This window comes from Saccoglossus kowalevskii, chromosome 14 (assembly GCF_978046115.1).
Source record: "Saccoglossus kowalevskii chromosome 14, keSacKowa6.1, whole genome shotgun sequence".
NCBI lineage: Eukaryota > Metazoa > Hemichordata > Enteropneusta > Harrimaniidae > Saccoglossus > Saccoglossus kowalevskii.
In genome coordinates, this window is record NC_140654.1 from 22,485,795 (window position 1) to 22,601,285 (window position 115,491).

The 115,491-nt window shown below is 36.2% G+C and overlaps 8 protein-coding genes and 1 long non-coding RNA gene across 9 annotated transcripts in view; 7 read left to right on the forward strand and 2 right to left on the reverse strand.

The window, feature by feature from the left end:
- The first annotated feature begins 9,293 nt into the window (after positions 1-9,293).
- On the forward strand, positions 9,294-13,737 carry LOC146734588 (arylsulfatase B-like). Its single transcript, XM_085507697.1, has 7 exons — positions 9,294-9,566; positions 10,145-10,328; positions 10,996-11,165; positions 11,661-11,871; positions 12,143-12,395; positions 12,615-12,781; positions 13,389-13,737. Exons 1-7 carry the CDS (start codon positions 9,321-9,323, stop codon positions 13,658-13,660), a joined length of 1,503 nt encoding a protein of 500 aa, XP_085363823.1. The 5' UTR covers positions 9,294-9,320; the 3' UTR covers positions 13,661-13,737.
- A 5,189-nt stretch (positions 13,738-18,926) lies between these two features.
- On the forward strand, positions 18,927-22,666 carry LOC146734589 (uncharacterized). Its single transcript, XM_085507544.1, has 5 exons — positions 18,927-19,083; positions 20,016-20,219; positions 20,438-20,986; positions 21,698-22,371; positions 22,607-22,666. Exons 1-5 carry the CDS (start codon positions 18,927-18,929, stop codon positions 22,664-22,666), a joined length of 1,644 nt encoding a protein of 547 aa, XP_085363670.1.
- Positions 22,667-31,448: 8,782 nt separating this feature from the next.
- On the forward strand, positions 31,449-35,666 carry LOC100377092 (arylsulfatase B-like). The gene is made up of 7 exons (XM_085507699.1): positions 31,449-31,712; positions 32,291-32,474; positions 33,142-33,311; positions 33,806-34,016; positions 34,290-34,542; positions 34,750-34,916; positions 35,315-35,666. Exons 1-7 carry the CDS (start codon positions 31,467-31,469, stop codon positions 35,584-35,586), a joined length of 1,503 nt encoding a protein of 500 aa, XP_085363825.1. The 5' UTR covers positions 31,449-31,466; the 3' UTR covers positions 35,587-35,666.
- Positions 35,667-50,461: 14,795 nt separating this feature from the next.
- On the reverse strand, positions 50,462-52,633 carry LOC144360355 (uncharacterized). Its single transcript, XR_013422212.2, has 4 exons — positions 52,449-52,633; positions 52,141-52,217; positions 51,930-51,992; positions 50,462-50,823 (listed from the first exon to the last, which is right to left on the reverse strand). It is a non-coding gene; the product is annotated as an uncharacterized LOC144360355 (long non-coding RNA).
- Positions 52,634-58,726: 6,093 nt separating this feature from the next.
- On the reverse strand, positions 58,727-61,658 carry LOC102809458 (uncharacterized). The gene is made up of 4 exons (XM_006822224.3): positions 61,524-61,658; positions 60,254-60,611; positions 59,712-59,756; positions 58,727-59,354 (listed from the first exon to the last, which is right to left on the reverse strand). Exons 2-4 carry the CDS (start codon positions 60,603-60,605, stop codon positions 59,272-59,274), a joined length of 480 nt encoding a protein of 159 aa, XP_006822287.1. The 5' UTR covers positions 60,606-60,611; positions 61,524-61,658; the 3' UTR covers positions 58,727-59,271.
- A 6,841-nt stretch (positions 61,659-68,499) lies between these two features.
- Positions 68,500-72,253, forward strand: LOC146734590 (uncharacterized). Its single transcript, XM_085507700.1, has 4 exons — positions 68,500-68,772; positions 69,966-70,079; positions 71,258-71,464; positions 71,706-72,253. The coding sequence occupies exons 1-4, from the start codon at positions 68,586-68,588 to the stop codon at positions 71,801-71,803; spliced, it is 606 nt and encodes a 201-aa protein (XP_085363826.1). The 5' UTR covers positions 68,500-68,585; the 3' UTR covers positions 71,804-72,253.
- A 2,803-nt stretch (positions 72,254-75,056) lies between these two features.
- On the forward strand, positions 75,057-78,719 carry LOC146734591 (uncharacterized). Its single transcript, XM_085507545.1, has 4 exons — positions 75,057-75,243; positions 76,429-76,542; positions 77,724-77,930; positions 78,172-78,719. Exons 1-4 carry the CDS (start codon positions 75,057-75,059, stop codon positions 78,267-78,269), a joined length of 606 nt encoding a protein of 201 aa, XP_085363671.1. The 3' UTR covers positions 78,270-78,719.
- A 4,718-nt stretch (positions 78,720-83,437) lies between these two features.
- Positions 83,438-85,890, forward strand: LOC144360358 (uncharacterized). The gene is made up of 3 exons (XM_078013162.2): positions 83,438-83,696; positions 84,707-84,943; positions 85,151-85,890. Exons 1-3 carry the CDS (start codon positions 83,522-83,524, stop codon positions 85,246-85,248), a joined length of 510 nt encoding a protein of 169 aa, XP_077869288.2. The 5' UTR covers positions 83,438-83,521; the 3' UTR covers positions 85,249-85,890.
- Positions 85,891-108,415: 22,525 nt separating this feature from the next.
- Positions 108,416-115,491, forward strand: part of LOC102810026 (galactosylceramide sulfotransferase-like) — a 9,869-nt gene continuing 2,793 nt past the window's right edge. The window contains exon 1 of the mRNA XM_085508042.1: positions 108,416-108,603. Within this exon, the coding sequence (XP_085364168.1) occupies positions 108,458-108,603 (146 nt within the window). The 5' untranslated portion in view covers positions 108,416-108,457. The remainder of the gene's footprint in view (positions 108,604-115,491) is intronic.

Genomic DNA, 115,491 nt, shown 5'->3' on the forward strand with positions numbered 1-115,491 from the left:
TAACAAATACATTATATGTAAAACATATCGTATTTCAATATCGTGTATAATATTCGAAGTTGCGTGATTGTGAGTTGAATTGGATAGTTTAGATTTGTATTGTAATGCCTCTACATGTTTCATGGTGTGTATCTCATCTTTGATTAGTATACAAATGCTATATTCAGCACACAGAGTGCAAGAAACACCTCACGTTTGAATACACTTCTTTCTCGAGAATTAAAGGCAAGTTATATTCTGCATTAGATTATTTGAATAAGAGTACGCATGGCCAACTGGATTGCTATTATTGAAATAAGGAATAACAGTGTACAAATAGGTCTTAGAATAAGTGATACCTGGACTTCTCGTGAACAAGTATATTACATAATTTTGTAAGATTCAGTGTTAGACGGACTGCAAAATAGATGTATATGATTTTAGTCATATAAAACATAATATGAGCATGTAATTATATAAGAACGACAAGAGAACAAGAAAAGTCCATAGCACAATACTTATTTGTTCATCGTGTATGCTCTCTGGCATTTTAGGACCGTCTTTACTAGACTCGTCACATCCGATAATGTACAACACACACACACACACTTACATAACGTAAGGTTCATGCCAGGTGCGGCCACGTATGTGCAGTCGGTGCGGCGAACCATTTATTTAACAAAACACACTAAAAAAGCCGACTAAAAAACGGCTGCTATTACATTGCATGTAGTGTTCAAATTGAAATTAACTAAATGAGAGAAAAAATATCTTGCATGGACTGCAAAAAAGATCGACTATTGATGCTCGGCAAATGGCATTAACATTACTTGGTCAAAGAAATAGTTAAAATAACTGACAAAAACATCGACAAAATAGTAACCCCCGTTACTGGCACGCCGACCGCCCAGGAAAAACCAGGAATAAAACGAACCCCTTTGGGGACAAAAAATACCTGGAAACCTGTACCCGTCGCACTGTCGAATGTGCCCAGGGGAAGGTGGCGGGTGTCGCCCTGTATTATACAACAAGCATTAACAAACTTACAAAACAACCAGTTGAAAACTGCACTGTAGCGAGACTGGCCTAGATTGACATTCAACCTTCTGTCCTCCACTTAAATACCCCTTGTCACATGACCCCACATACCATACCCGTCTGTTTGCCATCACGAATAGTTAACCGCTATACTGCGAAACGCGGTTAACAATATGTCTTTACTAGACTCGTCACATCCGATAATGTACAACACACACACACACACTTACATAACGTAAGGTTCATGCCAGGTGCGGCCACGTAGATAAAAAAGAACGGGCCCGTACACCTACAAAGTTTGCGAAATTGACAAATGACTAGTCAGCGAGTCAACAGCAACGCCATCTTTCGCGGTATATGACCGGCCTTGGCCCCGGCCCTGGCCCTGGCCCTAAACCTGCGTTAGATGCGGCAGTTGCACCTCCTGTCCGCAAAGAATGAATGCCAAACTCTAAAGCATCATCGCCACGCACTTCACGAAGACGCTTGACCTAAAAGATATTCAGATGACGTGAATATAACGGATGCAGTGTCGACACATCTCCGTAACATTTTTACAGGGCACGCAACTCAATCGAGTATAGAAATAACGACTGTATTACCCTGTTTGTACTGCTCAGTTTAACTGAAAAATAAAAAATAAATTGTGGTTTTCGTAAATAACATAGCAAATTAAAAACTCTTGAAATTAACAAAACTGTACATGAGTATTTCTTACAAAGCGACTTCAAAACATTTCTACAGATACAGAGTCTTCTCTAGATTCAACAACAATTATGCTTGGATAGACTATCAATAAAAAGATGGATGGTTGGATAATCGTAACCCACTGTAACATGCGACCAGGTAATTGTATAAACAGGACTCTAAGCAAACATTCAAAACAAATAAGGAAAAAATACGAAAGTGACCCTTCATTGCCTATAATTGTGTTTCCATTCTTTATATACGCAAATTTCTTGATTGTTAACGAACGTTGAATTTGAACAAGGACAAAAAATAACGTTCCTATAATCTAACACCAGCCGACGCTTACCTGCTTTATTATATCCACAATCAATGGACTAATAACGTTTTTTTTTTTAATTTGTTTTATTACTTTAAATAAATACATTTACAAAAAAAGAAAGAAAAAAATACAAAAAAGGAAAAGTGGATGGCTTAAAGAAAGTGGAAGTGGGGGGAACATTATTGATAAGCTGACAAATCTGGCTAGTAAGTGATTTAATCATAATTAAAATTGTTTCATTTTTCATTAAATTTAGACATTGAACCATTATTGATAGCTATTTGTCGCTCTACAATACGAGTGTTTAACATTATACTCTCCACGACTTCCACATTTGGGACAGAACCTCTTTTCGATTCAGAATAGAGGTGCTCTTTACAAATTAAAATAAAAAGGTTGAGAAGATTACAATAAAAACTGCCGTGTATTCCAAAACAAATATCCCTGTCAGACAATAAAATATCAACGTTTGTCCATTTTTTCCAGAGTTGCTGACATTTTCCTCAAAATATCCTAGTAATAGTACATTTTCAATATCAGCGTTACAAAAAGTGCACAATGTACTATCAACTAATTTCCATAAACACAAAGTGTTATTTGTGTAAATTGCCCTATGTAAAAATTTATAATGAAATGCCTGCAGCCAGGAATCAAATGTACAGAGAAATGGTAGTTTAAAAATGGGTTTCCAATCTTCGTCCGGAATTTGAATTTCAAGCCGTTTTTCCCATTTATTTTGACAGCCCAAAGGAGGTACATTTTTCCCAACCAAATCCGAATACATTTTTTTGTGAGGTTTAGTTTTGTCTCTAACATTAAGGATAAAATAGTTGTCAATAGAATTTAATTTCTTAGGATTCTCCTGCAACTCCTTTTTCCATGACCTGGGAATAGCTTTTAACACAGATTGAAATTCAAAAAAATTAACATTGCAGTCGTATTTACACTTAAAATGTTCATAACTTAAAAATGGCCATCATCTCCTAGTAAATCATTGACATACCAAACATTCTTTTCCTGCCACAACCTCCTGTTGACATAATCATCTTTTATAGCATATTTGAATTATGCCACAAAACCTGACTTTGATAATTAAATTTTTGATGATTTATACAAGAATGCCAAATGTTCATTATTTCCGACCAAAAGTTATTTTTAATTGAAGTAATATACTTTTTAATAAAATTTACATCTGCTTCCCAAATCTTATAATGTCCAATTTTCCTAAAAATATTAAAATAAAGTATTTTCCACGGGTGAGCACTTTTTTCTTGGGACTTTTTAATCCAAGTCAATTTTAACGCCTTGGAAAATAGTGTTAAATTAGGTAAATTTAAACCACCATATTCAACACCACGCCTAAGAGTAGCCCTGGATATTTTAGCTCGCCTACCCCTCCAAATAAATCGATTAATAATTGCATTAAGACGATTCATAAATGCACGAGGAGGGGATGGCAAGGAGGAAAATAAATGGATTAGTTGTGAGATTGCAAGATTTTTAACAATTGTAACTTTACCCAAAAGAGACAGTGGTCTACAGCCCCATGAAGCAAACAAGGAAGAAATTTTTCTCAATTTATTTTCATAATTTAAAACCACCATGTTTTCTAAATTTAAGTCGAAGATCAGTCCCAATAATTCAAAATTGTTTTCTAACCATATTAAATTGAATGTGGGGCATATTCTGTCACTGCATCCCTTTTTTGACCCAAACCAAACAGCCTTTGTCTTGCCTACATTCAATTTCAAGCCTGAAACTAAAGCGAAATGGACTAATAACGTGGGGGAATGCATATCTCTTCAGTACTCCCCTCCAAGATACAATATCAATAGTTAACCGCTATTGTGTAATGAAATCATTTTGCATGCTTGAACATGTCCGGGAAATACCTGATCGAATACTGAGGTTGAATTAAATGAATAAATGAGAAATACACAATTGAAAAAAGCAGAAATACACTAAACCTAGATGACGTATTGTCAAGGCCAGCTCATAGTGAGAACAGTTGGCTCTTCACGTAAAGACATGTGACTGGCGGTATAACAAATGGTCAAGTAATGGACAATTTGGAAATTGCAAATTCGTAAAATATGAATTCCCCACAACATATGCGAATGTGTATTAAAATTATTAAAGCTATGGCTAACTGAAACATGAACGATCAATTCGTTTTTTATATATGCGTCAGCATTGTTTGATCTATTGACTTCAATAAGATGCACATTTTTCTCACCGGTCTAGATTACAATAACTACCAGATTACATGTGGCTCTATATTGGTTTAGAACAGTAATATCTCCCAAAATACGCGCAAACCTTCGAAAATTGTCTCTTTCTCTAATTATGAGTGATATAATATTCAGGCTACCGGATGTCTTATTTTTTCCACACGTCTACAAACAAAAGGTGCATGCGAAAAAAAAAGAATGCCACGTCTCAAATGCCAAATTAGTATTAATATTGCGTACTGAAACTAGAGACGTGGTCAGAAAGTCAGCCAAAAATAAGACTCAACAAACAATTTGAGATTTCTATAAGGAATAGAATCACGAAATTAGACTTATGGTCAGAAATTACCAAATTATGAATGGGAGCCGATATTAACATCTTAGTTAAAGTTGACATAATTATGACCCGGACAATTACGGGACGCAGGCCGCGTAACACCATTTATAATTTGAGAAAAATTAAATCAACTACGAAATTAAACTCGTAGTTATTACAGTTAAACCGTGGAAGGTGGGACAGGAGAGAGCATATTATTTTTTTTTCGGGTTTCCATGATCTCATTGAATTATTTTTTTACTTGCTACTTTACATTTACAAAATGCGGTTGCGTGATTAATTAGCGTTAAGCTTGGAAGCAGTTAGAGTTTTACGGAGATAAATAAACACCAAAATTACACAAAACTACCAAATCACATATCTTCATAAAATAATATTCTATCTTAATAATGATATCCTGGCCGGATACATAATAGTTACAGTATTTCTGCTTATGACCCGTTTTCCCACAACTCCAGCATAGGAGACGTGTCACCTGACCTGACCTGATATACGCGAACTGTAAGGCCTGCCACAACAAAACATCTTAAATCGCTACTGTTGTGCTGCTGTGTCTATTGGAATTACACTCGTGCAAAGTATTCCAACTCTGCCACATCTGTGGCATGTAATACGTCGTCTTTTAGTATTTTAGTATTGTGGATTTGCAAATTCAAGTGACGAATTATCAACATAGTTACTCCTACGATGAGTGCTATGATGTCGGTGTGGAAACTGGATGGGTCGCGTGATAAGACACATTGTGTTAAAATTTGCCACCAACCTGCCTGTACCCATTGAATTCAAATCTTGTCACTGTACAAATTAGTGTTGATTACGAACATTGTTACATAATATTATGTCTTTGTCAATAAAAGGTGTACTATTGTTTTTCGCCACAAGTCGAAGTGATCGGTTTAATGAATTCACAGCTACATGTAGATAGTCTTTTCTTGGACACACAATTGAAATGAAAATCTTTGTTGCATTAATAGGTTTAACGATGTTGTGTTCAAGAATAAAATTCTTGAATTGGGATAGTCGTTTCCTGGCATGCGGCATACAGTGATAGCGTGTCATTGTTTACAAACAAGCGTGTACCTAAGAGCCTTTGCGTTTTTAGCCTGCTTGGTTAGCGTCGCTTGGGACTCAATTCCTGCGCGTGCGCAGATGACGACCCTCCCACTTTAACATCATTAGTTCCGCAATGAATGCTAACCGAGTCTCCATTTGCAATAACTTCTTACATTTGTCAATACACCTGGAAACATCTGGAGAAAAGCGACACTGACAATGCAATAACTTCGGTTTTGTGCAATCTACTTGAATCAATTTCTCGGAGAAGTGAATCTTCAATATGATAATAATTGAATTAAACCGATCAGATGCAGATTCATTTGACGAAAATGTCGATGAAGAATGATTGTTTTCACAGTGCTTTTCAAAGACAACAGGTTGAACATTTTCCATATTACCGTCATTTTCTGCTTTCCAAAGCTAGTATATCTTTGTTTTCCTGCACAAATATGTTTCTAAAAACTTCCAAATCTGTTGGTGCCGTATTGATTATAACTGGGGTATTGGTGGTGTATCATCTGCGCGGCGATCGACTGGTAGTTCTGATGCTGTTGATAATAATGGTGGCTGTCACTGGGTGCGGTACTTTCAGAAAGGAAACAAAATCTGTGTTGAGTGCAAGATACACAGTGTATAATCAGCTTTACTCAAGCAAACAAACCTTGGATCACCATTTCCACAGGCAGTACACTTCATTATGCGATGATACCACTAGAATGCCTAAAAAAACGCAAAGGATCGCACAGCACACAAAACACACATCTGTATTCGTTGATTACTAGTCTTCGTATGGATCCTCTTATTATTTAAGATGTATAAGCGATAGAAATGTTAAAAAAATACGACTGTATAGCGTTTCATCAATTTATTCATCTCCTATGTATTATTGATAATTATCCTCACCATTAATGTAATGTATGCTAATTGTCACGATTATAACAGAAATTTGCACAGCTAATTTCAATAAATGCAAAAAAGGTCATATTCAAAAATATGCAAAATATACAATTATGGCCGATATTATAGAAAATATTGAAGCTTTTTTTATGAATAATTAGTCATAGGATGTACGAAGTAATTTGTAGCATTTTTTAACACAAAAGTTGTCATAACTTGTCATAGCTTGAGTATATACCTTGACCAGATCTAATTACTATACAATGACTTCTCACGAATTTCAAAGTATAAATAGAAGGCATTTTCTAATATTTAACTCCAGATGGCCCTAATTATAATAAGATAGAAAAACATACTCAAGTCACACAATGGAAATGCAATGACACACATAGTTGTACTAAGTTAACCCAATGCAGCTATTTAAGAAGATTACTGCTCACAGTATAAACTGTGTTTGTAAACATTGAACTAATTTTAATACCATACAGTGACTTTACACAAAGGTCAAACATTAACTAAAAACAGTAAAAGCAAAGAAACTAAAAACTATAATGAACTTAAGATGGCACTGATTCCAATAAGATGAATTGTATATGTAATCACACAACAATGGAAAATTCCAAAGGATTTCAAAACAACTATTACACCATGGATTTTCTCGTTAAATCCTGATACAGATTAGTAGGATTGAATTTAAAAACATTAAAATTACTTTTCTTTAACTAAAAAGCTTTCACAACAATTACGTTTTAACTGAAAAGATAATTACTCCATATCTCATTATTATGCATGAAATTGGTTATTTTTATACCTTTGTTTATAATATATATGATTTTGAAACCGATCGAGTAAAAAATACTTGAGTTATTGCACCCGCAAGAGATAACCAATCTGTAGCCGTTGCATGTTTGTTTATATCATATATCATTTTGTAACTGATCATGTAAAAATTGGCAGCCATCTCTCATTAATTATGCTAGCAAAATGCACCAACATTGAACTTGGCCATCGTTGCATGTTTGTTTATACCATATATAAATTTGTCATCGATCGCGTAAAAATTACGCGCCCTCAAGCGAAAACCAATCAGTATCCATCTCTCTTTGATTATGAAAGCAAAATGCACAAACATCGAACTTGGCCATCTTTGCATGTTTGTTCATAACATATATATATTTGACACTGGTCGTGTAAAAATTACTTGAGTTATCGCACCCACAAATCACGCCAACAACAACAACGCCAAAATCTTCCCCTTACTGTACCTTCTCCTTCGTTTACACTACACTACGGACATAGCAAAAAAACAAGTAGTGCGCATTATGTAGTCTATAAAAAGAAATCACATAATAACTATGGCATTCTACAATGGAAAACTGCCTGTAATTGTTATATCTGTCTAATTATTGATGAAACAGGTCCTGTATTTGGTTTGTTGACATGCGCCCACTACTGACAATTTGTGACAAAAGTAACATGATAGTTCTTTGTGAAACATGCACATACTTTGGATAAAAATAACGCTTGTATTGTAATCTGCCAAACCATATATGAATTGTGTGTTCTATTCAAATAAATTTAAAATATTATTGGTAGACTTGTGTTCTATAGACTATCTGATTTGTAAATTTTTAAACATAATAATCTAATATTTGATAAATGAATTATCCACAATAGCGTGTGTATTATGCTTATATCAAAGGAATTGTTTGAAATACATGATAGTACCTGACACCCCTATGGTCAAATTGGTTTGGCTACATTGACACAATGCAAAATGGCTACACTTTAGTCGTTGATTCTGTGCGATTTGCTAACAATATAGCATGTAGTTGCGTGTTGTTGAGTGCCTGATATAATATTGTTTTCATTAATTAATGAGGTGCTAAATGTTTGAGGTCAGGGAATAACATTTTCTCACGGCCTGCTTTGGTGTGCAAGAAAGTTCTTGTTCCACGCTATATTGTTTAATATCGCTTATAAACAGGTGGTAGCATATGGTCTACATCACACAATCACAAAAAAATTATTATAACATCGTATATTGCAAAGCATACTGTATATTTAAAAAGGTCTAACAGATTTCAAAACATTGGTCTCCCCTTCGAAACTGAAGTCCAGGTCATACTAATTAACCCTCGATCAGTATGACAATAGTTCTTTAATTGGTGTCCTATTTACATAATAATCAGACAAAGTTGCCTAAAATCATTTTCAAATAACTTTAATAAATCAGAATAAATTCGCATATTAAAACCCGGAAACAATGAAAGCACAATATTTTTCACACAATGGCTCAGATCAGTATCCAAAAACTCTTAGTGGCTGTCCCGCCAAAAATATCAAAGTATGAGCCACAGTGTAGGCGATGTTTAAAAAAAGTCAAAGGACTATTTTGATCCTACTTGATACATCAGCCAGCTGTCAATAGACTTCATTTGAATACCGAACAGACCAATTAGTGAAGATGATATTTGTAAATATCGTCATCTTTGTCAAAAACAAAAATAACGAAAATTATCCCAATTAATGAGTGCTAAAATCACAATAATATGAGCTTATGATTTAAAGAAAGGACTGATTGTTTTTTTTTGTGAAATAATAGTCATAATTATAATTAGTGACATTTTAACAAATACAAATTTGTAAATGTTATTTTATCTCCGGTAACACCGACGTAATTATCAATAGATTCATAACAACCAATCACATTTCCCATGCATGTGATACAGACATTCAGGAAATATTGTGTGTATTCATTCGACTGTGAAAGATGAATACTGTCGTTTTTCTCCTGCTACTGATGGCATCAGGTAATGTGTTGGGCCACGAAAAGCCTCCTCATATTATTTTTATAGTTGTAGATGATCTCGGATGGAATGACGTTGGTTATAATAATCCCGTATTCAAGACGCCTACCATCGACAGGCTTGCCGGTAATGGGGTGAAACTTCTGAATTACTACGTGGCGAGCCATTGCCTTCCATCTAGAAATATGTTGATGACTGGAAGACATGCTGTGAGTTATAAATATTATTAAATTAACCGCACATAACTAGATGTAGAATATTGTGGTGATATTTTTCAGATAACAGTCGATATGCAATCACTGTAAAGAACAATGATAATTGAGTAATATGCTTGTTTATATTTATTTTGGAAATGTAATTTGTTGATATATACTAATATTACGAAACTGACGTTGCGTTGACGGTGTTGTGTTCTATATGTATGACGTACATTTCAATCTGCTCTCACAGATGAATGCGTATATTTGCATTTTCTACAACATAGTCTATGTATGCGTGTTACGAGCACACACTATATAATTACAATATATAATTAGATATTCTGAGTTAGATGTCCGTCTCTACCTCCGTCACAATAGGCGGATAAGGACGACTGTACTATAAAATAAGTTTCCTTTGCTTCTAATAATTCATATGTCTATGTGGATTTTGTCTGCCAACTGATATTAACATCAATTCCATATTTAAAAAATAAAAACACAGAACAGAAAAAAACTCAGGATGGAAGACGAAAACCAGATATCAGTTATACCAGCTATTTAACATACATTTGTTATTTCACTTCAAGATTCAACTCGGGATTCCGAACGATGGTTTCGGATATCATCCCCGGTCGTTGCCATTGGACGAGACTACCATTGCAGAACCATTGAAACACGCTGGGTATTCAAACCATATAGTTGGTAAATGGCATTGTGGGTATTACGCAGATAATTGCTTGCCTCATAACAGAGGATTTGACACATTTTTCGGTGAGCATTTCAGGATTGATTTAAATTTATCGTATATTAGTTTATGGAAACATAATTCTTACATGACATTCCAATGTATTTTTACTCTCAATGTGCCTGTCTCATGTATTTAAATTCTCCACTAGTTTGGGCTTGTGCTTTAATTTGTGTGTTAGTTGTTATGTTTTTTCTTTCTTTTTGAACTATGAATGCCAATACCGTTTCAAAACTATGAAGTTGAACATCATTTGAGTATGATGCTATTTACCCTTGACATACTATGGATGAGGGGGTTAAATAATTGAACTTCTGTGATCATAATGATATTGATCCACTCAATTGGTCTAATCAACCTTAATTAATCGGTCACAACAACGGCTTAAATGACCGAGAGTATACAAACTACTGTAAAACATGTTGAAAAAGCGGCACGCAATTTTAACGAATTGTTGTAAAATGACGTAATAGCGAAATGTTGAGTTAACAAATCTCCCTTGTCATTGTTGATTTCTTTGTTTGGCGGCCATTTTGAATTGATAATAAAGTCATTAGCGACATCTTGAATTAGCGAATAAGTTCTCGCTAAATTCGCAAAAAAGACATGTTTTACAGTATAATCTAATCAATGAATATAACACTTATTACAATTTTGTATTATTTTTGTTTAATTGTGCATTTATATTAATAGGTTTCGTTGGAGCAGGTATAGACCACTATACGCACAGCGATCATTTTAATCATATGCACAATCTCAGAAAAAATGATGATTGTATAGCTAAGAAGTATATTGGTAAATATTCCACAACAATCTTTGCAAATGAAGGAAAGGATATAATTAATGCACATGATCAAAACAAAGTAAGTTTGCATTATAATAAAATAAAGATAGTCTATATGGTCACATTGATGTCATCTATGTGTTATCAGCCTTGCTCAATTGTTTTTAAATGGGCATGATTGTATGATCTTTTTCAGTGAAGAGGTTTCCAGTGGCGAACAAAATAGGTATCAGCAAAATGTGACACTCAAAATGCAAGAAATAGCCTGTAAAAGTTTTAAAGCTGAGCATGCCCCCGGACCCGCTCGTGAGATAGCACCTTAGGCGCAGGGTTGGTTAGCACACCCCCCCCCCAATTCAAAATGTCGTGCCGCCGCTTCTGTGTTCTTTTCCAATTTCGCTGCTCTCACAATCATGGTCGTCATGACTAACCCCCACCCAAACACCCACCCCCATCCACCCCCCACCCCCCAGCGATATATACTGGTTGTGAGAAAATTGATATTCTGATTCTGTTCGGATTTACAAAATGTGAATGCAGTGAACTGACACATGTTCATATCTTCCTATCATAGCCACTGTTTCTATACCTGTCATTTTCTGCGGTACACGCACCTCTCGAGGTTCCGTCCTCGTATTTGAAACAATACGAGTCAACTATTCATGACGAGGACAGACGAACATATGCAGCGATGACATCATGTGTAGACGAGGCTATCGCGAATATCACTGAGGCACTTGAAGAGAAGAACATGTTGAAAAACAGTATAATCGTTTTCACTTCCGGTAATAAATATTAAAATAATCGTATATACATAATGATTGTGTGTGATACAACCCTCTTATCATAGTTATTCCTTCCGTTACACGACGAATCTGTTTATGTTGATAGACAATTGGTAGAATCAGCTGAGCAAATTTACGGAAGGTCGGAAATCATTGTTTCCCATCAAATTTGACATTCAGTTTCATTATCCAGCTAAACGTTCGTATACATTTTCAAGTGAGGTTCAAAATGTTTGTTCCTAATTTAGTGTTTAATCATACAACATTGCAGACAATGGCGGGGCTTTGGTGAATTCGGCTGGCAACAACTGGCCTCTGAGAGGAGGAAAGCATACGAGTTGGGAAGGAGGTGTGAGAGCTGTTGGATTCGTTTATGGTGATTTGCTTCCTCGTCACTCACGGGGTACCGAGAATACGGGTCTGATGCATATCACAGACTGGTTCCCAACTTTAATAACATTGGCTGGTGGCAATCCACATGTCGGAAAGAAGCTATACGGAGTTGATCAGTGGAATATGATAACGTATGTGCCACATTTACGTATCAAACCTGTATCTTTCTTTTCATATGTGTAAATGTGTGAATAGTGTTTCCCGCTGCTGTTGTTGCTGTTGTTGTTGTTGTGCCAGTATTCAAAGTGGGTAGTATATTTTATCACAAAATTTAACTAAGGCATTGGAAAACTATAGTGTAATAATGGGAGTAGTCATACAATACGAAATGCCTCTTTGATATCTTACAGAGGAGAAGACAAATCTGGGCGCGACGATGTGTTGATTACGCTTGAGGAAGATAATAAAGCAGGTGCACCCTATAGAACTGGTATATATAAGAATAATGCTTTTGACATAACAACACATGCAGCGATAAAAATGGGAAAATGGAAGTTATTGACTGGACCAATTGGAGGTGAGCGTTTGTCAATATTATCCGTCTCCGATATTTTGAGTGCGAAATATTTATATGCAGATAAACATTCGCAAATAAAACAAGCAGCCTGTCGGCTGAGATAGCTCCACTGTTAGCAATGCACATTTCAATTAAAGAACTAAAGATATCATGAGAAAATGAACAATATATATAGTATCAAAGCAATCGAATTTCCATCAAGAATTCCAAAATATAACTTTTTAACAAAAACTACAAACATATTCACCAAAATTAGACAATTGAAGATATCATCACAAAATGAACAAATGTGAGAGAGGTTTACCTCAGGTACCTATGTGTATAGTATCAAAGCAATTAGACTTGAGGTTTTAAATATCAATATTTCAAATATTGAAGATATCATCACAAATTATTTATTTATTTATTTATTTATTTATTTATTTATTTATTTATTTATTTATTTATTTATTTATTTATTTATTTATTTATTTATTTATTTATTTATTTATTTATTTATTTATTTATTTATTTATTTATTTATTTATTTATTTATTTATTTATTTATTTATTTATTTATTTATTTATTTATTTATTTATTTATATTTTTGCTTTTTGTGTATGTCAGGACCAAGTGATTGGGTTAAACCCCAAGAGATAAACTCTGACCATAGAATAGTAGAGGATCGTGATTTCGACGCAACACGTATGGTGCGACTATATAACATAGAAGACGATCAAACTGAAACAACTGATTTATCAGAGATTAATCAGCATATTGTGATTGAAATGCTTGCAAAGCTTCATAACTTTTCGAAGCAGTCCGTTCCTGCCCAGTCAAGAATATATCCACGTGCTGATTTTGATGGGATGGGAGAATGCATAAGTCCATGGGTATAACGAATGGCACAATACATATCATTCATGTAATATAGAAGTATTAGAAAAACAAATAAAACAATATGTTCAATAACAAACCTATGTTCTTACATTCATTTTTTTAATTATATCGTGTGTCCAACATGCGATAAGTATGTTAGTTCGAAGCATATATATATATATATATATATATATATATGATATATATATATATATATATATCACATGAACCAACATGATGTGAGCTTAATTTTTAAAATCATGCAAATTTACAGATGTCAACTCCAAAAATCTGGTTTAGTTATAGAACGCCTATGAATACACGTTTTACATCCGTCATACCTAAAAACAAACTACTGCACGATAAATTATTCACTTACTTGTCGGCCTTCTTTCACTCTATAGAATGATGGGAAAAAATTAACAGTTTTGATTGCTTATTTGGTTTGTTTAAAGAATACATAGATCTTATCTAGTTCAACACTTTTCTTGAAACTCCACAATAAAAAGCCTACCGCAGATCAACAACGCAAGCATCAAAATGAGATTTTTCTGCATTGTAGACATATTTATTCGTTAATGATTTTAATATTTGTGGTATGATGTTGTTGTTTTTTAAATTGAATTTGTCATGTAATTTTTATGACAAATCTAAAAATAGTTGTATTTTGTTTAATATTCAGAAGTTTTGATATACATTTTGGACATGCAATACCTCTATGAGCTGGTGTTCAATTCAGATGGAAAAACATAATTTGATAGATCTGGTTGAAATGTTTCCTCAAACAGGTTATTAGTGAAGAGTTTGAGAACTTAAGTATGTCATTGATGATAGCATCACGATCTGGTGATTCCACAGTTTTGATGCAACGGAATGTCAAAGCTTCCATTAGGTGTGTATTTTGCTATTTCGGTAATTTTATTATTTCTATCTCTATGCAGTTTTCAATGTAGTATATTCTAGAAAAATAGAAATAAAATATGTGCCACTAAAAAACATATAAGGGTGTTTTTCTATTATTGCTATGTTACATGTCTGAATTGGATACTTATATGGTAAGCGTAACATTTCCACGTGTTAATGCATAATAATACAGTAAAATCATGCAAAAAGCATAAAATAGAGCGAAATATTTTCTTTCTGTAATATTCTTGTATAATCAGTAATTATGGAAATTATCATTGGTCTGCATATGAAATTTTCGTCATGACATAAATATAGTTCTCAATTTTATTGTAAAAATCAGTTGTTTTGTTTCCGAACGAAGCAATAAATTTCACAATGTCAAAAACAAAAAGTCTGTATTGTAGTGTTCTCCTCAGTGCTTTAGGAATTCTAGCATGTTAAAGATTTTTGGACAACTGTTCGATTTAAAAAAAAAAAGTCTTACTGTATTCAGAACCAACTTGAATAAAAAATGTCTCATTTCACATAAAACCTAGAAACTGAGTTAAAGTTAAACGCTGAAAACACGTATACATCTCATAAATACGTATTATACTAGTGTAACAATAAGATGGACGAACACTGTCATATGTCATCATCGACATATAATCCACATGCATGCTCATTGAATAGATGTATTATACTATTTGAATAAGCTGTGCATGGTTGGATACTCCTCGACGTCGATGAAGCAATGCCTCTATGCTTCACATTTTAGTTGCGTATTAACAATAAAAGGAGGCTTGACACGTTGTATCTTTCGATGAAATCACTACATGTATTTTCACAGCAAGACTCTTAGCTCTGTTTTGTAAATACGTTCACGTTATTTAAACAAGGCCAGGCTCAATTGCAATTTCGTTGTGTTTTGACATACATATGATCGCGTAATTTCAGAATTATTGCTTCTGTATAGGTTTCACGTACCTTGGTATTAGTAAAATTATTATGATTTTATTCATACTGAATGCTGAAATCACTTTTAAATATTTAACAAATACATTATATGTAAAACATATCGTATTTCAATATCATGTATAATATTCGAAGTTGCGTGATTGTGAATTGAATTGAATTGAATTGAATTGGATAGTTTAGATTTGTATTGTAATGCCTCAACATGTTTCATGGTGTGTATCTCATCTTTGATCAGTATACAAATGCTGTATTCAGCACACAGAGTGCAAGAAACACCTCACGTTTGAATACACTTCTTTCTCGACGAGAATTAAAGGCAGGTTATATTCTGCATTAGATTATTTGAATAAGAGTACGCATGGCCAACTGGATTGTTATTTATTGAAATAAGGAATAACAGTGTACAAATAGATTTTAAAATAAGTGATAGCTGGATTCTCGTGAACAAGTATATTACATAATTTTGTAAGATTCAGTGTTAGACGGAATGCAAAATAGATGTATATGATTTTGATTTTAGTCATATAAAACATAATATGAGCACGTAGTTATATAAGAACGACAAGAGAACAAGAAAAGTCCATAGCACAATACTTATTTGTTCATCGTGTATTCTCTCTGGCATTTTAGGACCGTCTTTACTAGACTCGTCACATCCGATAATGTACAACACACACACACACTTACATAACGTAAGGTTCATGCCAGGTGCGGCCACGTATGCGCAGTCGGTCCGGCGAACCATGACTGACAAAAACATCGACAAAATAGTAACCCCCGTTGCTGGCACGCCGACCGCCCAGGAAAAACCAGGAATAAAACGAACCCCTTTGGGGACCAAAAATACCTGGAAACCTGTACCCGTCGCACTGTCGAACGTGCCCAGGGGAAGGTGGCGGGTGTCGCCCTGTATTATACAACAAACTTACAAAACAACCAGTTGAAAACTGCACTGTAGCGAGACTGGCCTAGATTGACATTCAACCTTCTGTCCTCCACTTAAATACCCCTTGTCAATATTAATTAACACTTAAAGCGAGGGAGTCATCACCTGCGCATGTGTCAGATGGCCATAGCGTGTCATTGTTTACAAACAAGCGTCTACCCATGGGCCTTTACGTTTTTAGCATGTGTTATCATCGCTTGGGACTCGCGTGCTCACGTGACGACCCTCCCGATTTAATGCTTCACTGACTTTGTTACTAAATTACCGATTCTTTGTTGCAAATATTATTACATAATGGTCTGGCGCTTTCCACTACATAAATATTCAATCGCTGTTAATGTAAAAGTAGTCATTATAAGCGAAGTGTGGATGCGCAAGTACTAAACTACGTATTGTCTTTGTCGTCTGCTACAATGAGATTACAGCAAATAAAAGATATACGAAATAGAGATGGATAAAGAACCACACATCGTTACAATATCATTCACTTTGCTTTGTTGGAACGAGTGTATTTATGCAGTTAATACAAATTACAGTTTTATTTATTTATTTATTTATTTATTTATTTATTTATTTATTTATTTATTTATTTATTTATTTATTTATTTATTTATTTATTTATTTATTTATTTATTTATTTATTTATTTATTTATTTATTTATTTATTTATTTATTGAAGGGATGCCAATATACATTAAAGGTCTTAAAGGTGCTTAATGAGGCTGATTTTTAAATGAGTTGGCAAGTTGTTCCATAACATTACTCGTCTGTACTGAAACGTGCTTTGACCCATAACATAAATAACTTTCATTTAGAAATGCATAGATTATCGTTCGTTAAGAAAGAAGCATTTACTATACTTGTGAGATCGGTCTCATCATCTCACTTAAAATACATAAAAGTACCTAGAAAGTATGAAATTCTGTAGTCAGCTACAAAGTCAAACGACGATTCGCTAAAGTTGCCTTAAGAAATCACCGAACTGCTCTTTTTTGAAGCTTATAAACCCAGCATTATTGTGATTGACTTGTATTGCCCTATACTATATAGAAATATTCCAATAAAGACTGAAAAAAAAACAAGTGTTCTCCTGGCGGAAATAGGTAAAACGCTTTATTTGTTATCCCTCCGACAGACTACCTGCTTGACTGACTGACTGTGACTGTTTTACTTATTTCACCATTAAAATTAGCTAGAGAATCTTCGCCAACCTAGTTTAACCTTTGACGGGATCCAACCAGCATGGAGTTTGATTTAGATCATCATCATTAAAAAACTTCGCTACTACACTGACACTTCGTCCACATGATAACAGAGTTTGGTCGTCAGAAGACATATCATTCAAACTGCTCCGAAGAAATAATGGAAGGTTATTTATGAATAAAGAAATAATACTGGTACTAAAATTGAACCCAGTGGTACACTATGTCGACTATTCACCCATAAGCAACGCATTTTTTTTCTGTGGCTGATAAATAACTAAACCATTTTAGGGAAACTGGAAAATGCTTATTCAATAACAAGTGTCAATCTATCATATCAAACGCCTTGCTTAATTCAAGATAAAGCAAACAACTCAATAAGTCATCATCCATATTGCTAAGTAATGCATCACATAGCTTAATCATAGCTGTGGGATTTCCGAATGGGATTTCCGAAAACCTGACTGCGATATAGAAATTAAATCATAACAATTCAAATAATGGTATAAGTGATCATGCGCGTGTTTTGATGATCATTAAATGTAACGAAATAGGATCCACTCTTGTGTAATGAAATCATTTTGCATGCTTGAACATGTCCGGGAAATACCTGATCGAATACTGAGATTGAATTAAATGAATAAATGAGAAATACACATTTGAAAATAGCAGAAATACACTAAATCTAGATGACGTATTGTCAAGGCCAGCTCACAGTGAGAACAGTTGGCTCTTCACGTAAAGACATGTGACTGGCGGTATAACAAATGGTCAAGTAATGGACAATTTGGAAATTGCAAATTCGTAAAATATGAATTCCCCACAACATATGCGAATGTGTATTAAAATTATTAAAGCTATGGCTAACTGAAACATGAACGATCAATTCGTTTTTTATATATGCGTCAGCATTGTTTGATCTATTGACTTCAATAAGATGAACATTTTTCTCACCGGTCTAGATTACAATAACTACCAGATTACATGTGGCTCTATATTGGTTTGGACCAGTAATATCTCCCAAAATACGCGCAAACCTTCGAAAATTGTCTCTTTCTCTAATTATGAGTGATACAATATTCAGGCTACCGGATGTCTTATTTTGTCCACACGTCTACAAACAAAAGGTGCATGCGAAAAACAAAAGAATGCCACGTCTCAAATGCCAAATGGACGCAGGCCGCGTAACACCATTTATAATTTGAGAATAATTAAGGTTGTATGCGCGGAAATGTACTGCGCATACGTTCTGTGCATTTGAAGCAGACTTTCAAGATGGCTGCCACAACAAACAAGTACGCTTCGCGATCGCCGAATGCACGCAAATTTAAAGGATTTTTGACCGAGAAAGAGAAGAGAAGAAGATTGGAAGTTATCCAGGCGAACCGCCAATATAAGAAAGTTTCTGAAGTAGTTTTAGAATCAAATTCAGGTACGTACGTACGGTGTCAGTATACGACGTAAACTTTGGTTGAATCGTCTGCAACTGTATCCACAACTCGAATCAATATATTTTCGCATTTTATTTGTTTTTATGAACATCAGATTATGCTTATTTTGGGGGAAACAGTGTTTATTTTTTCCTAATTCCTGTTTCACTAAATACAGAAATTGTGATAAAAAATATATTTGACAACGAAGTTTGTCTGTCGCGTCGTCTGCAGCTTTCATTATTTATGACGAGGTGCCTTCAACGCGAACTGGTAATTTTAACTATACGCACAAAACCCTCAATTTGAGGGCATGATTGTCCTCACACTTCCATATAACCAAGGGGATACAATTTTAACTATGAATAAACAGCATGTTCAAATATTTTCTATATTTTGCTGTTTTGAAATCCATATTTATTTTCCTAGTGTTATAAATTTAGAGCATTGAAATTTCATCTGTTTACTCTTCAGAAAAACATTAACATGTAACATGATGAACTTGCGGCTGTGTTGAGGAAATTAAAATTAAAATACTTGCATATTATAGTAGATACTTGAATTTTATTTTTTCTATTTGTTATTGTGTCAAATATTTTTTGTTCTAAATACATTGTAATATATATTTTTGGACATTTTCTCCCAATAAATGTTTTTTTTCTGAAAATAAGCCATGACCTAAAATTTATTGTTATTTTTCACATTATCTGAATGTGTGAGAGTTTCTGTTTTGCCTATGGCTCCTTTGGAAATGATGATTTTGGAATAATGGTTTCTTTTTATTTCTGTAAATATTCATACATTTCTTATGAATAGCACAGATAGTATGTTAACACCTTACTGCTGTCAATATCTGTTAGCCAGTATAGTAGTGCAAATTGCATGAAATTTATTTACATGATGACTGTAATGATAATCTGATTTATCTTTACAGAAGTTACTTCAGAAAGTGCTATAAATTGGAATGTTGGATGCAGAATAGTACAGCTGTCTGTTCTAGCTGAGGGATTAAAAGCCTGTGCTGTGTGTTGTGAACACCTTGTTCTGGTGGATTGCCAGGAGGAGAGACGATATGGTCTTGGTAGTGTACTGTATATACCTTGCCAGAGATATGGTGCTGTAAACCATGTGTATACAGGTTCGACACATAGGAATGCTAAATCAAACCAAGGATTACCTATATTTGATGTAAATACCAAATTAGTCACCGGTTAGATTTACAGGCAAACTAAGGATTCATCTCAATTATTAACCTCTTATGGTCATATATTGGTGATCATACTTTTAGTAATGTAGGGCAGCAAAAACTAATCTTATAAAATGTTAATCTAAGTTGTTTCTTATTTCATAACATAGGAATGGTACAGACTCATGTGAATAACTTCCTTGCCTCACTGAATATACCGGGTATACACCACAAGACATTAAAGAAAAGAGAAAGAGAAGCAGGTGTTGGTATTGAGAATGTTGCAAAACGACTGTGTGTTAAAGCTCTAACTGAAGAACAAAAACTTAGTTCACATGAAAATCAAGTTGATATTTCCTTTGATGGTGCATGGCAGCGCCGTGGCTCTGGCAAAGAATATAACAGTCTGTCAGGTCATGGTGCTGCTATAGGGGAAGCAACTGGTAAAATTATGGGATATGCTGTGCGTTCAAAGGGATGCAACATTTGTGAAAATGGGGATATGAACACAAGAAAACATGACTGTCGTAAAAACTGGACAGGGAGTTCCAAAGCTATGGAAGGAGATATTGCTGTTGAAGTGGTAAAAACTATTAACCAAACTAGTGCTAAAACAGTATATTTAACTATACATGAGGATACAACAACCATTCATAAACTAAGAACAGAAATTAACCAAGATATTGAAAAGAGACCAGATATGAACCACACCAAAAAAGGTCTAGGAAATATGAACTTTCAAAAACTCACAAAATATTAACACCACGTGTTATCAAGTATTTTCAAACATGTTTTTCCTATGCTGTTACTCAGAACTAAGGTAGACCAGCTTTAATCAATAACAAACTTGCCATTGTTCCCCATGCATTTGGATCTCATGAATCATGAGATCGTAAATGGTGTGGTTACCAACGTCAGCCAGATACTTACTGCCACAAACGTCTTCCATATGGTAAAGATCTTTCTGGGGTAGAATTGCGTAAAGATTTAAAATCTATTTTTTGAAATTTATGCTGCATGTGCAAATAAACTTTCTCTTATGAGTTCAACACAAGCCAATGAAAGCTTTCATAACACTGTTGCTTCTAAAGCACTAAAAAACAGACATTACAGTAAATCAGAAAGTTTAAATATCCGCATTGCAGCAGCAGTTTCACAGAAAAATAGTGGATACACATATGTTTGTAGTGTTAACAAAGAAAATGGACTATCTCCTGGAATTGTTTCACAGGTGAGGGGAATAAAACTAGACAATAAAGCAAGAACAAGAAATATGCAGACAGAAAACAAAAAATACAAACTTAGACGTATACAATTAAAAGAGGAGCGAAACAAAAAATGTAATGCTACTGAGTTAAGAGAAGGTGACACATACAACACAAACATTGCAATTAGAAATGACATTGATATTACATGTATTCCTGAACCAGTTAATGTTCCTGTAAGTTTTCCAGTAAACATACTTCAAGATTCTCCTGTTGTTGTATTTGATCTTGAAACAACATCATTTGGTATTGATTCCTCAATTTGTCAGATTGCTGCATCTTATGATGGTAAAATATTTGATGAGTATGTTGACCCCTGTCAGCCAATACATCCAGCAGCATCCAAAGTAACTGGGTTGACATATACATGTGGTAAACTGTTTCATAACTTTAATTTAGTACCAACATTATCACAGAAAGATGCTCTTGGGAGTTTTATAGAATGGATTCCATTAAATTCTGTGTTAGTTGCACATAACTTTAAGAATTTTGATGCTAGGATTCTGGTTAGTTCTGTGCAAAGATATGGTCTTTTAGACAAACTAAAACATAAACATTGCTGCTTTTCTGATACGCTCTCTGTATTTCGTGAAATTTTACAACCTCGATCATCTTACTCTGAAGAAAACCTGGTTAATGATTATATACACACTGAATACAGTGCTCACAATGCAAAACATGATGTACATATGCTTCAACAATTGATTGTTAAATGTAATGTTGACATCAGCCATATTAGTAAACATAGCTTCTCTGTTGATTTTATTATAGAAGCCCTTGAATTTCTATTGTGTAAAAAGAAAAATCTGTCTTCTCTTAGTCAACTAATAAGTAAGAAGGTAATTAAAAGTGTATGGCTGAGAAAATAGCTGCTTCTGGTCTGGCTTTTTGTCACTTGAACTTGGCTTATAGCAGAGGAGGGATAGATGGATTGGTGAAGTTGCTTAGTGAAGATTATTTTGGTCATCCACGGGTAACCAAACATAAAAAACATTCTTGTCACTATCGCAGTTTTTTGAAAAGAAGTAACTATATTTAAAACAATGATTAATGACTCTTGTGATATTTTTTTAGTTCACTAATCCATCCATCCATGACATCTTTGAGAACACTAAACTGATATTTGGTATGTAAATGTCTCATAGGGTGAAAATGGGATTATTCATGCAATGTTGGCATATTTTCAGAAAAGAAAACACTTTTTTTGTCCATTGAAGGTTATTGTATATGTTATGAAGGTTATATATGTATTTATATCCAGATTTAAAAATAAATAAATACATACAATTGTATTTAATAAAATGATAAAGCAAGTGTTATATGATTTTAAAATAGATGAAATATTTAAATATATTAGTATTTATGGACCACTATTATTTATTTATCGATATATGAATATTTAAAAAAAACAGAACACAAAATATATATTACTTACAACTAAACAATACTGATCCTTTTGTCACTTCATGTATGTAACACTAGTCATACTCTGTCTTGTATGTATGTTACAGCACCCCCCCCCCTCCCCACCTGTGCACTAACTGAGATTACAATGCTTTCATCAGTATCCCTCAGAAGAAAATAATACTTCAGTGCATTAGTGGCTTGACTTTGAATTCTTATATTTCCAATGAAAGGTAAGAATATTCTCCCAAGCACCCAGCCAATATATATAAACTGTACTTCATATATAAAACAATATAATCTACTGATGTTGGATGTACATGACCATATTTGATGTACACCGATATGTATATTGACAAAGGCAAAGGTCAAAGGTCACGTAAATGATCCAACATGGCCACTAAGAATATTGAAACTGACAATTAAACTATTTTTTTCTCAAAAAGTAGTGCATTAGCATACCATTATCAATGTATAATATGGAATAACTTCATAAGTACTCAACATGTACACAATTTCAAGAGATTTCCATGGATGATTTTTTTTTTTGTAGGACAGTTTCTATGATTTTTTTTTCTAAAATACAAAACCAAATGAAGGAAACTCTGTTTTCTTTAAATAGGTAATTTCTTAAATTCATTAGAATTGAATTTAAATATGAACTCATATTATGTGCTGCATTGCCGGAAATAGACAATAGAATCTGGTCAAGTAGAGATTTCCTGTCTATCCCATTGCAGTGACTATAATTACATGCAAAATTATTCAAGACAACGGATGATGTCATAGACTTTTAAGGTATATTGTTTAGCCTAATTGAGAGTATATTGTTATGTTAAGTAGTTCACAGCTTGGGGTTGGAAACAATAGTAAGTGAGGTAATCTATTGTTTCCTTTGTTCTGTGTCCACTTGTATTTGTCAGCTGATCATATGAAGCCATGTAATAAATGGTTGTGGTTACCAGAGAACGAGATACCCTTAGGTACACTCTTAAGATGGCATTGAAGACAGCCACCCGTTATATACTTAAGGATGCGGTAGAGTTATTTTCGTGAATTTTGCTTTTTTTGTTATTACTTTTGTAAAGTTATTGGGCTCATAATTTTATCAAAATTAAAATTGAAACACATCTAGAATACCCTTTTTTTTAAAAAAAAATAAGAAAAACTACTTTTATAACGGGATACTGTACAATTTGTTTTTGAGATAAAAGTCTGGACGCAAACAATAACATTGACTTATTGCGTAATTTGCATAATCCCTTCACGACAGAAACAGTGCACACTGAAGACGACGCGGTCATATCAACTCCGGCTCCTGATTATTGATCAATCACAAAAAAGAGGCCCCAAAGAAAAACTAAAAACGCAGTTCAGAGGAAGCGAAACTTTACCTATAACAGAAATGCATTGCCGACAGTACAATGGGGTTCACACTTTGAGTATTCAAACCAAGAGGGTAAAATTTCGTCAGCAAACATGATCAATTTCCATCTTCCAAAAAGTCGGGCAGACAAGTTATGCAGGGCCGCCGTGTACTGTAACAACTTCGCTTCTTTTTGGAGGACGAATACGGACCCAAAACTTTATAGTTTTGGATTTTATTACTGCAAGGCTACTAAGTGACTCCATGTTATGTGTTTTGTTGTAAAGATCAGTCCATCTGATGCTTTAAATATCCAAAATTAGCGCAGCGCAACGTGACAAATGTTTTGTTTTTTGGCGTTTCCAGGCAGAAGAAATCTGACGCCATGGAGGTCATTCAAGTGAGTTGTGCGTCGTCAGAAATTGACCTACTTTCATGAAATTCACACACATTGATAACGTATTGGCGCAGAATAAAACCCTTGAAGCATTTTTTGAGAACTTCTCGCAATAAAAAATAAAAGGCTTTTAAATTCCTTGTCTATGGGTGAAATAACAGGAAAAATGTAAATTGGTGTCATTGTAAACAAATATGCAATCTATGTTCTAACACTCTCCAGGCATTGACGGGGCTGATGCTGTCTTGATTTTTCAGCTTTCTTTTTTTACAGAACCCCTACGGTTTTCATACAAAACTAATTTTTATTCAAAATAACACCTATATGTTTAGTTAGTAATCACGTGACTAATTCGTGGTACATGTCACAGATCATTTTTTCAAAAAGCCAGGAACAAGGGCTTCAAGAAAATATATAATTTGCTACGCATTAAAACACTTCTCCTCATGAAAACAGTTTTTACTTTTTAGAGCATGATAACTCTACCGCATCCTTAATACAAAAATATGTGGACAGACTAATCTTGTAAATATCATTGTGGCAGTCAACGGCGATTGGTATGCAAATTACGTTTGTCTGACGCATTACAAAACAAAAGTCTAGACTGTCGTAGAATAATACACAACTCGCGGACAGACAGTGTGATGAAACCCCTTTTTTACAAAGAGGAAAAACGGCCGATACAATATATTGATCTTGTGGTCTGACCTTCAGCATCAAAAGCAGTATGGCGATAGTGCTTCGCGTTCGAAAAGTGGGATAATTTTTAACATGGAATAACGGACATAAACTAAATCTTGATTCAGGTTACTTCCTGTTGTTAATTGGATTAAAACAGTTATATTTGCTAACAACTGGATCGTACATCTGTGTAAAAAATGCTTAGCTCTAATTTGGGCAGCGAATACTGCGTCTACAACTGCGTTGGCTGCGTCGCCCTGTTCATTGAACCAGAGAGTATCCAGAACGAAGCGAACAAACTTGAACAGTCACCTGCGTTACTGCATTTACCTATTTTTAAAAATAGAGTTTGGCACACAATTACATATCGTCCATTGGTAATACACTGGGCCAGTGTAGGATATATCATCAAGTTTTACGGCAAGTTGGGCATTTAATGGTGGAGTGTTGATGGAAACATCTATAACATATCGAAAGCTTGGAACGTCACCTGTCTATTACGAAGCACACAAAAGTGAAAAAATGAAAAATATAAACTCAAAATTAAATTTTGTTTTAATAGATGTTTATGCAATGCATTCTCTATGGCACATCCTGTGATGTTTATTTGACTGGGGAACACTGGCCAGGGCGGAAGTCGGCCATCTTGTCCACTCATTTCTGGCAATGATAAGATGAAACCAATTTCAGTAAAAATGTGGATTAAGACTGAGTATAAATGACAACTTAAGTTATTTATGAAAGCTTCTTAAAAATGCTGACTCAGCATAATTGTGAGTTGTGTATCTTAAAAATTAGTACATTAACCCCATGTTTTTTTCTTTTCTTTGAGTTTAGAGTAACATGTCCTGTACACCTGTAGTATTTTAAACGATTTTCCATGGGTTTTTTATTTTGTAGCATACATCCTTAAATCAACTACGAAATTAAACTCGTAGTTATTACAGTTAAATCGTGGAAGGTGGGACAGGAGAGAGAATATTATTGTTTTCTCGGGTTCCATGATCGCATTCAATTATTTTTTACTTGCTACTTTACATTTACAAAATGCGATTGCGTGATTAATTAGCGTTAAGCTTGGAAGCAGTCAGAGTTTTACGGAGATAAATAAACACCAAAATCACACAAAACTACCAAATCACATATCTTTATAAAATAATATTCTATCTTAATAATAATATCCTGACCGGATACCTAATAGTTACAGTATTTCTGCTTATGACCCGTTTTCCCACAACTCCAGCATAGGAGACGTGTCACCTGACCTGACCTGATATACGCGAACTGTAAGGCCTCCACAACGCAACATCTTAAATCGCTACTGTTGTGCTGCTGTGTCTATTGGAATTACACTCGTGCAAAGTATTCCAACTCTGCCACAGCTGTGGCATGTAATACGCCGTCTTTTAGTATTTTAGTATTGTGGATTTGCAAATTCAAGTGACGAATTATCAACATAGTTACTCCTACGATGAGTGCTACCATGTCGGTGTGGAAACTGGATGGATCGCGTGATAAGACACATGGTGTTAAAATTTGCCACCAACCTGCCTGTACCCCTTGAATTCAAATCTTGTCACTGTACAAATTAGTGTTGATTAAGAACATTGTTACATAATATTATGTCTTTGTCAATAAAAGGTGTACTATTGTTTTTCGCCACAAGTCGAAGTGATCGGTTTTATGAATTCACCGCTACATGTATATATTCTTTTCTTGGACACACAATTGAAATGAAATTCTTTGTTGCATTAATAGGTTTAACGATGTTGTGTTCAAGAATAAAATTCTTGAATTGGGATAGTCGTTTCCTGGCATGCGGCAGACGGTGATAGCGTATCATTGTTTACAAACAAGCGTGTACCCAAGAGCCTTTGCGTTTTTAGCGTGCTTGGTTATCGTCGCTTGGGACTCAATTCCTGCGCGTGCGCAGATGACGACCCTCCCGCTTTAACATCATTAGTTCCACAATGAATGCTAACCGAGTCTCCATTTGCAATAACTTCTTACATTTGTCAATACACCTGGAAACATCTGGAGAAAAGCGACACTGACAATGCAATAACTTCGGTTTTGTGCAATCTACTTGAATCAATTTCTCGGAGAAGTGAATCTTCAATATCATAATAATTGAATTAAGCCGATCAGATGCAGATTCATTTGACGAAAATGTTGATGAAGAATGATTGTTTTCACAGTGCTTTTCAAAGACAACAGGTTGAACAATTTCCATATTACCGTCATTTTCTGCTTTCCAAAGCTAGTATATCTTTGTTTTCCTGCACAAATATGTTTCTAAAAACTTCCAAATCTGTTAGTGCCGTATTGATTATAACTGGGGTATTGGTGGTGTATCATCTGCGCGGCGATCGACTGGTAGTTCTGATGCTGTTGATAATAATGGTGGCTGTCACTGGGTGCGGTACTTTCAGAAAGGAAACAAAATCTATGTTGAGTGCAAGATACACAGTGTATAATCAGCTTTACTCAAGTAAACAAACCTTGGATCACCATTTCCACAGGCAGTACACTTCATTATGCGATGATACCACTAGAATGCCTAAAAAAAACGCAACAGATCGCACAGCACACAAAACACACATCTGTATTCGTTGATTACTAGTCTTCGTATGTATCCTCTTATTATTTAAAATGTATAAGCGATAGGAATGTTAAAAAAATACGACTGTATAGCGGTTCATCAATTTATTCATCTCCTATGTATTATTGATAATTATCCTCACCATTAATATAATGTATACTAATTGTCACGATTATAACAGAAATTTGTACAGCTAATTTCAAAACATGCAAAAAAGGTCATATTCAAAAATATGCAAAATATACAATTATGGCCGATATTTTAGAAAATATTTAAGCTTTTTCTATGAATAATTAGTCATAGGATGTAGGAAGTAATTTGTAGCATTTTTTAACACAAAAGTTGTCATAACTTGTCATAGCTTGAATCTATACCTTGACCAGATCTAATTACTATACAATGACTTCTCTCGAATTTCAAAGTATAAATAGAAGGCATTTTCTAATATTTAACTCCAGATGGCCCTAATTATTATAAGATAGAAAAACATACTCAAGTCACACAATGGAAATGCAATGACACACATAGTTGTACAAAGTTAATCCAATGCAGCTATTTGAGAAGATTACTGCTCACAGTATAAACTGTGTTTGAAAATAAACATTGAACTAATTTTAATACCATACAGTGACTTTACACAAAGGTAAAACATTAACTAAAAACAGTAAAAGCAAAGAAACTAAAAACTATAATGAACTTAAGATGGCACTGATTCCAATAAGATGAATTGTATATGTAATCACACAACAATGGAAAATTCCAAAGGATTTCAAAACAACTATTACACCATGGATTTTCTCGTTAAATCCTGATACAGATTAGTAGGAATGAATTTCAAAACATTAAAATTACTTTTCTTTAACTAAAAAGCTTTCACAACAATTACGTTTTAACTGAAAAGATAATTACTCCATATCTCATTATTATGCATGAAATTGGTTATTTTTATACCTTTGTTTATAATATATATGATTTGAAACCGATCGAGTAAAAAATACTTGAGTTATTGCACCCGCAAGAGATAACCAATCTGTAGCCGTTGCATGTTTGTTTATATCATATATCAATTTGTAACTGATCATGTAAAAATTGGCAGCCATCTCTCATTAATTATGCTAGCAAAATGCACCAACATTGAACTTGGCCATCATTGCATGTTTGTTTATATCATATATTAATTTGTAATCGATCGCGTAAAAATTACTCGAGTTATCGCGCCCTCAAGCGAAAACCAATCAGTATATATCTCTCTTTGATTATGCAAGCGAAATGCACAAATATCAAACTTGGCCATCTTTGCATGTTTGTTCATAACATATATATATTTGAAACTGATCGTGTAAAAATTACTTGAGTTATCGCACCCACAAGTCACGCCAACAACAACAACGCAAAAATCGTCCCCTTACTGTACCTTCTCCTTCGTTTACACTGCACTACGGACTAAGCAAAAAAATAAGTAGTGCGCTCTCCTAAGACGTCACACTACCGTAACACACACGATAAAGTAAAAATATGGTTGAGTGATATCATAAATTATGGTTTAGTGATAACACAATACAAGTACATTGTATCAGAGTACAAAAGCATCCATTAAAAGTCAACGAAACCACGGAATCAAATTACTTTGCTCCATATCTTGATGTCTTCCTTGAATTTGTATTTAAGGACAACTGATGGGATTGAGTAATTTATTTTTGCCTTGATTTGGGTTAGACGCAATTGCCATTGAATCAATAACACATTATATAGAACGTTTGATCAATGCGTTCTACAACAATGAAATGAGATGTTAAAAGATACAGACTCTAGGGGAGACATTGTTTTAGTAATGTAAATATAATTGAACCACACGTGCTTATTACTTTCTCATTTAAGCGAACCTGTCTAGAGAGCCCATAAACACACGACAATCATTTCTATTCATTTAAGGTTACTATTATATTATAATGATGTGTTCCATATTCAAAACGTATCTATTTTAACATTTAAACTGAAATAACTAAACTTACATTGACATAATTACCGACATTATGTAGTCTATAAAAAGAAATCACATAATAACTATGGCATTTTACAATGGAAACTGCCTGTAATCGTTATATCTGTCTAATTATTGATGAAACAGGTCCTGTATTTGGTTTGTTGACATGCGCCCACTACTGACAATTTGTGACAAGAGTAACATGATAGTTCTTTGTGAAACATGCACATACTTTGGATAAAAATAACGCTTGTATTGTAATCTACCAAACCATATATGAATTGTGTATTCTATTCAAATAAATTTAAAATATTATTGGTAGACGTGTGTTCTATAGACTATCTGATTTGTAAATTTTTAAACATAATAATCTAATATTTGATAAATGAATTATCCACAATAAGATGTGTATTATGCTTATATAAAAATAATTGTTTTGAAATACATGATAGTACCTGACACCCCTATGGTCAAATTGGTTTGGCTACATTGACGCAATGCAAAATGGCTACACTTTAGTCGTTGATTCTGTGCGATTTGCTAACAATATAGCATGTAGTTGCGTGTTGTTGAGTGCCTGATATAATATTGTTTTCATTAATTAATGAGGTGCTAAATGTTTGAGGTCAGGGGATAACATTTTCTCACGGCCTGCTTTGGTGTGCAAGAAAGTTCTTGTTCCACGCTATATTGTTTAATATCGCTTATAAACAGGTGGTAGCATATGGTCTACATCACACAATCACAAAAAAATTATTATAACATCGTATAATGCAAAGCATACTGTATATTTAAAAAGGTCTAACAGATTTCAAAACATTGGTCTCCCCTTCGAAACTGAAGTCCAGGTCATACTAATTAACCCTCAATCAGTATGACAATAGTTCTTTAATTGGTGTCCTATTTACATAATAATCAGACAAAGTTGCTAAAATCATTTTCAAATAACTTTAATAAATCAGAATAAATTCGCATATTAAAACCCGGAAACAATGAAAGCACAATATTTTTCACACAATGGCTCAGATCAGTATCCAAAAACTCTTAGTGGCTGTCCCGCCAAAAATATCAAAGTATGAGCCACAGTGTAGGCGATGTTTAAAAAAAGTCAAAAGACTATTTTGATCCTACTTGATACATCAGCCAGCTGTCAATAGACTTCATTTGAATACCGAACAGACCAATTAGTGAAGATGATATTTGTAAATATCGTCATCTTTGTCAAAAACAAAAATAACGAAAATTATCCCAATTAATGAGTGCTAAAATCACAATAATATGAGCTTATGATTTAAAGAAAGGACTGATTGGTTTTTTTTTGTGAAATAATAGTCATAATTATAATTAGTGACATTTTAACAAATACAAATTTGTGAATATTATTTTATCTCCGGTAACACCGACGTAATTATCAATAGATTCATAACAACCAATCACATTTCCCATGCATGTGATACAGACATTCAGGAAATATTGTGTGTATTCATTCGACTGTGAAAGATGAATACTGTCGTTTTTCTCCTGCTACTGATGGTATCAGGTAATGTGTTGGGCCACGAAAAGCCTCCTCATATTATTTTTATAGTTGTAGATGATCTCGGATGGAATGACGTTGGTTATAATAATCCCGTATTCAAGACGCCTACCATCGACAGGCTTGCCGGTAATGGGGTGAAACTTCTGAATTACTACGTGGCGAGCCATTGCCTTCCATCTAGAAATATGTTGATGACTGGAAGACATGCTGTGAGTTATAAATATTATTAAATTAACCGCACATAACTAGATGTAGAATATTGTGGTGATATTTTTCAGATAACAGTCGATATGCAATCACTGTAAAGAACAATGATAATTGAGTAATATGCTTGTTTATATTTATTTTGGAAATGTAATTTGTTGATATATACTAATATTACGAAACTGACGTTGCGTTGACGGTGTTGTGTTCTATATGTATGACGTACATTTCAATCTGCTCTCACAGATGAATGCGTATATTTGCATTTTCTACAACATAGTCTATGTATGCGTGTTACGAGCACACACTATATAATTACAATATATAATTAGATATTCTGAGTTAGATGTCCGTCTCTACCTCCGTCACAATAGGCGGATAAGGACGACTGTACTATAAAATAAGTTTCCTTTGCTTTTAATAATTCATATGTCTATGTGGATTTTGTCTGCCAACTGATATTAACATCAATTCCATATTTAAAAAATAAAAACACAGAACAGAAAAAAACTCAGGATGGAAGACGAAAACCAGATATCAGTTATACCAGCTATTTAACATACATTTGTTATTTCACTTCAAGATTCAACTCGGGATTCCGAACGATGGTTTCGGATATCATCCCCGGTCGTTGCCATTGGACGAGACTACCATTGCAGAACCATTGAAACACGCTGGGTATTCAAACCATATAGTTGGTAAATGGCATTGTGGGTATTACGCAGATAATTGCTTGCCTCATAACAGAGGATTTGACACATTTTTCGGTGAGCATTTCAGGATTGATTTAAATTTATCGTATATTAGTTTATGGAAACATAATTCTTACATGACATTCCAATGTATTTTTACTCTCAATGTGCCTGTCTCATGTATTTAAATTCTCCACTAGTTTGGGCTTGTGCTTTAATTTGTGTGTTAGTTGTTATGTTTTTTCTTTCTTTTTGAACTATGAATGCCAATACCGTTTCAAAACTATGAAGTTGAACATCATTTGAGTATGATGCTATTTACCCTTGACATACTATGGATGAGGGGGTTAAATAATTGAACTTCTGTGATCATAATGATATTGATCCACTCAATTGGTCTAATCAACCTTAATTAATCGGTCACAACAACGGCTTAAATGACCGAGAGTATACAAACTACTGTAAAACATGTTGAAAAAGCGGCACGCAATTTTAACGAATTGTTGTAAAATGACGTAATAGCGAAATGTTGAGTTAACAAATCTCCCTTGTCATTGTTGATTTCTTTGTTTGGCGGCCATTTTGAATTGATAATAAAGTCATTAGCGACATCTTGAATTAGCGAATAAGTTCTCGCTAAATTCGCAAAAAAGACATGTTTTACAGTATAATCTAATCAATGAATATAACACTTATTACAATTTTGTATTTTTTTTGTTTAATTGTGCATTTATATTAATAGGTTTCGTTGGAGCAGGTATAGACCACTATACGCACAGCGATCATTTTAATCATATGCACAATCTCAGAAAAAATGATGATTGTATAGCTAAGAAGTATATTGGTAAATATTCCACAACAATCTTTGCAAATGAAGGAAAGGATATAATTAATGCACATGATCAAAACAAAGTAAGTTTGCATTATAATAAAATAAAGATAGTCTATATGGTCACATTGATGTCATCTATGTGTTATCAGCCTTGCTCAATTGTTTTTAAATGGGCATGATTGTATGATCTTTTTCAGTGAAGAGGTTTCCAGTGGCGAACAAAATAGGTATCAGCAAAATGTGACACTCAAAATGCAAGAAATAGCCTGTAAAAGTTTTAAAGCTGAGCATGCCCCCGGACCCGCTCGTGAGATAGCACCTTAGGCGCAGGGTTGGTTAGCACACCCCCCCCCAATTCAAAATGTCGTGCCGCCGCTTCTGTGTTCTTTTCCAATTTCGCTGCTCTCACAATCATGGTCGTCATGACTAACCCCCACCCAAACACCCACCCCCATCCACCCCCCACCCCCCAGCGATATATACTGGTTGTGAGAAAATTGATATTCTGATTCTGTTCGGATTTACAAAATGTGAATGCAGTGAACTGACACATGTTCATATCTTCCTATCATAGCCACTTTTTTTGTATCTGTCATTTTCTGCGGTACACGCACCTCTCGAGGTTCCGTCCTCGTATTTGAAACAATACGAGTCAACTATTCATGACGAGGACAGACGAACATATGCAGCAATGACATCATGTGTAGACGAGGCTATCGCGAATATCACTGAGGCACTTGAAGAGAAGAACATGTTAAAAAACAGTATAATCGTTTTCACTTCCGGTAATAAATATTAAAGTAATATACATAATGATTGTTTGTGATACAACCCTCTTATCATATTTATTCCTTCCGTTACACGACGAATCTGTTTATGTTGATAGACAATTGGTAGAATCAGCTTAGCAAATTTACGGAAGGTCGGAAATCATTGTTTCTCATCAAATTTATTGCTTGACATTCAGTTTCATTATCCAGCTAAACGTTCGTATACATTTTCAAGTGAGGTTCAAAATGTTTGTTCCTAATTTAGTGTTTAACCATACAACATTACAGACAATGGCGGGGCTTTGGTAGGTTCTGCTGGCAACAACTGGCCCCTGAGAGGAGGAAAGCATACGAGTTGGGAAGGAGGTGTGAGAGCTGTTGGATTCGTTTATGGTGATTTGCTTCCTTGTCACTCACGAGGTACCGAGAATACGGGTCTAATGCATATCACAGACTGGTTCCCAACTTTAATAACATTGGCTGGTGGCAATCCACATGTCGGAAAGAAGCTATACGGAGTTGATCAGTGGAATATGATAACGTATGTGCCACACTTACGTATCAATCCTGTATTTTCTTTTCATTTGCGTAAAACTGTGTATAGTGTTTCCCGCTGTTGCTGTTGTTGTAGTTGTGCCAGTATTCAGTGAGGTGGTATATTATCACAAAATTTAACTAAGGCATGGCAAACTACAGTGTAATAATTGGGTAGTCATACAATACGAAATCCCACTTTGATATCTTACAGAGGTGAAGACAAATCTGGGCGCGACGATGTGTTGATTACACTTGAGGAAGATAATAAAGCAGGTGCACACTATAGAACTGGTATATATAAGAATAATGCTTTTGACATAACAACACATGCAGCGATAAAAATGGGAAAATGGAAGTTATTGACTGGACCAATTGGAGGTGAGTGCTTATCAATATTATCCGTCTCCAATATTTTGAGTGCGAAATATTCATATGCAGACAAACCTTCTCAAATGAAACAAGCAGCCTATTTGCTGAGATAGCCCCACTGTTAGCAATGCACATTTCAATTAAAGAACTAAAGATATCATTAGAAAATGAACAATATATATAGTATCAAAGCAAACGAATTTTCAACAAGAATTCCAAAATATCACTTTTTAACAAAAATTACAAACATATTCACCAAAATTAGACAATTGAAGATATCATCACAAAATGAACAAATGTGAGAGAGGTTTACCTGAGGTACCTATATGTATAGTATCAAAGCAATCAGACTTGATATCATCACAAATTATTTATTTATTAATATTTTTACTTTTTGTGTATGTCAGGACCAAGTGATTGGGTTAAACCCCAAGAGATAAACTCCGACCATAGAATAGTAGAGGATCCTGATTTCGACTCAACACGTATGGTGCGACTATATAACATAGAAGACGATGAAACTGAAACAACTGATTTGTCAGAGATGAATCAGCATATTGTGATTGAAATGCTTGCAAAGCTTCATAACTTTTCGAAGCAGTCCGTGCCTGCCCAGTCAAGAATATATCCGCGTGCTGATTTTGATGGGATGGGAGAATGCATAAGTCCATGGGTATAACGAATGGCACAATACATATCAGTCATGGAATATAGTAATATTAGAAAAACTAATAAACACAATACTCAATAGCAAACCTATGTTCTTACACTCATTGTGTTTAATTATATAGTGTGTGTAACATACGATAAGTATGCTAGTTCGAATCATATGCTTGATTGTTTTGTTTTTCGACAACAATATATATATATATATATATATATATATATATATATATATATATATATATATATATATATATATATATATATATATATATCACATGAAACAACCAGATGTGAGCTTCATTTTGAGAATCGTGCAAATGTACCACATTTACAGATGTCAACTCCAAAAATACACGTTTTTCATCCGTCATACCTAAACACAAACTACTGCACGATAAATTATTCACTTACTTGTCGGCCTTCTTTCACTCCATAAGATGGTGGGAATAAATTAACAGTTTTGATTTGGTTTGTTTAAAGAGTACATAGATCTTATCTAGTTCAACACTTTTCTTGAAACTCCACTATAAAAAGCCTACCGCAGATCAACAATGCAAGCATCAAGATGAGATTTTTCTGCTTTGTAGACATATTTATTCGTTAATGATTTTAATATTTGTGGTACGATGTTTTTTTTTTCAAAATTGAATTTGTCATGTCATGTAATCTAAAAAATAGTTGTATTTTGTTTAATATTCAGAAGTTTTGATATAAATTTTGGAAGTTTTGATTTTGCTTTTGATATAAATTTTGGAGATGCAATACCTCTATGAGCTGGTGTTCAATTCAGATGGAAAAACACAATTTGATAGATCTGGTTGAAAAGTTTCCTGAAGCAGGTTATTAGTGAAGAATTTGAGAACTTAAGTATGTCATTGATGATAGCATCACGATCTGGTGATTCCACAGATTTGATTTAATGGAATGTCAAAGCTTCCATTAGGTGTGTATTTTGTTATATCAGTCATTTTGTTATTTCTATCTCTATGCAGTTTTCAATGTAGTATATTTTAAAATCGGTATCAGCCTCTAATATCCCTTAGCACGTGTTTGACCACTATATATACAGTGAGAAATTGTTAAGCAAAAACAATGTAGCTACAGTGCCAATTTACAACACGACAATATTGGTTGTCGCCAAGAACTACCAGAAATACACATGTCAACGGGTAGGGCCTGCTTATTAATATTGAGAGGGATATCCACAACTCACACTTGGCAGGGTGTTCTTTCATTGGTAGAATGGGTAAACGAGACATTAGAACTGGAAATGAACTACGCACACACTAAAATATCAAGTTAAAGCTCTTTGCTTTAATACTTCTCAAAATAATTGAAACAAAAGAAAGAAACAAAAAACACAATAATACAATGCATAAATTCAATGAAATAGGGTATTGTCTGGGGGATGTGCATTAGTGATAACTCACAGTTCTAGGGTGTGGAAATTGATGACAGTCAATGGCTTCTTGCAATACAAGGACGAAGAGATACAGGAGGTTTGCTTGCAGAGGAACGTTGTTATTCTGGAGGACACCAAAGGGGCAGTTCATACAAGTTTCACAGATTCATGATTGAAGCCTGTATCACTTGTCTCACAATATCGTAGTAGCAACACACATAGTACTTCTTTGAAATGGTGAACCACAACCATCCCCAATCTAGCTTATTTATAGAGCTCAAATGGCCTACTTTCAGGTACACCACCTAGGTTTCCACAGGAGCCAATCAGAATGTGGTCTTACTAGCAGCTGTTTCACGAAGACATGCACGTAGGCAAATCAGTAGATCGTCATCAGTTGTTATGTAAATCACTAGCACACCTGGTAGATTACAATTGTCCCTCAAGAGTTGTAAACACGTATGACCTGTCAATCACCTTTATGACAGTTATCACATGGCAATGCATACCGTTTCTTTCCATGATTCCATGCACACTTCAATTTGCAAGGTTTTAGGTAATATAACAAACATAGAACAAAGGATTCTGACAACATACATATTTGAGAACATTTGTGCCAGTATACTGTAGTAATTCAGGGATGTAATCGTTTTTAGTAATATGCGTGTACGCCTGGGGTCAATATAAAAGCAATTTAAACTAGTCGTCGCCAAACATTCAGTCCCTTTTTAATGTTTTACTCTATCTCTATAATTTTATTTTGTAACTTCTATGCTTTTTTGATGGTTTTGTGTTTATTTTACATACTCGCGGGGAGTTCCTGATACTGAGCATCATGTGTCAATTTTATTATGAACATTCCACTTTATTTCCATTATATTTACAGATTCTCTGTGCGTTTGGCATTCTAATGTTGAGATTAGTCTTATTTTTTGTTATTTCTGTTTTTGACCCAGTTTAATATAGATATGATATAGATATGTCTGGTCTAGATATGTAAGGTCCTGTGCAGAATCAAAATCTTGTTAGTATCTAAAATAATTTTTGCTTTAATTGGAAATTATTTAAAATCATGCAAAAATATAAAATAGAGCGAAATATTTTCTTTCTGTAATATTCTTGTATAATCAGTAATTATGGAAAATATCATTGGTCTGCATATGAAATATTTCGTCATGACATAAATATAGTTCTTAATTTTATTGTAAAAATCAGTTGTTTTGTTTCCAAGTCTGTATCGTAGTGTTCTCATCAGTGCTTTGGGAATTCTAGCATGTTAAAAATTTTTGGACAACTGTTCGATTTAAAAAAAAAAAAATCTTACTGTATTCAGAACCAACTGGAATAAAAAACATGTCTCATTTCACATAAAACCTAGAAACTGAGTTAACGTTAAACGTTGAAAACACGTATGCATCTCATAAATACGTAATATACTAGTGTAACAATAAGATGGACGAACACTGTGGTAGGTCATCATCGACATATAATCCACATGCATGCTCATTGAATAGATGTATTATACTATTTGAATAAGCTGTGCATGGTTGGATACTCCTTGACGTCGATAAAGCAATTATTCCTATATGCGTCACATTACAGTTGCGTATTAAACAGTTCCGGGACATTCAGTGCCACTGTTGTCTCTCCTGACTTTTTTTTTGTATGTGCAAATTGCAAGTGCTAGTGACGACACCTAGTGCATTTTGCCACAGAAGTCATATTCATGTTTAGGATTACATGACAGGGCTGTTTGGCCATCTCTCTGTCAAATGGCAATTTGTAATGCACTATCCTATCGTCAACCAGGCCCGGTCGAACACAAGCACCTGCGAACCTAAACCAAGGTTCCCCCAAAGTCGCATTCGTCAGTGAATGAATCTCGGCCAGTGGAATTGGCCTTCCCAATGAATCTGTGGTACACTCACCCAGGGTAGGGGTCGACCCTTTTGATGTTCAGCCTAAGGTAGGATTTGAACTTGGGTCTACCGATCATGAGTCTGATGCGACAACCACTATGCTACCAGCGTATTAAACTTTAAAAGGAGGCTTGATACGTTGTACTTTTCGATACTAATCAAATATAATACTAATACTGTATTAATTTCTATATTTTCTTTCTTCCTAATGCGGCTGAATTGCTAATATGAGTTGGCAAGTTATTCTATAGCATTACTCGTCTGTAATGAAACGTCCTTTGACCCATAGATGTTTTCCATTTACAAATGCATAAATCGTGTACTATACTTGTCAGATCGGTCTCATCATCTCACTTAAAATACATAAAGATTACTAGAAAGTATGAATATATGTGGGCAAGATACCATGCCAAACGACTATTAGCTAATGTTGCATTAAGAAATTACACGAACTGCTCTTTTTTGAAGTTTATAAACCCAGCATGTGATTGACTTGTATTTCTCCATACTATGTAACAATAGTCCAACAACTACTGGATAATTGAAAAATACAATGTTCTCCTGACGGAAGTAGGTTAAAAGCTTAATCTTTTATCACTCCAAGAGAATGACTCTTTTAATTATTTCACCACCAAAATCAACTAAAAAATCTTCACCAACCTAGTTTAACTTTTGACGGGATCCAATCAGCATGGATTTTGATTTAGATTGACCGAACGCAAACATCATCATTAATACATATTGATACTACATTGACACTTGGTCCAGATGATAACAGAGTTTGATCGTCAGAATACATATCAATTAAAAGGTTATTGATGAATAAAGAAATAATATCGTCCTAAACTTGAAATGCGGACTGTTCACTCATCAACAATGCAATTTTCTTTCTGGCAGACAAATAAGAAATTGGAAAATGCTTATTCAATAACAAGTGTTAATCTACCATATAAAACGCCTTGCTTAATTCAAGAAAAAGCAAACGGCTCAATAAAGTAATGCATCACATAGCTTAATCATAGCTGTGGGATTTCGGAATGGGATTTCCGAAAACCTGACGGCGATATAGAAATTAAATTATAACAATTCAAAAAATGGTATAAGTGATCATGCGCCTGTTTTTCAAAGATTTTAAAGATCAATAAATGTAACGAAATAGGATCCAGTCTTGTGTAATGAAATGATTTTTGCATGCTTAAACATGTCCGGGAAAATTCGTGGTCGAATACTGAGGTTGAGTTAAATGAATAAATTAGAAATACACAAATGAAAAGAGCAGAAATACACAAAATCTAGATGACATATTGTCAAGGCCAGTTCAGAGTGCGAACAGTTGGCTACTCACGGAAAATATGAATCCCATTGAAACAACTGATGCGGAAGTGTATTAAAATTACTAAAGCCATGGCCAACTGAAACATAAACGATCAATTCGTTTTTCACATGGTGGCCAGCACTGTTTGATTTATTGACTTCGATAAGATGAACATAACATTTTTCTCAGCGGTCTACATTAAATTAACTACCAAATTACGTTTGGCTCTATATTGGTTTAGAACAGTAATATTACCCAAAATACGCGCAAACCTTCGAAAATTACCTCCTTCTATAATTTTAAGTGATATAATATTCAGCCAACCGGTTGTCTTATTTTTTTCACACGTCTACAAACAAAAGGCGCATGCGAAAAAAAACCAGAATGCCACGTCTCAAATGCCAAATTAGTATCGGAAATATTGTGTACTGAAACTAAAGTTCCATGATCGCTTTGATTTGATTTATTTACTTGCTAAACATTTACAAAATGCGATTGCGTGAATAATTAGCGTTAAACTTGGAAGCAGTCAGAGTTTTACGGAGATAAATAAACACCAAAATCACACAAAACGACCAAATCACATATCCTTATAAAATAATATTCTATCTTAATAATAATATCCCGGCCGGATACCTAATAGTTACAGTATTTCTGTTTATGACCCGTTTTCCCACAACTCCAGCATCGGAAAGGTGTCACAAGACCTGGCCTGATATACGCGAACTGTAAGGCCTGCCACAACGCAACATCTTAAATCGCCACTGTTGTGCTGCTGTGTCTATTGGAATTACACTCGTGCAAAGTATGTCCAACTCTGCCACAGCTGTTGCACGTTATACGCCGGCTTTTAGTATTTTAGTATTTTAGTATTGACCTACGATGAGTGCTATTATGTCGATGTGGAAACTGGATGGATCGGGTGATAATACTCGTGGTAATTTTTGTCACTGTACAATTTAGTGTTGATTACGAACATTGTTACGTAATATTATGTCTTGGCAATAAAAGGTGTACTATTGTTTTTCGCCACAAGTCGAAGTGATCGGTTTAATGAATTCACAGCTACATGTAGATAGTCTTCTCTTGGACACACAATTAAAATGAAAATCTTTGTTGAATTAATAGCTTTAACTTTGTTTATGGATGAAGTACTCACTTTTACGATATCGTGTTAAAAAATGAAATCCTTAAAGCAGGAGAGTCGTTTCCTGGCATGCAGCAGACGGGCATAGCCTGTGGTTGTTTACAAACAAGCGTCTACACATGAGCCTTTGAGTTTTTAGTGTGTGCGGTTATCGTCGCCTGGGACCCAATTCCCGTGCGTGCGCAGGTGATGGCCGTCCCGCTTTAACATCATTAGTTCCACAATGAATGGTAACCGAGTCTCCATTTGTAATAACTTCTGACATATTGTCAATACACCTGGACACATAGTGAAAGCGCCCCTGACAAGACAATAACTTCGGTTTTGTGCAATAAACTTGTTTCAATTTCTCGAAGTGAATCTCCAATATGATAATAATTGAATTAAGCCAATCAGATGCAGATTCATTTGGCGGAGATGTCGATGGAGTATGATTGTTTTCACAGTTGAATATTTTTCATATAGCCATCGTTTGATCTGATCTTAGATTCAACTTTTCTGCTTTCCAGAGCTAGCATATCTTTGTTTTGCTGCACAAATATGTTTCTAAAAGCTTCCAAATCTGTTAGTGCAGTATCGATTATAAATGGGGTATTGGTGGTGTATCATCTGCGCGGCGATCGACTGATAGTTCTAATGCTGTTGGTAACAATGGTGGCCGCCATTGGTTGCGGTACTTTCAGAAAGGACACAAAATCTGCGTTGAGTACAAGATACACAGTGTATAATCAGCTTTACTCAAGTAAACAAACCTTGGATCACCATTTCCACAGTCAGTACACTTCATTATGCGATGATACACATCAATGCCCAACAAACGCAAAGGATCGCACAGCACACAAAACACACATCTGTATTCGTTGATTACTAGTCTTCGTATGTATCCCCTTATATTAAGATGTATGAGCGATGTAAATGTTAATAAAAATACGACTGTACAGTGGTTCATCAATTTATTCATCTCATATGTATTATGAGATTTGTATGCTAAGTGTTAAGATTTATTTCAATACATGCAAAAAGGTTCGTATTTAAAAATAAGCATAATATGCAATAATGGCCGCTATTTTAGAACTTTGTGAATGCTTCCAGTACCTAAAAATAATATTTCAACTTTTAACCTAAACGAAGAACTTGTAGAAAAGTCAATAGTATAATACTGTGGCGGCAATCTTGAATTTATGCAAATGCGTTTATTTATGCAAATAGGGAAAATTTAGATTCACATTCAAAAATTGCGAATAGAGATAATATTAACGTATCCGATTTGAGTAGCGTTGAGTAAAATATGAGTTAATACAATGTAGGCATGATTGGTGTGCTGCACTTTTATATTCGAAGGTTTGCAATTTATCACACTGTTTTATCTGTGTCAATTTAATCATTCAATTGTATAAATATCGGCATTTAACATGCACTTGCCCATGGGATCTAATATTTTAGCTTTTCTTTGAATAATTAGTCATAGGATGAAGGAAGTAATTTGTAGCATTTTTTAACACAAAAGTTGTCATAACAAAAAACAATTTCAGTTATTCGTGATATAACAACTTGCAAACAAATCGTCTGTCGGGTGCCTTTTGAAATGAGTACTCATCTCGGTCGCACGCACACCTTCATGTGTTGCCCGATGCATTGGTTCATCAAATACACCGACTTTATCCTCCACAGCTTATCTTCACTGACAATATTTTCCGTGGCACACTTTCCATGTGATCATTAAACAATCAATTTTCTATAAAACGCTGTAGATTGACGTAAATTATATTTATCCTAGGAATGGTGAAACGCAATATCTTTGATAAATATCGATTTCAGAAAGAAGATACTTTTATTACAGCCCCGTTCTTTAACATATTATGCAATTTAGACAAGTGTTTTACATTGATGTATATAGTTAATGTGTTTTCCTACGTAGAGAGCTTAGTTGTGATATTTACCTAATTATACCAGCATCGCGGCGATTATAGAAAATCAAACATTCTAATGGTTACAATACGCACTCGATAATGTGACGCATGGTGTCGTGCGGACACAATGCTATCAATTGAATTCTTGTGAATTAACGTTTGATAGCGTATTTGACGTGGAATCCGGACTTAAGTGGTATGTTGCATATCCGCTGTACTAAGACACGTTATATTATCATTTTTAGAATTTGATACTAATTGGCTCTCGGCATTTTGGATGACGGTAAATGTTTACATGTTGCAAAACATATCAGATTCTCAAATAATTACTGCAAACAAAAACGTTACACATGTTGCAAAACATATCAGATTCTCAAATAATTACTGAAAACAGAAACGTTAAACATGTTGCAAAACATATCAGATTCTCAAATAATTACTGAAAACAGAAACGTTACACATGTTGCAAAACATATCAGATTCTCAAATAATTGCTGAAAACAGAAACGTTACACATGTTGCAAAACATATCAGATTCTCAAATAATTACTGAAAACAGAAACGTTACACATGTTGCAAAACATATCAGATTCTCAAATAATTACTGAAAACAGAAACGTTACACATGTTGCAAAACATATCAGATTCTCAAATAATTACTGAAAACAGAAACGTTACACATGTTGCAAAACATATCAGATTCTCAAATAATTACTGAAAACAGAAACGTTACACATGTATATGAATAAATGTTAATTGGAGACATATAACAATTGTATACATATTTTTTTTAAATGTTAAAATGTGCATGTTTGACACTTATACATGAAATACAGGTTGAATTATTGCGTATCCGATTATGTGTTATTTTCACGAGTAATTAATTATCAGGGGATTGTGAACGGCAATGATTGATATGGAGATTGATGGATGACACTGCTTTGTAAAACTTAGATTCGAAAAACCTACTTTCTTACGTTTTATTTATTATCAACCTACGTTATGTTTACCAGTGTACTTCATGGATGATAAAATATGGTACACAATGTTACGCAAATTTAGAATTCGAATGAGCTAGCTAATTATATTACCTAATTGAGTTAGACAGACTTGGCACTGAATCGGTAAAACATTGTATAAAACGTTCGATCAATGCGTTCTACAACAATGTAATGAGGGGTTTCAAGATACATACTCTAGAGGGAGACCTAACTTTAGTATTGAACATATAATTGTATGAACGAAGCTGTTTAATTTTAAAGCTGTACCAAGGGCAAATAACTGTTTCTCGTTCTGTGAATAATTATGAGGATGACGAGCAAAATGTAAAGTTCGTATTCGTCCAACAGGATACACTGCGAAGAGGTGTGATGTTCGAGTTTACTAAAATAATTACCGTCGAACAGAATTTCCTTCGTGCAACTACTAATCAAGGCTTGTTGTTTGCCCGTCTTTCCCATTGTTATTAATTACTGTACTAAAATTTTATAATTAACACGGAAATTGTGTCACCAATGGTACAGTGGCACATATTTAGGTAAATAGGGTAAAGCAAGAAGGAATTATATAAGATGAAATCTGATGACATACTGAGATGTTACATTGTATGCATATCAGGATACCGTAAGAAGCGATTAAAGTGTGTCTGTTGCTTGTCCTCGAAGACAACAACAACTCTGCAAGTCGTTCTAAACATAACATACTTGTCTATGCAAAGGAATATATTATGAATGTTGTGTTGTGGCGTCAGAGATTGTGAATTTAGCCACTGTATGCTTGTGTTCACTACAAGCTATTTCCAGCATAATATAGTATGCGTCTGGTCACATATGCGAGGCATATGTGCCGTGCTTGTTAGCTTTGTCTATTTTGAAAAGACATTTATATTACAAATATCATTATTGCAAGCTCACGAAATTTAGGTTAATTTGTAACGTATATTTTAATTGTAACTGCGGTGAATTACCTGTGTATTTTATGAATAAGCGATACACTTCCACCTGATTGAGTTGCCATAAATAAACCACCAAATATTTTTAATATTATACATTAACATTCATCCTATGTACCATGTCTGCATGATGTAATTCAACCAATTATTATTTTCGATATCCCACAACGTATCCCTAAGGCTCTCACCATATGACAAATACCCGTTTAAAAATCCAATACAACACGGTTACACATTGGAGATCTATATATGTGATGTTATAATTGAAACATCCATTGGTTTATATATCATTTTTATCTATTAGTAAGAACGTAAATACAGACATGTTGTTGAACCATTCTTGCACTCAGTGTTTCATTCTATGTAGTTTTAAAAACGTATTTTTTTCACACCTCACATCATTATATTTTTGCATGGGTAGCCAAATCTTCCACATACAAAAATACACATACTAAATCTATTTAATTTTATTTTGTTTCATAATATTTTCACTTAATTCTTTGAAACTAATTTGGTATATAATTTGTAAAGTGTTTCGATAGATTTTGTTGGATTTGTACTTTCGCTATACACAGCCATACTAAAACTCTTAGAAGTGTTACATAGTAATTTAAAACACTCAATAACAGATTTAATTAATTCATAAATGCATAGTTGTATCAAGTAAGGGGTAGACCAGTAACAATAAACAGGGAGGGAGAAATGCTTGAGCCGTTGTAACAATACACTTAAATAAATACTGAGTTGAAAATTGAAAACGAACAAATAGCCACAGACCACATTAAAGTACACCATCTCAAAAGTTCGATTATTTTGTTGAACATTATTTTCTTTTCATATTTTACAATCCATGTCCTTGTATTCAAATCTGTTTCAAGACACTTATTTCAGAAGCATTACAACAATACAACGACTATAATTGTTATCGTAGTTTGCACCCAATACAAATTGAAATATTGCCAGCAATAATTAATACATCATATTCAATGTCTAGTTCTCAGGATCTACAACAGTAATAAATACACGGAAATCATTTTGATGCCATGTTTTCAGAAGACACCACCATATCGATTAGGTATGATTGATTAGGACAACACCCTTTTAAGATACAGGGTCTAAACTAATGATCCAACAACCAATCAACACATCTTCCCCCTACCACAAAAATTGTATCCATAATGATTGAACAACCAAGAAGGCAAGAAACATCAGGCTGCACGAAACAATATGTTACAACCAATCATTGCAAACATGACTCGCCTCACCCCACCCCCCACCCCCAATATACCCTTCAGCACCAATGGTTTCTATACTCATTTGAATGTATGTATACGACAAGCTTAGCCAATAGCTGCACGTGACTCATCAAGCTTTTCACCAACCACTAATTCTATTTATTGTTGACTGAGGGCGCCATTTACTTATGAAAAGGTTCTTTCAAAGAAATTACACAGATATGTATGTATTCTAAGGTGAACATCAGGGCATTTTCACCGCATGGCAACCATGAAAACAAAGGCCGAAAACGGTACTTTGGGATGATTGTTGAGACTCCCCTAAACAGTGTAATAAGATTACCCCTGCGTATGTAACGCATATAAATTTTATTTTTTTAGAATTACTTCAAAGTTGAGTTTCTGTTTTCTCGAATTTCACCCATAGAAGAGCCCATAGAAATACGTGGTACAGTGGTGCGCGTCTTTGCAACCTGGAACGTCTTGTGACGTAGCTCCGCCCCCGAGGATTGTTAATCGCACGAGTTGGAGTGTGTTAAAAAGACGCTAAACTAGTGCGAAGCATTTAACGTATGTTAATATATATACAAAAGATGTATTGTATGCTTCGTCATTTGCTCATGAATAATTCAAAACAAAACATTTGACATAGACATGACTATTCTTCAAAAACCTCCATCGGAAAACCAACACCTCAGGAGCTAAAAGATCTACCTACTGTCGTTGATGTTGTGGGTTCTAATCCCCTGTACTTGGCCAACGTTTTCAATACTTGAAGAAGAAGTCTACCTCCTCGTCAAATCTAGAGGTTACACTACGACTAAAGCTGCTCACTCCAAGTCAAGGTGCAGGACCTGATTTACAATACAAAATATGCCACTCTTATCTGTAGAAATTACACTTAGCATATGAATGCAACTGTAAAAATTACACTCTCCATATGGCCGGTTTACAATTAGCATAAAGGCAACGAGACATGTATGGATTTCCTAAAATAAACCAACGAATAGAACAATGAGTCACATGACCAAGATTGGTATACATATTTAAAACTAATTTGGGGAATTTGTGTGTAAAAATTCAGTTATTTTGATGATTGGCTAAAGGGGGCTCAGAAGTTCTGAACTCCAGTCGCTACAACTTAAAACGTCATTTTTTAAGGAATTTATAAATACGGAATTGAAAACTGATGTGTTCATACTATGCAACATTGTTATTGTAAGCAGACTTACGAGTACCTCAAGTGCTCCGCCTGCCGCTCTGGTAGAATATCCACGAGACATTGCCTTCGCATTTTAAATAATTATTTATTGGTACTAATATAACATATATAAATATATAAATCTAATAATATCGAATGTTTTTCAAAGGACAGAGAAAGACGAACGTTCGTGTAGACTGAGTATCCTCGCGACTATTAATTTATTTCAACGTAGAGGGCGCTTGCTACAAGTATGCTTTAACTAAATCGGGTCCTCATCTTTTATTCTTGAAACATATCGAATATATTTGATAAAATGAAGCTAAAGAATATCTTTTGGAATATTCAGACGAATGCAACGTATTTACGTATTAGTGTTATAATATCGAATATTTTTCATAGGACAGAGACAGACGAAACAGCCAAAGTCGAACGTTCGTGTAAACTGAATAACCTAACGACTATTAATTTAGTTCAACGTAGAGGGCGCTTGCTACAAGTATGCTTCAACTAAATCGGGTTCTCATCTTAAATTCTAGAAACATATTCAATATATTTAATAAAATGAAGCTAATGAATAATTAATTTGAATTTTCAGACGAATGCACCGTAATAATACGTAAGAACTGGATACGGCTATTGTGGCTAGATATCGTGCCCGAACTTGCAAGTATACGTTAGTTGTACAACCGCGAGCAGATATATCTATATTCAGTTCATTAAGGTTTTATCATATACCTTCAACTTCAACTAAAAATATATTTTTTTTATTTTCTAGTTAAAATACTCGTTTTCTGTCATTTATTTGAACGTTCGCAATGCAGAATGGTGTCTGTGTGCTTCTGACGACATCAACAAGGACATTATTGCATAGCTCACTATTCTGGTCCTCATAGCACGATGAGGCTTGCAATACAAGGTTATTTATGGGCACTAAAATATCAAGCATATCCAAATACGGGCCAGCGACCGAGGAGCAAAGCGCTAAGTTGAATACTTTCGTGGGCCCGATATCCACGAGGCTATTTATAGATCTTCACGATGCGGGTCGTCTTCTCCAAGCATGCTTCATGCATAATTTTCGACATAATGAATATTCACGGGACAGAGAACTAACGTCTTGAACTTCAAATGAATTATTTATGTTTCAAGCATCTCTAAAACAGACATACGCAGTTAGACTGGCGCAGTCGGGGCGATTAATTTGTTTTTGTAGTTTAAATAAAATAAAAAAAAATCGCGAAATGGAGGTGTTATCGCGAAATCACCTGTAACTGCGAAATCACCCCGACTGGTTTATTCTGCATGGCCCTCTATCGACACTGCAGGAACCCATCGATTTTTCAACGGGTAATTATGTTAATGAGTGTTTTAATTGACAATCATTTAGGCCAATCACAACGTCTCTTCAACTGACCTCTGACTGAGAAGACGTCGGCTGATTGTAGCAGCCGATTTTTTTTTATTCTTCAACTAGTACGAATTATGTTTTACACATTGTGATAAATTAGAAACGACGACTACGACAAACTCGAATTTCAACGTGCCATGTTGGGTCTGCAGTGTGACCTTTACCATGTTGACCTCATTATGCACGTATTTCCGCGCCCACCTCATTATAATACGTGCAATTCATGAATATTTATTAGCTATGAATTCCTACAGAATAAACCAGTCGGGGTGATTTCGCGCTTACACCTCCATTTCGCGATTTTTTTAATTTTATTTAAACTACAAAAACAAATTAATCGCCTCGACTGCGCCAGTCTAATACGCAGTGTACGTGTTGCCGATTATCTACTAGACTAAGTTTCGGCATTAATATGAATTTTCATAAATCAATTATATCTGATATATATCTTTGATAAAAAATTACAGATTTATTACGATAACTGTCGATAAACCAATTGCAATTCTCGGGACGAACATCCGGGAATTTTCACCGCCTGGCAACCATCACGATGAAAAAAAGGCCGAAAACTCCCAGAAAACGGTACTTTGGGAAAGTTGTTGAGACTCCCCTGAGATTAGGCCTGCGTGTTCAGCATATATAAATTTGGTTGTTCAGAATTACTTCAAAGTTGAGTTTGTGTTGTTTTCTTGAACTCAGCTATTTTCACCGGCTCTTCGACCGGCGTTCCACAGTAGCTCGCGCAGAGCCTATAAAAATACATGGTGCGATGGTGCGCGTCTTAGCAACGTGGAGCGTCTTGTGACGTAGCTCCGCCCCCGAAGATAGTCAAATTCCACGTTATACGCTCTCAGATTTCAAACGTGTTGCACAGGGTCTTTATTCACTGCGTTTTTAAAAAAATGTATTTCTTACCTTTCACCTTTCTTATTACTCGTCTTCATATAATGTGTCGCTTTCTACGGGTACTGTTCCACGTGTCTTTAAATGCGCCGTCATCAAACATTTGATAATGGAACCAAGCCGAGACAGTCTCTAATTTAACATTTCAGTCGACGATTCTTAAAGCGGGAGAGTCGTCACCTGCGCATGCGTCAGATGGCCATAGCGTGTCATTGTTTACAAATAAGCGCAGGTGACGACACTCCCGTTGTAAACGTACAGTAATCAATCAATTAAACTTATACATGTTACGTGAACAACTAATCGTAAAGTGCCAATCAGCACATTGCTCGATCACAGCACAGCTACAACTACACTACCACACGTAATGACAATTGTAAAACACTGAGAATATATGTATGGCTGTCGTGATTTCTTTGTCGCTGCTGCTTACTTGTGGAACAATTAACCATTAAAATTACGGCACACATATTTAATAAAAAATCTCAAAAATGTCTTTTAAACAGTTTTTTTAATGGTTTTGTTTCTAATCTTTTGTATATTTGTATATGTATTGTATGTTTGTTTTTTTCTGTAAAGCATCCTGGAACTTGTATAAAAAGTGTATAATACGACATTGTCCTGTTAATAATTTTACAATACGTACGCGAACCACATAGTGAAAGTGTTAGTAGTAGTATTAGTCTGTAGTATAAGTGCCAATGATATGGACCAAAAACACTTCGTCAGTAGACGACATTGACAGTATTGTCTGTTTTGCAACAATTGCAGCATTCGCAGTAACAGCAACAAAATATGCCAATACTCAGAGAAACTGCGCCGATTACTCCAATAATAATTCCAATAAGTTCCAGTACTAAAATTAAAAAAAAAGAACAATAATAAAATAACTGAGTGAAAACAAAACAATTAGAATCATATTACACAAATTAAGGATCAAATATTTAATTTGAATGTTTTTTTCCAAATGGTGCCACATTAACCCATACATTAAGTAATAACCATTTTAATGCTAAATACACAACTAAACTTGTATCTACAAACAGTGATCATGACATATAGTCAATGAAAAATTATATTTATTGGAACCAGTATGCAAATTAGCTACTTAATATGTATGGATATTGTCTTAAAAGGTCGCGCAAGGTTATGCACAATTTTATGAGGTGAGTGAAATTGTCAAAACTAGTGGGTCCAATATGACATAATTTACATTTACTAACGCCATGTCGATGAAGTTGGGGTAATCTTGACTCGTATAGAGAGCGCTCTTAACCCTAGATGTTTCGACGATAAATCAGATATACAATTAGAAGACATTATAAACAAAAATCGTCGTTTTTCAATAATATACCCTTATTGACCTGAATAATACTGATATTTTCTCAACCAAAATGTTGTATGACGTCACAGTGAAAGGTGAACGTAACGTATTGTAATTAACAAATTTAAGTTCAAAGTTATTAAAGTAACTGTACTTGTAACAGATACACCGTAAAACTGTCCTAGAATTGTTCTTGTATTAAAATGATTATGGGTGGATTTATATGTTTAGTTTAATGATCTAGAAACATTCCATATCGCGCCCTCCAGAGTTACAACACAGATACATTATTCGAAGGAACAACGGTTACCTTAGTTTGACTACAAAGTTGGAATTCAGCCAAGTCTATTAGTTAATTAATTAGACCCGCACATTATTGATGGGAGAAAAATAACCGAGACCCAGTAATTAACATGCCTTGCACCACGTTCACCAAATACAAATATATACGTATACATATTCCTTCATTTTGTTTCAAACATTGTTGCAGTGATATATATCTGACTTCATGAACAGCATAAATGAAGAACGCAAAAACAGATTTTCGATTTTTTTACCGAAGAATAATATTGCACTATTTCATGATGGGATTTAATAGTTCACAACTATTTTTCAAATTTATGTAAGTGTACACTTACCTCCAAGACCACTGTCGTCGCTATCATTGTAGTAATTAATATTAGTATTTTCATTTATATTGTCTGTGGAAACGACACCATAAAAATAATTGTTACTCACAAGAAAACAGAGAAGAGAGTTATATTTATTTTACTTACAGGAACACGCACATTTACTAGTATACACTTCTTAGTTTGTAATGACGTCATCGTTCTACTGTTTGATACCTACCTCTTGGATTAAATGCATATGCCCCGAGAAACCAAACATACACCATTAATACATTCATCACATTAATTATCGCCATCCTTGTTGAATGATGAAAATTAAAATAAAACAAAATTATTAGGTATTGATGTGGAGTAGTTTATTACATAGCACACGGATAGCGAATGAAAGTCTTGGGTGATAACATGAGCTCGATAGAGGGCGCACTCAAATCGCTGGTGTTTGAGCGCTATTCGAATGCACTACCTCCCGACGCGTGCGGCTATGTCACTGAATATGTTAATATTTGACAATATTTTCATAATCCATACCTTTCACTTAATAAAAATAACCGTGAGTGATAACGTCGGCAAATTTCCGATTGAAGAAAAATTTCAACTTCGTTACACCTCTCAATCACAACGCTGCTTCTGCTTCCAGAAAATATGTTGTTTGTTACAGTGCTACTGCTTGTTTGTGTTGCGCCTGCGCACTTACGAGTATGTCTGGTGTCATTTATTTAGCTTTTAAATCAGTACGAGTATGTCCGCACCAATGACTTCGAATTTATGAGTAACGACAGAAGGCAGGAAACCAACATCGCCGATTTCAGAAGAACTCGCATTTGTCAACGTTTATTTTTTCCTACTTAAACTGAACAAATAAACCATAAATGATTGTATTCCAACTTCAGATTATTTTTTTTTATTTTTGGCTGTACCTTATACGAAATTTGCTTGTCACGTCAATGATTGAAGTATGGGACGAATGGCTTACATGGACGTTTCAGCCCTTGCCCATAGTCTAAACACCCTATTGAAAACACTATCTTTTGATGTTGTGTTTTGGCAACTTGTTAAACATTTAACATTTCTACCTTGGTAATGTAAGTCTAGCGATGTAGCTGTTTAGTGTAATAGGGAAAAATCAGTTTCATGAATCATGCAATGAGAGTTCATTGTTTGCCGAGTAAATACGTGTAAAATGTTCACGCTTCAGTAATATGGTTGCATTAAAAAAACACTCGACATAAACAAACGGTTGTTATGGTGACATTCAATACATATCCGGGATCAGTGACCCCGTGTGTCCGTATCAAAATTAGTTATAGTAATGCCTGAAGCCTAAGGTACAAGTCAATGCATTGTCTTGCATATCACATGTCGACGATTTATTCTTCAATCGTTCACGTCTGTTATGCCATCCCAACCAAATCCCTTATAAAAAGGGTTTATATATACATTAACGAAAGTCATGTGGTTTGAATGCAGTTTGGACAACTACGTCAATAGCTGAGAGGGAATTCTCATTTACCGCCAAACCTTGATACCTGGCCGAGCTATAAGTTCAGAAATGCATGACACTATTACGTATGCAAATTACCAATCTACATGTAATCGAACCGATTCAAAAACAAATCGTCGGATTATAATTTAAAAGAAAGCTGTATTCAGAATGTTATTGCGAATGCTAAGTTAAAAACTCAAGACATGTTACAGCACGAATGTGTGTACCAGTTATTGAATTGGATCCACTTGATTTATTAGGCATTAGACCTGGAACTAGCAGAATTCGTTTTTATCTCATTATATTGTTGATGCTCATCCTAAGTTAGTACTAGTATAATCCAATATTATATAAAGCTGAATTTGAGATCATGGTTTATAGAATCCGTTTTGCTTATAGCAACCGCTTTCCTCCAGACTATAGGACAAAAAAGATGATTTTATTTTTGCCATCACCAATTGTTCACACCTTCACTGAAATAATCTCTTCTAGCTATATGATATACATTTTCCCGTTTCAAAATACAATTTGACAAATATAATGTGCTTGTGATTAAATTTTGTAAAACTGTTACACCTATGATCTCAGATGACAGATATTATTTGATTATATTTCAGAATGATAAATTATCTGCGTTCCGTAGATTAGCAGATAATTGCTATCTATTCGTATGTAAATTAAACAGGTGGGATTTCACCTGCTCCGATTGGTTATTGGCTAAGTGGTCAGGTGCTCATGAGTATATATAGTAGAAAGGGTACTCTATTGTATTCAGTCAACAACTCGCGATGTTTTATTTTATTTATTTTTATAAATATACATTTTTCTTAATATGGATGACGCCCGACATCCACCCCTAGGTACATCTGGCATTGCGTCGGGTACAAGTTTCCAGACGTGTTTCTCCCATGACGGGTTTTTATATCTGGTTTTTCCTGGGCGGTCGATTATCAACTATTTCGTGTGTATTTACATATGTAAGGGGGGATACCTGTAATAAACGCGTGTGGCTCCTGGGTACTGCAACCACCGCATACCGCATTTCATGCTTGTCGTGTAGTTTGTATGGATAATTGAAGTATAGTATAGATGAGTGTATTCCGGTGACACATGTCGATCATGTGCTTACTTAACCTGATATCACATCTTGGCTGTATAGTTTTATGGCCCATGTATCTTACTTTCACCGACACGACCTTGTGTTGAAATGTTGAAATGTGTTGTCCAAGTACTTTGGTCGCACAATATCCTTGAACTTGTACTTTAAGTATGCGAGTTTCGTTCATCAATCGATAGCAGTGAATGGGTTTGTTTTTGTTCCATTTTGCAGTATTCTTCAAAAAAGCACGTTGAACACCTAGAAACTTTTCTAACCTATTATGACGTTTTCCAGTGAGATGTATTTCAAGATTGGGTAATTTCCCCCAAGGGGTTTCATTTATGTGCTTCTAGTGTTATTTTGTTATTAGAAAATATAATAGGACACTTATCAGGGTGGTACTGTCAGATAGTATTTTGACCAAAGTCTCAATCAGCACACTATCACTATGAAGATTATGAATTATCAAATTTTCGGACACTTCAGAGTCTTTGTAATTAGGATACGACAGATTGGACCTATTTGAAATTGAAAATATTCAATAGAAAAACTTCTCGCTAGAGTTATAAAAGAATTTGAATGCAATAAAAAAATAAAATAAAAAAACGTCATATAACGTAATCAATTGGATTGAATTAATTGTTTACGTGTATACTGCATTGTTTGATTTCCAGATCCGAGTTATTGTACAATAGCGCTGTTGCACTAGATTTTTCTTAGCGATTTGTAATTCATGTCCCAACCTTTAAGGTAGTTGTGTACTACTTTGTTTGATACCGTGAATGCGGGTCATTATACTCTGCCAGACATGCGTGACGCATTAGTACGGTATTCAGATCTGTTTGGACAGTGTGGTCAAAACTAAATAAAAGTAAGCAGTACATTTTATTTAATTCCCCCATGGAATGGAATCGACGGCGCATACCTAATGTTGACTTTAAACCTCAGTCAGCCGACACAGAGAGCCGACGCCGAGTACTAGTATGTTAAAGGGCGGCAGTCGTCGTGCCGCGTCCTGTTCGATATGGGACTCATAGCGACGTATACAACGCGTGTAAAATACATTGTTTATTTACATGAAATTCGAACACGCGCTGCGCGACGACCACTGCGCTTTAAATAATGAAAAAAGTGAGGAAAGTGTCGTCTGCAACATCACCGATTTAAAAAGATATAAATCAAGAACTTGTCAAAGTCTATTTAATAAATATGGGTTTCCTGCTAATAGAAGCTTTAGCAATAGACCTTTGAAAGCTAATTTTGGCAGTTTTTTCGATAACCGACAGTTGGTTAGAATTAGCTAACGTCGTCAACGAATAAACTACTCTCTGATCGGTTAAAACGCAATTTGTGTAAACTCCCAATGAAAGCATTGACTCCTATAAAAGTAATTATAAATTGTTACAGAAGTTTTTACATTGTAACTAAGGGAATGTAAACATGCCACTGTAAGTATGTAGTGTAGTGTGTAATATATAGTCTAAATCTAGTCAGCTTATTGGCTAATGTAAGGCCTTGTATCTTCCCAAAAATTGAATAAAGTGATTTAAATAACTTACTGAATCAAACATCTTGCTGCACTGCTTAGTGAATTGTGTATGGTCAACTTACGAAATAGTGGAAACCTGGTACAAGTAATAATACGAATTATTGTTGTCAAAATTGTTGTTATATTGTGTGTATCGCAAGCAAATTCCGTCGTTCTTTGGTGCATGGGTACGAATCGAACACGTGACGTCAATTTCGTCATTGGCAATCTTAGGGCTTGTCGTCGTCAGTTTAAATGCAAATAATGACAATTAAAAACTATTTTTACTTGTTTTGCTTCGTTTTATTTGAGTAAACAGTGTACACCACCAGTTAGTTGAAATATACGGATATACAAATTCGTTTAGGCTCGGTTATTATTTTCCGCCACATATGCAAATTCCCCCGAGAGCTCTTACATCCGCAAATACTCTCGTTTGCCGTTCATTACCCTTAAAACGAAATAAAAAGTGAATACGGGTACAATTATTCAATGCTTGTATCATTGATAATGTGATTGCATAACCTGCTCGACAAACGGTTGCTATGGCGCTCGTTGATATTAGACATCCGTGATCTCTGAACCTATTTACCTATTTCATTATTAGTTGTACAATAGAGAGAGAACTATTAAAAATATGTTGGCGAACAGCCAAACGTTCGTCTACTAACGTCTGAATTGATCACGCTCCAGTCGTCGATAATGTTATCGCATTGCACAAATTACTCGGCATAAACAAACGGTTGCTAAGACGGCCGCAGGTTCACATCCGACATAGAAAAAGTTGCCTGATTATGGGCGTCGTACTGTTAAAAGCAGAGTGTAATAATGAATAATGTGGACTTTTAGGGACAAAATGTCAAACAGAGCACAAAGCCGTCTTGCCAGTAGGCCGATTGGTGATCTGCTCGGAGTTTTTCCAAATTTGTTCACCTAAAGTGCAGGTGTGAACAGCGTATTATGTGTGAACAGACACACAGACAAGGCACTTTTAAAGAGGTTTATTAACACCGCTATTTCAACCAATGAAGTCAAGTGTAAATAAGGGTTTTGAGGGAAGCTACGATCGAAAATCATGTTTTTTTTTCAATTTATCTTTTTTCCATAGTACAGGTTTAACCCTCCTGTAAAGTTTCACCAATATTGACCCAGCCTGCCAAAACGGTACCCCGAATTCGAGGTCTTTTACTCCAAGATTTGTAGAAGAAGATACAGTTTAAAAATTACTGCCAACTCCGCTAATTTTTTTTTATGAATATGAATTACACATATGCCATGTATGTTGCACAAACAACAAGTCGGAACTCCTAGACCCGCCAACAAAAAAAAGTACAATTTATATAAGCACTTTCGGTTTTACAAAATCCAAGATGGCGACGTGACTAAACAAAATGTGTTCCAGTTATTTTGTCAAAACATACATTGTCTATAAAGGCTATAGTGCGATACTTTTATCGGATGATTGCATTAGTGAGGTAGATGACAAATTGTTCATAAGTAATTGGCCAATTTCTGTTAATTATGAAAATCCAGAATGACGTCATCCAACAGTTTAACCAATCCTTTCTAATTGTGAATATTGGACAATTTTGAGGAAAAATTGTTAACAAAAATAATTTCAAACGTAACTTCAGTCTACAATTTTCCACCCTATATAAAACATTTTAATAGAAATGGTTCTTGTATTACAAATATATCCGTTTCTTTGGTATGTTACATGTGTAACTTTTCTCACTATCAACATACATATATTCGTCAGCCGTTTTTAAGAAGCTTCATCATTCAAAGGGAAATTGTGCCCATCTTCTTTTCTAGCGAATTGTATTCTTTACCTGCGTTAAGCTAAATTTCTAAATAGATTTGTTAAAATAAGATATAAAAAGTCAAATCTTTTAATTCAGGTTATTTACTTAATTTATATTCTAATAAAAATCTTAAGTTAATATATTCCAATGATTTTTTCAGCTGAACTTGAGATTGTAGATATTGCACTTCTCGTGCCACAGTATTCTGGATGTCTCTACGATCCAAATAATATTTTCAAATCAGAGAACGTTTTACTGAACCGTTTTATGTACGCGCATGTATAAAGAATGTGGATCGATCTGATACCACACTAGTGATTTCACACTTCCAGTGGCCAGGGATGTCAGTACGTGACTGACATAACAATACAATGTGCGATAAACACCACAATAACAACTGATACTAGTACATTGTAAGTCGATAGTCAGACGCGCCATGAAGCAGGAAGATTGTGTTGTTGTTTTACCACTACCTTCGCATCTTATTATGTACATAAACTCAGTAGTTTATGTAAATTAAACTCATTAAAGCACATTTAATTCGTTGAAGCGTTCTATTATTTGATATTCAACGAACTTTTCACTCAAAAGTAATGAAATACTGGCTTGGTTTTTCATAGTTCATTTACGCAACTTTGGTATACTCTCATTACTGATCGTCAAATCCATAACAATTTCTTATCAAAAGAACCCCCAGAAAAATGACATGTGTTATTCGCTAGCTAGATATCATTTTGCATTGAGTTGTTGAGCATAGAATGAAGCAATCTTTTAGAATGCATTTTAAAGAGCCTTGAATTAAATCACCATCTACCCCCCCCCCCCCCATGACACACACACACACACACACACACACACAATGATCTATAATAGCTAAGGTATAATCACATGTTGGTATATGCACTATTGTTTATTCCTATACTTCATTGTTATATATCATGGATCCGGGTTATTGTTCGCTGGCAGGCAAGCATGACTATTGTTACGACGTTAGTAAAAAATAACAAACACAAAACCAGGTCAAAATTAGATGTCGTCACCCAGCAATTTGGAGTACGGTGTGAAAAACATTGTGGTTCCCTGTTCAATTTGTGTACACAGTTTAAAAAACAATTGCCAAAGTTTGACCGTTATACGTGCCCGGAATGCAAGAATCGTTTAAGTTGAGGCTTATCAACATTACAGTAACCTTCATTCGGCCATCTTGGATCTGGCCATTGAACCAATATAAAAATACATGTGTGAAATGATGAACGATGCAAATATAAACGTAAAATAAAAAGTATCACTAATATAATAACCACTAACGCAGCAAATATATAAAGATATAAAAGGGAAATGTTAATAAAATGTTGCTATTAAGCGAATGTAGTATTAATACCAGATTACATGTTTGCGCTTTGAAAATTGATTAAACGAGATGGTGTTCCCTATTCTCAGTTCTTCATCATGGAGACTATGATCAATCCCATAATAAAAATCCCTCCGACCAGTCCACTGATCATTTTAGCAAAGGTGCCTGAAATAAATATATGTCATACTTTTAAAATTGCTTCAAATGAATATTATAATGTGTTGTTACATGTTCTGGGTCCGTTTTTATTCACATTTAAATGCGTTTTTTTTATTTCCGTCAGAGGATAGGATAGGCTTGGTTGTGAATGAAATCCTGAATTATTTTAAATCAGATCTTGAAACCAAACAAATATAATTCCAATAACCTTAGAAGTGTACCTTTTTTACGTGTCCACGCTTAGTCACTTTGTATTGATGACAAAATGTATTTCATATAGCACTTATAACAGATACATGTTTTGAAAAAGATGGAAGTTAATGTAGTATAAGAAGACCATCCTATCATGTCAAGCGTACTTACCTGCATTGCGCATGTTGTAGTTGTAGTTGTTGTTTATGTTATTGTCTGAAATTAAGTGGAAATAAATCGTTATAGAATGCGAAATATGTGTGTGCAGAGGCGACGGCACAACATTTTACATGGAGGGGCGAGATGTGCTCTCCAACCACGCGCCAAAGGCGCGATCTTACTAAGGGGTCAGGGTTTATGCTCCCCCATAAAAATTTTGAAATCCAGATCCTCTGAAACGCTATTTCTTGCATTTTGAGGGGTAAATTTTGCTGACACAAAAGATTTCAGCTTGATTTTTTACGATGGGACGATCCCCCCGTGCGGCCGCCACTGGTGTGAATATGCTATATCACTTCTACTGTTAGGTCTTAATCCTCGCGCATGCGCAGTTGACGCCTCCTGGGCGCTAATTAGCTAGACTGAATATAATAAACTCATTATGTGTGCGTTTCATGTCAATATAGATATATCTGTGTTTAATGCAATAATTATACGTGTCATAATCACAAGTTACATGAAAGTCGAACTGGAGAAATAAATATTTGAATTACCAGTCTTTTCATTTTCACAACACAGTCCATGGAATCCGTCGTAGCAGATGCACTGACTACCGCTTGGGTATCCATGGAAATGACAACTAGCTGCATCGTTGTTACATGACACGCTTTCGGATCGTGAACCACAAGATCCCCCACAAGTCGCGTGAGAATATAGCGTACGGGTACGAGTTTTCAACCCATTCGTTCCACATTCTGAACTACACGACGACCACGACGACCAGCTACTGAGAATACAGTCAGTAGGCGAACACGAACGCCGCCTCCTTCTCCACCCATTCACGTTAATACACAATCCGTATAGGACCATCATCAGCAAGAACGTTGCGAAGAATCGTGACGCCATTTCCACCTACGAAACAATGAAACAACGTGAATAATATGATGCACAATAATGGGCTCGTTTCTTCAATTAGTTTGCGCAGTGGTGAGGATTCATGGGTGGAAGTGCCTGTAGTATGTTTCCAGTCTTTCTTGATTGTTAAAAATATCCAATGCATCGCAAAAATTGGTCTAATGGGACTACTCGGGCTGCATGCCTCTTACAGGAGATAACATATTGCTGTTTCACTATTAATACAAACACGACAGGTGATATATTGTTGGTATTATTAGTCCGCATTATTATTATTTGTTATTACTACCAGTAACACTTGAGCGGATTGGGACTACCAATCGGCGTGGTCACAAATGGCGGTTACAGTGAGTTTAAAGTAATAATATTCAGATTGTTTCTCCGCATAAAAACGTTTAGTTATGCCAGTATTGCTCGTAGCAATGAAAAGGAATGGGTGGTGGGGACAAGTGATTATATTCCTTTAAATTAAATATTAAAGTTTCTAGGTACAGTGAAAACGTATTTAGGATAAATGTTGCAAGTACAGTGTAAACAAATTTGAGCTTTTCACATTTTAACTGTTGTTAACAGAACCAATCATGTCATACGTCTTATCCCCAAGGTGACTGCGTTCTAATTTTGATCAGAAATCACACAGAAGATTTGGAAACTTTGCTTACTTAATATGCACCGACATATTCACAAATCTAATCATGTCTGCGCATTATCCAAATGTACCAAAGTTGATCAAATCCGCTCAAAGGAGTTTGCGATTCCGCTTACACTAACAGACGCAAAATTCTCACATGTATGACAGATAAGAAAGGCACGTAAATGCATACTTCCCTCATTAATTTGTAAAGTAAAAATATATTGTTATAATCTGAATGAAATAATGATGTTTGAAGCTGGAGTAAACGTACTCACCCTATTGTCAGCATTAACCAAGTGTGTCCTGTGTTACGCAGTGAACTGAGCTGATGGAATGTTTTAACAACATCATCTATTGGCGGCGCTTGTCCCAGTGACTTTATTGTTAAATCGTCCGTGGTTGGAATAAAGCGTATACATTTTGAAGGGATTGTGTAATGTACTCGTTTCTAGACACCACCAATCAATTCCATCTAATGTGTATATTTCTCATTATATTTGCAGCAAGCATACTACAAACCATTACTAGTATAAAAATGAGTATTATTGTCATTATTATTAGGTTTTCCAAATTCATTTGTATGTTGTCATCTTTTTTTATTACATATTATTAAGTTCACATCACACTTTTTTGTACATATTACTATTGTTTTTTCAATCGATTTTGAAACGTCTTGTTTTTTCCCCAAAATTGGGGATAGTGCTTGGTAGCAATTTGTTCTTGTGTCTGAATCGGTGTTACTTAAAAGGTATGGGCGCTATTTAGAATTTGATTGTTAATTTGAAAGATCGTAAACTATCAACTCAATCGGCACCCAAATTTCAAATACTTTCTTCTGCATAACATTTGCAAACAAGTTCATGTATATATATATAAACCACGCTTGATTATCCATCGATGGGAAGCTAAACATAATGGCTTAAGGAATGTCATTGATAAAACGTCAGGTTTCTAGCAACACCCTTAGAATGGAGATATGAAATTTATGGAAATACAAGTAATCCTATAGGCGATGAAAACAAAAACGTTTTGTCCCGTGAAATTATGGGACTTCTTTTGAAAAAGTCACACCATTTGCTTAACGGGCCAATGCCCTGCGTATTTGTTGTTTAAATGTATTGGAATTATATTTCATTTCGTATGACATCATGCCCTAGTAAGCATGGTCAAAAATGATTTAAAAAGTTGGCCAAAGTTGCCCATATTCACAGCTTCTTGGATAATGTATTCATACTTGGAGATTGCATTGCATTTGTTGTTAGCTAGTGTGATTGAGTATTCAAAACAATATCTTTCAACAACGTGTTGGTTGCAAGCTGATGATAGCTTACAAAACGCTAAGCGCCCTCAATCGACATGGCATTCAAGTAGCCTGGCTCTGCCACTATTCATACGAAAGTTCATTCAAAATTTAGAATTAAGATAATCCAAAACAATTCATAAATAATGAAGACGCTGTAGGAAACTAATTACAAATGTGCAGTAAGTTGAACAAAATTGTTGGTGTTGCCATGGCCACCATACGTGCTTGGACACTTTTATAAAAGATTTGTAAGTTGACATATGATAACTTCCCCGAACGGTAACAACGTCTATTTTAATCATTTCGTGACGTCCGAGATTTGAATTACTCATGTCTGTCTAATCATTGCAACTTTTGGGCGAGGGATCGAAATGCCGTGACTGGTGTGCATATTTCCAATATCGGGTTATCGTTAAATGTCGTTCACAATAAACTTAGTGGTGGTATGTATGATAATACATTACTATGCCTTGTAGCTTGATGGTACGTCGGTTCACTTCAAGGCGTCACGTGTATTCACATCTATCTAAATACTTAAGTACACTTAATATAAGTTTACATTTGATATCAAATATCTGAATACACAAGTATTTAGAAAAGTTTAAGCTGGGATACGCGTATTGTAAGTAAACTTGTATGTTGAGTACATTGTCGGCTTGGGGGCGCTGGTGCTCGAAGTAGCTTTTCTTTGGTGACTGTTTGCAATTGTTATTCCCAGAGGATATTGTTTTCTCGTAACCAAATATAGTTATATCCAGACAGGGTTGCAGCATACGCTGTCGGAAAAGTTTTCTCACAATAAGAAACATATTTCATCAAATCGAATTTAAAAAGCAGCAGCGGAAATGAATGCGTGTACACGGGCGTAAAGTGACGGTCATGAGTAGCGGTTCATTAATCATCTGCTCCAATGGTAAGAGCCTTCCAACCTCTCCCCTAATTCTCTTACATTTATAAATGATATCTCAGTCAATTTGAAATGGCAAAACAAAACTGTCTGCTGTTGACCGTGATTGTCACTTGTATTCTGTTATCACGAATGATGAGCACTTTGGTATATGGCGTAGTCATCTTTGAGAAATGGTGTAAAGATTGGTTATTGAATTTAAATATTTGCAAATGTAGATTGACCAGTAGACAGGTAATATTTTCATCACGACATAGCATTGCAATCATCAAACTGTAAAATATATTTAGGCGTAGAGTTGAATTGTGGCATGGAGTAAAACGATCTTTGTAATAAGCTAGCAACTGAATGTAACAAATTGCTTGGTATTATACGTCATATATGAAACATGCCTAGCCAAATACTATCAGAAAAGTGAATAACAGTTTAATTCGTTTAAACTGGATTTTGTCAGTACAATATGGATCCCTATAGAATAGGCAACATTACGAAACTTGTAAACGTACGAGCTGCTTGGCTAATCACAAAGCAATGGAAGTTATCTTGAAGTAACTTGACTAATCATGTATGAAGATTTTAGATCCTCAAATATATATGATAATAGTAGAACTAGCCACTCATTCAAACTTGGGTTGTAACGATGTAAACAGATAGCTTCTACAAATAGAACAGCATGAGAAATTACCTCTCATAATATAGTAATTGCAGCAAATGCTAATTATAAATTTACACTTCATATAACATATCGCATATGTATGTCGTCATAAATATTGACTAGTACAATATTGCCAGTGTGCCACTTTGTATAATCTGTTGAGAAACTGCACAATTTGTGATAATCCCTAACAGAATCCCTAAACTTTAGTGAATGATATACCTAAATAAGCTTCTACAAATAGAACAAGTTCCCATTATTACACTAAACTTGTTATAAATCAATACAACACTACAAAGAAATCTACATTGATATTGTTGTTTATTGGTGCTGATACTAAACATCCGGCGATTACATATATTATTATTTTTTTATTATTTTCCATAACAAACCCACATTAAACTCACCAGCACTAAATTTCTATTGTGCGAAACAGTAGATTCAACTTGTACTTTGTCATACACTAATTGTGTACATGGTCGTCACTTTAAGTAGATACCCGGTTACATTCCTAGTGGACTTTTGAAGTATACGTTACTCGAGATCATTGAATTTTGGAACATTTTTAGAATACACTACTTCACAGCACACTATGTCACTATGTAAATTATATACAATTACGATTTATATCACACAAAAGTAAATAATAACGACCGAATGTAGTTAAAAATATTTGACCAATGGTTATCACGAATCTTTTACTGGCACGTAGCTGTAGCAATACCACATACACGTGGGAGTGCCAAACAGGACGCATTGAGAATATTTACTATATATTGTAAATAAACGACCGCCACCAGATAGGCTGTGCGTAGTGTCAGCGTAGACAAACTTTAAAATAGATACAAGTTGTTGAACAAATAAACAACATCCCTAAGTAACACAAAATTGAATTGATAAAATATGAAAGACACTGTCAAATAAAATGAACCATGCACAATTTAAGAAGAATATTGCTGTTTAATGTCACAGGTTATGAAGCGGTACGGTGTATGTGCAGTGAATACAACTGAATTAAACTACCCCATATTGTATGCTGCGATAACAAGATATATAGTGTTGTATATGTATGATTATAAGTTAATCTACATCCAAAAAATCTTATTTATTCTTTTCTAGACGTGACTACTCATGTTAGGAGGGTGATTGTATTATCACATGTATATATTGGAATTCAGTGGACAATCGCTATCGTGGGTTGATAAATCACCAAATCACTGTTGAAACATTCAGGTGCAGTCAACGGGGCTGTTCGTGAAAAAATGTGTTCGCAGGGGATTTTTAGCGGGCAGGCAAAATAAAACATCTTCAGTGGGAGGGAATTAAAAATAGGGTTTCTCAGAGGGGAATTCCAGTAGGAGAAGATTTTTATTCAGAGGGCAGGCAAGTTTCATTTTTAGATTGAGCGGGTAAGAGCAAAATGACTGATTATACATTGTATTTTTCAGAAGTGCAAAATTTGAACTTGGGTACAACTCTCTTAATAAAGAGTGTTGTCGGTGAAATGGGTCATGGGGAACAAAAACTGAGTGGGAAAAGGGCAGTGGGAGAAAAACCGATTGGAGAGAAGGCAGCGGGGAACAAAAACTGAGTGGGGAGAGGGCAGTGGGAGCAAAACCGAGTGGGGAGAGGGCAGTGGGAGCAAAACCGAGTGGGGAGAGGGCAGTGGGAGCAAAAAACAGTGGGAGGGCAATTTAATTTGATTGAGAGGGAGGGGAGTTGCGAACAGCTTGACCTCTCCCCTCCAAATTAATTAAGCCTTAATAATGTTCATAAATTAAGTTACTGTTGATCAAACATAAAAACCAAACATTTTTGAAAATTTACTCGTTGACTGCACTTGAACATTAATGGTGATCGAAAAATAACTGTATCTAACTATAAGCTATGCATTGCCTTGGTCACTGACCGACGCCATTTTGTATTGCGTCAATACGGCCAAACTATTTTCATTGTAAAAGTGTTATCACTTGAATGCGTTTCAAAACAATTCCTTGTTATGAGCATAACGAAAACGCCATTTTGAAGAATTTACTAAATATTAAATTATTAAATCAGAATGGTATAACACCCAAAACTCAAAAATTACAAGTCGGATACTTTACAGAATATACCTGTCCCAAAAATGAGTCTAACCTTAAATAAGACATTCAGTGAATAAACCATTGGATAATAAATATTGGATAAACGTTTCACTTGTTTTACTATGTAATTGAAATAGTATTGAAGGTATTGAATAATTAAGAATTTTCCAACACAAATAACTAATTGTATTTTTAAATAGAAATGTACAAGCCACAAAAAAAATAATGCTTGACAATTAGGAACTCTGGAGGAGGAATGCCAAAATGAAATAACTGGCAGGGATCACTGTGCAAGGGGTTGCTATCATATAATACATTGATACGACACTGACTCTACACACTACTTTCATATACTCAATGAGCCAATTATGAATTTTGTTATCATAGTTTTAACAAGATAATGCGATATGCACCAGTCGAGGAGATTTGATACAATATCAAACTATTTCGGCGAAGAACCTCTCTATCTAGTTATCTTATATGTTATATGTAGGTATTGTGTCACGCCTCGTACACGCTTGGTATCACCCGTCAAAGAGGTATTGTTCACCCAAACTTTACAGATATGAATTGCATGTACCAAATCGGTTCAGACAAGAGCAACACACGCAGTTTATTATAGGGGGCGCTATGCCAAGTGTGATTTCTAAAGTTATTTTACAAACATTCATTTCAAATACTAGTAAATTTATATCACTTCTTGTAAAGTTATCTATTTGTCAATATAAACATTTTCGAGAGCAAACGTGTATTTAGCATGTCATTCAAAAGATTCCAAAGTTCAATGACCTCATGTAACATATATTTTGTACATGCGGTGACGCAGATTGTTTCCGCCGGCTCTGGGTAACTTAATTAAATTATGGTGTCGTTCGTTTATTGTACGTTCGTATTTATTGCTAAGTTTTAAAATGGACTGATATGTATAATGAAATATCGAATTAGGACATGCTTCGAGGACGCTGATTAACCAGCAATGAGTAAGCATCAATTACAAATTGACAATGCGTCCACGTATTCGTTCATGCACAGGGAATCTGTGTCAACACTGTCACTGGTCCATGTTATTGTAACACCCTGTCAACAACTTTGAGTCCCATCTCCCGTTTCCGCATACACATGTATTAGCAGCCTCGGTTGCTTAGCTGGCGCATGCGCAAACGTACTTTTGGAGGTGCACGCCGGAGTTCAGCGCCAGTACACCTTATGGGAATACTGATGAAGGCACAATAGTTGACCTGTAACGAGGGCAGATTATTTGTTTTTACACACGGTAATTAGTTAAACTCGTAAACTCAATGGGGAAACGTATGATAGTCAGTACGTGTAATGTAATATACCTGCGGGGTTTTCCATTGGTATAATATAGGATGTCAGTGTAATCATGATAAATCAGTGATAGTAACGTGGTATATCGATATCAATTGTAAACAGGAGAAAGGTGCAGCTATCTTGTCGAGAAAGAAATGTTCGGATGCTGGACTCGAGTCATAAATGAAATGAATGCAGGACGTTGTCGGTGACGCATATTTATGTGCTGTTGTTACCGATTTCTTTATGCGTTACAGACAGATCTAGGAATGAGGACACGATTTCGGCACGTTTCGAGTGGGTCCCAAGTGGGTCCTGAACAACGTGAACGTTACCATGAACTGCCATAGGTGGCGCATGCGTCCAACGTTCGAGTACGGTAAATAATGATTCGTATCTACTGTCCGGCAAAACGCTTTCCGAATATATGTTTATTGTTATTGTCACGGCGGGGTTATTACGAGTCATACACAGCGGAATGACGTGGACGGGGCATATCACATTAAACACTAATTACCATAGTATCTATAGCATATATATTACCCGAATATGTTTCGTTAATTCACGGCAACTCTAAGTGACGTCATTGTACCATATAATGTATAAATATTCACATATCAAACATGTCAAGAATGCTCAAATGATACCGATATCTATTGTTTAGTTTTTTATACGACGGGACCACTGTGGCGGGTCGACGCCGGCGCTGACCGTTGACATTGCACTTATATCGTAGGGGTGAACGACGTATGTTGGGGACGTCGAAACATTTATGATACAAATAAGAACTATACAAATAACACATTCATGTAACATTGGCAATAGTAAAATATTAGTGATGAATAAAATTAAATCAAATTCTTTTTGTGAACAAATAATATGTTTTCACCTAACCACAGTCCATTAACACCGGTGTTGAGGGACTGTGACCTAACCGCACTGAAAGAATAGTATGCTCCATCCAATGGCATTGTGGGAAAACTCGATAATCCGTAAGTTGTGCGCACGCATTGATCTGGTCCGCTGCTCTTTTTAAAAATATTTTGGAATTTTCTCAACTAAAGCTGATTGCTGACGATGAATCGACTTCCACTACATGGTATACTCACTACGTGTATAGCAATCCTTTGTTGTTCATTGTTATCTTTCGGGTGTAAGTGCGGGCCCGGTGAATTCTGTGATGGTACACATGGCGCATGTCAGCAATGCCTACTCTGTTTTGATCTGCCTGATATTAACTGCAATCAGTGTGATAATAAAACCCGTAAGTATGATTTACGTGTTTTCAACTGTACTTCTGGACGTATATACTATCGCCACGGAAATGTGTTTATTTTGAAATCTGGGGAGTTACTTATATGTCAATAAAGTGACAGAAATTTGTTATAACTTAAAGGCGGCCACCGGAGACTTGCACTGAATACGCCTGACACGCCACGGCAATTCTGTATCATACCGTAACTTGCATGTAATTATTTCCAAATATACTGTGTTATGTGAAATACTGATTATTACTCCCGCAGTTAATATGACAAAAACAAGGCATAGGTGCAATGTAGTTAAAGCAGAGGGGTCGTCAGCTGCGCATGCTCAGGAATTGAGTTGCAAGCGACAATAACAACGCATGGCTAGACGCTTGTTTGTAAACAACGACATACTAGTACTATGGTCGTTTGCCGCATGCATAGGTGGCGACTCCCCCCCCGCTTTAACAAGCGTTCGCCAGTACCAAAGGTCAATGACTCTGGGTAATCTACAAATACACAGCGGTGAACGGTATGTCGCAGTGTTCACAATGGAAATGTATCCACTGTTTCACAATAACCCGCGGCCGGGCACCGCCACCACCACCCTAACTCCAACTCTGCCGTTCCTTCCTATACTAATATTGAAGCTCGATAGGGAAATCATCTTGCACCAAGCGTTGCACTAAACTCCAATTATCACCGTAAATAATGACATGCAATTCCGATGATTACATTGTAAGATGTATACTGCCCACGTGATACCAATGTCTATTGTTCGAGTCTCTCTTTCTATAAAGCCACATTGCGGAATCTACGCCGGCGTTGGCCTGTGCGATACACTTATACCATAGGGATGGGCACATTGCAATTGAGGGACGTCGAATCGTAGGCAATCCAGTATAAATACAGTATAATTTCAACACATTCATTGACGACTAAGACTACAACTGGACATTGTGCTTAGACATAATATTTCTCACCCCACCCACACTGGCAAAATGGAATAACCCATGGTAAAATTATCCAATAACCGTGATTCACTTACTAGTACATGTAGTTGTTACCATTTAGTGTCCAAGCAGGAGCACACAATAAATTCCGCTGCTGCCTTCCAAAATTGTTCCAGAATTTTCTCAACCAATATTGACAATGAATCAATATGTGCTACATCTTACATTCATTATATTGTGTTGTTCATTGTTATCTTCAGGATGCCAGTGTGGACCTGATAAATTCTGTGACAGTATATATGGCGCATGTCAAGAGTGCATACTCTGCGATAGTCTCCCGGATGTCAACTGTAAGCAGTGTAACATCACGTCAGGTAAGTACTTTTATCGGTGGAGGTATAAATCGATTTGGCGATTACGGAATAACACCGTTCTCTGAAAACATTAGTTTAAAAACAGTCATCGCAGGAATTATATGTCGAGGTCCGGCGGACAACACAGAACCCCCCCCTTCCTACTATGTTATATGAGCGCTCGCTCACTCACAATACGTTCATGCACGGTTACTAAAGCCGTGGCTTACGTGTGCTAACATTTTATTTAAAAAATATATATATATTTGTATACGAACCGCATGAATATATTTGTAATTGCACGGCATGAGATATAATACAATAATGTACATTCAACTTAATATTTATTGAATACACTCGATTCGCGGTGATGTCAGGGTTCAATAATCTGACCAGCGTTGAAAACCGCCGGGTATTTGTATTCACAATGCGTTTGTATTCATCAGCGCTGTTCATCACACCTCGAAGTTTTAAACACGTGTAACACGCGGCGTAAGTCACATATTTTATATTAAATTGTTAAGTTTACATTTGTTATTGAATGTAACACCTCAGGTGTGTACAGCATTTACACAGACTTGGAAAACACGTACGGCCAGGAAATGCACCGCCGGACGTTCCAAGTGTGATACGTTGGCACAGCTATCTCGATGTATTCTTAATGTGTTATATCATCGTTCACACATACGCCGCGTTCGGGTCAAACTCAACTGCGTCGTCCACTGACTTGTGTGATACGTAAAATTCAAATTCCTTGTAAACCTTATTTTACGAATGCCCGCTTGTCTCAGCATTATCGGTCCTCCACTGTGCATGTACCAGATATACTCATTATGAAGGCGTCAGCAGCCACCCATATATACGTATACTGGCCACCATTATAATAGGTGCAGTACATTAGAAGATTAAAAAGCGGTAGTCGTAGCGCTGTACGCATTCCAGCACGTACGACCGATACCTGTCAACACTCAGTCTGATCATGGAACTATAAACCCCATAGTTCCATGGTCTGATATAGGCAAGCATTTCGGTGACGACAATAAATAAACCACCAGTATTGTTTGATGAGCGCAATACGTCGTCGACAACACGTCTTTACATAAATGACCGTCGCATTAATTGTCAGGAAAGCCATGATTGTGGCCGATTGTCGGAAATGCACAATTATGGTCAATCAAACTGCATGTCATTGTTTTCAGAAAATAAGACAAAGGAAGTGGGCACGGTGATACCATATATCAATAATGAAAAGAAGAGTGAAGTACAGACGGTCGTTGTGGTGGCTACCGTTTTGACCATTGGTGTCATGGCAACGCTTATAGTAGTCATAGTCATCCTGTCTAAGCGTGGAAATGCTCACAAAGACGTTGAAGCTCAGAATCAAGAAAATGACGAAGAATGTGAAGGTAAGTCGCAAACACAACAAATGGAGATGATATTTTTATGTTTCCGGGACAGACTCCAAAACAGTTCTGTTCTGTTAATGTGGAAACAGTTTATTGGCGTCCTGGAGAAAAACAATCAAACCGTTTAGTTTAAAATCTAGCCGTCAGAGAGCGTTTACCGCTGCTCAAGAGATAACGTCGCTTATAATTAACATACATTAGTTTCTAATTTGTTTATTCATTACTCTCGCTACTTTCTCAGATATGATGTTGCAGGAATCGTTAAGTGCTCCACAATCCGAAAGTGGTAAACCCGATGCTGAGAAACAGAAATATGACGCCAGGCGAGACGAGATTTGAAATGAACCAATGATGTGCATTTATAGTCTATGCAAATTTCCTGACAATATACCTCCGTGAAATCCGTTCACCAATAAACTATTGTATCACGTTTTGTATTCTTCGCTGTCTTCACGTTATCTGTTTTCCTTGAACTTCTGACCAATGCTCGCTTGCACTTGTTTGTGACGTGTTTACGTAAATGTATTGTTTCTGCATCAGAAATAGAAATGAATATGTTTCTGATTTATAGTGTTTGTTGTAACGAGCATGGTGAAAGTAAATATATACTCGGGAGTTGTAAAGTAAAGACTGTAACTTTTCCTAAATTACTCTCTCTTATAAGATTTAAATGGGTGTGAAGTTGTCACATTATCTGCAAAATGATGTTTTAATTTCGCATTGTCAATAGATTCACTGTTTTTTTACTTTTTCAATAAAATTGTGATTCAGTAAACATTACTCACAACAGTTATGGTCTTTTCGCGTTCCTTATTGCGTAACCCACAACATCTGAGATATGTTGTTGGCATTTAGTTGTCCGGGTACCGCTTAATAGTACATTTAAATGTAATGTTGCATTTGGGGTGAATTAATTTGAATATATCTACATTCAAACTCGATTACGTTAGGTTTTCATTGGCTGAATGTTTGGCTGTTCTAAAAGAGTGGTACAACTAACTAACGCCACTTTGTTATAGGACATTTCAAGGTAATATTATTTGGGGGCACTAGGCTGGAACATTATACCTTCAGTTGAAAATTCAAGATGAACAAAAACGGAACATTTCTACGTGCCGCACTTAGCATGCTAAAGTTCAATGACCTCTTGTAACATATATTGTGTACATGCAAGAGTGATGATCGTTTACGCCGGCTCTGTGTAACTTAAATTGCGGTGGCGGTCGTTCATTGTACGTTCCTATTTATTGCTATGTTTTAAAACGTAATGAGATGTGTAATGGTATATTTTAAGTTTGCAATTTCAAATTTGTTAAGTGACCTTGCGTCCACGTATTCTTTCACGTAAAGGGAATCAGCGTCGATGCCGTCGCCAGTCCGTGACCTTTTGTAGTTATGTGTACACTATTTCTCATACACATGTAAACGCAAACTTGGTTATTAAGCTGGCGTAAACGTACATTTGAACAGAGGTGAACATAGCTTGTCGAGAAATAAATGGTAGGACGCTCGGAAGTCATAAATGAAATGATTGTAGAACGTTGTCGGCGACGTGTATGTATGTGCTGCTGTAACACATTTCTTCTTGCATAATAATGATTGCAAGGATCAAGAAATGAGAGCACGATTTTCGCACGAGTCGAGTGGGTCCTGAGCCCGTCCTGAGTGGGTCCTCTGGCCGGCGAACGTGAACGTTACGGTTATAATACCCCTACCAGCACGAATGATTAAAAAAATTGGCACGTGCCGACTCAGACATACGCGATGTCAGTGCAATCTTGATAAATCTGTGGTAGTAGCGTGGTATACTGATATCGACTGTAATTAGTGTAATAAATGGTAGGACGCTGAAGTCATAAATGAAATGAATGCAGAACGTTGTCGGCGACGCATATTTTTATGATATTGTAAAAGATTTCTGCTTGCATTGCAGATAGATCGTGGAATGAGAGCACGAGTTGAGTCGGTCCCGGAGTGGTTGCCGTCGGCCCGGTTGTAACTCAAAGGCGGGCCACCGGAGACATAGTCACCAAGTTGTTCTCCCGCATGTATTATATTACAACCTAAATACAATTATTTTATTCTGTGTTGCACACAATGCACGGAAATAATTATTGATGTATTTGATATAAATAAAACAAAACATTGTGACTGTGTGGAATGAATTAGAGGGAGCGCACATTCCTGTGCTACGAGTAGTATTCCAAACATGTCAAAGTTCAATGACCTCGGGTAAAGTTTACTGTATATTGATTGTACAGTAGCCGGGGGATCTTCTCCAACATTCGTGTACGGAAAAGTATGATTCGTATCTACTGTCTCGCAAAATACTTTCCGAATATATTTTTATTGTTGTCACGGCGGGTTATTACGAGTCACTGTACACAGCGGAACGACGCGGACGGGGCATATCACATTAAACACTAATTACCATAGCATCTATAGCATGTATATTACTCGAATATGTTCCGTCAATTCACGGCAACTCTAAGTGACGTCATTGTACCATATCCTGTATAAATATTCACATATCATTCATTTCAAGAATGCTCAAATGATACCGATATTTATTGTTTAGTTTTTTTTCTTTATACGAAGGGACCACTTTGGCGGATCGACGCCGGCGCTGACCTTTGACATTGCACTATATCGTAGGGGTGGACAAGGTGTGTTGAGGGACGTCGAATAATTTATGATACAAATAAGAACTATACAAATAAAACAGTCATGTAACATTGGCAATAGTCCAATATTAGTGATGAATAAAATTAAATTAAACTCTTTTTGTGAACAAATAATATGTTTTCACCTAACTGCACTAAAAAAAAGTATGCTCCATCCAATGGCATTATGGGAAAACTCGATTACTCGTAAGTTGTGCTCATCACTGTTCGTCCGTTCATACGCACGCATTGATCTGGTCCGCCGCTCCTTTCAAAAATATTTTGGAGTTTTCTCAACTAGAGCTGATTGCTGACGATGAATCGACTTCAACTACATGGTATACTCACTACGTGTATAACAATCCTTTGTTGTTCATTGTTATTATTCGGGTGTAAGTGCGTATTACTCGAATATGTTCCGTCAATTCACGGCAACTCTAAGTGACGTCATTGTACCATATCCTGTATAAATATTCACATATCATTCATTTCAAGAATGCTCAAATGATACCGATATTTATTGTTTAGTTTTTTTTCTTTATACGAAGGGGCCACTTTGGCGGATCGACGCCGGCGCTGACCTTTGACATTGCACTATATCGTAGGGGTGGACAAGGTGTGTTGAGGGACGTCGAATAATTTATGATACAAATAAGAACTATACAAATAAAACAGTCATGTAACATTGGCAATAGTCCAATATTAGTGATGAATAAAATTAAATTAAACTCTTTTTGTGAACAAATAATATGTTTTCACCTAACCGCACTAAAAAAAAGTATGCTCCATCCAATGGCATTATGGGGAAACGCGATTACTCGTAAGTTGTGCTCATCACTGTTCGTCCGTTCATACGCACGCATTGATCTGGTCCGCCGCTCCTTTCAAAAATATTTTGGAGTTTTCTCAACTAGAGCTGATTGCTGACGATGAATCGACTTCAACTACATGGTATACTCACTACGTGTATAACAATCCTTTGTTGTTCATTGTTATTATTCGGGTGTAAGTGCGGGCCCGGTGAATTCTGTGATAGTACACATGGCGCATGTCAGCAATGCCTACTCTGCTTTGATCTGCCTGATATTAACTGCAATCAGTGTGATAATAAAACCCGTAAGTATGATTTACGTGTTTTCAACTGTACTTCTGGACGTATATACTATCGCCACGGAAATGTGTTTATTTTGAAATCTGGGGAGTTACTTATATGTCAATAAAGTGACAGAAATTTGTTATAACTTAAAGGCGGCCACCGGAGACTTGCACTGAATACGCCTGACACGCCACGGCAATTCTGTATCATACCGTAACTTGCATGTAATTATTTCCAAATATACTGTGTTATGTGAAATACTGATTATTACTCCCGCAGTTAATATGACAAAAACAAGGCATAGGTGCAATGTAGTTAAAGCAGAGGGGTCGTCAGCTGCGCATGCTCAGGAATTGAGTTGCAAGCGACAATAACAACGCATGGCTAGACGCTTGTTTGTAAACAACGACATACTAGTACTATGGTCGTTTGCCGCATGCATAGGTGGCGACTCCCCCCGCTTTAACAAGCGTTCGCCAGTACCAAAGGTCAATGACTCTGGGTAATCTACAAATACACAGCGGTGAACGGTATGTCGCAGTGTTCACAATGGAAATGTATCCACTGTTTCACAATAACCCGCGGCCGGGCACCGCCACCACCACCCTAACTCCAACTCTGCCGTTCCTTCCTATACTAATATTGAAGCTCGATAGGGAAATCATCTTGCACCAAGCGTTGCACTAAACTCCAATTATCACCGTAAATAATGACATGCAATTCCGATGATTACATTGTAAGATGTATACTGCCCACGTGATACCAATGTCTATTGTTCGAGTCTCTCTTTCTATAAAGCCACATTGCGGAATCTACGCCGGCGTTGGCCTGTGCGATACACTTATACCATAGGGATGGGCACATTGCAATTGAGGGACGTCGAATCGTAGGCAATCCAGTATAAATACAGTATAATTTCAACACATTCATTGACGACTAAGACTACAACTGGACATTGTGCTTAGACATAATATTTCTCACCCCACCCACACTGGCAAAATGGAATAACCCATGGTAAAATTATCCAATAACCGTGATTCACTTACTAGTAGTTGTTACCATTTAGTGTCCAAGCAGGAGCACACAATAAATTCCGCTGCTGCCTTCCAAAATTGTTCCAGAATTTTCTCAACCAATATTGACAATGAATCAATATGTGCTACATCTTACATTCATTATATTGTGTTGTTCATTGTTATCTTCAGGATGCCAGTGTGGACCTGATAAATTCTGTGACAGTATATATGGCGCATGTCAAGAGTGCATACTCTGCGATAGTCTCCCGGATGTCAACTGTAAGCAGTGTAACATCACGTCAGGTAAGTACTTTTATCGGTGGAGGTATAAATCGATTTGGCGATTACGGAATAACACCGTTCTCTGAAAACATTAGTTTAAAAACAGTCATCGCAGGAATTATATGTCGAGGTCCGGCGGACAACACAGAACCCCCCCCCCCTTCCTACTATGTTATATGAGCGCTCGCTCACTCACAATACGTTCATGCACGGTTACTAAAGCCGTGGCTTACGTGTGCTAACATTTTATTTAAAAAATATATATATATTTGTATACGAACCGCATGAATATATTTGTAATTGCACGGCATGAGATATAATACAATAATGTACATTCAACTTAATATTTATTGAATACACTCGATTCGCGGTGATGTCAGGGTTCAATAATCTGACCAGCGTTGAAAACCGCCGGGTATTTGTATTCACAATGCGTTTGTATTCATCAGCGCTGTTCATCACACCTCGAAGTTTTAAACACGTGTAACACGCGGCGTAAGTCACATATTTTATATTAAATTGTTAAGTTTACATTTGTTATTGAATGTAACACCTCAGGTGTGTACAGCATTTACACAGACTTGGAAAACACGTACGGCCAGGAAATGCACCGCCGGACGTTCCAAGTGTGATACGTTGGCACTGCTATCTCGATGTATTCTTAATGTGTTATATCATCGTTCACACATACGCCGCGTTCGGGTCAAACTCAACTGCGTCGTCCACTGACTTGTGTGATACGTAAAATTCAAATTCCTTGTAAACCTTATTTTACGAATGCCCGCTTGTCTCAGCATTATCGGTCCTCCACTGTGCATGTACCAGATATACTCATTATGAAGGCGTCAGCAGCCACCCATATATACGTATACTGGCCACCATTATAATAGGTGCAGTACATTAGAAGATTAAAAAGCGGTAGTCGTAGCGCTGTACGCATTCCAGCACGTACGACCGATACCTGTCAACACTCAGTCTGATCATGGAACTATAAACCCCATAGTTCCATGGTCTGATATAGGCAAGCATTTCGGTGACGACAATAAATAAACCACCAGTATTGTTTGATGAGCGCAATACGTCGTCGACAACACGTCTTTACATAAATGACCGTCGCATTAATTGTCAGGAAAGCCATGATTGTGGCCGATTGTCGGAAATGCACAATTATGGTCAATCAAACTGCATGTCATTGTTTTCAGAAAATAAGACAAAGGAAGTGGGCACGGTGATACCATATATCAATAATGAAAAGAAGAGTGAAGTACAGACGGTCGTTGTGGTGGCTACCGTTTTGACCATTGGTGTCATGGCAACGCTTATAGTAGTCATAGTCATCCTGTCTAAGCGTGGAAATGCTCACAAAGACGTTGAAGCTCAGAATCAAGAAAATGACGAAGAATGTGAAGGTAAGTTGCAAACACAACAAATGGAGATGATATTTTTATGTTTCCGGGATAGACTCCAAAACAGTTCTGTTCTGTTAATGTGGAAACAGTTTATTGGCGTCCTGGAGAAAAACAATCAAACCGTTTAGTTTAAAATCTAGCCGTCAGAGAGCGTTTACCGCTGCTCAAGAGATAACGTCGCTTATAATTAACATACATTAGTTTCTAATTTGTTTATTCATTACTCTCGCTACTTTCTCAGATATGATGTTGCAGGAATCGTTAAGTGCTCCACAATCCGAAAGTGGTAAACCCGATGCTGAGAAACAGAAATATGACGCCAGGCGAGACGAGATTTGAAATGAACCAATGATGTGCATTTATAGTCTATGCAAATTTCCTGACAATATACCTCCGTGAAATCCGTTCACCAATAAACTATTGTACCACGTTTTGTATTCTTCGCTGTCTTCACGTTATCTGTTTTCCTTGAACTTCTGACCAATGCTCGCTTGCACTTGTTTGTGACGTGTTTACGTAAATGTATTGTTTCTGCATCAGAAATAGAAATGAATATGTTTCTGATTTATAGTGTTTGTTTTAACGAGCATGGTGAAAGTAAATATATACTCGGGAGTTGTAAAGTAAAGACTGTAACTTTTCCTAAATTACTCTCTCTTATAAGATTTAAATGGGTGTGAAGTTGTCACATTATCTGCAAAATGTTGTTTTAATTTCGCATTGTCAATAGATTCACTGTTTTTTTACTTTTTCAATAAAATTGTGATTCAGTAAACATTACTCACAACAGTTATGGTCTTTTCGCGTTCCTTATTGCGTAACCCACAACATCTGAGATATGTTGTTGGCATTTAGTTGTCCGGGTACCGCTTAATAGTACATTTAAATGTAATGTTGCATTTGGGGTGAATTAATTTGAATATATCTACATTCAAACTCGATTACGTTAGGTTTTCATTGGCTGAATGTTTGGCTGTTCTAAAAGAGTGGTACAACTAACTAACGCCACTTTGTTATAGGACATTTCAAGGTAATATTATTTGGGGGCACTAGGCTGGAACATTATACCTTCAGTTGAAAATTCAAGATGAACAAAAACGGAACATTTCTACGTGCCGCACTTAGCATGCTAAAGTTCAATGACCTCTTGTAACATATATTGTGTACATGCAAGAGTGATGATCGTTTACGCCGGCTCTGTGTAACTTAAATTGCGGTGGCGGTCGTTCATTGTACGTTCCTATTTATTGCTATGTTTTAAAACGTAATGAGATGTGTAATGGTATATTTTAAGTTTGCAATTTCAAATTTGTTAAGTGACCTTGCGTCCACGTATTCTTTCACGTAAAGGGAATCAGCGTCGATGCCGTCGCCAGTCCGTGACCTTATTGTAGTTATGTGTACACTATTTCTCATACACATGTAAACGCAAACTTGGTTATTAAGCTGGCGTAAACGTACATTTGAACAGAGGTGAACATAGCTTGTCGAGAAATAAATGGTAGGACGCTCGGAAGTCATAAATGAAATGATTGTAGAACGTTGTCGGCGACGTGTATGTATGTGCTGCTGTAACACATTTCTTCTTGCATAATAATGATTGCAAGGATCAAGAAATGAGAGCACGATTTTCGCACGAGTCGAGTGGGTCCTGAGCCCGTCCTGAGTGGGTCCTCTGGCCGGCGAACGTGAACGTTACGGTTATAATACCACTACCAGCACGAATGATTAAAAAAATTGGCACGTGCCGACTCAGACATACGCGATGTCAGTGCAATCTTGATAAATCTGTGGTAGTAACTTGGTATACTGATATCGACTGTAATTAGTGTAATAAATGATATTAGGTTTAAGGTAGCGAGACTATTATTTGTGTTGAAAATTACGATTTTCACATTTATTTATTAATTGATGAAATGCACCATAAACTTTCATATGATAAAGTCAATATAACGTAGAATGTCATGTAAGTTGGTTAAAATATAGATTTTCTGAAGGGAAGCAAGGCAGCCTCAGTAGTGTTTTCCAAAATCAACAACACAGGTTTAATCTGTGTGCCTATAAGTTTCAAAGATAAACTCAAGACAAAGCAATGTTAGGATGTGTTATCAGTAGCTATCTGACACACAATGAGTGTTTCCAAACATTTGAGTGGTTTGTCTCCGCCCCTGTTTGTTTCACAGATTAGTCATTTGCATATGAATGTGTCAGACACAAGGTCACACAGCCACTGAAAAAAAATCATTGATTTTGGTGTTTTCATATGCCGAATTTATCCAATTATAGCTATCCCATTCCTTTATTTTTTGGTTTCCAATAGCCTTACACATTTGGATGTCCCTACACATGGTAAAACAGACCTTGATGGGAAAACAAATTGATTGTGCCGATAAACAAGCTTGAAAATCTTTGCTGTTACTTCATGGACGTTTTCTAGGAGTTTATGTTTTTCAAAATACAAGGTCTTTAACAAAAAATAACGTATACTTATTGTCGTCGGATTAACACCAAATTTTCACAGCTTTAAGGTGACAATGAGAGGAACTTGAATGTGTCCAGACAAACTATTTCATCGATTATTTACCAACGAGTTGTGGTTTGAGTTGGGGGCAATGCGACTAAAACAGTAATTGAAATTCAGGACACTATTTTTTAAAACGCGTTGCTTGAATAAAACTAACCAGACACATTCAATTTACCAGACTATTGAAAAACTAGGAAAAGTGAAAAAAATACTTCTTATCGCCAGCATAAATGCGTAATTATTTTTTTTACAGAAAAAGTAATTTTTCACCTTTGATTGAATAACGCGTCGTAGATTGGAGATACGGACATGCAACATACACTTGTGAAAAGCTTGAAGTCTGACGATTCTAAAAATATATACTTTCCCAGGTCTATTTGTAGTCATTTAGTCACAATTAGAAGATGAAAACAAGTATGCAAATAATAGTCCCGCTACCTTAATCATGGAAGGTACTAACAGTAGTAACTTCGTTTGTTTAATTAAAGTAGTGTTCAAACATCATTGCCACTTTACAAATCTTGACACGTACCGAGAGTCGCGACCAAGATACTGGTTGCTTGTCGAGAAAGAAATGGTAGGACGCTGAAGTCATAAATGAAATGAATGCAGAACGTTGTCGGCGACGCATATTTTTATGATATTGTAAAAGATTTCTGCTTGCATTGCAGATAGATCGTGGAATGAGAGCACGAGTTGAGTCGGTCCCGGAGTGGTTGCCGACGGCCCGGTTGTAACTCAAAGGCGGGCCACCGGAGACATAGTCACCAAGTTGTTCTCCCGCATGTATTATATTACAACCTAAATAAAATTATTTTATTCTGTGTTGCACACAATGCACGGAAATAATTATTGATGTACTTGATATAAATAAAACAAAACATTGTGACTGTGTGGAATGAATTAGAGCGAGCGCACATTCCTGTGCTACGAGTAGTATTCCAAACATGTCAAAGTTCAATGACCTCGGGTAAAGTTTACTGTATATTGATTGTACAGTAGCCGGGGGATCTTCTCCAACATTCGTGTACGGAAAAGTATGATTCGTATCTACTGTCTCGCAAAATACTTTCCGAATATATTTTTATTGTTGTCACGGCGGGTTACGAGTCATACACAGCGGAACGACGCGGACGGGGCATATCACATTAAACACTAATTACCATAGCATCTATAGCATGTATATTACTCGAATATGTTCCGTCAATTCACGGCAACTCTAAGTGACGTCATTGTACCATATCCTGTATAAATATTCACATATCATTCATTTCAAGAATGCTCAAATGATACCGATATTTATTGTTTAGTTTTTTTTCTTTATACGAAGGGACCACTTTGGCGGATCGACGCCGGCGCTGACCTTTGACATTGCACTATATAGTAGGGGTGGACAAGGTGTGTTGAGGGACGTCGAATAATTTATGATACAAATAAGAACTGTACAAATAAAACAGTCATGTAACATTGGCAATAGTCCAATATTAGTGATGAATAAAATTAAATTAAACTCTTTTTGTGAACAAATAATATGTTTCCACCTAACCGCACTAAAAAAAAAGTATGCTCCATCCAATGGCATTATGGGAAAACTCGATTACTCGTAAGTTGTGCTCATCACTATTCGTCCGTTCATACGCACGCATTGATCTGGTCCGCCGCTCCTTTCAAAAATATTTTGGAGTTTTCTCAACTAGAGCTGATTGCTGACGATGAATCGACTTCACCTACATGGTATACTCACTACGTGTATAACAATCATTTGTTGTTCATTGTTATCTTTCGGGTGTAAGTGCGGGCCCGGTGAATTCTGTGATAGTACACATGGCGCATGTCAGCAATGCCTACTCTGCTTTGATTTGCCTGATATTAACTGCAATCAGTGTGGTAATAAAACCCGTAAGTATGATTTACGTGTTTTCAACTGTACTTCTGGACGTATATACTATCGCCACGGAAACGTGTTTATTTCGAAATCTGGGGAGTTACTTATTTGTCAATAAAGTGACGGAAACTTGTTATAACTTAAAGGCAGCCACCGGAGACTTGCACTGAATACGCCTGACACGCCACGGCAATTCTGTATCATACCGTAACTTGCATGTAATTATTTCCAAATATACTGTGTTATGTGAAATACTGATTATTACTCCCGCAGTTAATATGACAAAAACAAGGCATAAGTGCAATGTAGTTAAAGCGGAGGGGTCGTCAGCTGCGCATACGCAGGAATTGAGTTGCAAGCGACAATAACAACGCATGTTAAAAACGCAAAGGCTCATGGCTAGACGCTTGTTTGTAAACAACGACATACTAGTACTATGGTTGTTTGCCGCATGCACAGGTGGCGACTCCCCCCGCTTTAATAAACTTTCACCAGTACCAAAGGTCAATGACTCTGGGTAATCTACAAATACATAGCGGTGAACGGTATGTCGCAGTGTTCACAATGAAACTGTATCTACTGCATCACAATAACACTGGCACCACCACCACCCCACCCTCAACCCCAACTCTGTCTTCCCTTTTTAATATTGAAGCTCGATATGGAAATCATTAGATCGTCTTTTACCAAGCATTGCACTAACACTCCAATTAACACCGTAAATAATGACATGAAAATATTCAAATTAGAAACGAATCGGTTGTTTCCGACGATTACGTTGTGAGATGTATGCTTCCCACGTAATACCAATGTCTATTGTTCAAGTCTCTCTTTCTATGGAGCCACATTGCGGAATCTACGCCGGCGTTGGCCTGTGCGATACACTTATACCATAGGGATGGGCACATTGCAATTGAGGGACGTCGAATCGTAGGCAATCAAGTATAAATACAGTATAATTTCAACACATTCGTTGACGACTGAGACTACAACTGGACATTGTGCTTAGACATAATATTTCTCACCCCACCCACACTAGCAAAATGGAATAACCCATGGTAAAATTATCCAATACCCGTGATTCACTGAGTTGTTACCATTTAGTGTCCAAGCAGTAGCACACAATAAATTCCGCTGCTGCCTTCCAAAATTGTTTCGGAATTTTCTCAACCAATATTGACAATGAATCAATATGTGCTACATCTTACATTCACTATATTGTGTTGTTCATTGTTATCTTCAGGATGCCAGTGTGGACCTGATAAATTCTGTGACAGTATATATGGCGCATGTCAAGAGTGCGTACACTGTGATAGTCTCCCGGATGTCAACTGTAATCAGTGTAACATCACGTCAAGTAAGTACTTTTATCAGTGGAGGTATAAATCGATTTGGCGATTACGGAATAATACCGTTCCCTGAAACCATTAGTTTAAAAACAGCCATCGCAGGAATTATACGTCGAGGTCCGGCGGACAACACTGCCCCCCCCCCCCTTCCCACTATGTTATATGAGCGCTTGCTCACTCACAATACGTTCATGCACGGTTACTAAAGCCGTACTCTCAATACTCTCGATTCGCGGTGATGTCAGGGTTCAATAATCTGACCAGCGTTGAAAACCGCCGGGTATTTGTGTTCACAATGCGTTTGTATGCATCAGCGCTGTTCATCATACCTCGAAGTTTCAAACACGTGCACACGCGGCGTAAGTCACATATTTTATATTAAATTGTTAAGTTTACATTTGTTATTGAATGTAATACCTCAAGTGTGTACAGCATTTACACAGACTTATAAAACACGTACGGCCATGAAATGCACCGCCGGACGTTCCATGTGTGATACGTTGGCACTGCTATCTCGATGTATTCTTAATGTGTTATACCGGTCATCGTTCACACATACGCCGCGTTCGGATCAAACTCAATTGCGTCGTCCACTGACTTATGTGACACGTAAAGTTCAAATTCGTTGTGACCTTATTTTACGAATACCTGCTTGTCTCAGCATCATCAGTCCTCTACTGCGCATGTATATACTCATTATAAAGGCGTCAACTTTCGCCCATATATATACGTATACTAGCCATCATCATATTACGTGCATTACATGAGAAAATTAAAGGGTGGTGGTCGTAACGCAGTACGCATTCCAGCACGTACACTCAGTCTGATATAGGCAAGCATTTCGGTGATGTCAATAAACAAACTACCAGTATTGTTTGCTGAGCTCAATACGTCGACAACACGTCTTTATATAAATGATCGTCGCATTAATTGTCAGAAAAGCCATAAAGGTGGCCACGTGTTAGATATGCACAATTATGGTCAATCTAACCGTACCAGTGTATGTCATTGTTTTCAGAAAATAAGACAAAGGAAGTGGGCACAGTGATACCATATATCAATAATGAAAAGAAAAGTGAAGTACAGACGGTCGTTTCTTTATCGTCAGCACCGATACAAACAGTTGTGGTGGCTACCGTTTTGACCATTGGTGTTATGACAACGCTTATATTAGTCACAGTCATTCTGTTTAAACGTAGAAATGCTCACAAAGATGTTGAAGCTCAGAATCAAGAAAATGACGAAGAATGTGGGGGTAAGTTACACACACACAACAAAAGGAGATTATATTTTTATGTTTCCAGGATAGACATCCAATACCCGTCGCTATTTCGCGTCTGGTGCCGTGTAAATCAAACTTTGACAATAATTTAGAACAATAATTTCTATGTATTTACATTTTATAATTAACATAATTTAGTTTCTAAATTGTTTATTTATTATTCTCGCCACTTTCCCACAGATATGATGATGCAGGAATCGTTAAGTGCTCCACAATCTGAAAGTGGCAAACCAGATGCTGAAAAACAGAAATTTGACGCCAGGCGAGACGAGCTTTGAAATGAACCAAGAAAGTAATTTTATGTTCTATGCAAATTTCCTGACAGTATACCTCCGTAAAATCCTTTCAACAATAAACTATTGTTAGTACCACATTCTGTATTCTTCGCTGTCATCACGTTATCTGTTTTCCTGTAACTCCTGGCCAATGCTCGCTTGCATATGCTTGTGGTGTGTTTATGTAAATGTATTGTTTCTGCATCAGAAATAGAAATGAATATGTTTCTGATTTATAGTGCTTGTTTTAACGAGGATTGTGAAAGTAAATATATACTCGGGAATTGTAAGAAAAAATGAAACTTTTCTTATGAATTATTCTCAGACTCTCAGAAGATTTAAATGAGTGTGGAGTTATCAGATATTCTTCACAATGTTGTTTTGTTTTGCATTATCAGTATGTAAAATAGGTAGATTCGCTCAGGCTATTCACTTTATCTGTTCAATTAAATTGTGAATCAGTATACATTACTCGCAACAGTGATGTTCTTTTCATGATGTTCATTATTGCGTAACCCACAACATATGAGATATGTTGTTGGCATGTAGTTGTCCAGGTGCCGCTTAATAGTACATTTAACTTCAAATATGGACATGTCATGTGACATTTGATAAATAAATTTGAAAATAACTATATTCAAACCATACCACGTTAAGCTTTTATTGGCAGAACATTCGTCTATTCTAACAGTGGTGGTGAACTCACATACGCAACTTTTTTTTGTATTTTAATGGTATTTTATTGGGTATCCTGCATAATGTTATGTTACATTTCTCTTGTAAAAGTTACATTCCTGTTTAAAGATATTTAACAAACAAATGTTAAGATTGGAGACCACTTTTTGACTTTGTTATAAGACACTTTAAGATAATAATATTGGGGGCACTAGACTGGAAAATTCAAGATGATCAAACACGGAATATTTCAATGTGACATAACGTCACGTGCCGCATTTAGTGTGTCATTCCAAAGACTCCAAAGTTCAATGACCTCATGTAACATATACTCATGAGTATTGTGTACATGCAGTGACGTCACGATGATTGTCTCCGGCGGTTCGGAAAACTTACATAATACTAGTAATGCACGTTCGTATTTTTTGCCATGTTATAAAACTTATTGAGAACCAGGGTAGTAAGAATTGTATTTCTAACATTAGTGGTATGTTTTGAGGTTTAATATATTGGCCAACCAGTGTTCCATATATTTTGATGAGTTGATGTGTTCCAGTGACGTGCAAAACTATACAACAAAAGTTTGAATAGAGATGACACATTTAAGACGTTGAATACTACAATTCTGTAATTTTATTCGATGAAAATACACAACACACAGAATTGCAGACATGACTCGATTTCTATGATGGCTGAACTGGCGGTTCATTGCATATTAGTTTGCCATTCGGCGCAAAATATCGTTCACTATGTGTGGTTTGTACTGTAGAAAACAAAATGTGTCGACCCCGGAAGTTTGAAAGTCACGTGGTTACTACCCAATCGAACAGAAGCCTTGTATTCGAGGGTCCATAGAGTCCATAGGGACAAATCTAATATTGCACTTGCGCTTACTCTAAACAAGGAATCACGTGACCAAGAACTATTCACGCACACAAAAACGTGGTTCTTCCTTCTAATTTAGCATGACACCGGAGTTAAACTGGAACATTATATTCATAACGTAGGGTGAACACGTGCCTTTGCCTAATGTGGAAACAGGGTTGAGACACTAGAATCCAAGAACACTGCAAACTATAAAACACAATAATATTATCTGATTAGTTCTACAGATTTTATGATACCTGTACAAAAATATATATATTGCATATAAATTTTCCTGTTTGCCTCTTCCGATGGAAAAATAGAATGCTCCACCAACTCCATTCACTAATCCTAAGTCCTGACTTATTTATGTATCCGTTCCAACGTGTGCGCACAATAATTTCCGACGCCGTCTTTCAAAAAAATATTTCGTATTTTTCTCAACCTGGACTAATTATTGACGATGAGCCAACTTGTGATGCACCAAATATTCATCCTAATCATCCTGTGCGGTCCATTGTTATCTATGGGATTTCAGTGTGGTTCTGCTGAATTATGTTACAGTGTACATGCTTGTCAACAACGTATACTCTGTTTTGATCTGAATGATACAAAATTTAATCTTACACGAGGTGAGTACGTACATTGTATAAGTTAGTTATGTTATGTCCCTCAATCTACAATGTACAATGTACTTAGGACACAGGAGCACTTACAATACTTTTATTCATGCTTAAACTTTATTTAAATAGTTATTATTTCCTATACTCACCGAGATGCCACGCATATAATTCCTCGCTTACAATTATAACTGAGTATTCTAACGTGCACTCGTTTGTGGTGCCAGGGTCCAATGACCTCAGACTGACATGAAAAACCGCCGGAGCGTTCAAGTTGTGTATAGTGTGCATCGGCGGGCATAGACGCCACGGTTGTCTAGCATAAACTCTACTGTGCACAGCATTTTCGTTGAACCTGGATACGTGCGTTTGAGAAAATAATAAGCATCACCGCCGTGTATGAACGTTTTGTTGGCATGTAATTTGTAAATATATGTCAGCGTTTCACTCAGCCTCCGCCATGTTCAAATGCATCCCAGCGATTGTGTGCATTGTGTAACATAAAAACGATCGCGTATGTACCCTTAATCTGTACACCAGTTAAGGCGTAAAATATAAGAGATACGTACCATGGAAACCCACCCACTCAAGGTGGCTTCTTATAGTCACATTCTATATTTGACACTCTGACCACCGGGTCTATGTTCTGACAGAGAGGACCGGCTCTAGTATTAGATTGCCGCCGGTGTGTTTGAATTAGACAAGAGGTTGCGTGTAACAGTTTGGTTTACCATAAAGGTACACAACAACACGTTTCCGCCGTAGATAACATTTGATCTTTAACGTTCTTTGTCAAGCCAATAAAGCTGGTTGTATGTCAGACACACACGATCACTGCCAAAGTACTAAAGTAACTTTTTATTACAGAAAATATGAAAATATCACTTTGGGATGCGGACGCGGACATGGAAATATCGTCTATGGATATTGACGGGATGACACGTGAAACACATAATGCAGCTTCCTCATCGTCAATACCGATGCTCACAGTTATGCTGATTGTGGTTTTATCCGTTGACACCATGGCAACAATTGCAGTAGTCATATTTTTGTGTAAGCTTAGTAACACCCTCAAAAATGTTGAAGTACAACATCATAACAATTTCAATGCATGTGAAGGTAAAGTTTACACACGTTATTATTGATTTTTATATATGTTATTTCATTAACCCTTTGAACGCCATACTTGCGTTCGTTAGTTTTTTTATTGTGTTTATTTTGTCTACGGTAACTATGGCGTGTGAATGCTATCATCGACACCGACTACTTTTATGTCGACAGAGGGCGCTTATCCTATCAAAAACCAAAACAGCTGTTTCAATGTATATCAACACGACTAAAATCATTTTGTTTCTAACGTATATCTACATTATAAAATATAACAAAGCTAGATGTATTTATTTAAGTTTTTGTTTTCATTATTGTCACTTTTCACAGATATGATGCAGGAACCGTTGAACATGCCGCAACCCGAAAGTGGCGAACCTGACGCTGAGCAACAGAAATATGACGTGAGAAGATAAATTTGAGCTGAACCAAAAATATGTATTCAATTTCTATGCAAATCTAGCCGTATCAAAATTTCACTTAAAGTAAATGAATTTCTGTACAATTGTGTTTACAATTGTTTTGCTTCAAAATAGTTGTATGACCGATGTATTTCCGCAAAGATGAGTATGTTCTATCCCCCCCCCGTCCACATCGTAATCGCTTTCATAAACTATCCAGTATATAACCGCCAACACAAAAAAAGTTTTTATTTCTCGTCACCGCGCACGTCAGTTTCAAACCGTTATTCTGGTTCAAAAAACGTTTTGTCGATCCAAATTACTTTAATGTATATATTCGAAATCATTATATTAAAGAATGCCAAACTTTTAACATATATCCTGTTGTGGTGGTCGTATAAAATAATTGTATTACAAACAATTAATGATGTTTTTTTTCTGACAGGCGAGTCATATATTTGAAAAACTTTGATACATGTTATACATGATGTTGAACACCGTACCAAATACAGTAAACTACTTTATTTTCGCTTGGATTTAATTTTCGCTGAAGGAATAATTCAGTGAAAATAAAATCCAGTAAATGTACCTTTTATATATTTTACATTCAAATTGTCAAAAATCAGTGTAAATCAATTCCATACAAAACACTCAAAAAATCTTTTTAGCGAAAATTAATTCTAGCGAAAATAAAATATTTTACAATATAAATTTAGCCCGACACATATAAAATAAATAAATACCAGCATCACCCAAGAATTTAAGAAATAATCAAGCAAATAGATATCTTCAATAGCGAAAAGTTTAACACATGAGAATATAGACTACAGGCATACGTGATAATTAGTAGACATAATTGAATAAACAATATCAAATGAACTTATACAATAATACATATGTACGAATGCAATAGACTGTTCATTAAATACATTGTTAGAATCATTATGTGTTTATGGCGTGGACTTGCTCCTACAGCGACGTGCCTTGAACTTGTCCGCAAATCGGTCTATTGACTTGGACTTGCTTGCAGATTGCGTCATACCAGTGCATGGCATAACAACCTAAACCTGACTATTCAATGTGCCATATGTTTAATGTGTTCAGTTGTTCTACTGTTGAGTCTGTGAAATTAGTAAATTAGTCTGAATATTTATTATAATAAACATTAAGTGTTTTTTTCTGGAATTAATTGTTTTGAATTACACAAGTTAAAAAACTATACTCAAGTTGATTTTTGATACTAAAAACCAAGAGGCTCACATTTTTGATAGTAAAAACCGGAAGGGACAAAATTGTACAAATTACAAACAGACTGTGTTTGTTATGTTGAACGAATAAACATGAGAGGTGAATTCCTTTTTTTCAAAGTTATTGTCCAACTACGCACAGAATAATTTGATTCATAATTTTCATGGCATGCGAACACCTACCGAAAGAAAAGTGGCAATGAATAATTATGTCGATTTCACACTATATATTTGTCCTTGCGAGAAATAAGAAAAACAAATCGGGCAGTGTTAATTTGTTCACTATACGTTTTGTCCAAACAGCAACAAATAAAAAAAATATGTAAACAATGTGATATCATCCAATTATTTCACCGAACACTACATTTCGTCATAAGAACTGTAAATGTAAAGTTTATTAGCGCCCTCTGTCATTATAAATGATACTATGTACCAAATGAACCATTGTGGCATTGGGAGACACCAGTGTAGGAGATAACAATTATCATTGGTCCTACTATTGTAGGGTGTATGCAATCAAAAAAATACTGAGTAAAAATACGGATGTGATTGCTTAAAAATAAGACAACATATGACATATGTGTCCCAATATAAAGCATAGTCCGAATCACATGGTTTCGCGAGTTCGATGTAAACATACTTCTCCACGTGCGACCCCGTGCGGGATTGTACCGAGAAATCGCGTATAAAAAGCAAAGATCTGATTGGAGGCGCTTCTAAAACATGCACCCAATCAGAGTTGGCGTAACATGTGATAATTGGTCATAAACAAAATGTAGCAGCGTTGTGTGGTCGATCACGAGGAATCGCCGATGCACTCTTTGTTGGCCTTTGCACAACTGAATTCCCACTTGTCAGGATTGTCTCCAGTATGTGACTTAGCACTAAAACAAAAACTACAGTTGGTCGAAATATTATGTAGACTGTCACTTGATCCGGTTGCAATGCGTATTTGATGCAGAAATTTTCACCGGTTTTCGACCAGCGTTTCACAGCAGCTGTTTCACACAGATTAAAAATACTTGTATACCGCTGTAGAAACAGTGAGAACACCAGCGTTCGCACTGGCCCTACAGCGATCTATTTCATTTGCGATCAAACAACGGTAAATACGCCGGCGTAATATCAGGCCTGTGTATCATGCCCTCTGTGGTTAGGTCCGTGTTTGAATACTAGTATATCCGTACCCTATCACTACGGGTACTACTTACGCCGTTACATGGCCAGTGCTAACACAGGTGTTCCCACTGGCTCTACAACAGTGTGTTACTAAATCTGTGTGAACCAGGTCAATATCTACCCACGGCTCGAAGATGTTGGACGAGAATCACACGAATACAAGAAAAGAGTTGTGTCAGAAAAACACTCATGAGACCACGAATTACTACAATTTTGAGATGGTAAGATGGGTGGTGGTATTAATAATAATAATACTCTTTCTATAATACAATAATATTTGTATCAGCCTGGCTGTCGATATAAACCTTTCAGCAAAGTAGCAGTGTTCCTGCCAATTGTTTTGTAACTGATCTTTTTCTCAAATAGATCACACTCAGTCGGTGACTCGGCATATCACGCGCGGTCTACACGCGCGAGCTGTATGCGGTATGTTCCCTGTGTATGCGTAAACTGGCAGTTGGGAGATTGACCAATGGCAGAGCATAACAAAGCTTATTGATGCAGACAGCAAGCAGCCGGCTTATTGCTTGATGTGTCTTATTTATTTATGTCCCAATTTAAATTTTCCAATTTGTCAAATTGGTTACTAATCTGTCACCAATTCTAGGCTTATATAATTTTTATATTTAAGTAACAGCGAGAAAAAGTCATATTTTTATTTTGAACGTTATGAAATAATATTTAAAGCGGGAGGGTGTCACCTGCGCACGTGCGGGAATTGAGTCCCAAGCGACGATAACAACACACGCTAAACACGCAAAGGCTCATGGGTAGACGCTTGTTTGTAAACAATGACACGCTATGGCCATCCTTGCTTTAACATGTCATTATAACAATGTATATACTTTCGTAAAGATGACAAATCATGACGAACTATGCACTTAATCGATTGTTTACGCACGACAATATGCTACGGAAAATATCTGAACTGAAAGAACCGGAAAATCACCGATGATCCGTTTCTGGTCGTTTATTCATTCCACAGTGCCAAAATGTTTACAATTCTTTTGCAGGATGTTTACGTGAAATTTAATTATAGAGAGGAAAACTATGCACGCCAATACAAGTTAGGGAGCTACACTGTTCTTTTTCATAAGTATCTTAGGAATCAGTTGGTACAGTAATTCTTTGGATTCAACATTCACACATGCCAAACACCCATGTGATGAAGTGTTTGGGTGGTATTCGTGTTTTTTTTTTTGTTTTTTTTTTTTTAATTGTATTCATGAGTGTTTGCCTGGAATATTAAAACACTTATACACAAATTTATGTGTATTCACAATCTACTGTTTAGTAATATACTTTGCTGCCTGAACAAGGCTTATTACTGGATGCTGGACCCTGATAAATTCCTAAGGAGTCTGTTGTATTTGTTACAAAAGTAAGTAATGCAATATTTGATCGGAATGTCAAATTTACCCCACACTCTGATGAAAGGCAATTTATAAAGGTGTCAAAAATGATGTCAATTTTTGGTGAATAAAATTACTACATAAGGACTCATCACCTGACAGCTAATATGAACATTTCCTTGTTTCATCCATTCAAAGACGCAATCACGTGTTGGTATTTTTTTAGCTATTATAGAATTATATTCATATTATGGTTATATACGTTTGTATTTGAGTTTGATTCACTGTTTAAACAACAGTCTAAAGAAAAAAAGAAAGAAAACATTTTTGAAAAAATAAATATGTACGTTTTCAGAAAGCCCATCCACAGATGAATGTGTACTGGTGACATTTACCGAACTTTTATTAAACATCATATACTATATGTTAGTACAAACCGCAAAGGATTGTGGGTCATTGGCACTGTGCAAAATAAATAAATACGCGGCCATCACATCTGTCGTGTTTGCTTTATTTTTTTATCTACAGCAATATCTGGGAGATTAATCGATACCACATAATTATATGGGTGGCTATCGGCGCTTTCACACTTGACATGTTCTTGCATTGGCAATACACCGTTTCTATAAATTGCGCCCTCTAGTGTCAAAACGCTTATATAAATGAAAACTAGTCTTTATTTTGTTCCTCTATATCAAATATATCCGATTTATCAATTTTTTTTGTTGTTGTTGTTGTTGTTGTTTATTTTTGTTTTGTTTTTAGAGTTGAAAATACGAGGAAAACACTCAAAGTCGGAGGTTTCTGTAAGTCGAGTAAAAGTTCATTTTTGCAAATAGCCGCGGAGATCTAGTTGAAAGCACGTGAATCACGCGACTTGTTATTGCCCTCTCTGCCGTAATCGTGCCCACTTTTCCATATGACACTATTTTACGCCACGTAATTTTGGTAGTATTCCCAGGTGTCTCCCTAACATTCTCATATATTGCAATTTTTAACTGTAGTCTGGCGAATATATAATAGGTTGATGTACAAATTCAATGCTTGTGTCTTCTAATAAAATTGACACTAGCAGTTCTGCATCATAGTGATGGGCGTAATCCACAAGAATCGGCGCTGGCTCATTATCATCTGTTAATGAAACACTTTCCTGAACGAACAAATTCGTTCTTGGTAATTGCCGGCTCCGACCGTCGTTGAGCCAAATTTTACGCCATCTAAACCAACTAATACACTAACGGTGTGAGTGGGTCCATTTCAACATGAGCGGCGCCCCCTTTGTGAGTCTATATACACGTTGTCCTGTTGTACACTTCACACAACATTTGTGCATGAACTGTACTCTTGCCGAATCATTCGTTGGCAGGTAGTATAAATATTCTAGGGTGTAATCAATATTTTCAGTTCATTGGTTATGCTCATTTTCACGGACCCCAAGTCAGCTTGTTCAGTTGTGCTCTCCCTATAGTCTAAACACCGACACCAGGTTGTCGCAAATGCTGCAGAAATTGGTCTTTGATTTCTGTATACGAAATAGTGCTTTTACAGTCTCCAGACCTTCAATAAATTCTACCACTTATTCAGAAAATAGTGAACTGTGCGCGGATCAGTAGCATTTACCAGTATTTGTTCCAAATCCTACTCACAGTCGATTTGCCCCGGCACTAGACGTTCAGAAACACGTTGGAAACTCCCATGGGTGATGTTTCCCATCTCTAACATTCCCATCTAGTGTGACCATTTCTGTAATAAACAGATTTCACATGTATTAGCCGAGACTTTTGTCACTGAAGTTTGTCAATCAACCTCATTGATGGTGTTGAACGTTTTGTTCGTATATACACGAGCTACCAAGCCACACTAACCCAGCGACTGCCACGCGCCAGGCGCGCGCCTCCCGCTTCAGCCTACAAACGAAATTGACAAATCAATTGACAAACCCAGCCCACCGGAGGTGCGCGGACGTGGGAGCGCGCCCCTTACCGATTTTCTGGATCCCCTCGTGACTGCTCAGATAGCAAAAGATTTGTACACACTCCCACCATGTCATACGCTGTAAGATGCAATTACAATTCTTGTTCCCCAATAACTCTTGTTAGCAGCCACGTGTTTATATGCACTGTCGGGCTCGCGTGTACAATCAGACGTATTACATCACAGTCCTCGTATTGTCGACGTTTCGGTGTTAATTTTTACCATTTTAAACAAATTGTTGTAATATCATTATTTACTGAAAATTAAACACAGCAGCCTTTTAATTGAGCTTTTTCTTGCTGAGTGTAATTGATCCTATTATTGTGCCGGTAGTTCCCGTTTTGCCTCTATGTACTTTTCCTTTGCAAATGTAGACTCTTTTCCAACAGTACGGTACTCAATGAAGCGGTTCGTTTCTATGTAAAAAGAAAATAAAAAAAACGAGCATATCTTTAGATTTTGAAGAGTTCGTACGAACCAAAATGAACCCGTATATTGACATGAACGCGTTCGTGAAAGCCACTTATGGGTCACTGTAAACGAGTATACGGCAATTACTAGTATATACCTATGTTGTGTTCGCTCTAAAACCATAACACAATGTTGCTCTGTGACGCGTGGAGGCAACTTTCCAAACAGATGACGTGTCGCAACGGTTAATCTATTTCACATTCACAAACGGCCTGTTAGCTCAACTTGGTCGGTTTTGGCTGTAGTGTAGTGTATTGTTTACTTTTACCGATATGAGCCCATTCCATGTGCGAGTCCGGCGAGGCTTCGATTCCAGTTTCAAAACGAGGCTTTCTGCATGATTGAACGTTTAAAGACGAGGTCATTTTTTTACCTCAAGGACGTTCGCGTAAAATACAGTTGGTCACGTTAACAGAAATGGCACAATATTTGCGTGCAACGATATATTGATAATCGGTGTTCAAGATGCCGCCGTTTCACCTTTTTTCCAAGTTTAAGTAAACATGTGGTAATTACGATATTTTCTCCATGATGGATGTCACTCGGGGTTACCGCCAATAAAGTCGCCTAGATAAAGTGTCTTGAGAATTGTGTTTCTATAATGTCACGATGTGTGAATGTTATATTCGATGTTTGAACAACGCACCGTCTATTGTTTTTGACTAAACTGGGTGTGTTCTTTAGTACAGTCTTTTCGCAAATTCTTCGTTTCATTTGAACAAATCTCTATTCAGGGCTTGTTATGGACGGGGCTTAATAAACAAAGAGGCAAGGACTTCTTTTGTGCGAAGTGCCATTCACGTTTGCCATTTCGTTCTCACACACTCACTATACGCTCATTCATTTGAACAAGTAATGCTTTGCTATTCATTGAATCGTCCACCAACCCACCCGCTCACATATGTTATCTATGTTGTAGTCAGTGCCCACAGCCATGAGAAGGCAACGTAAGTTATTATTCATACTTGTTGTTATATGCATGGTAACAGTTCTCGAGTATGGAGTCATTGTCACAGACGTAACGTTTAACCACTGGACAAACTTAAAGAAGAACATGGCGCCCAAGTTTGAGTGAGTATAGCTATACATATACACTTCACTGTTTATACCTGGTGTTCTAGTATCTTACGAAACCGTGCTGTACCCTTGACACTGCAACACATAGGGAAACATTCCAAGACAAAAATTTACAGTAAATAGCGTCGAATAGCGATCACGGTCCTTCTTGTTTGGAAGTGACTGGAGTGATGTCAGCTGTGTTAAAACAGATGACGGGCCATATATATATATATCATTCTTTACAACTACATTAGTGAACTAATGTCTATTTTTTTATTTCTAAAATTGTTTCACACTGTATCACATCGTCATAAAAATATACAGTTGCCAAACGTGTCAAGCAAAGTCTGTTTTGTTTTTTTCTTGTTTTTACCATTTGTATTGCATCTGACACTAATTCAATTTTCCCTGACACTAAAATAATGACACGGTAAACACATAAAACATTCCTGTTGATTTTTAGAAGAATTCACGAGAATAACGCAGTAAGTTAGTTTTCTGTATGTATATATAAGAATTCTGTCTATGAGCTCTGTCCGAGTAGCTTTAGTTTCTTAAAAAAAACACACCAAACTTTAAAATAACACTATAACATCTACTCTGAATGTAAACGGCGAGAACCACTGCGAAGACTGCTGCCATTGTTTGCGCAAATAACAATGTCAATACACTGGTGACAATTACTACATTTATGATATATGTACGTATTACCTAGTGATATCGTCTAGTAGCCACGACTTCGATTCTTTTCGCAACGTCTACCTTCAAGTTTAGAGATAATACGGACACAAATTTTACAGAATCAGACACATTAGACAGAATAGCAGCGTTGTTCTTATTTAAATTTGTTTACATCGTCATCGTCTTTCTTAGCTATTGATCAATTGTCAAAGGTCAAGTACTTTTTTTCCAATATTGTGCAGTGATGACAGCACATATAACATAGGATATCTATTGAAATAATGTTCATCAAAACTTGTCAGTAAGGTAATGATGAAGTTATTCATACAGCAAAGTTTTTTTGTTTTTTTTACATAGGTTGCATTACGACATCATCTTAAAAGGAACGCATCAAATGTCCACACACCAGCAAAATATATTATGCAATTTACCGACGACAACAGTTGTATTATTAAAGACATACAAGACAGCGAGCACGACAGTTTCATCAATACTCACTCGTTTTGGACTCAGTCATAATTTGTCGTTTGTGTTACCGTCACATCATGATCCAGGCTATTTTTCCAGAATTCGTCGTTTCAACAGTGAAATGGAGAAACAACTATTGCCACCTCTTCCAGGTTCCCGATACAGTATGTTAGTTAGCCACGTTCCATTCAACAAAACAGCTATGAGCAAAGTGATTCCAAATGCCACGTATATAACAATATTACGTCATCCTGTAGCTGCGTACGAGTCAGGTTTTGCATTTTTCCAAATTCCTCGCATCCTTGGTATGAATAATACCATCAAAGATCCATTTCAAATGTTTCTGTCAAATACAGACATGTATATGAAACGCATTCAGCATATATTTCACAGAACATTACTAAGAAATAGACAAATATTTGATATTGGACTTGATCGTGCAAACTATGACAACGAAACGCTCGTGGATCACGTGATACAACAAGCAGCAAAGGATTTTGATTTGGTGATGATTGCCGAGTATTTTGATGAATCGCTTATTCTGTTGAAAAATCTTTTATGCTGGGAATTTGAAGATATTTTGTATATACAGCAGAATACAAGAAGCGATAAACTGCGATCCGGAATTGACGATTGGAAACGACAACGAATCTTAGAAATAAACAGCGCTGATTTCAAACTGTATCAACACTTCAACGAAACATTCTGGCATAAGGTTAAAACGTACGGTAATAGTTTTTATGATGACCTGGGGACATTTCGTGGTATGTTACGGAAGGTGAGTTTGGAATGTTTAGAAGGGAGATTCGTCATCGACTATTCAAATCGGAGAAACAGAACACTTTTGAAAACAGACGCACCTAGTTACTGCACCAAGCTTAACAGTTGGGGTTTTGCACAAATTGCTGCAAGACAGCACATCAAATTATCGGACATCATTAGAAGTGATAAAAAGGGTGGACTAAATGCAGAAAAAGGCAGCACACAGTCAAAAATGGCAAAAAAGTGCGATTCCACCATAACAAAGATTGTATTCGTAAATACATATCAAACAAGCAGTACGACAGTTTCTTCAGTACTTATCCGATTTGGGCTCAATCACAACCTGTCGTTTGTATTACCATCGCACCACGATCCAGAATTTTTTTCGAGAGTTTTTCGTTTCAACAGTAAAATGCAGACGCAACTACTGCCACCTCTTCCAGGCTCCCGATACAGTATGTTAGTCAGCCATGTTCCATTCAATAAAACGGCAATCAACAACGTGATTCCAAATGCTACGTATATAACTATATTACGACACCCTGTAGCTACATACGAGTCCATTTTCCGATTTTATAAAATGTCCCGTATACTTCAAATGAATTACGCCACCAATGAAGACCCGTTTGGAATTTTTTTGTCAAATACAGACCTATATTTGAAACACATCGAACATACATTCCATCGAACGTTACTGAGAAATAGACAAATATTCGATATAGGACTTGATGCTAAACACTTTAATAACGAAACGCTCGTGGAGAACGTGATACAAAAAGCAGCAAATGATTTTGATTTGGTGATGATTGCTGAGTATTTTGATGAATCACTTATTCTGCTAAAAAGGCTTCTGTGCTGGAAATATGAAGACATTGTGTATTTAAAGCAGAATACAAGAAGCGACAAAATGCGTCCCGGAATTAATGATTGGGAACAACAGCGAATATTGGAAATAAACAGCGCTGATTTTAAACTGTATCAACATTTTAACGAAACATTCTGGCATAAGGTCCGGACGTACGGTGACAGTTTTTACGATGACTTGGCGACATTTCGAGGTATGTTACGGAAGGTTTTTCTAGAATGTGCAGGTGAAGGGGAAAGAACACATTCGAACAACAAATCACCGAGTTACTGCACCCTGAGAAATTTCAAATACATTGCTGCAAGACAGCGTCCTGACACGTATGACATCAAATGAGGTGGTCAAAATTTAGACCCAGGCCACATCAAAGAAATTGTTGAACATGTCTGCGGTTAATGGCAGTAATAGCATTGTAACACCACGAGTATTTAACATGCAATCAGTCATTGTCAAGGTCATTTTCTCACCTCATCAATAATCTTTCTCATACCATCGGCACACCAGGTACTGACTATTATATAATAAAAAGATTACATTTTTTCTTATCATTGTGATTAGTCCAATTCAATGGTTTCTCCACATTAACGCCCATGTTGTCATATTGCATATGAATGGCTGGTATTCATGTGCATAGATTCATATTCTTCATAAAGCATACTAGTATACCATGTAAATCGCGCCCTCTGTGACGTTAACATTTATCGATTTATTTTTCCTACGATACTTGAAGCAGAAAGAATATATCATGGTAATGTGTTGCATTAATATTCATTAGGACCAATTATCATATATTTTCAATATATCGAATGTGTCACATTTTAATACGTCGAGCTGATTGGTGGAGAGCTTATCACCTGGAATAAAATTTATTTTATAACACAATATACCACCATTCTATGCAAATCACCCAGACATATTACTCTAATGGCGTCTCCACGGATATCGAAATACAAAATGTTGAAATCCATGTACGAACAATACTTCGACAATGAAAATATTATTGTCAATACAGATGCGAAAAACCACAACGATATTTAACTTGTGCGGCGCGAGTAGCGGGCAAGATCTCATCTACTCTTATCGCTGGTAACACAACACAAATGAAGCGCACAATTCGAATACGTAAACAAAACGGGTCGACAGATGACTATAGGACATACACAATATTCTAGTCGATAAAAATGTTGAAAATATGATAAATATCAGGCCCGTAGGCAGCTCTTTTGAATAGGGGGTTCGAAAACAACAATTATATATTTGATGTGAAATGTGTGAATTTTATAATATTCAAAAAGAGTTTTTGAGCTCTGTTACAGACATTTTTATATTATCGATTCTAAATTCAATTGGTTTACTTTGCGTTACATTGGTAAGATATTTTACATAACATCTTTGGACTATTTTACCATTTTAGAGAAGGGGTCCTGAGCCATTCCCCACCTACAGACAAAAATATCCACACCATTGATCCACTACGGCAAAATGCTGTACACAAAAAAGACAAGACTGTACTTATCTTAGCATTATTGTCTAAGTATTTTAAGGTAGAAGGCTACTTACGAGTTTTTTCGCTCTTCGCAGATGTTAGCGCGCATAAAAGTGATACGATTTCATGTCGAAATCTGTCTACAATTATTCATTTTAGTATTAGTCAATTTTGTATTATGTAATTTTATTTCTGTACAGGGCCTCAGCCTATTGTACAAAATGTAATGGGTAGAAAAGTGCATAGCACGTTTTAAACACAATACAACATCCATGCAAACATATGGTACTAAGTTAAGCTGAATTCATATTCATCTCGTCGCTTGAAAACTTTTAAAAAAATATAGAGCTATTTGATATATGGTGTGGCAGTTTGTATAGCGACGAAGTAAGCCCAGACTGTTAGTATTTGCATAATTGCATAGGGTTACTGACAAAAGATCAGCCCTTAGATCATTATATAATGGACATATAAAAACAAAGTGAATGTCATTTTCTACCATGCTAAATTCAAACGTATCACTGCAAAAACTAAAAAATTATTGATCTAACTGTATCTTTTTGTGTCTGCCTAATTCTACATTATTCTTACCAACTGGGTAAGGACTATTAATGCTACACTGGGACATGATCTAATTAAAATAAAAAATGATCACAATATGGAAAATTGGAATCAAATACTAAAAAAAGTAAAACTCAGACTATCTGAGTTTTATATTCAAAGATGGAGAGAAAAACTAAATTTCAGTGAAACCAATGAAAATAGGGGAACAAAACTGAGAACATACAAACTATTCAAAGTAAGCTATAATATGGAAAATTATTTGCAAAACATTTCAAATTTCAGTCTCAGGAAAATGCTTTCAAAATTCCGTCTGAGTGACCACAACTTAGAAATAGAATTAGGTAGAAGAACAAAGCCCAAAATAGAATTAGAAAATAGACACTGTAATAAATGTAACACTAAAGCATTAGGAGATGAAAAACATTTCCTGCTATTTTGTACTGGCTATATAGAACAAAGAAAAAAACTGTTTGATGAGTGTTCAATAAATATTTACACAATGGATGTGAATTCCATATTTAAAAAGATTATGGAGAATAATATAGCTTTAGCAAAATACTTAAAGAGCACAATTTTTAAAACCACAGAAAGTAATTAATTTATTTTATTTTACTAACATTTTATTATTTATCTCTTATGTATTGTATGTATTTATGTTCCTTACCATACAAAAACCCTCTGAAGGTTTTTTAGTAGTGTAATAAAGTTATTATTATTATTATTATGTTTATGGCCAAAACAGTGTAAACTCGTCAGTATATATTTTAGTCTATAATTGCTTGCCAATAAATCTCCCTGGTTATAATACTACTTTGATTTTCCAAAAGTACACAGCTTGGATGAATGTTAAATTGAGGCATGCCACTATTTTTTTATTCTTTGAGTAAAAATACCTAAGAAATTTGCAGTATCTCCAACTTGTTTTTCAAACCAGACAATGCCGAAACCATATTTGAACAGGAGATTTCTATGTGGGTTTCCCAAGCAAGTCTGCCGGTCTTGTCTAATCGTTTAAGCATGATATAACATGTTTTGGGGTTTCAGTAATTTTAACCAATATGAGATACAACGCTTGAAATAACCACAGCACAATGGCAGCCTTCCACATTCGTCTAACATCGCTACATTGTTTGTACAACTATTAATGCTAAGTACCGGGTAGATATCTGCAAAATGTTATCTGTACCATCTCGATTTCCGAATTTACGTACCCCCATATCGATACCATAAGCAATAGTTGGCACAATGCTTGCATCAAACAAATTAAATGCACTAACCAATGGCATACTACCAAGTTTCTTACAGTATGTAAATATGTTTGGTTCACTGTAAATCTGTTTTTAGAGGATGGTAAAATAATATGCATACAGTGGCACTTTAGCAGCGGTGTCAATAGACTTCAATGACTACAACTCCTTTTATGAACCCATTAAAAATATAGTAAATTTTCTGAGACATCAAACAAAAAACAAACAAAAAACGTGTAAAAAAAGTATGTTTGCAATTTATGATTCATCGCATAGTTTCTGTGCTGAAGCAAAACTGTCGGGTAAATTGTTGGCTACAAGAAGCTCTTCGACCTATACAACTCGTGATGATAAATCTTCTGCATTTTTTTAATATGTCCAACCCGTAGCTGTACACTATTGTCCAATAACACAGGCTACACATACTAATACAATAAGTTGACTACATTTGGCTGATACACATAACAAAACAGTATATATGCCATCATTAACTTGAAGAATACAAAACTAATGAACCAAACTAGGAAAGTACAGTGTCGTGTTGTCGTGTCAATCCCGTTCGATCCCCACACTTTACTAACTGAGCGAACATTAGCACAAGACAAACTGCCCTATTCAGGACCACCACATCATTCAGATAGTGACTACCATTACATTATTGTTTCAATGTTGTTTTAATATTTAACATCAGGTGCTTGAGCGCGATCTTCATTACACCATCGCGGAAAAACCGAATAAAAGATGCCTATTTATAACAACCTGTTTTGTTTGGCTGCTGTTGAGCTGAGACAGCATAACTTCAAGATTGACATTTAAAGCTCGTTGCCACCTAAATGCTCATTACTATGCATTACTCATTACATTACTCTGATAGTTACATCACGGAGTCAAGTGATTTAAACAACGATAATTATTTTAATTAATACTGTTTCTTTTATTATGTTCCTAATCTACGATCATAAATCTATTCACTTCCAAAATTTAGGGGGTTCGACCGAACCCACCCAACCCCACCAAACTACGGGCCTGAATATCTCCCATATACAGGACTGTTGTCCTGGGATTGTAGTGCCAGCCTAAGCTTGCTGGGTGCCGCACTGTAGTGCTTGCCACTAAGACTACGGGCACATGGAAATCACCAAAAGATTTTGACAAGTCCACTCCTGAATTTGAGATGACAAAACAATTATTAAGTTGGAGTTAATAATTGATTATTATTTAGCAGACTCTTAGAGTCCCGGATTATGAACATCAATCTCACCGTAACACGTCATGTTTCATAATTTATAACATATCAGATATATCTGATATCAAATATATTTAACAAAAAAAAAAATATTCATTAATCAGGAATAGGACAGAAGCCCACACCCTCCCCGTGGCTTTCGTTGCGTATGGAAGTTATTTTCACGAGTGATGCGGTATATCCTGCGGCCGTACTTTCACTATAAGATTCGGTTATGTTCACGTCCAAATGTCTTGACATTCGGTTCGCTTAACTTGCGATTACCTCAACATTCGGTTTGCATGACTTGCGATTACCTCAACATTCGATTACCTGACCTACATTAGCTGACCCCGCTATACATGTAGTATTCAATCCATAGTCCCGGGCCGCCTCCGCTAAAGCAGTTGACATCAGGGAGACTATCACAGAGTACGCACTCTTGGCATGCGCCATTTATACTGTCACAGAATTTATCAGGTCCACACTGGCATCCTGAAGATAACAATGAACAGCACAATATAATGAATGTAAGATGTAGCACATATTGATTCATTGTCAATATTGGTTGAGAGAATTCTGGAACAATTTTGAAAGGCAGCAGCGGAATGTATTGTGTGCTCACGCTTGGACACTAAATGGTAACAACTAAGTGAATCACGGGTATTGGATAATTTTACAATCGGAAGATGAAAACAAGCATGCAAATAATATTATCACTACCCGATTTAAATATAAATATAATTACAAATTACAAAATAGTTTTCAATTCTAAACAAAAAAACTTAGATAAAATTCTTCTATAACTACAATCGAACATCCACACAATGCAATACAATATTTTAATAATTCGACTCTTTTACCCAGTGTTAGAATTCGAATAACGAAATTTGTATTTGTTTCTAATAAAAAATGGCATCAAATAGCTTAAATTTGTGATATGATGTTACCTGTTTATTTCTATGTTTGAATGATCGAAAGTATATATTTATACATGGCCCTTATCGTATGCCGCCCTCAGCGTTGAATAAGAGTATTTCACTCACCAGTTCTTGGCTGGTCCCACCTCAAGTGTCACGGCGCACCAAGCCACAGGAGGCCGGTAACTAGTAATGACTACAGTATTCTGATTGGTCCATCATGTTCTCGTTCCTTGTTCTATTCCCTTAGTTACCTGACGTCAGCGCTTACCCTCGCAGACGTTTCATATATAAAGAAAGGGTTTCTCAGCTCTCAAAAGTTGCACGAATATAAAACTGTTTTATTTTTATCACTTTGCACAAAAACAGCGAGAAATGTTAGAACCAACTCAAGTATGAAGTCTCAGCAGGCGGAATGAATGGATGCGGCGTTATTGTAGTTTTACAGACACGTTATGCAGAACTGAACTTGGAATGTTTTCAAATTACGTCACTTAGTCACGTGCCTTTGGGCCGGAATCCCGGCCGGTGGAACAAAATACTAGTTACCAGGAATGCGATCGCGTCGTCGTCTCGGGCGAACTCCGCACAGTTCGATATATAGAAGATAATATTTGCTAATCGTAGTCCTAAATAATGGCATCAAAGAGCTTAAATTTGTGATATGATGTTACCTGTTTATTTCTATGTTTGATACGCGTTACTTATCATCACTGCACAAAGCAGCTTTGCGTAGAACTCATTTGCATATTCGAATATGTTCGAACAACAAGACCCTGTCGGTTATGCGTAAGTCACTCGGTTACTTTAATCGCTCTAATCGTGAATATTTTCGATTTTCCGCATCTAACAGCCATAGAACACAAATGTTCTAATAAGTTCATAAAGTTAGTCATTTATTGTACAATCTAATGACTTGGAATCTAGGAAAGGATTGCACTTTTCTTTGTCAAGTCATGTATATTTCAATCTAATTAACTGAGATTTTATTTGGAGTAAGGGCACGAAACGATAAAGATATCAAATAGTATTACATTCAGTGCTAAAATCTTTTCAAAATGTTAAAATAATGAAAAAGTAGATCCTGCAGTAGGAGACGTAGATGTCGGTAAATCGTCGGTTCAAATCGTTGGTGCGTTCACGTCGTTGCCTCGGGTGACGCGGGCGCCTCGCGCCTACCCAGTTTTCGTTCGACTGCTATATGACGTCACAACTGGGCGATGTTGGGAAAAAGATAGCGAACTACAAAATCGATAGGTAAAAAGGTGTTTAGGTAAATTTCTCAACCATAAAATGCTAGTGGGCGTGATTTCAAAATACATTTTATACGAGTTTCGCTCGCATAGCAACGGACCAATACATCTACTTCCTACCACGTCGTTTGGGAGGGAGCGACGCGAACGCATTCATGGCAAAGCAAAAAGTAGGTCCGGTCATTAATATTTGAATTAGCTTGTGGCACAATCTCCTTCCCAGAGGCCGTTGCGCTCTACGCAATAGTGCCTCTGCCACAGGCAGCCTTCAATTTTGTGGTCAATCACCTCACTACGCACGGCCATTTTTCCGCGGTTGTTTCATTTGAAACCGAACAACAAAAAGTGGAAAAAAACGTATGTGACATCCGAACTATTCATTAATGTCAGACTTCAGTACAAACGTGAATACGAACCATTTTATCGCGAACTATATTTTGCAAGGAAATGTTATAGTAGTGAAACGGCGCACGTGATACACTAAAACTTTGAGGAAAAAACGTTCTGTTAACGAATATAGTTGGGAAAGAAACATTAAATACTAATTTCACTGAAAATGGTTTCCTAACATTTCCGTTCATCTTGTATTCTGCTGAATATTTCAATACTATTTCTGGCTTGAACGGGTTCGATTTTCCGCGTATAACTGCCATGGAACACAAAGGTTCTTGTAAATTTATAAAGTTAGTTACTTATTGTACAATCTAATGCTTTCTCATCTGGGAAAGGATTGTACGTTTCTAACGCAAGTCGTGTAGATTTTAATCTAATTAACAGAACATTTTATTCAAAGTCGGGGCCTGAAACGTCTTATTAAAGTGACTAAAGTAACCAAGTGACTTACGCATAACTTTGTTAACCGACAGGGTCTTGTAGTTCGAACATATTCGAATATGCAAATGAGTTCTATGCAAAGCTGCTTTGTGCAGTGATGATAAGTAACGCGTATCGAACTGTGCGGAGTTCGCTTGTGGCAGAGACTAGTGAGACCAATTTCCTTCCCATAGGTCTTTGCGCTTTACGCAATAGTGCCTCTGCCACAGGCAGCCTTCAATTTTTTGGTCAATCACCTTACTACGCACGGCCATTTTCCTGTAGCTGTTACATCTGAAAACGTACTACAAAAAGAGGAAAAAAACGTATGTGACATCCGAACTATTTATTAATGTCAGACCTCAGTAAAAACGTAAATACGAACCATTTTATCGCGGACTATGTTTTACAACAGCCATAGAACACACAGGTTCTAGTAAGTTTATAAAGTTAGCCATTTATTGTACAATCTAATGCTTTAGCATGTAGGAAAGGATTGCACTTCTTTTCTAGCGCAAGTCATGTATATTCTAATCTAATTAACTGAACATTTTATTCGGAGTCGGGGCGTGAAAAGTCTTATTAAAGTGATTAATGTAACCAAGTGACTTACACATAACTTTGTTAACCGATAGGGTCTTTTAGTTCGAACATATTGGAATATGCAAATGACTTATATGCAAAGCTGCTTTGTGCAGTGATGATAAGTAACGCCGAACTCCGCACAGTTCGATACGCGTTACTTATCATCACTGCACAAAGCAGCAGCGAATGCCTATCACGTTGTGGTAAATGCCTATCACGTTGTGGTAAATGCCTATCACGTTGTGGTAAATGCCTTTCGCGTTGTGGCGAATGCCTATCACGTTGTGGCGAATGCCTATCATGTACTGGTGAATGCCTATCACGTGGTAAATGCCTATCACCTTGCGGTAAATGCCTATCACGTTGTGGTAAATGCCTATCACGGCACGTTGTGGTAAATGCCTACCACGTTGTGGTAAATGCCTATCACGTTGTGGTAAATGCTTATCACGTTGTGGCGAATGCCTATCACGTTGTGGTAAATGCCTATCACGTTGTGGTAAATGTCTATCACCTTGTTGTAAATGCCTATCACCTTGTGGTAAATGCTTATCACGTTGTGGTAAATGCCTACCACGTTGTGGCAAATGCCTATCACGTTGTGGTAAATGCCTATCACGTTGTGGTAAATGCCCACCACGTTATGGTAAATGCCTATCACGTTGTGGTAAATGCCTATCACGTTGTGGTAAATGCCTATCACGTTGTGGCGAATGCCTATCACGTTGTGGTAAATGCCTATCACGTTGTGGTAAATGCCTATCACGTTGTGGCGAATGCCTATCACGTTGTGGTAAATGCCTATCACGTTGTGGTAAATGCCTATCACGTTGTGGCGAATGCCTATCACGTTGTGGTAAATGCCTATCACGTTGTGGTAAATGCCTATCACGTTGTGGCGAATGCCTATCACGTTGTGGTAAATGCCTATAATGTAATGTAAATTAGTAGGATAAGACAGTCATGGCTTTCCATACACATCGAACTGTGCGGAGTTTGTAGTGGGATGTTCCCTGGCGGCTACCTAGCTTAGTGATAAAAGACCATAGTCTCGGCGACGGAGAATGAGTAACCGAGTGACTTGATCATAACTTTGTTAAACGACAGGGTCTTATTGTTCGAACGTATTCGAATATTCAAATGAGTTCTATGCAAATCTGCTTTGTGCAGTGATGATAAGCAACGTGTATCGAACTGTGCGGAGTTCGGTTACCTGCGCCCTACTTGCCATTCACAAGGGACGCCGGGAACCAGCGAATCACATGATTGAGCATTGAGCGGCGTTGTCAAACAAACAATGCATTGAAAGAGAACTATTTATAAAGTATTTCCTTAACCTTAGTTCATTTCAGTCCGCCCCACCCGAAGAAAGTGTACAGGTAAACGCCTTAGTCATGCCGGCCTTGACAGGGAAATCGGTGACATTGACCGTGTTTGCTGTTTTATGTTTAATAATAGTTCTGGAATATGGAGTTATCATTGGAATATTTCCCTTTGACCAATGGACGAACGTACAGAAGAAGTTATTGTACACATACAGGTAAGTAGCATCACAATCTTCGTTTGGTTGAGCTATCTAGTAGTTTTGTTTTATTCCAAACAATTGTACACGGGCAATTGCTTTACACTAAATGTCCTACAGTAACGTTATTTTGCACTGGCAACGGAAATGATTCTACAAACATAGGTGAAACGTGAAACACTTTGTCTTTTAGCCAATGGATATTGCTTTCAGAAATCATATGTTGGAAATGTTTGTATAACCTTGACACTCTGTGTGTTTTGTGTGGTTTCAATGATCAACAAAACAAAATACCGTGAATCTGTGTCAAAACAATTTGTATGATGTACAATTAAACACCCGTAATGGCAACATCATAACCATACATGGAACAACAGAATATAAAATATAGAATAAAATGAAAAATATTATTAGACACATACTCGACGCTAAACATGTTTTGACAACTGACCTCCTGAATCTATTTTGAGAGTACTAAACTTTCACTTGTTTGTACTTGAACTCATTGTTCGTTGTGCATGAAAAGAGGTCATTATACAAGAAAACTGCCGTTACCATTGGTAATACGTTCCCCTAAAAACTGTTTATCAAGCCCCATGATGTGCTCATTACCAAACGCTTCAGCGTGGTATTAAGAGTTTGTTTTCAGGGGTGGGTGATACCAAGGTGGGAAATGGATGCACATATGGGGTTAATTCCTTGAATTGCAATATAGAGGGTTCAGGCTGAAATACAATAAATAGTGTTTTCATGTTCCGTCTGATGTTTCTGTGGTATTCTGCTGCTGTAAGTAATGCACGATTTGTTCCGAAATTCAGTATGCTGTGTGCATTTCAGGGTTATTCGTTTTTTGCTGAAAACACCCCTATTTTTTAATGGCAGAGTCGAATAGTTTCACTCCCACTGGGAAATCTGCATTGTTGCTTGAATGAGAGCTAATTAAACACATTTTCCAGACCGGCGAAAGAGTATGCAACAGCCAATTTTAACAGCCTGTCACATGATTTTACTCTGAATGTCAACATGAAAAGAGGCTAGTCCATTTTACGCAGGAGTAATTGGGAGTAGAATATGTGAGGGATAGTATCAACAGAGATGTGTATAGTGAAAAGTAATATCTATCCTTCTTTTGCATCTCTGAGCGTTTCTGTTTTTGTATATTGGTTTGAAAATCTTGAACTTGCATGATTTGCAATGTGTTTTTTTTACTGAAACTCCCCTATTGATCGAATCCCACGTGGTTCGTTTGAATACAATGCTGAAGGCAAACATGCCGTGCTACAGCGGTACTCCACTGACGGGATGACTTACTAGTACTGCATGCTACAACTTCGCTTGTGATGTTGCTTGTTAGCCATGGATTAAATGAATCTTGATTACCAGTTAAAATGTTGCTCATTTGGCGTTGGTAATCTTTATTTGGAACTGGGTAACGCCGCAACGTCGCCAGCAGAAACCTCCCCACCCGACCTAAATTGCTATCCCGGTTTGTTGCACGTTCTTTCTTTAATATGAAATAATCAAATATGGGACATATGTAATAATAACAGAACCCCACACCCTCCCCGTGGCTTCGCTCGTGAAAGTACGGCAGCAGGATACACCGCATCACTCGTGAAAATAACTTCCATACGCAATGAAAGCCACGGGGAGGGTAAGGGGTTCTGTCATAATACTTCATTATCACTGAAAACATTTTTTCCCTGAAATAAATTCCAGTGAAAATGCCATTTCCTCATACTCTATTGAGACACAGCACAGTGAAATTGGATTCACATGTAATGCTTGAAAACATGTCAGCAAAAATAAATTAAGTGAAATTCTATGTGACTTCATAAGAGTTGGAAATGAACAAATTACACCCGATCCTACCACTCCATACACAATGTAAACTATATCCCAAAACACCCTTTCACCCACGGTTACAACCGTGTTTCACCAGTGTATTCTATTTGACTTCAGGAGAAATTGAAATAAACAAATTAATTATAATTTCAGCCTCTAGTTGAGCACTGATTAAATAAACTACCTCGTCTTTATGTCAACTTGGAGTTATTCATTGCCTACATCAGTGACTTCAAAATATATGTTTCAATCCCAATAATTTCACTCGCTGTTAATTGCATGGGAGTGCCAGTCTTTCATGAATTTCTATTGTCATGTCAATTTCTTGCGATTACTCGGAACATGAACCATATACCGCCTAGGTGCTGTAACCAAATCCTGGTATAAGCACTGGTTAGGCAGTCTTGAACTATGCATGTGAAGCCAGCTGAGAGGTATATCCAATCCTATCGATCTTTCATTGTTTGGTAACTATTTGCTGCAAATGCAACAAAAATCAATATAAAAATATTACCCACACAGCATTCTACAGGTTACTTGTACTAGTGAGAATTTGAAAAAGATTCAGATAATTCAATTTGTTGTACCATAATATCTTCAGACTCCTGAACAGAATGATAACAGACGGAAAATGTTCCTTTTGTACCTCTCATCCCCTAATCTTAAAATTTAACCCTCGCCCAAGCCCCTCTCCCCAATTCAATTGTATATGCCCCTCTAGAAGGAGCACAGAAGGACTGGTTCCAGACTGACGATTCTACCACATGTCAAACGAATTTGTGTCGCGATCTGTTTTTGACCGCACCCTGTAAATTCATTTTAACAAAGGGGTCACTTTTTCACTTTTGATTAAGTAACGCATCGTAGAATGCAGATATGGGCATGTAAAACACATTTTTGAAAAGCTTGAAGTCTGGTGATTTCAAAAATATATACTTTCCTGGGTCTATTTGTAGTCATTTGGTCACAATTAGAAGATGAAAACAAGTATGCAAATAATAGTCCCGCTACCTTAAACAGAAAGATGTCGAGTTCAGTCCTGTAAGGTACTATCGATTTCAAAAGACACAGCTCGGCTTCTAACATAAGTCGACTGTATTTGCTGTTTTATGTGGAGTGCTGCGGGGCGTAACACAAAACAGGTCTCCGATGTCCCGTGGTGGTACTAGGCTAGGGCAACGTAATTTCCCTATCAATAAATCATCACGACCCGTTATTTATTTTCGCGCCGATCGTGACCAAAAAATACTACAAAAATACCCGGCAAAGTGTAATATGTTTAAACCAGGGTTCAAGCTTAAAAATGTGTTGTTCATGTCTGTGTCTACATTCTGTGACACATGACACGCTCACATAGAAAATATCACCTTTCTCAAAGTAAATAAAGGTGTTTTTCACGTTTCCCATTAGTTCACCTGCTGTAGAATTTCAGTGTTTAAAATAACTCTACTTTTCAACAGAACACTTTCACACCAGCATCTTCTAAGTTTGCAGTGGGGAATTATGGTTCGTAACACTATGGGTTGTTTTTTTAATAATAATCACCAGATGCTACGCGGTCGTTGATTTACTGCTCGCTTTGGTGTATAATATTATAACCCCACTGAATGTTTTTGGGCGGGTATCGGTATGTATGGTTGGTACAAGGTGGGGGACACTCTTTTGTATCACGGTTCAAAGTAAAGGATTGTGCTTTTTTAAATCTGTCATGGTGATGAATCAATTACGCCAAAACTATGTACATACCTCACTTTGTAATCCCTGCTAGAACGTACTAATTGAGTACATGACAGTGTACAGGCCGTCAAATTTAATTTATAAAAGCCTTGGCAAAACTCCAGTTCCCTCTCCATGACCTCGACATAGAAATGAAGCAAGAATACAAAAAAAATTGTTCCTGTATGTTTTTGCTAAAGGCCTGGAACAGTATATATAAAAGATGTATGTAATTTTCGTTTGATTAGTGCATCATATTTAATTTGGAAAACATAAGTGCTAACACAACGATTATATATTCCCCTAACATAGGGTACTATTACTATTAGTTTCCATTTAATTTACTGTCCAATTTATCGACGATTGTCCTCATTTTGTTATAATTATTATAATAAGCAGTACGACTAGATAATTGTCTAATAACAGTGTTTTAGTTCTTCCCCAATCATTATTATCAGCGATTGCGTGTTTGTTTGCATGTTGGAACATATCTATGGTACATTTTAAATCGAAGGATAACCATAGAAGCTGTTTTATACATATAGTGAGTGAAAGGTGTAGTACAATATCACTAATAATTCCTATGTAACGGCTGGTAGTATAACTCCATATATTATGTGCGCATATAAAGCAAAAATAAAACAATTTTCGTGGGTGGTTGAATTTTCTAATACGTGACTATCTATAAAAGCAACACGATTAAAGCAATCAAGATTCATTGTTGACGACAGTGACCCGTATTTGCTTTTCAGACGTCACAGGGACTGTGACCTTTCGAACCAAAACAAGTTCAAAATTAATAATATGTCGTGGTAGTTTTCCCGACCCTTTGCCCACTTTTACTGCGTGAGTGTGTGTGCGGATATGCGGTCCTTTACTAAATTAATTGGAATACATTTCGCAAAATTGTGGGTAAAACCCGTAATTTGCATAACCCAAGATGGCCACCAATGTTTGAATAGTCAAACTATTCTGACCGGCGGCACAGACCCGACAAAATGTGGGGGTCGCCCCTCCAAAATCAAGCCCGTCAAAGTGCAGGAACATTTTAACATTTTTAAGGGAGCATGCCCCGGACCCCCTAGTAAAGTCGTGCCTTCTGCGCGAGGGTTGGTGTGCAGATCCAACCCCCCCCCCCCCCGCCAAATTTCGTGCCACCGCCTCTGCTGGCACTGCTCACCTCCAGAAACATTAACGGTACCCTGCTGGCATTCACCAACTACAGCAAAGTTTATGGTACCTTACTGGCACTGCTCATCTCCAGCAACATGTACGGTAACCTGCTGGCACCACCTCCAATAGATGTTTTAAATAACTTTATTCAGGATTGTTTTATTATATGTACCTCTAAAGAAGTGAAGAAACAAACAAATGTCCTTCTCAAAATAAATGAGTCATCTCAGTTACAGTGCGTAAGTTCCTGGCTAAGATTAATCATTGTATTCAATTACACATGATTTGATTTTAGTTTTTTAGTTTTACAGCTGTCATACACCAGAATGTTCCAGAGACAAATTTAAGTTGCTTGCGTTTTTGGGAGCTCTTCCATCATGTCAGGATTATTCTGCCAATCTTCACCCTTTTTTGTGAAAATGGAGTGAGAGTTTTTCATCTGCAGAAAAAATGTCAAAGAATATATTCACATGGTGTTAGCATAATAACTAATGAGATTTAATTGTTGTTTAATACTGCAACATCACACAATTGTCTAACTGAACCGACAGAATACGCTAATTTTAATTCCATAAATAAACTAATTGACATTAGTCCCTTCTGAAAATTACATGTGAGCTGATAACAGTCAGGTAAGACTTGATATGAAGCACAAGCTTCAACAACATGGTTTGGCCAATGCAACATTATTCGCTGATATATAACAAAACCTAATAATGCCACATGATCAGTTTTTGGAAGATAAAATAATATTGGACATTCTTTAGACCTTTCTCATTTCAATACAAAACCGTTTGCAAATGCAGACGATGTTCTGAAAGAAAAAAAAATGTAATATAGTACACAACATTGTAATACAACCAGCACATCTAGAAGCATTAAATCAGCATTTGTAATAAGCTCCATAATCTGATTTCTGTACTGTTTACTAAAATGATCTTATTGCGGTTGAATGCCATACCATCAAAGTTTAGCAAAAGCATTGTACAGTAAAAGTGATATTTTTGAAACAAATCACGCCTATACTAGACAATCATTACTGCAATAAAACATGTGTATCTCCTGTATTTAAATTGTCGTTGAGATTTGACAGCTATATTATGTCATATCAAAGCTTCACAAATATTGTGAGGGTAGGATGAAAATGTTTACTAACACAGTTTACGAAAAATAATATTTTTTTTTGCACATTCCAGATTTTTCGAATTTATACAGTTATATTAACTATATACAGAGGTGCAGCTAGGGGATGTTTCTCAGCGATTTAAACATAAACTGTGGTCGTTGTTGATACTTTTCCGAAAATAGCATCCTTAGAATTACATACAAAATGAAATCTGACAGTCTGATTACGCGATGATTTCAATGAAATATTGTCATCCATGCTGTTAGTTGCATAAAATAACATCCCCGTAACTAGCAGATGGTGTCTGTCATCTAGAGGCGGTTTTCAGAACAATCACTATCTAATTTCTGAAACGCAATAACTGCATTTTCTGCAAACCACTAAACTGTACTTACGGTTAACCTCCAGAGGACACGATGAACTTTTTGATAAACTTATCTCACGTGTCAACCAAATAATTTTTTTATAACCTCTAATCCAACTCGATGACTGTCTTTTTTTTTTTACTTTTCAATATATTGTAGACGTCAATAAGTGGAAATATATTCAGCAAAGTTCCCAATTTCCGTCTAGTAAAATTCTGTTAGACTTGGAGTGCTAAAATTGTAATCACAATGTATTTGCAGCTCACAAGCCTATTACTTTTGTTCTGATTATTTATAAGTCTAAGCCAGTGGGGTTGGCCCTTTTTGTTATCGTTCTGGTTTTCTTCTTTTTCTTCTGTTTAGAGGTCGAAGCCCGAAGGGTTTGTCCCCCTATTATTATTATCGTACGGTCTTTACAATCCCATGTTTAGGGATAGGTCTCGATTTTGTTCTTTCTTCTTTCGTGATGCAATTCTTTGTCAGGCCAGAAAGAAGGAATTTTTATGGGGGAAAGTGTTTAGCATAGTAGTTTTTAATTGAGCGATGTTTTATTTAAGTTGGTGAAATTTTGAAATTGCGATATCTCGGGAGCTGTGTGGCATTTCTCCATCATAATCGATCGTCATATACCTGCGAAACAGTTTGGGGTTATATTACCCTAAAAATATGCAAATTGAGGTT

Excerpts from the sequence above, each read along its gene's own strand:
- LOC146734591 (XM_085507545.1), top strand. The coding sequence starts at position 75,057 with ATGAATCGACTTCAACTACATGGTATACTCACTACGTGTATAACAATC. Across the intron at positions 75,244-76,428 it reads TCAGTGTGATAATAAAACCC|GATGCCAGTGTGGACCTGAT; the intron begins GTAAGTATGATT and ends TGTTATCTTCAG. Across the intron at positions 77,931-78,171 it reads AAATGACGAAGAATGTGAAG|ATATGATGTTGCAGGAATCG; the intron begins GTAAGTTGCAAA and ends CTACTTTCTCAG.
- LOC144360358 (XM_078013162.2), top strand. The coding sequence starts at position 83,522 with ATGAATCAATATGTGCTACATCTTACATTCACTATATTGTGTTGTTCA. Across the intron at positions 83,697-84,706 it reads TCAGTGTAACATCACGTCAA|AAAATAAGACAAAGGAAGTG; the intron begins GTAAGTACTTTT and ends CATTGTTTTCAG. Across the intron at positions 84,944-85,150 it reads AAATGACGAAGAATGTGGGG|ATATGATGATGCAGGAATCG; the intron begins GTAAGTTACACA and ends ACTTTCCCACAG.
- LOC146734590 (XM_085507700.1), top strand. The coding sequence starts at position 68,586 with ATGAATCGACTTCCACTACATGGTATACTCACTACGTGTATAGCAATC. Across the intron at positions 70,080-71,257 it reads GCAGTGTAACATCACGTCAG|AAAATAAGACAAAGGAAGTG; the intron begins GTAAGTACTTTT and ends CATTGTTTTCAG. Across the intron at positions 71,465-71,705 it reads AAATGACGAAGAATGTGAAG|ATATGATGTTGCAGGAATCG; the intron begins GTAAGTCGCAAA and ends CTACTTTCTCAG.
- LOC102809458 (XM_006822224.3), bottom strand. The coding sequence starts at position 60,605 with ATGGCGTCACGATTCTTCGCAACGTTCTTGCTGATGATGGTCCTATAC. Across the intron at positions 59,757-60,253 it reads TTGTGAAAATGAAAAGACTG|ACAATAACATAAACAACAAC; the intron begins GTAATTCAAATA and ends ACTTAATTTCAG. Across the intron at positions 59,355-59,711 it reads CTACAACATGCGCAATGCAG|GCACCTTTGCTAAAATGATC; the intron begins GTAAGTACGCTT and ends TATTTATTTCAG.
- LOC146734588 (XM_085507697.1), top strand. The coding sequence starts at position 9,321 with ATGAATACTGTCGTTTTTCTCCTGCTACTGATGGCATCAGGTAATGTG. Across the intron at positions 9,567-10,144 it reads TGATGACTGGAAGACATGCT|ATTCAACTCGGGATTCCGAA; the intron begins GTGAGTTATAAA and ends TTTCACTTCAAG. Across the intron at positions 11,872-12,142 it reads TATAATCGTTTTCACTTCCG|ACAATGGCGGGGCTTTGGTG; the intron begins GTAATAAATATT and ends ACAACATTGCAG.
- LOC146734589 (XM_085507544.1), top strand. The coding sequence starts at position 18,927 with ATGGCTGCCACAACAAACAAGTACGCTTCGCGATCGCCGAATGCACGC. Across the intron at positions 20,220-20,437 it reads TGTAAACCATGTGTATACAG|GAATGGTACAGACTCATGTG; the intron begins GTTCGACACATA and ends TTCATAACATAG. Across the intron at positions 20,987-21,697 it reads TATGAACCACACCAAAAAAG|TTAATGTTCCTGTAAGTTTT; the intron begins GTCTAGGAAATA and ends TTCCTGAACCAG.
- LOC100377092 (XM_085507699.1), top strand. The coding sequence starts at position 31,467 with ATGAATACTGTCGTTTTTCTCCTGCTACTGATGGTATCAGGTAATGTG. Across the intron at positions 34,017-34,289 it reads TATAATCGTTTTCACTTCCG|ACAATGGCGGGGCTTTGGTA; the intron begins GTAATAAATATT and ends ACAACATTACAG. Across the intron at positions 34,543-34,749 it reads GATCAGTGGAATATGATAAC|AGGTGAAGACAAATCTGGGC; the intron begins GTATGTGCCACA and ends GATATCTTACAG.